Genomic DNA, 122,266 nt, shown 5'->3' on the forward strand with positions numbered 1-122,266 from the left:
GGAGACTGTACGTTTGGAGGGGGTGGGTGGGTGGGAGAGAAATATACATACGGCGGGGAAGGAATATATACATGCGGTGGGGAGGAGACTGTCTATTGGGAGGTGGTGGGGGGTTTGGGCATTTACGGTGGCCAGTTTCGAATTGCAGCCTCCCGTAGGTGCTCTTTAAGAGCGGTTTTGAATGTGGGTAGGGATTCACATTCCTTTACAGCTTTGGGTAGGGCGTTCCACATTGATGTGTCATAATTGCGAAACGTGTTTAGTCCCTTGTTTGAGCGAATCTGGGTTTAACATGATTTGTTGAGCTTCCTCTGGTGTAGTGGTTGTGGTATTCACTGACCTTTGGGAAGTATTTTGACATGTACATGGGTACCTTAGTCGTATAGTGTATCTTGTAGACCAGGCCCATTGCAAGTTGCTGTACTCTGTCGTCTACTCTAAGCCATCCTAGGTTGTCAAAGTGGGCAGGGGTGAGGTGGGTTCTGGGGGTAAGGTCAAGTAGTAGTCTGACCAGTTTGTTTTGTGATGTTTGTAATCTTGTTTTTAGCGCCTTTGAGGTGCTTTGGTAACATGAAGTGCACGCATAGTCGTAGTACCCTTGAATGAGTGCTCCTGCCAGAGTCTTCAGGGTATTCTTGTTTACCAGAGAGGAGATCCGGTACAAGAATCTAGTTCGTTGGTTGACTTTTTTTATTACATTGGATGCCATTTTGTCACAGGAAAGATTTGCCTCTAGGATGGAACCCAGGTAGGTCTTTCCTTGTGACAATATTGTCACCCACTGTAACTGAGAAGCCGTCGGTCTTGCTGAGTTTGTTATTTGAACCGAAGAGAATGGACTCTGTTTTGCCCATGTGTAACGATAGTTTGTTATCAGTGAGCCATATGCAGATTTTGCCTAGTTCCGAGCTGAGGGTTTTTTCAACCTGCAACTTGTTCTTGTCAGAGACCAGCAGGGCTGAGTCGTCCGCAAACAGGAACAAGTTGCAGTCACAGGCTGACGACATGTCATTTGCATAAATTAGGAACAGTAGCGGTCCTAGTATGCTTCCTTGTGGAACACCACAGCTCACTGTGAGGGGGGGGGGGGATAGAGTACCGTTTACCTCTACCATCTGTTCTCTCCCCTCCAGGTAGGATTGCATCCAGCTCACTGATAAATTATCAAAACCAATTGCTTTTAGCTTGTCAATCAGAATGGAGTGATTGACAGTGTCGAAGGCCTTTTGTAGGTCCAGCATGACCAATGCTGCAGTATTTGCCCGCGTCCACCTCTTGTTTGATGTGGTCGTTCAAATAGAGGAGTCCATTCTCTTCGGTTCAAATAACAAACTCAGCAAGACCGACGACTTCTCAGTTACAGTGGGTGACAATATTGTCACAAGGAAAGATGAAATTACCTACCTGGGTTCCATCCTAGAGGCTAATCTCTCCTGTGACAAAATGGCATCCAGTGTAATAAAAAAAGTCAACCAACGAACTCGATTCTTGTACCGGATCTCCTCTCTGGTAAACAAGAATACCCTGAAGACTCTGGCAGGAGCACTCATTCAAGGGTACTACGACTATGCTTGCACCTCATGGTACCAAAGCACCTCAAAGGCGCTAAAAACAAAATTACAAACATCTCAAAACAAAATGGTCAGACTACTGCTTGACCTTACTCCTAGAAACACCTCACCCCTGCCCACTTTGACAACCTAGGATGGCTTAGAGTAGACGACAGAGTACAGCAACTTGCAATGGGCCTGGTCTACAAGATACACTACACGACCAAGGTACCCATGTACATGTCAAAATACTTCCCAAAGGTCAGTGAATACCACGATCACAACACCAGAGGGAGCGCCACAAATCATGTTAAACCCAGATTCGGCTCAAATAAGGGACTAAACACGTTTCGCAATTATGCCACATCAATGTGGAACGCCCTACCCAAAGCTGTAAAGGAATGTGGATCACTACCCACTTTCAAAACCACTCTCAAGGGACACCTACGGGAGACTGCAATTCAAAACTGGCCCCTGTAAATGTCCTAACCCAACCCCCTCCAATGTACAGTCATTTACCTAGTATGGTTTTGTCAATAGTCCAATGTACAATTTTGCTTGTTTGTACAGTGTCTCCCCCCCCCCTCAATGTACAGTTTTGCTTGTTTATACAGTGTTTCTCCCCCCCCCCCCCCCCCCCCCAATCACCTCCAATGTAAATTACCCAGTATGGTTGACAATATCCCAATGTACCCAACCCCCCCCCACACAACCCCACCCAACCTCCTCCAATGTACAGTTTCTACGTCAAATGTATATACTCCCTTTTCTTGACTCCTTCTGTATCACAAACAGTACTGTATTTGCAAATCTGGTATGTCATAAATATATAGATGTAGCAGTACTGAATATCTGTATGTCATGTATGTCATATATGTCCTGATGAATTGAAAATGGGGGACCCTGATGTAAACAAGACGAAAGTCTTTCTCTGGTCTGCATCCCCTTAACAATTGTGTGTATTGAGCTGTACTGTATTGTACCCATTCTGCAATCTGTTAATAAAGTTTTCAATCAATCAATCAATCAATCAATCAATGTGTCAGTGGAGTGGGATGTTCTGAAGCCAGATTGGAATTCGTAGATTAGATTTTCGTAGACTATTTTCTCCATGACTTTCGAGATGGAGGTAAGAATATAAACAGGGCGGTAGTTGCCTGGGTCTAATTTGCAGAGTTTTACCTTTGTCTCAGTAGGGGAACACAGTCACTGCCACCGCTCTAGGTCACTGCAGGTTACGCACATTTTCAACGCTCTGTGGTGCAACATTTTCCTCTGTATATTGAAGTTCTATTTCATTATGGCTTACGCTCAGCATCATCTGCACTGTACTTCACTTCGTGCACGTGCACTGAATAAAAAATTCCACCATGTACCTTTACATCCCAACATTCGTCTGGCCACACCCCCATCCGCTTACCTTCATAAGCAGGTGTGTGGTCACCTACTCGCCTCCTTCTTCACTTTTACCACAAGGAAGTGCCTTCGGTAGATCCCCACTTGACGAGGTTGTTAGTAGAAGAAAGTTGGAAAACAAAAGAACGGGAAGATACGTTGACATCATATCTTTATTTTCTCTCTCACTATTTTCGAGAAAATACGGCGATATTGTCTTCGTCATTGGAGTGTCTGGAAGATGATGATCATTCTGACCTTCAACGGCTTTTTCGTATTAGGAGCTCACGCCGCTGACATGCTCCCCAACTACAGTCCTTGCTGCGGCTGGATGAGTTGGCCCTCCGGCCATACAGCTGGACTGTGGGAAGCACCGACTGTTGTGAGAAAGCGGTGGCTTCCAGGGTGGGGTAGGTACTGTTTTGCTTGCGAGCTCTGGTTGTTGTTGATGCTGTGGGGGTTAGCTGACAATTTACGAAACGCCGACTCCAGACTGGGGTCCTCTGCTCGGCTTCTTAAACGGCCGTCGGAGGATCTTGGTCTGACGCCCATGATGGTCAATCTAGTGGGCCGCGACCAGGACCTGGTGAACCCAGGATTCTCTGGACGAGCGGATGCTTCTCTGTCCCGTGTAGGCCCCATCTTTCACATAAAAGTGAAAGTACACCCTAACGAGGAAATGTGGGCATAGGATCTTCTTTATCGGGAGTTCCATGCTCAAAGTCGGCTGCAGCCCGAAATGGGAATTGTGCTGGCTCCGCTGTATGTCTGGTAAATCACTGTTGAAAACTGTGTTTGACATTCTTTTTATCGTCCCTCTTAGGATGGGGAGGGACTTGGACAGCGGCCTGTCTGAAGTGTGGCTTGTTATGTCGTTGTGTACAGTTCAGGTGATAGCTGCTTAGTTGGCGTGCTAGTTGTGGCCTATTGTGTTAGCCAGTCAGCTGTTAGCTGCGGCGCTAGCTCGCTGTGTTTACCAGGCTAGTAAACGTTAGCTTGTTGCTATCAGTCGGACGGCTGTTAGCTTAATGCTACACTGTTGAAACGATACTGTGACTATAACATGCTTTAAAACACTCTGACTACGACGTCATCTTTGACAGAGGATGTTAGTCGACCCTACACCCGGTTGCCAGTGCCAGCGAGGACTTCGTCAACATGGAGAACGGCGGCTGGGTGGCGTTGCGGACATACCCTTGTCACCGGCGCAGGAGGTGCTGGGTTCAACTCGGTGTCCCGTTAAACCAGTGTTGCGGTTCTTTCGGCCTGCGTTCTGGGTGAAGGTAGGAGTCCCGACCGGACTTTAAACACTTCTTCTTTTCTTCCCTTCTAAATGTTTTGTAATAACGATGTTTCCAAAACATGTGTTGCTGCAATACATTGAGGATACGACGCGTGTTGTGTGTGAATTGTCTTGTCACTGGTATAGCTTCTCTCTGTAGTGAATCGGCGTTGTTTTTTACGTGTGTAAAAATGAACTGGTTTGGTTGTGATGAGAACATGTGTATTCATGTAACGTTGTACTTGTACCGTGGGTGAACTCACAACTAAGAGGGTTAATTAAACCTGTAAAGCTATGCTTAGTGACATGTGATTGAGGAATGAATCTTTTTCTCAGCCTGTGATGACAATGAACAGTATGTTCACACATTAACAGAGGTGCCTGTTCGCCTTGGTCGTATCAAGGGTAAAGATAGGAGGGGTGTCCCCCCGGTTCCCTGGGGCTTCCCCCCCTCCTCTCAGACATGTTTGGTTACAATATATTGTGTCACTGTGTTGTGGGGATACGATGTAACCCTCAGCTTAATTGCTGGGGTTGTGCTTTCCGCTTGAGAAACTATTTTTTCCTAAAGAAAAGATTGTTTGGTCACTTATCATGTGTGCTTAACAAGGCCTGTGGCCAATACATAATCGAGGATTCTGTCTTCTCTCGTTATGAAAAACGGCGTTCCTCTGTAGTAGGAGTGTACTGTGCCATTTTTTGTTGTGATGAAGGGTTGTGTGTGTCTTTGTGGTCTACAACTGGGTTAGGTTTGGCCCACAGAAGCACATGTGTAAGTCTGGACCGGGGCTCTTAAAGGGGCCCTTTCTGTTCTGTGTTTTTTCCTTAGTAAAACTCAGGTAGCAGGTTATCACATGAGCTATGTGAGGCTGTTCGATGCTTCATGTAGCAGGCTATGACTGTGTCATGCTCTACTTGTCATTACATCGTATCATGGGTGAGGGGTCGTAAAGGGGTGAACTGGTAATCCTTTCCTCCCCTTTTTCTGTTGGTCAGGGGTTAAAACCACCTGTCCTTCAAGGTTCCTGTCACGTTGCTGTTCGGCATGTTACAGGGTAAGAGGGGGGGGGGGGGGGGGGTTTCCTGGTCCCACGCCCTGGAAGATTGGGCGTGTGCACCGCGGAAATTCCCCCGCCATAGAGTATGTCACTGAGCGTGTCTCTGTTGGTAAGACTTCCGTGGGTTGTTCAGGTCCATGTTATGGATCTGTTTCAGGGAGTTGTCAGAGCTCCTCCTCACGAAGCTCCTCCTTGGGGAAAAGTGCCTTCTGTGAGTTCGGACTCTCCTTCCCTGTGAGGGAGCCGCCTCAGAGTTTCAGAGCCTCCTCCTCAGATTGTCAAGGTGAGTAGAACTTCAAAAAGGAGTTCTGCTCTATTGTGTGTGTATTCGATTCAATTCGATTATTGAGTGTGTATTGGTTCAATGCCTCCTCCTCGGAGAGCCCTAACCCAAGTGTTACATAGCTCAATGTTGCAATATATTCTTTTCAATCTATACAGCTCGCGTGGGAAGTCTCTCTGGGGATTTCCGTCTCCTCCCTGTGGCGAGGGTGGCGGGATGTAAAAATGTAAACTATTTTTACCCTCAGCTGCGTCACGTGGGATTCATGTCAGTCTGTGTTTCTTTCTTTTTTAAATAAAAAGAGGAAGGAACATGAAGCACGACGGCTCTGTGTCGTTCTCCCAGGCGACTTGGAGGAACAATGTCTGGTGTCTTGCTAGACTATCCATTGATGTGTTTGGGTCTCGACGTATACATAGTGCTGGCTCGGGGTGTTTCTGTTAAGAATCACGCAGGGGGCTAAGTGCGCCTTGGTTGCTCGTTATTAAAACAGCGTTTTTATAGGGCAACTGGGATGGAGTTTTGTCTCTTCCGAGCACCAGTTTACTAGGTTGTCTCGATGAATTCTCGTTCATATCTGGGGGATGTTAACGGAATAGATCAGAACATAGGTAGAGAGGTCTCACGCCCTTGGGGTGGGCCACTGAGCGCGGTACAAATGGGACCGTCTGGGTGGCGCCCTCTTTTCATGTTTTAGATCGACACGCATACCTACCCCCTCTTCTGGAGTGGGTATGTCGGCGTGGTTAGGGCACGGGACTGGTTCTGGTCACGCTGGTCCAGGTCAGTTAACCCGTTGTCCACCGGGGATGCAGATCTGCTGTTCTGGTACCCTGAGGGACTTGTGCTTTTTTTGGGGGGGAAAATGCCGGGTCGGCCCGGGTGTCACAGGGTTAGGCGTTATGGAGACCCTTTGTTGGGTACATGTTGTACTCTGCACTATCGTAATGGCTTACGGCCATACCAACCTGAACGCGCCCGATCTCGTCCGATCTCGGAAGCTAAGCAGGTTCGGTCCTGGTTAGTACTTGGTTGGGAGACCGCCTGGGAATACCAAGTGCGGTATGCTTAGGGCTGGTTCTCCATTCTTTTCGCTCCTCTCTCACGCGTGGCGAAGAGGGGGCTGTTGGGGTGGTCTTTTGGACCTCCTCTGGTAACCCTGTGTGCTTCCCGAGCCGCCGGGCCCGGTCCGAAGTAATGTTTCGTCGACCCGTAGGCCTGGAATAACCCTTTTTTGGAAACTGAAACACTTGTACTGTGGTATAGCCAGTGTATACCCGCAGGTGTGTTTTGGAGTTTTTTCTTGAGGGGTTATAGGAACAACCACCGTCTGTGTACCGAGAGGGTGGTTGATTCCCTGGTGTGTTGGAGCAGAGTCAACTCCCGGGTTACCCGGTTGAGTGTGCCCCTGCACGTTCATGACGTCTGCCAATCGTGTCAGCCTTCTCTGCCTCGACCCCTCTGGGTGTTTTTTTTTTAATGGAGGCTTTGTCATGGTGCTCAACAACCCAGCATACGCCCCTTCCGCCGGGGGGGGGCTGTTTTCAGTTGACCCCTTTGGCGCCTGTCTCGTCCGCAGTGCTCCAGGCTCAGGTCTACAGCCTGCTGCCTGGTTTCCCCGGTGCGCTGCCTGCTTCCGTTGGTTAACTTTTTTGAGTGCTTTACGGCCATGCTGACTGCCTGTGTTGCAGGGTCAGTGTGCCAGGCGGTGTACTATTGGGGGGAAAGGGCCCGCTCTTGGAGGGGCCCTGTCTGAATACGCTGGCGATGTGGGGGGCGGTGTCACTAAGTGACCGCCTGGTGGGGTCTTGATGCCTGGCGTCATTGACCTCTCCGGGCCCCCATTTTCCAGGGGATCCAGTCCCTTCAGTGGGTCTGGGTCTTCCTTCACGCTCCGCTGCTACGGCCTTGCCACAGGGTTGAGTTTGCTCTTGACCCCGTGATTTTGGGGGCAGTAACGAGGGTTGTTCCTTCCGTTCGTGCCCTGGTGGCATGCGGGTTGTGCGTGTGCGTAGTCGTGGGGTCAAGCCACGGTCTGCTCACCCTGTGCGTTGAGTTGCTTGAGTTCTTCTTCGCACGGTCTGATCCGTCTCCCTCCCGTCCTCCAATAGGGAGGGTATCCCTCCATTAGGGAGGGTCGGGGGGCTCGGTCCTCCCCGGTCTGATGGTTGTGGGGGGCCTCAGCGGGGTACATTTGACGAGCTATGGCTCCCGCTCAGCTCCTCTTGTGCAGATGATGCTGAGCGTAAGCCATAATGAAATAGAACGTAAGGTTATGTATATAACCAAGTTCTATGAATTATGGTGACGCTCAGCATCAGACGCCGCTGCGGCCCTTGATCTCGCCTTGTGGTGAAAGTTTGGGAAGGAGGCGAGTAGGTGACCACACACCTGCTTATGAAGGTAAGCGGATGGGGGTGTGGCCAAACGAATGTTGGGATGTAAAGGTACATGGTGGAATTTTTTATTCAGTGCATGTGCATGAAGTGAAGTACAGTGCAGATTATGCTGAGCGTCACCATAATTCATAGAACTTGGTTATACATAACCTTACGTTATCGAAGGCCATATCCGTGAGTCTTTAATTATGATTGCAGAAAGTAAATAGTTATTGTTAATTTAGTAGATCATTAAAATAGCTGTTTTCTCAGTTAGCATGAAGCAAATATGTTTGCTTATAGCTACCAGTCTGTAGACTTTGTAGCCTAGATGAAAAATACATTATTATGGGATCTGTATACTGTACATTTACTTACTCTGATTCAAATATTTCTGTGAAAATACTTTTGGTTATTAGATGATGTATGTTTTAAGAGTACTGGCCAACCGTTCTCCTTTGCCTGGAAATGTCCACTTTTCACGCCCCCTGCCCGGGGCGTCCGGTGGGGTTTTCTAAATTCATGAAAATCTCCGGTTTTCATTGTTTTTCACGGTACCGTTAAGAGCCTTTATTGGTGAACATTTTTGTATTGATTCATGTTTCAGTTTCACAGTCAAGTCATGTCTCAGTAAACTCAAAGACAACGCAAACCCCTCAGTCTAAGAGTCTTTCTGTGCATATTGGATTGTTTAGCTTGCTGGATAACCTGCTTCAACCACGAGGCGGAGGCCAGTACAGTTGCACTGTAAAACCCAATAAGTTTCCAGAACTTAAAAAAATTGAGGCAACCCCCTGCCTCAAATTTTTTAAGTTGATAAACTCAAATGTTTTCAGTTGGCTAAGACTTACAATTCTCAGTTAAGGCAACTCAAATATGGTCAGTTACTGTGACTTAAGGTACTCAGTTAAGTCAAATCAAATACATTCAGTTACTGTGACTTACAGTTCTCAGTTAAGGCAATTCAAATAGGGTCAGTTGCTGTGACTTAAGGTTCTCAAGTGGAGGCAACTCAAATATATTCAGCTACTGTGACTTACAGTTCTCAGTTAGGGCAATTCAAATATGTTCAGTTACTGTGACTTAAGGTTCTCAAGTGGAGGCAATTCAAATATGTTCAGTTACTGTGACTTAAGGTTATCAAGTGGAGGCAACTCAAATATGTTCAGTTACAGTGACTTAAAGTGTCCTTTCCATTGTGTTTAAAGTGACCGTTTGTGTGCGAGCGAATGCAGCATGTGTGTTGTGTGTGTATGTGTGTGCTCATGTGTACTGTGTGGAGAGATCAGTGTTTAATGTTCTGATTGAAGTCGGGCTTGAGAGAAAATGTGGGAAGGTCACAGCAGCTTGTGTGTGTGTGCTCTTGTGCGTGTGTGTCCATATCCTCCCCCTCTGTCGAAGTTTTGTCTGTCACGCTTTTAAACCACACACACACATCTGCAGTCCATTTGGAATATCCTCTTCCCCCTTCAGTACAACCTCCCCCGCATGATGCAACACGAAGCTCCTGCTCGGACTTTCAACCCTCTTTTAAACTATCAGTTGGTCTTGGCAGAGCCGGGCTGGTAAACTGCTCCAGAACCTCTGAAGGTAGGGAACAATATTCTGTTTATACTATTCTTAAAAGTAGAGGAGGTCCACGCTCATTTGTACAGATAGAAAGTCCTAGTATTCCCAACACAACTCAGGAGGCAGGAGAGCACCACTAATAGATGCCTTGACACTATTAAGAATTACTATAAGAATGTCCATTTTGTTTTGCTCGTTGTATTGAGATTGCCTTTTTGCATGGATGTTAAGTTGGAGGCTACATTGCTTTCTCTCTCTGGAAGTGAACAGGAAACATGCAAAAATGTAATAATTCCCCATGTGGAATGCTAGTTTGCATGTAGACTTTGTGTTCCTTGTACTGTAGCTGGAAGAGTTACTGTTGGATATATAGCCTACTATAAATAATTTTCTGGGCAGAAATACCATGAGATTAGTGAGGTAGTATGCAATGCTGTTTGTATTGGAGATTAGCCACATGCATTCCCCCCTCGACTCTAAATTCTTAAAGGGATATTTCATTTTGTTAATTTCTTTAAATGTGCAAACCATGTTTGCAAGTTCACAGACAATCAACCACCAATTGATGTCTCTCCTCAGGTAACGACGGTCACGTTACACTCCTCGTTCTATTTTAATGATCTAGTCTAAAAATCATTCTTCTAAACACATCCAGTTTACTATGTTCATAGTGGTTGAGTCATTTTGCCTTAAAAAAGCCTGAACACACGGTGACCACAGAACACCAAGGGGTGCAATGTATCCATTCTTATTTTGACCATAACTTGTACATCTGAAAACTTTTTAAATGTTTTTCTCTATAAGGCATTATAGAGAACTGAGATTTATTCATGTTAACTTCTCACGCAAACTGACATCCATTTCCTTTCTCTCCCCAATAGTTGAAGCATGGGGATTCTCCCGGGAATGACTGCTGTGGCCCTGCTGGTGAGTGTAGCCTGTCTGTGTGGTCCTCCTGGCGTCCTGGGGGGCAAGATCCTTGTGTTTCCAGTGGACGGCAGCCACTGGGTCAACATGAACCTATTAATCCAGGGCCTCCACGCCAGGGGTCACGAGGTCACCGTGGTCCGTACGGCCACCAGCTGGTACATCAGGGAGGAATCTGAGCACTATCGCTCCATCACCATCGCCCTGCCTGAGGCCATCAGCATAGAGGAGCAAGACTTCTTCGTCACCTTCCTGGTCAAGATGTTGGCCATCCAGAGGGAGGGAGCATCTCTGACAGCCTTTGCGTCCTTCCACTGGGAAATGCTAATGGCGTTGTCAGGGATGCACAAACAGGCCAGCCAGTTGGCGGTGGAAATGCTGGAAAATGAGGCTCTGATGCAGAGTCTTAAGGACACTCACTACGACATGGCTCTCCTGGACCCGGGTTTGCCCGCAGGGGTTCTGGTGGCCCACAAGCTCAAGCTCCCCACTGTTTTTAACGTGAGATGGATCACCAGTGGAGAGGGGCATTTTGTTGTGGCTCCTTCACCGGTGTCCTATGTCCCCGCCTCCGGGTGTACAGTCCCAGACAGGATGAGCTTCAGTCAAAGGGTCAAGAACATGTTCCACTATTTCCTCAACATATGCATTGATCGCTTCGTCGTCAGCCCTCACTATGACAGGCTGGTGGAGAGGTACTTCAAGCCAGATGTGAACTTTTACAATCTTTTGCAGGGCACAGATATTTGGCTAATGAGAGTGGACTTCGTCTTCGAGTTCCCCAGGCCTACCATGCCGAACATCATCTACATCGGTGGCTTTCAGTGTAAGCCCTCTGAGCCTTTATCCGCGGAGCTGGAGGAGTTTGTTCAAAGCTCCGGCGAGCATGGTGTCATTCTGATGTCGCTCGGTACCCTGGTCAAAGGTCTACCCGTGGAGATCACATCTGAGATCGCCGCTGCCTTTGCCCTGCTTCCACAGAAGGTCATATGGAGGCACATGGGTGACCGGCCAAGCAATTTGGGCAACAACACGCTACTGGTGGAGTGGATGCCCCAGAACAACCTATTAGGTCACCCAAAGGTCAAAGCCTTTGTGGCCCATGGCGGCACTAACGGAGTCTACGAGTCCATTTACCACGGAGTGCCAGTCGTAGGCCTGCCACTTCTGTTTGACCAGTTTGAGAACCTTTTAAGGCTGGAGACGCGGGGCGCTGCCAAGGTGTTGGACGTGACCAAACTCACCAGCCAGAGCTTTCTAGAAGCGACGCAAGAGGTTCTTCATGATCCCTCCTACAGAAGAAACATGGAGCGTCTCTCGAGTCTCCATCGGGACAAGCCGGAGCATCCTTTAAACACGGCCTTCTACTGGATTGAGTTTGTCATGAGGCATAAAGGAGCTGCTCACTTACGCACAGAGTCATACAAGATGCCCTGGTACTCGTATCACTCTCTGGATGTGGTATGCCTCCTGCTGGGGGGGCTGTTTGTGCTGATGGCCATCACAGTGGGATCGATATGTTTCCTGTGCCTCAGACTGTTCAGGAAGAGCAAACCTAAGCAGGAGTAGTGATTGGCTCTTCAAACTAATCATTCGTCCCATACGCCGACAACACACAGTTGAATGATTTACTTGTGTCTGTATAAATTAACAAGTATAAACATTGTAAAGGCAGTCATATAATATTCAGATACATGGCAGTAATATATAAGTTCAATTGACTATCAGGAGTGGTGCAAACAACACAATCAACATGCAATTAAGACGATAGGTTTCAGTGCTTGATACAAGGGTACAGAAATCAGCACCTCCTCCACACTGCCATTGACAGCAGATACTGAACAACACCCTGTTAACTGCACTAGCCCTCCTTCTAGTGAGTTTAAACCAGGTTACCATTTGGAAAAGAGGTTTATTTATGGCAAAACTCTTGATAATGTTTCATCAGCAGCTATTATCTAATACGCTGATCTAAGAAAACACTGACACGTCTTTTGACCGAGCTACCATCGATGCAGGCCTGGGAGACAGTCATCAAGTGTCTTGACACCTTGCTATTAAAAATAGAGAATCGCTGCACTACATAAAGTTTCATCTCTGGATGGATTTTAACAATGAAGATTCAGTCAAACACCGTAGTGACCGTATATGTGTCATGTTTACAACCAATTAAACATTCAGAAGCAATCAATGTGATGTGCTTTAGTTTATCAGAATTCTATTAGGCCTTTATGATTCATTGCCTAGAGAACTAATGTTTGTCCTGAGGCAGTGTGTGAACTCCCATTGGATACAACATGGTTTCATCCGAAAACTTAAATAAAGTACTAATCGACCACAGTAAAAAAGATACATAATGTATGTTACATGTTATAGCCATAAGTAAGCCAGTATATTTACTTATTGTATAAGTAATTTATTTACATTTCAAACACACCCTGATACAAACACAGCAATACTATGATGATGATTTGTTTTAACATTTAAGATCAGATAAGATATTCCTTTAATGATCCCCTTGGGGAAATTCAGGTGTCATAGCAGCATGGGGGAGGGGGGAGGGGAGGTACATGTAGAAGACATGGTACAGGTCAGAAATTATAGTACAGTGGAGAAGTAAAATAGAATAAAAAAAAGGCAGTGTAAACAATATAACAATATAATTAACTCTATAAATGCACATATGGGCAACAAGGTGCAATATGTAAGGGATAATGTATAGCTACGAGGTCATTGTCGCAAAATAATTGACCGACACAGAGTTTAAAATACCGAGGCGCCTCGCCGAGGTGTTTTAAACGTCAGTGAAAGTCAATTATTTTGCGACAATGACCGAGTATAGCTATACATTATCCCGCTTATTACATGGCTAACTTACTAACAATATACCTAATTCATTTTACACCATCGACAAGACGAGATCAAATGCAGACGCAGTTGTTCTGTGGCTCTGTCAGCCCAAATAAAGTTATAATTACCGTACTTTTCGGACTATAAGCCGCGGCTTTTTTCCCAATTTTTCGACCCTGCGGCTTATATACCGGTGCGGCTTATATGTGGACAAAACCCGAAAATCGAAATATTACTTTTTTTACTGCATTGAAATGTTATTTATCTGTTCCCTTATTTGCTAAACTTAATACAACTTGTAAATGAGTTAATGTTATTTGTCCGACAGTATTGTGTCCCAATGGGAGTCATTCTCTGTAGAGGTGAGAACTTAAAGCTCAATATAAGAACGGCCATGCACCACCACTCACAGAATCGAGAAAGAGCAATCAATCTGTCAATCCTTTCCGTGTCCGGGCCGGGTGAGGTTTCCCGTGTCGAGACAAATTAAGCCGCAGGCTCCACTCCTTACATTATGGTAATTAAACATTAAAACACATGCGGCTTATATATGTACACATCATTCAATTTAGCTGCTGCGGCTTATAGTCAGGTGCGGCTTATAGTGCGAAAAGTACGGTATTTTCGCCGGCAGCCCGGCAGGTGTGTCTGATTGCACTGAAACAGTGTGTGTCAGTGGGGCTTGATTACTCCAGCTGCGAAAAACAATAATCACCGGTGGTTATCGAAAAATAATTCACCGCTGTCGGGGGATATTGACCAATCACAATCAAGCATTTCGGCGAATGTTAAAACTCCATGTAATAAGAGGGTTTAACGGTTATGGTTAAGATTAGGGTTAAGGTTATGGTTAGTTTAAGCCTTAAACTAACCATAACCTTAACCCTAATCTTAACCATAACCGTTAAACCCTCTTATTACATGGAGTTCAGAAAAGTGTCTCAGTAGTTTTGAGGTAAAGGCGCTTCCCATGTGAGTGCCCCGGGTTTTTTCCCCAGCAGGGGAACTCAAATGTTTTCAGAAAATCTTTTTTGAATAGTAATATAATACATATTAACATGTAATACTTATTTATAATACATACACATTGTACATTGTTGTAAATACACCAATATATTACTTATGGCTATATAACATAATGTATGTACCTTTTTTCTGTGGTCAATAAGTACTTTATTTACATTATCTTAAACGAGATGTTTGATAACATTGCAGGCAGAACATTTGGTGTGAGAGAGAAATCTATACACTTTAAAAGAAGCTTAAAGGGGGATTTTTTTTTTACTGTAAATATCTCTAGACCATCGGTTGTCAAAGTGGGGTCCGGGGACATCCAGGGGTCCATGAGGGGGTTCCATGGGGTCCCCAGCTAAATGGGGAGTAGTTCAGTCTCACTAATGTTCTATTCATTGGAAGTCAGCACAATGTATAAGAATTACATAAGTTTCACTCTCCACTGTTGTCTCCCCAAAAGACAGTTGTGGAACTCTGCACAAATCATATCTCAACTACCTGCTCAGATAGGGGTCCCTGGTACAAAGATCTTGTACAATGGGGGTCCACAGCTTGTTACATATCAATTTGGGGGTCCTTGAAAAGGTGTGAGAACCAATGGTTTAGACTACATAGAGCATCTTTATTCCAATAGTATCATGTTGTCACCTTGGAATTTGGCACTGTAATTACATGCAATTTATACTTTATGAAAATAAAATGGTAAAGAAATAAGCCTTATCATTTCTTGAGCCAGCCAGTCGTTTCTGTCTTTTTTGCATCAGGGTACAAGTTAAACAGCTGTAGCCTATGAACTTGTTACATCCAACACTGAATATCATTATTAGCTTCTAGTAACACCTCAGCTCAATCAGTGATTTAGACTGCGAATTAAGCTATATTTTATCATGAAAAACTTACCTAAGGCAGCTTTAATTTTGATAATATATATAGTAGCTGTCACCATACTTTGCACTGACGTATAACACAGTTGGTTTAAAAAGGCACTTCACCAAAAAACAATGCTGATTTATTTTGCACATATTCTCACATACATCCAAAAACAGTTTTGCACACATTCAATTAGTTTGACATTTATTGAAAGTAAATGAGTTTGACTATGGCCACCAGTTATGTCATTGGGGACATTGAATCCTTGTGTTATGTCATGTTAATGAAATGATAAGGTAGCAGGCCCTATCATAGATATCTATAGAACACTAGATAGCTTAAGGCGGAGTCACCAGCGTCACTGAACCGCCGCCATCTTGCTCCAGTTAGCCTTGAGTGAGAGTGAGTGAGCTGCACAGACAAAAATACTCATAACTCGCTGAACTATTGACGGATTTACAAACGGGTTGGTTTGCTATAAACATCAAATATGTAGTTATGATACTGCATACTTTAAAAATTAAAGATGTTTTTTTTACAAACCGCTTGAATCATAGCCACGTTAATAATGCTTGTAATAAACCAAACCGTTTGTAAATCCGTCAATATTTCAGCGAGTTATGAGTATTTTTGGTGGTGTAATTAACACAACACTGATTCAATGTCCCCAATGTCATCACTGGTGGCCATGTTCAAACTCATTTACTCTCAAAACAGTTTTTGCGTGTGAGATTATGCACAAAATAAATCAGCATAGTTTTTTTTGGTGAAGTGCCCCTTTAATGATATTCGTAAGTCGTAAGTAGATAAGTAGTAAGTAAAAGACATTCATAATACAGATATGTTGACACATAGCAGCAAAGGTGTCTGGCATGTTAAACACTCTTTTCACAGATCCATCTGAATGGGGCATCACAAGATCCATCCATCCAGGAGTTGAGGTCCATTTCATTGGTGTCTATGTGTCCACAGTTCTCCCCGAGAGGGTTATACAACTGCCAATTATCAGGCTCTGTCTCTCCCCCGGGCCGGCTTAACCAATATCTGCATGGGGAAAATAGTGAGGACAACTGTGTTATTATCTATCATCAAGCTATTATCATATACGTACCTTCATGACAAGTGGGGAGTTTCACCAAGCAGGATTACACCATTAGCCAGAATTACTGTGTGCAGACCCCGCCCACCCGGGTCACAACCTCTTCAACATGCTCCCCCACGGCAGGCGGCTACGGCTGCCCAAGACACTAAAGTCCCGCCACAGACTGAGTTTCTTCCCCTCAGCGGCTCGCCTGGTTAACGAGTCAGGTGTCCCCCTGCTCCACCCCCCCCTCTATGGCGAGCTGCTAGGGCTGGACTTCTGGACTTGAACTATGCTGCACTGTATCCATGTCCCCTACCACTACCACTGCACTTTACTGTCTTATTGTTGTCTCACTGTTCTGTCCTGTTTTGCACTTATTTATTTATCATTTTTATTATTTTGTTGTTCCTATTTGTGAATAATCATGCACTGAAATGTCAAATCACGTTCCATTTGTACCTGTACAATATGGTGAATAAAGTAATCTGAATCTGAATCTGAATCTGAATCTGAATCACATTCCTAAACTACATATGCAGTAAGGGAGATGGTAGAAGAAATAACAAAGGCAGTTGAAAATTACGAGTGTTCTATTGGTATTTATATTGATCTGCAGAAGGCTTTTGATACGATCACAGCATAATTAGTGAGAAAGTATTGGATACAAGGTATAGCTAACTCTTGGCTGAAGAGCTACTTGGAAAACAGACAGGAATGTGTCAGGATTTAGGATGGTCACTTGTGGAGTACCCCAGGGATCAGTGATCGGTCCAAAACATTTTATATTTTCTATGAAAAATATTTGCAATGTTACTGAACTGTTAAACTGTATTACTTTTTGCAGACAATAGAAATGTATTAAATGATTTAAAGGAACTTCTGTATGATATTGAAAGTGAGCTGAAAATTCTCAAAACTTTGATGTTTGATGTTAATGAATTGTAATGGTAAATGGACTACATTTATATAGCGCTTTTATCCGAAGCGATTTACAACTTATACCTCACATTCACCCATTCACTCATACAGTACATTCACACACCGACGGTGGAGGTAACCATGCAAGGTGCCAATCTACTCATCGGGAGCAGTTAGGGGCTAAGTGTCTTGCTCAAGGACACTTTGACGCGTTGCCGGGAGGAGCTGGTTTTGAACCGAGAACCTTCTGATTACCAGACGACCGCTCTACCTCCTGAGCCACTGTCATCCCCAATATTGTATCTCAATATTAAGATAACTAAATGTATGGTTTTTGGTAATTGAAATAAATAGATGGGGATATTGAATTAAAGATCTGTGATGTTAAAATTTAAAAGGTTTCTGAGATAAAATTCCGAGGGGTATCAGAAATGTACATGGAAACAACATAAGAAACTATATTAAAGGAAAAGATTCAAAGTCAATAGCAATCCTGTATACATCTAAGGATATATTAAACTATAAGGCCTTGTATATAATTGACTGCTCACTCATACTTCCTATATGGAAATAGGGGGGGTCGACATTTAAAAAGACTGTGAATACAATAGTCTTATTGCAAAAGCAGGCCATTCGTGGTGTTATTAAGGCTGATTACTATGATCACGCAAATCAATTGTTTATAAAGTCCATTTTATGAAATGTAATGATTTGGTTTATTATAAAATAATGTAAATAATGTACAGAGCTTGCCAATAAATAGCAATACCTTGTCTTATAGGGACTGCTAGCTTATCGTTCCATTGACCTGTACACAACACAAGGATTCAATGTCCCCAATCACTGGTGGCCATATTCAAACTAATTCACTCTCAACAACTGTCAAATGAAATGAATGTGAGCTAAAAATGTTTAGAGTTTTTGGATGTGTGTGAGATTTTTTGGTGCCCCTTAAATTTAGTTTCACAGATTAAAATCCATAACATCAAGACATATTATTTTTCTAAATGATCTGCAAACATGCTAATCCTGCTTTGTGAAATAGCCACCTCCCCAGGGGTGTGAACTTTCGAAATATAGCCTATTACCAAATGCTTCAAATAACCAAATCAGTATGTAACCCACATGACTCCACTGGACATTGGTCCATTTTGGCAAATACCATAGGATATGTACTTAAAGGAACATGCCAACATTATGGGGGAAATGCACTTACCGTCTTCTCCAGAGTCGTACGTTCAGTAGAAAGCTATCTGGCTACAAGCTAGCCAAGGTTAGCACAAATAAATGAAAGCTGATATGAACCACTAGCCTATCTTAAAACTCAGAGGGGGTGTTTTTGGACAACAGCTAGGCTAGCTGGTCCATATCCACTTCGATTAATTTGTGCTAGGCTAGGCTATAGCTTACGGCCGAAGAGAGGAAATTGATATCTATCTTCTTGTCTGATTTTGGAGAAGATGGTAAGCACATTTCCCATAATGTTGGCATGTTCCTTTAAGGCTACACTAATTATCGTTGTCTACACTGTGCTTTGACTTACTGGACATCTGGACTGACTGGGCTGCCATCCACCCACTTCCATACTCCCTCTTCATCCGTGTCCGTCAGGGCCGATCCACAACCTGCTGTTAGCATGGTCCATAGCCTGGCTGGTGGCACTAATGAAACTCTACAGAGAGAGAGAGAGAGAGAGAGAGAGAGAGAGAGAGAGAGAGAGAGAGAGAGAGAGAGAGAGAGAGAGAGAGAGAGAGAGAGAGAGAGAGAGAGAGAGAGAGAGAGAGAGAGAGAGAGAGAGAGAGAGAGAGAGAGAGAGAGAGAGAGAGAGAGAGAGAGAGAGAGAGAGAGAGAGAGAGAGAGAGAGAGAGAGAGAGAGAGGAGGAGAGAGAGAGAGAGAGAGAGAGAGAGATTGCAAGATTGCATCAAATACACGCTTTATATGTTCCATATTATGTCAAATGAGTAGGTGCTGGGAAAACAAGGAATTTACTCCTCACTATTGTTAGCCAGTTATTATCAAGGTTATTTAAACAAGCTATTCAGAACTAGCCCATTGTATGATTTCATACTTGGAAACAAATGATGCATCTGTATGAAAGGTGCTATTATCTTTACCCTTAACATTTAGACCAGAAACTATTGACTACTAAAACCACTGCCCAGTTTGTAAACGTTTGTTTACTTTTGAGGCTGTTATCAGTGTTGTGGTGCTATTTTTTTTTTAGAAGTGGGGCAGAGTGACATATACACTGAGTGTAGACAGAGCCTACATTTTGTATCATTTGAAAGTAAAGATATTTGGAGCATGTTACACCCAGCAAAACAGGCCTGTTGAATTCAATGGAAAAATAAAGTGGCAGGATAATTCATTATCAAAATTAGATTTAGACTACAGTAGTTACTTTGAACAAAATGTTATACATTTACATTTTTAATAAATAATAAAAAGAATAATAACATTAACCAATATGTTACAGGGAATTGCATTGGGAATTGTTTAATTATTTTTAGTTTCCTTTAAATTGAACATTTAAATGATAGACCCAAACAAAAAATAATATACTATATTTCTTATTCTGGTCTGCTGCACTACCTGTTCCCGTTTACTGTTGATGATGAGTAGGTCGCCCCCTAGTGTCTGGCACCAGTCTCTGCTGGCCTTCCAAGGCAGTGTGCGAACAGAGAAATGGTAGCATGTGGCCTGGAACAGCGTCTGGAACAGCGTCCATCTGTCTTCACACGTCTTACAAACCCGCTCTGTGGAAGTGGGTGATTAAACATTTTCTCAGTAGGGTTCATTGTCAATTTGTTAATGTGGTACTTCGCCAAAAAACAATGCTGGTTTATTTTGCACATAGTCACACAACTATGAACTATCCCAAAGCTCTTAACAGTTTTGCACACATTTGTTTACTTTGAAGATGATTGGTTAATTAATGGGTTAATGAGTTTGAATATGTCCCCCCCAGTGAATTACAGCTCAATGAAAGGATGTTGATGAACAAATAGTGATAGGGATTGATATAGTTTTTTTTTTATCTATACATCATTTCATTGAGGCAGTATTGACACAAGACGAGAATTGACCGTACTTTCAATTATATCGCTGGAGGACATAATTTTACTCTCAATTGCTGTCAAACTACTTTAAATGAATCTGTGCAAAACTGTTTATAATTTTGGGTTAGATTATGTGCAAATTAAATCTGCATTTATTTTCCGGTGAAGTGCAAATGTTTCTGCATAAGCAAAAATACACATGGGTTGTACTGTCACACTGCAAACATAGACTGGCGCCTGAACCCTGCCGTCAACTGTGGCAACATGACAGAGGTGTATAACTATTGTATTAAATACCATTACTTCTGTCAAATTTCACTCATATGTCCACATTTTGAATTAGATTCATATTTCCTATTTTGCAAATTATGCAATATTTCAAAGGAAGCAGATTGGAATGGCTTGGTTTTGTTGATATTCAGGGGGATATAGATCAAAGTGCTTTAGACGGCAGTTCTAAAATGTTGGGTAATTTTACATCAACATACCTTCTGTAAAAAGCAAACAAGCTTTTCATTGTACTGAATCTTTTTTCCTACAATGTCTAGGAAAGCACTCAATTAAAAGTTAGTAAAAAAATAAATAAACACTAAGACTTTTCAAATCATAATAATCAAAAAACAATAAAACATGGTTTCAAATGAATTAGTAATGTACCATTAGTCATCCGATCAACCACAGGGCAGTACTGGTCTACAGAGTGAAAGGCATCGCCCAGTAAGCGCACATCCATCAACATCAAGTCTATCTCCTCTCTCGTGCTGTTCTCTCTCTCGGCTGTGGCCTGCCTCTCTCGTTCTAGCAGGACCCTCAGGTTCTTCTTCTGGTCTTGAAGTTCTGCGATCGTCTCTTGGAATTCGGAGTTGTTTTGGGACACCTCCTTGTAAATGTCGATACTCTCAGTCAGATTCCGAATCTCTCCCTGGATTTCGGCATTCAGTTCAAGAAGCTCTCGATTCTCCTTGTCGGCTTGGGATAGCTCGTCCTTCAGAAAGGTGTTTTGCTCCGAAAGCTTTCTCCCGTCTTCTCTTAGCCGCCCGTGGACCTCAGTCATGTAAGTGATGGATCGAGACATGTTCGATTTCTCCACCTCCAGCTCAGCACTGTACCGGACCAGCAGGCCGTGGTCTCGGTTTAGCTGCCAGTTCGCAGAAGTTAGGTTTGCGACTTGCTCCTGCAGCCGGGTCAGGGTCACAGAGGCGAGTCCGGAGTTGCGTTCCCTCAGGTTTCCGTTGTCTCTCCTCAGCTCATCGTTTACCTCGGTGGCAGCGAGGTAGTGGTCACTGATGTTCTGGTAGTCAACGAGAAGGCTCTCCCATTCTGGCTTGTTGTCTGATTTGTGTTTGTCTAAAAATGTGAACAAGCAAAGTCATTACGTTACACAAGAGTGATGGTATACCAAAACGAGGTGGTTGGAAAGTCTGAGCTGGTTCTGTGAGGATGAGTCACATCTCGTCACATCAGTGAAGTCAGAGGTGGTTTTTCACAAAGACCCTAACACACAACATGTTTCTATTAGTAGCCTAACTGAAAGAGGAATTGGAAAAAAGATGTGTTATGAATATAGGTCTGTAGCCCATTTTTAAGAAGAAATATCCCATTGATCGATGATACTTACACAAGATACCGAGCGCTATGCAGGTCACCAGCATCATAAAACAGAGTGTTGAGAGACAGACTACTGCACAGAGTCGATGACCCATAGCAGGTTTCTTGGCGTCCGGGCTAGCTGGAGCTAAGAGACAACAATAACAAACGATTACTCTTTCACATTCATTGAAATTAGTCGGATCACTTCAGCTGCACATTTTTACCCAATATACTTAAGACATTGTGTTGTATTACTCACATAATATATGTTGTTCATGCTTGGCCGGTGTCATTGAGTTTGGCCCCGATGAATGGATCCATTTCAGCCCCATTCTACCTGTCCAGTGGATGTCGGGGGCCAGCAACACACCTGAGTCTAACTCCATCAGAGTGGATTTAGAGAGAAAGAGCAGAAGACAACACTTAAAGGGTGAGCTGATCGTGCTGGTCACCGGCTGACTAATCTCCATATCTAAATGGGTGCATTGTGCCCATGTTACATCAGGCTACAGGTGTGAGGTATTGTATGCCTAATTGCCTATAGTGTCAGATGTCCCAAATGGCCCATTTCTTCAAAGTGAAAACCCACACATCTTAAGGCCCATTGTGTCTCGGACATGAAATGCAGACACAAGAGCATTGCATGAAAAAGTGTCAAGTTAACCCTATGATGATGTGTCTGTGGTGGTTTTCCTGTTATGCATCATCGTGGCATGGCCTGCTTTGTCAGTCCCACACCACACACCATGCTGTATAAAGTACTATTTTTTATGTTATGTGGTATAGGGGCAGTATCTAAAATGTGTGTATAATTAATAATTAAAAAGTGTTTGACTATTATAGGAATTATAAAATCACTAGAACATAACGCAGCATCTTAACTTAATAACACATTACAATAGCATGACATTACTGTGTTATACTGGTGTATGGAAGCTCTTACAATAACCACGTTATGTCACTTCATGAAATTAGTTATAAACCATGGCTGTCATTTCGACTGAATGAATGAATGAATGAATGAAAACTTTATTTAACAGATTGCAGAATGGGTACAATACAGTACGGCTCAATACACACAATTGTTAAGGGGATGCAGACCAGAGAAAGACGTTTGTCTTGTTTACATCAGGGTCCCCCATTTTCAATTCATAGCGACATTTATGACATACACAACATACATGACATCATGACATTTATGGCATAGGGACATACTTGACATACAGGTATATATTACTGTTACATTTGTGACATATATGATATGCAAATATACAGTACTGTTACCCAGAGATCCTAACAGAAAATATATACCTATGATGGGGAGGAGACTGTACATTAGGAGTGGGGGGTTGGGTGTGAGAAAATATATACATACGGTGGGGATGAGACTGCTTATTGACATGAGTGCATTGTGAGTTCATAACTGTGCTTATAATTCTTTATAAGTAAATATGAATTGAATACAGTTCATTATGCCTAAATAAATGTGTAATCTCTACAACACACAGTATATGTATGTTTTCTAAATGCAGATCAGTTAATAAACACATCAAGTTTAAATTCCCACAAAGATAAGACTTACCTCACGTATAGCTCTACGTCTATTTTGTAGGAGGAAAAATCTAGTTGAACAAATAGAATAATGAGTATGAATAGGATGAGAGAAACTGAAGCAGTACTAACATTACTAGGATTCTGAGAAGATGCAGCCAGGCACACTGCAACTTGGTGTTAGTGATACTCATTTATAATGCCCCCCCCCCTAGAGGAGAGATGCTATAATAGCCTATTCTGTTTTAAGTTCCCTTATCTCTCCCTTAACAATAGTCATTGTTATTGCCATTATGGATATTTGAAATTTATTTGAAGGATAACCCCCTTGAGATATGCTATCTCGTTTTCGAGGGGGTCCTTAACATAAAATACGAAACATACAATACGATACATAACAAACCAAAACAAAACACAGGACAACAAAATAGACTTAGGCCCAGTCCACACGATCACAGGTATTTTTGACACCAAGGTTTAATAAAATAAGCCTCTACACACGGGTGGTTTGCAGAAGTGCGCGCAATGATAAGTACCCGGCCGTTGTAGAAAGCTACCCGGCCGGCGGCCGGCACTTCTCACATAGACTTTGCATAATATTAGGAACCTACGAGAAGGTGGGGGGCTGCTTGATCTCCATTGTTATGCATAATAATCATCTGTTCTGTGCCCAACTGAGGGAACATGTATGCGCGTGCGCGGGAGCGCGCGTGCACGTGGCGTGTAACCAGTTCCCATATTACGACTGCACCACTGGTTTAAACTGATGTAATATACATGTAGTACAATGCCAAAGCAATAGGTGGCGATGTAGTTCAAACATGAAGGCCATTTCAACCAATCAGAAAGGTTGAACGCGTCACTACGTTACATGAGGGAACGTCCTTCACAAAACAGAAACCCGCCATCTTTAAATTGCTCGCTTAGCACATTAGCATACATTTTTTGTTTGCAGCTAGAACAAAGTGCAATAAACAAAAAACATACATTCACTGTGTGTTCTGCCTCATTTGTTGATGAAACAAAACCAACATCAACACAATTTACCACCAAGAGCGGAGAGTTTAGTCTCACAAAAAGATTGCCGATTTTGTTAGCTTACATGTTAATGTGATTGGGATTTGCCATTATAATAGTTAGTATTGCGGCCGTACATTAGCGTAGTAACGTTACACATGGGAGACTATCTTGCTGGTAGTTGATATAGCAGTCTGGTTAATGTTGTTATATCACTCGCTATTGGTTGTACTAGTAACGTTAACGCTAGAATGAATGGATGAAAACTTTATTTAACAGATTGCAGAATGGGTACAATACAGTACAGCTCAATACACACAATTGTTAAGGGGATGCAGACCAGAAAAAGACAGCTCTGCCGTAAACACTGGAAATAATCTCGGTTACTATGTCCACACGCAACCACTGCAACCAGGATGCGCCCAAAACTCCACCCTGGACTCCGGTTGTAAAAGACCACGGTTGCAGTGTTCCAAAAACCCGGATGCGTGTGGACGAACAGTGCAACTGCGCACATTAAATCACGGTTACATAAAACCTTGCGTTCGTGTGGACAGGGCCTTATACACAGACTGACGCTCTCCCAAGCTCACCCCCACAGTCCACACTGATTCCTCCCAAGAGGATCGTCAATATATGTTCCCATAAGTGTACACAAAACATTACAGTTTGATCTGTAAACATGTAAACCATAACACAGTACATCAGATGCAATTAGTAACAAGTGCAAGTAGTCTGCAGATGAGTAAACAAAGATGTCTTAAATAGATGGTAAGTGAGAGATCTGAGTGAACTAGGCAGTTTGTTCCAATCAGCTGGAGCTTTATATTTAAAGGCAAGTCGACCAATAACTTTGGTGGTTCGAGGTATGATAAAGAAAGGATGATCCGTGTGTCTTAAATTATAGGATGAACTATATGGAATTAGGAACTGTTTTAGATAGGGGGGATAATTCAAGAAAATAAATACATTTGAAAACAAAAAGCAACCAATGAAAATGTCTTCTGAATTGAGGGGAAAGCCAGTTTAACGACTCAAACATAAGACAGTGGTGAGTTCTATAAGGACACCTCAATACAAATCTGCAAACACTATTATAAATTACATTTAAAGGACGGAGGTTTGATAGTGAGGTGTTCTGATAGACTATATCTGCGTAGTCCACTATTGGAAGTAACATTATTGCGTAATAGTTATTTTTCTAACATGGAGGGAAAAACAGTTAATAGAACGATAATATTCTCAGGCTACAATTTGTTTTATTTATCACAGCATCAATATGTGACTTGAAAGTGAGTTGAGAATCAAGCCAAAAACCCAAATACTTATATTCATTGACATTCTCAAGAGGAGCACCATCTAAAAATGTAATTATTTGATATTTGCAAATATTTATTTAATAGAAGTTTGTTAATAGTTAACCATTTCTGAACAGCATCAAAATGAGTCTGTAAAGCATACTGAATTTGTAGGATATCAGACTTGGAGGAATAAATCACTGTATCGTCAGCGTATAATTGAGTATGACAGTCAGATGGTATCTGGGTGAGATCATTAACAAAATAAACAATAATGGTCCTAAAGATGAACCTTGAGGAATACCCTTGTCCATAATCAAAAGGTCAGACTGTTTACCCTGATATGATACACACTGGCGTCTGTGGTGGAGATATGAGTTGAAATGTGTAATCTCTACAATGCACAGTATAGTATGTATGTTTGCTAAATGCAGATCAGTTAATAAACACATCAAGTTTAAAATCCCACAAAGATAAGACTTACCTCACGTATAGCGCTACGTCTATTTTGTAGGAGGAAAAATCCAGTTGAACAAATAGCATAATCAGTATGAATAAGATGAGAGAAACTGAAGTAGTACTAACATTACTAGGATTCTGAGAAGATGCAGCCAGGCACACTGCAACTTGGTGTTAGTGATACTCATTTATAATGCCCCCCCCCCCCCCCCCCCCCCCCTAGAGGAGAGATGCTAATAGCCTATTCTGTTTTAAGTTCCCTTATCTCTCCCTTAACAATAGTCTTAATGCCATTACGGATATCAACATTATACAGCTTTTTAGAGCAGTGTGGAGTGTGTGGAATCAGCTCCCAGAAACAATTAGGGCCAGACTCCATTACTGTTTTTAAATCAAGACTGAAGACACATCTCTTCCACAGAGCTTTTCTCTCGGGTCCTGATGTGTTTTCCTTATGTGCTTTCCTTGACCATTCTACTTTTTAATGTTTTATTATGATGTATATTTTTATTTAGTATGTTAAAGCACCTTGAGATTACATTCTATTTTAAAGTGTGCTCTATGAATAAAATTCATTTATTATTATTATTATTATTATTATTATTATTATTATTATTATTATTATTATTATTATTATTATTATTATTATTATTATTATTATTATTATTATTATTATTATTATTATTATTATTATTATTATTATTATTATTATTATTATTATTATTATTATTATTATTATTATTATTAATAATAATAATAATAATAATAATAATAATAATAATACTGGCCTTATTAGACTTCTCTCATAGACCTGCTGGCTTGGTGTTTTTTTCTCTTCCCAGCAGTATAGCTTCTGAGAGTGTTGGCAAGAAAAGAGACACATCTACTATATCTATTGACATGAAATAATATTGAATTATGTCACATATTGAATGACCGTGGAGTCATACAGTATTTTAGCAGAACATGATGAGATCAATTAATACACAGAATCTCCACAGAGTCTCACAAGAAGATAGATACCAATGTCCTAGCCTAGCTTAGCACAAATGACTAGGGGTTCGTATTGATTGATTGATTGAAAACTTTATTAACAGATTGCAGAATGGGTACAGTACGGCTCAATACACACAATTGTTAAGGGGATGCAGACCAGAGAAAGTCTTTCGTCTTGTTTACATCAGGGTCCCCCATTTTCAATTCATCATGACATTTATGACATACACGACATACAGCAGATATATATCATGACATGTATGACATACACGACATACAGGTATTGTTACATCCAGACATTTATGACATACTGTACATGTATCCACTTCCATTCATTTGTGCTAAGCTAGGCTAGCTTGCAGCCAGCCACTGAACGCAGAGGGAATTGTTATCTATAGCTTAATGACTGACTCTGGAGAAGACGGTTAAGTGCATTTCCCATAATGTTGGCATGTTTGTCAGTCCCACTAATTTAGTCATTTATTATACTGTGAATTCTCTTGGCAGAGCCTGAGTTGTGGCCAACCATAGCAAACGATCTCCCATTCAAATCCTACAAACACATCAGACCTAAACATGGTGAACAAAGTGCAGTACCAAGCAGGCTCTTTTGCCTAGGTTGGCGTTTGGCGGCATTGCAGACTCTACAAAATGTGTCTATTCTATAAAACATATAACTATAGGTGTTTTGACTTTGGTAAAAACAGTGAAAACAAGCAACTCCATTTTGTGTAGAAGAGCTTTTTATTGAATTGTCCCTCATGAAATAAAATAAAACACAAGTGCAAAGAAAATACCCCTATCCTGATTTCAGCTTAATTAATTTTGGCATGAATCCTGTTTATTGTAACTTAATCTTACTAGAAAAAAAACAGAAAAAAAACCAAACAGGCAAAGCTACTATAACAGCTAGCTATTTCATTGGTACCAGGCTTCTTTGTACACCGAACAAGACAGAGTTATACGACCTCACAGAATTGCTGCAATTTGAGCTATATTGCCCTGTGAAGTAGAAGATAAGCTTCTACCATAAAACATTTGTTTTTTGACAAATGTTTATTCTGACATCTGTGACATCTAATCTATTTTAAGTATGTATTTGAATAATTTTGTCATTATTACAGAGTGTTGTTTTACAAGTGTTTTATATAATCCCACCATGTAAAGAGTCTTTGGGTATCCAGAAAAAGCGCAATATAAGTCTGATGTATTATTATTTAAAATCTTTTGAAAGAATCTAACCTAGGCCATGATTTTCCTTAACTTTACTTTGAACCAGTAGTCGGCGATAGAGTATGTTCTTCTGTGTAGCCTATATGAAATGTTTTAACTATATGAAACATTGTGGAGTCTGTGGAACTGTCAAAATGTCAGTCGGGGGTGATTCTCAGCCGGATGTCTTACAACAACGGCGGGAGACGGGGAGGTGAAGATAAGAGAAGAATGCTCCTGTAAATCACCAGGGGGGCTCTGCTCCTTACACAAACACTTCAACAACTGATAACTGTGTGAAAGGAAACTCATTGTTTTAGCGTTTAAATCTGTACAACAATACACACACTAAAAAGCCGACGCTGAACCACTAGAACCATTCAAAGAAAAGTGGGCCTTTCACTATGCACAACCTATTAATTTAACAGTTTGGCGAATATGCTTTCTTTAGATTTTGTGCTTTTCTTTGAGTCAGAGCGACAAGATGGCAGGTGTGATAGAACGTTCTCGACCGCGAGGATCTCTTTTCACCGTACGACTCCTATCTTTTCATTTGCCATATCTTTTCTTTGCCAAAGTGAATCAACACATGTGCGAGAAAAGAAGAACAACAAAATAGTCACCATGTTTGTTTGACTGCGTACAGTAGGGTTAAATGAGTATATAGTTTCTAATATGGCTGAAGGACAAATTGAGGTGATCTAAAGTGCTGCAATCACCTCAGCTAATATCTACATTTAGATACAGTATGCTAATAGATCGGTTCTCAAATTCTTTCATGTCAAGGGCCTCCAGAAATACGTAATATGCCATGACCACCCATTTAATTCTGCACAGTAGGGGGGGGGGGGGGGGGGGGGGGGGTCATACATGACATCATCCTGTCCATACCCACGTCTATGCATAAGAAAGCTCATCTCTCTCTTGCTCACTCACTCACTCACTCACTCACTCACTCACTCACTCACTCACTCACTCACTCACTCACTCACTCACTCACTCACTCACACTCACTCACTCACTCACTCACTCACTCACTCACTCACTCACTCACTCACTCACTCACTCACTCACTCACTCACTCACTCACTCACTCACTCACTCACTCACTCACTCACTCTCCTTGCCAAACTTTTTATTTTGTCGTTTGTCGTTTTGTATTTTGTCTGTTTAGTAGTTTTGATTTGTTTGTTTGTTTCATCTGTATCTGTATCAAAATACTTCCCAAATGTCAGTGAATACCACGATCACAACACCAGAGGGAGCTCCACAAATCATGTAAAACCCAGATTCGGCTCAAACAAGGGACTAAACACGTTTAGCAATTATGCCACATCAATGTGGAACGCCCTACCTAAAGCTGTAAAGGAATGTGAATCACTACCCACTTTCAAAAACACTCTCAAAAAACACCTACGTGAGACTGCAATTCGAAACTGGCCCCTACAAATGTCCTAACCTAGTTGTACAGTAAATGACCAAGTAAGGCTTTGTCAGTATTCCAATGTACAGTGTAAAATGTGTGTGTGTGTGTCCCCTACCCAACCCCCCCCCCCCCACCTCCAATGTACAGCCCTCACCCACCCACCCAAACCCCACCCCACCCACCCAACCTCCTCCAATGTACAGTTTCTACGCCAAATGTATATACACTCTTTTTCTGGACACTTTTGTATCACAAACAGTACTGTATTTGCAAATCTGATATGTCATAAATGTATAGATGTAGCAGTACTGTCTATCTGTATGTCATGTATGTCATATATGTTATGATGAATTGAAAATGGGGGACCCTGATGTAAACAAGACGAAAGTCTTTCTCTGGTCTGCATCCCTTTAACAATTGTATGTATTGAGCTGTACTGTACTGTACCCATTCTGCAATCTGTTAATAAACTTTTCAATCAATCAATCAATCAATCAATCAATCTTTTTTTATTTATTTTTTTACAATCTACATCAATGATATTGTTTCTTCTTTGTATGGATGTCATGCCCATTTGTATGCTGATGATATGATTGTGTACTGTATTGCTGATTCTGCAGTTGGCCGTTGAGAAATTGCAGCTTTCTCTTGATGCTCTTCAGGAGGCCCTTGTTAATCTTAAATTAATGCTAGTAAAACTAAATGTATGTTGTTTTCAAGACCCAGAAATATTAACTTTGAAAATGTGTGGATATCTACTTTCAGTGGCTCTTGTATAGAGAGAGTCACTGAGTATAAATATCTTAGCCTGTGGCTTGACGAGATACTTACATTTAAATTCCATGTGGATAATCTTGCCTCTAATCTGTGACAGAAAATCCAATCCAAGATCCAATTTTCCTCTATTTAGTAGAAAAAGAATAGTTGAATCAGTCTTCTTATCAGTTTTGGATTATGGTAATTTATAGGCATGCTGCGGCATCAACTCTTAAACCTCTGGGTTCTGCATATCACTCATCTCTTAGGTGTATTACTGGTGACAGATATGATACTCACCATTGTGTCCTATATGATAGGGTGGGTTGGCCTTCTCTTGCAGAAAGGGGCAACAAACACTGATATTTATTTATTTATTTATTTATTTGTAAAGCCCTTATTGTATAAGCAACCTGTTTATATCTCTTCATTATTAGATTGGAATATTGGAACCTATTCAACTCAATCAATTGATTGCCTGGTTCATATGGTCCCTCAAGTTTGTTCTGATATAGGGAAGTCAGCTTTTTCCTTTGATGCCTCTAACTCTTGGAATGTCCTCCAACTCCCCTTTAAGTTGGAGGTTCTCTCTTCTCTTGGTCTGTTTAAACGTATGATTTCAGACCATTGTGTGACTACCTGTAACTGTTTTAGCAGATTTTTGTATTCTTTTAAAATGTTCTTTTTATTATTACTCTTTTGTGTTTGATTTTCTGTTAATATTGCTTTCTATTATGTACTGTTTACATTTGTACAATCGTCGTCTCTGTAAATGAGGGAAACCTCAGAAGCTTGCGATTTTAAATAAAGGTTATTATTTGTATTTTTAATTAGTATTTTTAAATGTTGTGTGTCAGTCTGATGGCAGTAGAAAATATTTCAAAACAATAATAACAATAATCCTGTCATGTGATGGACCATGTTGAAGCATCCAGACACAAAAATAAAATCATACATTCATTTCATTCCCATTTGATAAGATTTCATCTTAGGGAGCCCCATCTGAGAAGATATTTGTTGTGTGTGATTTAGTCATGAGTTCCATAAGTATCTATACTGTAGGCCGATAACAGAGGAGAAACCTACGATCAGTCATTCATATAAATGTTTTTCATTGGGATAACTTCAAGAGAATAAAATGTTAGGGAAATTGAGGGGACCCTGGGGTCCCCGGACCACACATTGAGAACCACTGTTCCAACGCATACAGAGGAGTGGGACACAAAGTGGTGTTGCTGATTCTGTGCTAATGAAGCTTCTTCACCTTATCTTCAGTGGCCTTTACAGCATGGCAGTATGCAGGGATATCACAAGGGCCTTTGTTTCCTATGGAGATTACTATATCTATCTCTATCTGTCTACATACCTCTCTGTCAGTCTCTCTCTTTCTCACTCTCTGTTTCTCTCTCCTTCTCTAATCCCTCTCTCTCATTATCTCTCTCTCTCTCTCTCTCTCTCTCTCTCTCTCTCTCTCTCTCTCTCTCTCTCTCTCTCTCTCTCTCTCTCTCTCTCTCTCTCTCTCAATTCAATAAAATTTCAATTCAAAGGGGCTTTATTGACTTTATGGCACATACGTTTACATAGCCAAAGCCAAACAAAACAAAGCAAAACAATCAAACAGAGAAATCAGAAGAAATCAGTACAATACAGAAGGAATTTGTATGATTTGTGTGATTGACAGTCTTTATGGTGGTTGTATTCCGTTGGATGTCCTTTTCTTCTCACAGCAGCTGTGTTTGCACATTGTTGTATTTCTCCCAGTAGGTATGGGAGTTTTGAGTTATTTGCCATGTTTTCAAAGTCTCTTTGGGTGTTTGCAATTTGTGGGAAGTATATGTCTCTGATGTCTTGGTATAATGGGCAGGTTGTTAAGAAGTGTAGCTCGGTTTCCACCTCTCCTTTTGTGCAGTGGGTGCACAGTCTGTCTTCTCTTGGGAGCCAGGTCTGCCTATGGCGGCCTTTCTCGATGGCTAGGCTGTGCTTGCCGAGTCTGTACCTAGTCAAGGGTCTCCTTAGTTTTGGATCAGTCACATTGCTCAGGTATTCTGCCAGTGTGTACTCTCTGATTAGGGCCAAATAGCTTTCCAATTTGCTCTGGTTTTGGGTTGATTCTTTCCAATGTGTCAGATAGTTTTCTTTTAGTTTTCTTATAATTTGGTTTAGTCCAGTGTGGTTTCTGTCTGGTGGCTCTGCTTGTGTTTGTGAGCAGAGTCCCAGGGCCCTATTCCCCGTACCTGGTTCAACTAAGTCGATCAAAAGTCCCATTATCCAGATTAAATTAACCAGATGTTTGAATCCGGGATTTCCCTGTTCCTCGAAGGTGGATTCAGTCTCGTTCATTCGAACCAGACTTGATACTCAGGATCAGTGCGCGCGGCCGCTTCAGTTGAAAAGACAGCAGGTGTCGATCGCAGAAATCCTGATTTTCTAACGGCATTGATTGATTAATTTAAAACTTTATTAACAAGATTGCAGAATGGGTACAATACAGTACGGCTCAACAGGGACGTGCACAGGACTTTAGAGGGGCAGGTGCTCAAAGGCTGAAAAGGGCACTACACTTGTGTGTATATATTAACCGAGCACGATTTTTAAGGGCCCTTTTCGGGCGGGGGGCCCCCTTTTTATGCTTTTTGGGGGGTTTTGGTGATCAAATATTGAATATTGAACTATAATAATCAGTGCAGGAGCTCACTTATCCTTGAAAGACACTTTTATCACTGACTTAAAAAGCCCATACATCTCCATAAATGTTCAGGGGGGAGGGAATAAGTGCTTACCCTACAGACCCCAAGAAGTGCTGTATATTCTGTATTGTTTAATATAAATGCATTTTTTATTCCAATCCCGATTTGTATTTGAGATTCCCAAATCCCATCGGACTTGACTTCTTCGTGTCCCTCAATGAGTGTAATACCAGCATTCAACTGTATGCGCCACAAGCGGTTTCTATCATCATCATCATCACCACCCACGCTATGCATAAAATATATAGGTCCGCGGAGAGGCACGCTGAGGAGGCCGTGCAAACTGCAATGGAATATGGGGCATCTCTCTCTCTTTACCTAATATTTTGATTCTATCCTGAAATTTTTCAGTTGGAAGGGCAGTCTATATGCGTAACGGTAAAAAAAATAAAAAAAGGGCACTTTTTTGATGAGGCTCAAAAAGGCAGGTGCTCAAGCACCCCTTGGCCTCTATGTGTGCACGTGCCTGCGGCTCAATAGCCTCGCCGACAAGTTAAATGCATAATCTATAGGCACATTTTAAGTCCCTTATTACCCCAATCAATCAGATTATATTTATTTAAATGTAACTGCTGGCAATAGGCTTAATGCCAATGGAATGAATAATCAAATGAGATCTTGCTAGCGAAAATAATTATTTCAACTCTTTCAGAATAAGTATACAAAAACAAGCCCAAAGATAAAGAGTATATCTAATTGATACGAATGAATAGATACTTATGAGGATATCTCTACTGTATGCGCTTAGGTATCATGTAATATAATAAATACATCGTTCCTAAAGTTTTCAGGCTGCGACCCCCGAAATAATGGTGTCAGAGAGCCGCGACCCCCACTATTATATAGAGGTGGTTGAAACATGCAAACGTTCACACGCACACATATGCATTGGAGGCTTTTAACACGCACAATAACTACACAAAATAACACAATAATCAAACAACCATAAAATGAATACATATAGCGTGTTTCATTTAGAAGGCTATAATGTTCAACTCACCTAATGAGATGGATGGGCATAGTCTGGGTTTAATTTTGGAGACAGCGACTCGGAGATCATCCTCCACATTCATTCAGACGTGATCTGTACTTATTTTTTATATAAGTCAGTGCAGATAATGTTCTTTTCGAATAGGTAGGTATAGCTGTGCCGCGTATTCCCCCTCAATTGATATCTAGTCGGCATCGGAGGTGGGCAGCGAGCTGGGACACATTCTCCATCAGAAACAAGTGCGCCTCATCCCGCAGCTCAAACAGGTGTCATGCAGTATGTAGGAAATCCATAGGCTGAATATGATTTATTATCAGCATTTATTTGACCAGTTTAATGTATTTTAATTGTTTTTAATTATAGGCCTATTTCACACATTCTATGAAATCAATACATTCTGGAAATCATCTCGCGAAAACATTATTCAGAATGGTATAATGGGATCAAATAGCACCTACGGGAGGCTGCAATTCAAAACTGGCCCCCGTAAATGTCCAAACACCCCCTCCCACCCACCCACCCCCTCCCAATGTACAGTTTCCTCCCCCTCGTATATATAATTTCTGTTAGGATCTCTGTTTAACAGTACTGTATATTTGCATATCTTGTATGTCACAAATGTAACAGTACTGTATATCTGTATGTCATGTATGTCATAAATGTCATGATATATCTGTATTATCTGTATGTCATGTATGTCATAAATGTCATTATGAATTGAAAATGGGGGACCCTGATGTAAACAAGACGAAAGTCTTTCTCTGGGTCTGCATCCCCTTAACAATTGTGTGTATTGAGCCGTACTGTATTGTACCCCATTCTGCAATCTGTTAATACAGTTTCCAATCAATCAATCAATCTCTGAGGAAGGGAGCTGCCATTTTGTTCCGAGGGAGTGGCCAGCTTATATCCAGCTAACTCAACTAAACCTGCTCTGGAGCAGGTTCAAACTTTTTGATCTGTTGCCATAGTGACTTAGAAAATCCGACGTCGGGGAACGGAAATGTCTGGCTTAAGTCAAGCTATGCTGAACATTATCCGGCTAACTCAGTTAGCCAGGTACGGGGAATAGGGCCCTGGACCAACTGGCTGAGCGAGCATCTCTCTAGGCCCTAGTCTAGGGTCTCTCTGTAGGTGAGGGCTTTGTTAGACAGACTCTTAAATGCTCTTTTTTGGATTTTGATAATTAGTGGGTATCTTCCTAGTTCTGCTCTGCATGCATTATTTGGGTACAGAGAATGGATTTGCAAAATTCTGCATGCAGAGTCTCAATTTGGTGTTTGTCCCATTTTGTGAAGTCTTGGTTTGCAAGTGGGCCCCAGACCTCGCAACCATACAGGTAAATTGGTTCTATGACGGAGTCTAATATTTTGAGCCAGGTTTGAATTGGAATGTCTAGCTTGATGTTTCTTTTGATAGCGTAAAAAACCTTCTTGCTTTGTCTCTCAGTCTCAGGTCGTTCACAGCTTGGTTGAAGTTCCCTGTGGCAATGATGTTTAGGCCAAGATAGATGTCGTTTTTTGTGTGTTCTAGGGCAATTGTGTCTAGGAGGAATTTGTGTTTGTGTTGTTGTAGGCTGGGCCTTTTTTGGAATATCATGACTTTTGTTTTGGTTAGATGTACTGTCAGTGCCCAGGTCTGGGAGAATTTGTGTAGAAGATCGAGGTGCTGCTGTAGCCCTTATTTTGTTGGAGACAGCAGCACCAGATCATCTGCAAACAGTATGCATTTGACTTCTGTGTTTGCTAGGGGGATGCCATGTGCGGCAGCTTGTTCCAATGTTTTTGCCAGTTCATAATGTATATGTTGAAGAGGGTTGGACTCAAACATACAAAGCCATAAACGGTCTCGCCCCAGCCTACATAAAGGAACTCCTGGTCCAATCAGCCAGCTCCAGTTCCCTCAGATCAAACAATCAAATCTGCCTCAAAATCCCACACACAAGACTGGTGACGAAACTCTGGAACAAGCTCCCACTAAACTTAAAATCTGCAAGCACTCTACGGACTTTTAAGGCCATGCTCAAAACCCACCCTTTCGCCATAAAAAAATCCATGAACTAGTTTTTTATTGTAGTATGACTGGTGTATTATGTCCGTCCGTTCTCTATCTGCTTGGTTGGCCTGCATGTATTTTCTTCTGTTTTCGTATTGTTCCTTTCTGCTTTTCTTTTCCCCCGGGCTGCGCCCCGGGCGATGTAACTATTGGTTGAGGGGCGCAATTTATATAAATGTATCATATCATATATCAAACTGCACCCGTGTCTAACCCCACGGCTTTGAGGAAAGAAGTATTTTTCCTCAAGCCTCACAGCATGTGTTGTTGGTGTACATTGACTTTATGATGTTGTAGGTTTTCCCTCCAATGCCACTTTCTAATAGCTTGTACAGCAGACCCTCAAATTGAGTCTAATGCTTTTTGGAAGTCAACGAAACAGGAGTATAATTTGCTTTTGTTTTTATTTATTTGGTTGTCGATTAGGGTGCTGAGGGTGAGAAATGTGGTCTGTTGTACGGTGATTTGGTAGGAAGCCAATCTGTGATTTTCTCAGGGCATTGTTGTTAGTGAGGAAATGTATGAGTCTGTGGTTGATGATCATACAGAGGATTTTTCCAAGGTTGCTGTTGACACAGATCCCACAGTAATTTTTTGGGTCAAATTTGTCTCCACTTTTGTGGAGCAGTGTTATGAGTCCTTAGTTCCAAATATTGGGGAAGATCTTGAAGCTAAGGACAATGTTAAGTAGTTTTAGTATAGCCAATTGGAATTTGGATTTGGTTCTGGTAGTCTTTTATGGTTGACTCTAGAATTTGTAGTCTCTCTCTCTCTCTCTCTCTCTCTCTCTCTCTCTCTCTCTCTCTCTCTCTCTCTCTCTCTCTCTCTCTCTCTCTCTCTCTCTCTCACACACACACACACATGCAAGTGCACAACCACACATACAAACAGCCACACTATACGAACACAACCACCACACTATACGAACACAGCCACACATAGAAACACAACCACACATATGAACACAACCACACTATATGATTATGAACACAACCACACATACGAACACAGCCACACATAGAAACACAACCACACATATGAACACAACCACACTATACAAACACAACCACACATAAGAACACAGCCACACTATATGATTATGAACACAACCACACTATACAAACACAACCACACATACGAACACAGCCACACAATTTGTACGAACACAGCCACACATACGAACACAGCTACACATACGAACACAACCATAGGCCTACATACGAACACAACCATAGGCCTACATACGAACACAACCACTATATGAACACAGCCACAAACTAACACAACCACACATACGAACACAACCACACATATGAACACAACCACACTATACGAACACAACCACACATAAGAACAAAGCCACACTATATGATTATGAAAACAACCACAGCCGTAAAATAATGTGAATCCCTACCCACCTTCAAAACCACTCTAAAAAAGCACCTACGGGAGGCTGCAATTCGAAACGGGCCCCGGTAAATGTCCAAACACCCCCCCACCCCCTCAAATGTATATATTCTCTTTTAGAAACTCTCTCTGTAAATAAACAGTACTGTATATTTGTATAGCTTGTACTGTATGTCATAAATGTCTGGATGTAACAGTACTGTATATCTGTATGTCGTGTATGTCATAAATGTTATGAATTGAAAATGGGGGACCCTGATGTAAACAAGACGAAAGTCTTTCTCTGGTCTGCATCAGAGCATGTGAGCGGAGCGGAGCGCTCGAGAAATCCGCTCTTCGCTCTAGACGTCTGGTTCTGCTCTAATTTGCTCATGTTGGCCCCGCCTCCCCAAGTCGCTCACCGCTCGCTCACCGCTCACCTTCATTTACGAATCAAGCACTCCCCGCTCCACAGCTCGCTCAGCAGAATTTCTTTTGGAGCATGGTGTAAATTAGCTTGATTTGACCAAACTACAACAGTCTCTGCACCCCCTGGGCCCCTTAACAATTGTTTGTATTGAGCCGTATTGTATTGTACCCATTCTGCAATGTTTTTTATTATCTTTTCCCCCCTCCTTTTTTTCCGATTTTCTCCCATCCCACTGTTAGTCGTTATGCCAATTCCAAACTCCCTTCCTGGTTGTTGCGCACCCCCCCTACTGTTGGTCCGAGAGGCCGGAGACGATCACATGCTATCCTCCGACACATGAACCAACTCATTGCCAGACGTGAGCGATTCGACTCACGCTCACGGCAATGAATCGGCTCTTATGAACGAGTCGCTCATGACCGACCCATCACTAGCGTCTGACTATTTCGCGCGTGCAGCATTGGATGCCAGCGGCAGATGGACTGAAGATGAAAGTTGTTGCATGTTAGACAGTTCAGTCAGGCTAGCCATCCTGGTTAAAGACAGGGACAGCTAGTTAGCTTTAGCTACGTTATAATATTAAGTGTGGTTCAGTCGGGATATAGCCATGATGATGTCGGCTAGTAGCTAGCTTAGCTAAATGCTAACTAGCGTTAGCTAACCTAGAGACAGCGCGTGCAGCCAAGATGAAGATGATGGTCGTTCGGCAGATGAACTTCGTCAACTCCACGCGGTTGTCTCCATCCTCTTGGACGTTTGGTGAGTTTTTAATGCCCTCTATTCTATTCCCGCCGTGGATCTCTCTCTCTCTCTCTCTCTCTGGAGCCAAACTGGCCGACTAGCTGTTGTAGTAGTAGTAGTAGCTAACGGTGTGTGGCCTGGTGTCAGCACCTGTATTGCTTTTCTCACGTTACAGTTTTTCAGTGGTAGCCGCATAGCTTGCTTCTGCGTTAGCTAATGGTTAGCGATAGCCGGGTTGAGCTAACTGTTAGCCAGTTAGCTGTTTAGCTACGACGTTAGCTGCCGGCTGCGCTCGGCTGGGAACGTTAGCTTGATGCTATCAGTTAGCCTAGAGTTAGCTGTTAGCTTGTGCTACGACCATTGACATTAGCCGTGAGAATAGCAGGGGGTTCTGGCACTCTGACTACGACATCATCTTTGACAGAAGATGTAGTCGGGCCTGCACCATGACAAGGCTCCGGCCATAGCTTATTTTTGTCCCGCCAGCGAGAGGCCTTTCGTCAACGTGGAGACCTGTGTTGCGGCCTTTCGCCCTGCGTTCCTTGGTGCAGGTAAGATGAATGAAAATGTAATGACATTACCCCACTCTTCCTTCCTTCCCCTCCCAAATGTTTTGTTAATAACGATGTTTTTTTCCAGGCAAAACATATGTTACTTCACAACATTTGGAGATACGACATGTGCTGTGTGTGAATTTTTTGATAGCTTGGGAAGCGTTGGGCCGTTGGCCAAAGCTGTGTGTGGCCTGGTGTCATTACCTGGCTAGCCTATTTAGCTGATGTCGGCCATTGGCTCCTTGCTGCTTTGTTTTCTCTGGTATAGACCCTCTTCTCTTTGGATTTAAGTGTTGATCTTTGTCCTTTTGGATCTCTCATACATGCTCTCTCTCTAACACACACACACACGACAAACACACATGCTCTCTCTCTCTCTCTCTCTTTCTAACACACACAGTCTGCCTATGGCGGCCTTTCTCGATGGCTAGGCTGTGCTCGCTGAGTCTGTACCTAGTCAAGGACCTTCAGTCACAGTGCTCAGGTATTCTGCCACTGTGTACTCTCTGTTTAGGGCCAAATAGCATTTCAATTTCTTTCCAATATGTGTCTCTCTCTCTCTCTCTCTCTCTCTCTCTCTCTGTACACTGTATATTGACTGTAGAACGGGAGCTCTCTCTCGCTCTCTCTCGCTCTCTCTCTTGCTATATGTTGACTGTATCATGCCCAGCCTCGGGCAGCGCTATTATTTAAGAATATGTTGACTGTATGAAAAAAAAAAAAAAAAAAAATATCGCGTTTAAATCTCGCACAGGGCCTCGCATTTCTCCCAGGCGGCCCTGTGTATATTACATCAGTTTCTGTGTGATCGTGTGCACTGAGCGGCCCGGAGCAGCTTGGAGCGGAGGACAGCTCTCGCTCCGGAAGTCGCGCCGACCCATTTTAAAACCCACTCCGTCACTCACTTCAAAACCACCCGCTCCGCTCCCGCGCCGCGCCGCTCACATGCTCTGGTCTGCATCCCCTTAACAATTGTGTGTATTAGGCGGTTAGGTGGCCGAGCGGAGATTGCGTTCGTCACCAGCCCCGGAGCTGTGAGCTCGATTCGCCTGTTCGAATCCAGCTCACAGCTCCGGGGTTGTCACCAGCTTGGCTGGCCGTCTGCACTGATACAATTGGCTGTATCAGAGGGTGGGAGAAGCTGGCGGGGTGGGTCCGGGTCGTTGTAAACAGCGACTCCTACAGTTCGGTCGGGGCGCCTGCTAAGCGCGGATTGGACGTGAGGGGGATAGTGTGGTCCTCCCACACGCTACGCCCTCTCAATGAGAATCCGCGCTGCCAGGTGAAAAGAAGCGGTGATTGGCTGGACGTGTGTCGGAGGAAGCACGTGGTAGCCTCCACTCTCCCAGATGATCTGACTGTGGGGGGTAAGTGCGCAGCGATCAGGAAGGGACTGGGAATTGGCATACGACTAACATTGGGATGGGAGAAAATCGGAGGAAAAATGGAGGGGGAAAAAGACCAATAAAAAAAAATAAACAATTGTGTGTATTGAGCCGTACTGTATTGTACCCATTCTGCAATCTGTTACTAACATTTTCAATCAATCAACACAAGCATTTCTTATGAACGCTGAACTCTGCTACAACTTAAAAATTAAATAAAGCATAATAAAAAGTTTGGATGTCTTGTGTTGTGTGCATTGTTCACAGTTCTATTGGGTTTTATTCCATGTTCATAGATGCTCCTCACATCTGTCCCCCTTCTCTCTCTTTCAGATATCTATTGCTTGAATATATTCTAGTGTTTCCTACAGGTCTTAAGGTTATATGAGGTGACTACAGGCAGTGGCATATATATCATCATATAAAAAAGACACAAATACAAACACCAACATAACATCCCTCGCACATGCAATAATTGTTAGTACATTTTGTATAGTAGTAGTACAAATTAAATACCAAACACAACAAATATAACAAACAAACAAAATAAGCATATAGACATGATGGCAATAAGTTCTTTACATCTTTTGTTGTTTTTCAGACCATTCACTTTCCAGCATATAATAGAAATAGTACAATGGGGGGGGGGGGGGGGGGGTGGAGTTGGGTATGGAGGGTGAGGGTGAAGGTGGAGGTAGGTATAGGAGGTGAGGGTGGAGGTGGTGGAGGTGGGGGTGGAGGTTGAGGTGGAGGTGGGGGTCAAGGTGGAGGTGGGGAGTTTCAAATAAAACAGAGCACTAATCCTCATACTATTCTGCCAAAAGGCTTGTAATACAAAATGTGATATTATTAGCATGTTATATAGTATCTACTTTTGCAGATACTACCTTTGTTGGGACGGGAGATACACTTTGCAGTCATTTTAGTTTCACTATTTGTGCTGGTTAATTTTGTCCTGGGGGACCACACTGTACAACAGCCCTGATTTCTATTTGGAAAGTTCCATCAGTTGTACAATCCAAGAGTAGCCTAATGTGCTCTGAATCCTAATGGGACACTGCAAGTCCGATATTCCTGACTCAGTCCCGGACCTTGCTCTTCCAAACAACCAGAAAAACGAGGAGAGGGATGAGGCTCACAGGGATGAGGGTGAGGACGACCACCATGCTGTGCGGCGCGTCCGTTAAGAGCGTGTCTTCGTCGGAGCAGTGGTGGAAGTACTTGGAGTGCATGTCGAGGAAGAAGTCTTGCACCGTGGGGTTGGGGTAGTAGCAGCGTGCCAGTTTAGTCCACAGCAGCTCCATGCAATCAGTCATGTCATTGTACGGCCTGCAATACATGGAAAAGTCATCAGCCTAATAGATAATGGTATGTGGCTCATACCATTATGAGTATGTGAATTTAAAACAACCTATTGTCCGTACTACTCTAAAAAGAAAGTGCATCTCAGTTTGTGGGGTATCCATTTGGAATGGCCTTGATGTAGCAATAAAAACTAAACTAAGTACTATTGAAATGTTTAAATGCAGATATAAACAGGAATTCTTGGGACAAGTATAAGTTAGAGGAACTTGAAAATAATGTGAACTAGTATATTTGTAATTATTTATTTATCTTTTGCTGTAGTGAATAGGTATATTATTTTTGATATTGATAGATAACTTATTACATATTAATATGATATTGTAAGGAAGGGGCAGGACCAGATAAGCTTTGCTGATTTCTGTCCCTTCTCGAACAAAACCATTTGTCTTGAGCTATGTTGACAATTGCTTCCATGTCTAGGAAGATATATTTTATTTAATTTTATTTGTATTTTATTTATTTAGTTTATTTTATTTTATTTGTATTTAGTTTTTGTTATTTCAAGTTTGTGTGTTTATGGTTGTTCGAGATAAATAAAGTAAATCAAATCACTCCAGAGCTTGACGCCATTTGGGAAATGTAACGCTTGAAAATGTTTGCTAGTAACATTAGCTATAACATTAGGTCTAATGCTTGGTAAAATAACAGCCGTTGATAACATTAGGTTGTATCCATAACCATTTCTACCATTAGCCTCTAAACCCTGGAGGAGTCATGTCATAGTTTTAAGACCCGCCTGGTTCCAGAGAAATTAGTTTTCTTACCATAGGCATTTATCAAGGTAGAGGGTTCATACGGTTCCACTTATTCAATTGGTCTGACATTTGACAAGAGCAGAGTTGAGCATAATTAATGCCAAGGCTCTCATCCACATTCATTCATTTTCTCCCCCTGTGCAGTGGTCTATACCAATATTTGACCAATCACAAGAGCACAGCTACTCTGACATGGCATCACTTGACATTCTTGTTGGTTATTGCTGCCATCATCTTTGCTTTTTTAGCATTAATAAAACGTTAAAATGAAAACTACAGTCAAGTGAAGTCATGTAATCATGAGTATATCATTCCAATAGTGTATTCTGTCTGTTGTTTTGACTATTTTGGTTTGGTAATGTCGTCCTCTCAGCTCTGCAGTGTTCGCTCGAGATTGGTTTTCAAATGCAATTAACCCTTTCCTGGAATGAATGAATGAATGAATGAAAACTTTATTTAACAGATTGCAGAATGGGTACAATACAGTACGGCTCAATACACACAATTGTTAAGGGGATGCAGACCAGAGAAAGACGTTTGTCTTGTTTACATCAGGGTCCCCCATTTTAAATTCATATCGACATTTATGACATAGGGACATACAGGTATTTAGTACTGATACATTTGTGACATAAACGGTATTCAAATAAACAGTACTGTTACCCATAGATCCTGACAGAGTATATACATATGATGGGGAGGGGACTGTACATTAGGAGGGGGTGATTTTATTTTATTTTATTAGGGATCCCCATTAGCTGGTGCGATAGCAACCAGCTAGTCTTCCTGGGGTCCACACACAAAAAAACATACAAAAACAATCACTATTGCAAAAAAACTAAATTATTAAAAGTCAGTACACACAATGCATAATGAACCTACTGTAACAATTAATATAGCTAAAATTACATTAGTGTAAAACAAAAACAAAAAATTACTTTACAGTGTTAAAAACAATTTAAAAACTATTTAAGATTCTTTTTAAAAGTGAATCTACTGTAAATGCAGCAGAGGTTCCGAGGCAGGCCATTCCACAGAGTTAATGCTCTAAAAATAAAAGATCTCCCCAAAGCGCTGGTTCTAGGACCTGGCAATTCAAGCTGCCCACTACTGGAACCTCTAGTCTAGTGTAATGCTCGTGCACAGTATTACTAAAAACAATCTGATTATGTATAAAAACAGGAGTTTTACTGCTCATGACCAACTTGAACAGCACAAGTATATTAAAAGACAATCTATTTTCAACGTTAAGCCAAGAGAGGCGGGCATGCATCCGGCTCACATTAGACCTTAGTGAGCAGCCCAGTACCAACCGTGCTGCCCTGTTCTGGACCACCTGGAGCTTCCTGAGGTCACCACTGGCAGCAGATGACCACATCGCAGAGCAATAGTCAAGATGACATAAAACTAAACTTTGCACTATCAGACATAAAAGGGGACGGGCAACAAAAGAAGCACATTTCCTGGAAATACCAATTGCTCTTCCCATTTTTAAAACAATATAATTAATATGCTGAGACCAAGACAGAGTGCAATCCAGCATCACTCCAAGGAGTTTAGTACTTTCAACTTGTTGAACTGCCGAATTACACAAGTTTAAATGAAGCTTTGGATTTGTAGATAACCTGTGCCTTGTTCCCAGCACAATACATTTAGTCTTGGAGATATTAAGGACAAGTCTATTACATACTACCCAGTCATGCACAACTTTAAGTTCTCTACTCAAAACTTCATTAAGTACATTGCATGATGGTGCAGCGTAATACAATGTTGAATCATTTGCATAAAGAACTGTTTTAGCACATTTGGTAGCCCAAGATAGGTCATTAGTAAATACAGAGAAGAGCAAAGGTCCTAGGCAACTTCCTTGGGGCACGCCACACTCTAGACCTCTGCTACTGGACAGGCTGCCATTTAGATACACCTTCTGTGATCTAGAGGACAAATAACTTAGTATCCACTTCAAAGCAGAAGAGTTAAAACCATAACATTTAAGTTTATCAACCAGTAGAGAATGGTCCAGCACATAAATGCAGCACTAAAATCTAACAGCACAGCTACCACCAACATAGAGTTATCTATAGCTTTAAGCCAGTCATCAGTCATTTGTATCAAAGCATTGGAGGAAAAGTGACCAGCTCTATAGGCATGTTGAGAATCTGTTGCAAGCTTGTTTGAAACAAAATACTCTTGAATTTGTGAATGCACCAACTTTTCCATGATTTTGCTCAAGACAGGTAAAATACTTATAGGTCTAGAATTTCCCTCATTAAAAGCAGCTTTGGTATCCTTAGGTAAAGGAAAAACCTTAGCCTCCTTCCACATCTTTGGAAATAGAAATATACATACGGCAGGGAGAGAATATATACATGCGGTGGGGAGGAGACTGTCTATTAGGAGGTGATGGGGGGTTTGGGCATTTACGGTGGCCAGTTTCGAATTGCAGCCTCCCGTAGGTGCTCTTTAAGAGCGGTTTTGAATGTGGGTAGGGATTCACATTCCTTTACAGCTTTGGGTAGGGTGTTCCACATTGATGTGGCATAATTGTGAAACGTGTTTAGTCCCTTGTTTGAGCCGAATCAGGGTTTAACATGATTTGTTGAGCTTCCTCTGGTGTAGTGGTTGTGGTATTCACTGACCTTTGGGAAGTATTTTGACATGTACATGGGTACCTTAGTCGTATAGTGTATCTTGTAGACCATTGCAAGTTGCTGTACTCTGTCATCTAATCTAAGCCATCCTACAGTAGGTTGTCAAAGTGGGCAGGGGTGAGGTGGGTTCTGGGGGTAAGGTCAAGTAGTAGTCTGACCAGTTTGTTTTGTGATGTTTGTAATCTTGTTTTTAGCGCCTTTGAGGTGCTTTGGTACCATGAGGTGCAAGCATAGTCGTAGTACCCTTGAATGAGTGCTCCTGCCAGAGTCTTCAGGGTATTCTTGTTTACCAGAGAGGAGATCCGGTACAAGAATCTAGTTCTGTATCATAGTCGGTTCCGCTCGGCGTCACTCATGCACTGTCCTCGCACACGTGCACGCGCACTGAATAAAGACCACAATGTACCTTTAATCCCAATATTTGTCTGACCACACCCCTATCAGCTCACCTACATAAGCAGGTGTGTGGTCACCTGCTCTCCTCCTTTCTCGCTTTCACCACAAGGAAGTGCCTCGGTAGATCCCCACTTGACGTGATGTGATGGTAGGAGAAGAGTTGGAAAACGAGATACGTTGACATCATATCTTTATTTTCTCTCTCACTATATTCGAGAAAATACGGCGATATTGTCTTTGTACTGGAGTGTCTGGAAGATGATGATCATTCTAAAAATCCTCCACCGGTTTTCGTATTGGGAGTTCGCGCCGCTACATGCTTTCCAACTGCAGTCCTTGCTGTGTGCTGGTTGCGGTAAAGGCACAGCTGGACTGTAGGACGCGCTGCTGTTGTGAGAAGCGGTGGGTTCCAGGTTTGGTGAGTTATGTTTTTGCTGGCGAGCTCCACTTGTCTGTTAGTGCTATGGGGGCTAGTTGACAATGTTTATGAAAACCGGCCCCAGACTAGGGTCTTTTGTTCAGCCTCTTAGGCGACGGCGGAAGACCTTGGTCTGAAGCCCATTATAATTAACTAGTGGGCCACGACCAATAACACTGCTGATCCCTGTGTTTTCTGGACGAGTGGTTGTTTCTCTGTCACCGTGAGGCCCCTTCTTTCATAATACAAATGAGAGTATTCCCTCATGAGGAAATATGGGCATGTATGTTCGTTAGCGGAAGATCTGTGTTCAAGTCAGCTACAGGCCAGTTGGGTATTGTGCTGGCTCCGTCGGGTGTTGGTAAAATCACTGTTGTAAAACTGTGTTAACATCTTGTTTCTCTTCTCTCTTAAACAGTGAGGAGGGTTTCAGAACGGCGGCCTGTCTGAGTGATTGTTATATCATTGTGTACAAGTTCAGGTGATAGCTGCTTAGCTTATGTGCTAGTGGTGGCCTACTGTTAGCCAGTCAGCTGTTAGCTGCGGCGCTAGCCTGTTGTGATCACTAGGCTAGGAAACGTTAGCTTGCGTGCTAGTTATGGCCTACCTAGGCTAGGCTAGGAAACGTTAGCTTGCTGCTATCGGCCGAGTGCGGCCGTTAGCTTAATGCTACACTGTTGAACGTGCTTTGATTATAACATGTTTTAAACACTCTTGAATACGACGTCATCTTTGACAGAGGATGTTCGTCGAACCTGCGGCAAGGACTGCGTCAACAAGGGGGACCGTAGCGACGGGATGGAGCGGCGACGCTGCCCAGGTCGACAACACAGAACGGCTGTGTTTACTACGGTGCCTTGTTAGAGGCTGCAGTTTCGCTTGATCTGCGCTCAAGGTAGGCAAGGTCTGACCAGACCTTGAGCACGTCTTCTTGCTTTCCCTTCTAAATGTTTTGTAAATAACGATGTTTTCCAAAACGAGTGTTGCTGCACTACATTTAGGATACGATGCGAGTTATGTGTGAATTGTCTTGTCACTGGTATTTAGCTTCTCCATGCAAATCGGGTTGTTTGTTACAGATGTGAAAATGATCTGGTTTGTTGTGTTGAGAAACATCATGTGTGTTTATGTACTGTGTACTCACAACTAAGGGGGTTAAACTAACCTATAAAGCTATGCTTAGTGACATATGAGTAAAGAATGATTCTTTTCTCAGCCTGTAATGACAATGAACAGTGTGTTCACATATTAACAGGTTTACCTGTTCAACTGGCCGTATTAAGGGTAAAGTAGGAGGGTTGTGTTTTCCCCCCGGTTCCCTGGGGACTTCTTCATCCTCCTCTCAGACATGTTGTTACACTACATTGTGTCACTGTGTGGTAGGGATACGATGTAACCCTTAGCTTGATTGCTGAGGTTGTGCTAAAACTGCTTGAGAAACTTTATTTTCCTAAAAGAAAAGATTGTTTGGTCGCTTTTCGTGTGTGCTTAGCAAGGCCTGTGGCCGATACTAATCGAGAATTATGTATTCTCTCATTATGAAAAACGGCGTTCCTCTGTAGAGTGTTTTTGCCATTTTTTGTAGGTGATGATGGGTTGTGTTTGTCATGTGACCTCAGTGGCGGCTCTACCACTAGGGGCGCTAGGGCGCCGACCCACCTGCTGGCCAGCTGCTGTTAAATCAGAGAAGAAGAGAATACAACTTTTTCGTTTTTGTGTTTTATAGCCCTATAAATAATATAAACATGTTTAAAATTAATAATATTTACTCATTTTAAGTATGTTTGTATTTCCAATGCACAATATAACGTTATTATCTAAATTAAAAAAACATCGTTTTCCAGAGCAGGAAGTGACATCACGTTTTTTTAATTTTTTAAATTTTTTCGTATTTCTCGGGGGCAATACGCGATAGCGCTCTGCGTGCGCGTCACAGTTTGATCGCTGTCTCCGTCACAGCCAATCAGTGCATACGGCGTTGTGCGTTGAAATATGACTATTATGTTGGAATCCGAGCGCGATTTGAAGCGGTCTAGCCAGCAGCGTGAACTTCCGTGAAGGATTTTCCATAGCCGCATTTCGCGGAGACGCTCTCTGATTGGCCGACGCCAGCATTTTTTTCCATGGCAGAATTTCACAGAGACGATCTCTGATTGGCCGAATCCAATTTCTAATGTTCTAATGTTCCAATTCTAGCTTCTAGCTTGGTTGAGATAGTTGTGTTGTTGTGAGATGCATGCAGCTGTTTGTCTTAGAGCGTGCCGTGCCGTGACTGCAAGTTCTTTAGACTGTTAAGCTTAGGCACTCTTTCAAAGTTGGTTAAGGTTAGAGTTTGTCTTAGAGCATGGCGATAGAACGCCAGGTAGTTTGCAGGCTGTTCGAGCGGAAATGGACAAAGGAATGTACTTGTTGAGTGTTGTGGCAACGAGCTCAGCTGAGCTAACACTTGGCTAACTGCTGTTTGTCTTGCAGCTGTTTGTCTTGGAGCGTGATGGCAAGTTCTTTCAACGGTTAGGCTTAGGCACTCTTTCAAAGTTGGTTAAGGTTAGAGTTTGTCTTAGAGCATGGCGATAGAACACCAGGTAGTTTGCAGGCTGTTCGAGGCGGACATGGACAAAGGCACTCACAGTACTTGTTGGCTATTAACAAGCTATATTATGGATGCAGTGTGGAGGGACATGCATGGACAATGGATGGACATCAACACAGGCTGGATGGACAATGCCATGGAGTGGATATACTTTATCAACAAGCCCTTCTCTGCCAACAACAAGGTAGATTAGCGATATTTCTCTCTCTCTCTCTCTCTCTCTCTCTCTCTCTCTCTCTCTCTCTCTCTCTCAGCCACTCAGCTAACGCTGGCTTCTCTCTCTCTCTCTTCTCTCTCTCTCTCTCTCTCTCTCTCTCTCTCTCTCTCTCTCTCTCTCTCTCTCTCTCTCTCTCTCTCTCTCTCTCTCTCTCTCTCTCTCTCTCTCTCTCTCTCTCTCTCTCTCTCTCTCTACTGCTGGCCATTCATGAAGCGAGACATTGCTGATTGTTTATTTATCGATGGCTCATTGATTTAACTACTGCAGCTCTCTCGGATTTAAAATACGTGGATTATGGCTTGTTCAATATCGTCTATGTTTGAATGAATTAATGAATGAGAACTTTATTAACAGATTGCAGAATGGGTACAATACAGTACGGCTCAATACACACAATTGTTAAGGGGATGCAGACCAGAGAAAGACGTTTGTCTTGTTTACATCAGGGTCCCAGATTTTCGATTCATATCGATAGTTTAATAGCTAGCCTTGGCTCGTTTAACAATATGCAAAATATGTGTACAGCCCTGTACTCATACTGAAGTTATTCTTGGTATATAATAGGTCTGATTGTGTAACGAATCGATTCCACGTCGCGCTGTGTGTGAGAGAGAGAAGGAGAGAGGGAGAGATCTGCCTGTGTTTGTAGACGGGCGAGTTTTGTTTCTAACTTTTCTATTTATATATTGTGTTTCAAGTTGTGAATTAGAGTCTAGACTATACTTTATTTGACTGGTTGTGTGTTGTTGTAGTAACAGCTGAGCGACTCGTTCATAAGAGCCGATTCATTGCCGTGAGCGTGAGTCGAATCGCTCACGTCTTGCCATGAGTGTTGCGTGGTACTGTACTGTACATGTTTGCATTTTGCAAAATGTTTGGTATAGCGCCCCCTAGTGGCGAATACCCACCGGCCGCCACTGTGTGACCTACAACTGGGTTGGGCTGGCCACAGAAGCACATGTGTAAGTTTGATACCGGGGCTCTTGGATAGCCCTCTCTATTCTGTGTTTTTTCCTTAGTAAAAATCAGATAGCAGGTTAGCACATGCGCTGTTAGACGCTTTATGGAGCTGACTATGACTGTGTCATACTCTCTTTTTGTCATTACATCGTATCATGGGTGTGGGGTCGTAAAGGGGTGAACTGGTAACCTTTCCTCCCCCTTTTTTCTGTTGGTCAGGGGTAAACCCACCTGTCCTTCAAGGTTCCTGTCACGTTGCGGGGGGGGGGGGGGAGGGAGTTTCCTGGTCCCACGCCCTGGAATATTGGGCGTGTGCACCGCAGAAATTCCCCCGCCATAGAGTACGTCACTGTGCGCGTCTCTGTTGGTAGGACTTCCGTGTGCTGTTCAGGTCCATATGATGGATCTGTTTAAAACGGGGGGTGGTCAGGGCTCCTCCTCACGAAGCTCCTATTCGGGCCTTCTGTGAGTTGGGACTCTCCTTCCATGTGAGGGAGCCTCCTCAGAGTACAGAGCCTCCTCCTCAGATTGATAAGGTGAGTGGAACCTCAAGAAGGAGTCCTACTCTATTGTGTGTGTATTCGATTCAATTCGATTATTGAGTGTGTATGGGTTCAGTGCCTCCTCCCCGGAGAGCCCTAAAACCAAACTTTTACATGGCTCAAGGTGCAATATATTCTTTTCAATCTGTACAGCTCGCGTGGGAAGTCTCTCTGGGGATTTCCGTCTCCTATCTATGGGAGGGTGCTGGAATGTAAAAATGTAAAAAAAATTTACCCCCGGCCGTGTAGACTGGGATACATACAGTTGGTGCTTCCTTCTTTTCTTTTAAAAAGAGTTGGAGTTAGGAAGTATCACACCCCTCTTGTCGTTCCCCTGGGCGCCTTGGGGATTCAATGACAGGTCTAAATAGCCTGTTCATTGATGTGGTTCGTGTCCCAACGCACGCATAGTGCTAGCTCGGGGTGTTCTGTAATCAGGCGACTGACTGGCACGCCTTGGTTGCTTGGGGTTAAAACGGCGTTTTTATAAAGCAACTGGGATGGAGGTTTTTCCTCTTCCGACGACCTGTTTTGGTTGTCGACGGATTCTCGTTCATATCTGGGGGATGATGACGGAATGGATCTGAACATATGTAGAGGGGTCTCACGCCCTGGGGGTGGGCCACCGGGCACGGTTCGCCCCGAACGTCTGGGTGGCGCCTTCTTTTCATGTTTAAGATCAACACGCATATCTGCCCTTCTCCTGGAGTAGGCATGTCGGCGTGGTTAGGGCACGGGACTGGTTCTGGTCACGCTGGTCCGGATCAGTTGAACCCGTTGTCCGCCGGGGATGCAGATCTGCTGTTCTGGTACCCTGAGGGACTTGGGCTTTTTTCATGGGGAAAAATGCCAGGTCGGTCCGGGTGTCACAGGGTTAAGCGCTATGGAGACCCTGGTTGGGTAAATTTTTTACTCAGCACTGTCGTAATGGCTTACGGCCATGCCAACCTGTACACGCTCGATCTCGTCAGATCTCGGCCGCTACACAGGTTGGTCCTGGTTAGTACTTGGTTGGGAGACCGCCTGGGAATACCAAGTACGGTGTGCTTGGGGCTGGTTCTCCATTATTTTTCGCTCCTCTCTCACGCATGGCGAAGAGGGGCCTGTTGGGGTGGTCTTTGACCTCCTCTGGTGACCCTGTGCTTCCCGTATCGCCGGGCCCGGTCCGAAGTAATGTTTCGTCGACCCGTAGGCCTGGGTTAACCCTTTTTTGAAAACTGAAACACTGTATACCTGCAGGTGTGTTTTGGAGTTTTTTCTTGAGGGGTTATAGGAACAACCACCGCATTGGGTAACACCAAGGTGGTTGATTCCCTGGTGTGTTGGAGCAGTGTCAACTCCCGGGTTCACCGGTTGAGGGTGCCCCTGCACGTTCATGACGTCTGCCAATCGTGTCAGCCTTCTCTGCAGGGCAGTACAGTGCGATATATATGTCGCACGTGCGACACTGACGTCAGTCTGTGCGATGAAAGGATTGACTTCAATAGCACTGGTGCGATGGCCCGCTATCCACTTGGTACTTGTAGTCTTGTGCGATTAAATACAATGTCCCTTCTGCGTAAAACTCCATATATCAAACACCAAATCCCATAATCCCTAGCGAACAATATCCCTGCGAGTTGCGAGCAGTGATCCGCTCGGCTCAGCTCACAACACAGCAGGTGACTGCAGGACTCGTCTCAGCAGCGTTTGGAACGCGGACATTGAAACAGAGCTAGTAGATAGTGTTGTCGCGACCCAAAACAAATCCCTGCTGTTTTATTCGGCAACGGGTCAAATGCATATAACATGCTTTGCAATCCTCGCGTCATAAAGTCCGAAATGAACGTTACCCAGACCGTGCTTCTGCCTTCTGCTCTCAGCCGAGCGGGGCTGCACAGCAGTGCGGCTATTTTGCGATCCGAAATAAGTCTGTGGTGTTTTTTTTTCTCACAACGGGTCAAATGCATCTAACACGCTTTGCATCATCGCCATTCCTTTATGCCCACATCGCCCGAAATGAGCGTACATTAGCATAAGCTAACAAGCTAATCCTGATCAGAGGCAGAGCCATAGAGACAGTGTGGACTGGGGAAAGGGTGTGTGTGTGTCGAGAGGAGTGGAAGTTTGAAGACAGACTAGATGATGCGGGGGTGGTGAGTTGAAACAGTGTGAATGAATGAAAACTTTATTTAACAGATTGCAGAATGGGTACAATACAGTACGGCTCAATACACACAATTGTTAAGGGAATGCAGACCATAGAAAGACTTTCGTCTTGTTTACATCAGGGTCCCCCATTGTGTGTGTGTGTGTGTCCCAACCGACCCCACTTCTATGTTTCAATAAATTATTTGCATTTAAAACTATTAACGCTGACTCATTCCTTCAGTCCACTCAAAATTATGCTAATATTCCTTGTTATTTATGATATTAATTGAAAATAGCATATGAGAGTATTATAGTAATAATAACACATGGCGATATACTAAAAAGCAATTTATAATTTTTGGCTGGTAAAAAATCTGCCTTTTTTAAATCTACCAGCCAAATGGCTGGTAAGTCAAAAGGTTAAGTTTGTTCCCTGACTGCAACTAAATAACACAAATACAATAGGCACATTTGTGACTGTTACAAATATAACACGTTTTATACTTGTGCTACAAGATTTTGGCCAGTGCTACAAAACTATCAACCTCTGTAGCACCAGTGCTATGTGCAAAAAAAGTTAACGTACAGCCCTGCTTCTCTGCCTCAACCCCTCTGGTTGTTTTTTTTTTAAATGGAGGCTTGGTCATGCAACAACGCCAGCATACGCCCCTTCCGCCGGGGCGGCTGTGTTCAGCTGTCCCCTCTGGCGCCTGTCTCGTCCGCAGTCTCCAGGCTAGGGTTAACAGCCTGTTGCCTGGTTTTTCCCCGGTGCGCTGCCTGCTTCCGTTGGTTAACCTTTTTTGTGTGCTTACGGCCATGCTGACTGCCTGTTCTGCAGGGTCAGTGTGCCAGGCGGTGTACTATTGGGGGGACAGGGCCCGCTCGGCTGAGGGGCCTTTGTCCGAATACGCTGGCGATGTGGGGGGTGGGGTCACTAAGTGCCCACCTGGTGGGGTCTTGATGCTGGCATCATGGACTTCTCCGGGCCCCATTCCAGGGGGTCCAGTCCCTTTGGTGGGTCTGGGCCTTCCTTCGCGCTCCGCTGCTACGGCCTTGCCACGGGGTTGGGTTTGCCCTTGACCCCGTGATTCTGGGGGCAGTAACGAGGTTGTTCCCTCCGTTCGTTCCCGGGTGGCATGCGGGTTGTGCGTGTGTGTAGTCGTGGGGTCAGGCCACGGTCTGCTCACCCTGTGCGTTGAGTTGCTTGAGTGCCTCTTCGCACGGTCGGGTCCGTCGCCCTCCCGGGAAACCTCCAATAGGGGGGGTGCCCTCCATTAGGGATGGTCGGGGGGGCTCGGCCCTCCCTGTTCTGATGGTTGTGGGGGGCCTTCAGCGGGGTGTATTTGTCGGCCGGTGGCTCCGCTCGGCCTCCCTATGTGCATGAGTGACGCTGAGCGGAACCGACTATGATACAGAACGTTAGGTTATGACTATAACCAAGTTCTGTTAATAGTGGTGATGCTCGGCGTCCGACGCCGCTGCAGCCCTTGATCTCACCTTGTGGTGAAAGCTTGGGAAGGAGGAGAGCAGGTGACCACACACCTGCTTATGTAGGTGAGCTGATAGGGGTGTGGTCAGACAAATATTGGGATTAAAGGTACATTGTGGTCTTTATTCAGTGCGCGTGCACGTGTGCGAGGACAGTGCATGAGTGACGCCGAGCGTCACCACTATTAACAGAACTTGGTTATAGTCATAACCTAACGTTCGTTGGTTGCCTTTTTTTATTACATTGGATGCCATTTTGTCACAGGAAAGATTTGCCTCTAGGATGGAACCCAGGTAGGTAATTTCGTCTTTCCTTGTGACAATATTGTCACCCACTGTAACTGAGAAGCTGTCGGTCTTGCTGAGTTTGTTATTTAAACCGAAGAGAATGGACTCTGTTTTGCCCATGTGTAATGATAGTTTGTTATCAGCGAGTCATATGTAGATTTTGCCTAGTTCCGAGCTGAGGGTTTTTTCAACCTGCAACTTGTTCTTGTCAGAGACCAGCAGGGCTGAGTCGTCCGCAAACAGGAACAAGTTGCAGTCACAGGCTGATGTGGAATATATTGCCAATATCTCTTAACCTATGTAGAAACTACGCCCCCTTCCCCTCCTCCCCTTCCTCCCCCCCCCATTGTTCACCTGGTACTTAACCGCTCTCCCAACTGGGGAGGGGGATCTTTTTACCTGACTGACGGAGCTGGTCTGTTTAGGTAAGATCTCCAGCCATATTCTCTATTGTTGTAATGATTTGATTTGATCTGGTTAATAAACCTTATTACCTGGACCCTCTGAGTGAGCAAGTCATTTGACTCTATTCCTATTTGAATACTATTATTATCCTACAATTTGGCGTCGCGAACTTCGAGTTTTGTGCAGACTGATCTGTTCTCAGGTGTAGAGAGAAAAGGATTAGTTTAGGCCGGCCGGTATCTGGAACACATTGGTGTGATCCCCACTTCTCTCTACACAAGGTGAGCATTTACAGTGTGTTTTAATATTCGAGACTATGGCTGGACAATAGAATAACGTGTATTGAATATCTGGGCTGTATTGGGATTCGTTACGGGGGAAACGCGTGTACTCCGGTCCTATATCAGGAGGTTCTGATAGGATTTGCTAGGTTGAAGTGCTATTCCTGGTCGAGTCGGAGCCGACCAAAAGCTAAGGCACACAGTAAGGTTGTTGGATTGCTAACCCAAGTCTAATGCAGACTGAAATATAGGCAACAAAAGGAGATACGTGAGCTTATTAGAGTGATATCATTGGAAAACGCTACTCTCTTAGAAACTATTCTGTGATTCTTTTGGCAAAGAGGCGGGAAATTAGGACCGAGAAGCTGTTATAATCTAATTAGATTTAACAGAGTAACGTCATATATTCATAGATTCAACCTCAAACTAAGCTCACAACCTCTTCCATTCCTGAAAACGATGTATTCGGATTGAATTAACCAATTAATCATACAGATAGCGGGAAGGTGACCGGCGATGCCTCGGCAGTACGTGAATGTACATTTAACGGGACATTAGTCGCGGGTTGAAGGGACCGAGAGTATGATTAAAAGGTATATATAATCTAATATATCGCTGTTAAATTCCACCCATTTTTCATCTTAACAGTGTGGGAGGTAGCCGTTCTTTTGTGTGTCTGTAGTCTTATCATAGGACCGAGAAGCTGTTATAATCTAATTAGATTTAACAGAGTAACGTCATATATTCATAGATTCAACCTCAAACTAAGCTCACAACCTCTTCCATTCCTGAAAACGATGTATTCGGATTGAATTAACCAATTAATCATACAGATAGCGGGAAGGTGACCGGCGATGCCTCGGCAGTACGTGAATGTACATTTAACGGGACATTAGTCGCGGGTTGAAGGGACCGAGAGTATGATTAAAAGGTATATATAATCTAATATATCGCTGTTAAATTCCACCCATTTTTCATCTTAACAGTGTGGGAGGTAGCCGTTCTTTTGTGTGTCTGTAGTCTTATCATAGGACCGAGAAGCTGTTATAATCTAATTAGATTTAACAGAGTAACGTCATATATTCATAGATTCAACCTCAAACTAAGCTCACAACCTCTTCCATTCCTGAAAACGATGTATTCGGATTGAATTAACCAATTAATCATACAGATAGCGGGAAGGTGATTGGCGATGCCTCGGCAGTACGTGAATGTACATTTAACGGGACATTAGTCGCGGGTTGAAGGGACCGAGAGTATGATTAAAAGGTATATATAATCTAATATATCGCTGTTAAATTTCGAAGTTCAGGATTCGGTCGTTATGTTTTAAAAGACGATGTATAGATAGATCAAGGGTATAAATGCCTTGTCGCAGCATAGTGCTGGTCGACTAAACGAACAGCGATCCAATACAGACCAGGTATATACACACGTTAACTTTTATGTATTTTCGTTTGTTTGTCTGTTTGAGTCTTGTTTGTATGTGCACAGTATTATAACCCGCCGAGGTGTTTTATTGAGTTAAGAACGAACCGGCTGATATCGCAAAGCATTGAGAGACGAGTTAACGTTATACAGGGAAGCCAGGAAAGTGATTTCCGGTTGGGAATTGTAGTTTTGGTTCCACTTCCGGTTTCACGATAGGTAATGATAACGGCACTATAAATTACATAGTGATAACGATACATAAAATAATTGGAATAATATGTATAATGATTCAACATCTAAATTAGTTATAGCAGTATACAACTGAAATACATATATCTTAGAATCAGCCCTGACAAATTAACTTTGACTTGAATGAATACCCAAATTGGTTCTCTAGAACAATATAGATTGCTACAGTTAATAAGTTATAATTAAGATACCAAGTATATAAAATAAGTTATAATTAAGATACCAAATATATAAGATTGAGTGTCTGGTCTCCACCTTATATGCAATTATTTAGTTATAACTAAAAACAGGGCATTTGTTCTAGTTATTTGTCTGTCTATCTCTCTCTCTCTCTCTCCTCCTCACTGTTTACCAGTCATACCGGTTTGACAACACGGGTGATCATATCAGGGACGTTACATCAAGGGCAACGCGGAGCATATAGCTGGTATCATGGGGCGTTCACTAAGCAAAAATGACGTTACCGGCAACTCTCCGTGCGACTTCATGCTAACAAAATATGGACCTATAGCTGTAAAATATTTGGGATTATGGTCAAAATGGACAAAAAACAACTGGCCAGTCCTAGGGTGTTTTCATAACGGGAAACTTAGGGGCGTACGCGAAAGTTTCCGTGAACGTGCCAGATCGTTTACCGTGAGAAAACAAAGTCGTATCGAACATGCATTGGTTTTGTGGCAATGTGAAATTGATTTGAGAAATATGACACGTTTAAAAGAAGAGGCGTAAAAAATTATTATAACGCAATCTCAAACTGAAACGCTTGACAACGGAAAAGACAGAGAAAGTAACACAAGGCCCAATATCAAAAATGTTAAAGGCCTATATCCAAGCCTGACCGCATGCGTGGTAGAGGACGATTCAGACGATGACGTATCCACAAGAGTAACGTTTAACAGACATGTGGTTTTAGATAGGAACCCAGACGAAAGAGAAATTGTAGACGCAGGACCATCAAGGAACAATAGACCTGCTAGAACACAGGACAGTTCACCAACAGTGCAAACGCCGTCACCACCAGCGAATAGAATAGAAAAGGTTAAAACGCCTCCGGAACCATCACAAATGGTCACTAGATCCGAGAAACCGACCAGCACATATCCTATGAGGATTGTCCCACTAGGCGAAAATGTAAACGCTACAGTTTACCGACCATGGTCACCGACAGAATTAAAAGGACTCGTTGAACAATTTCCCAAACCCGACAGAGACCCAATGGGTTTTATCGAACAATTGGATTTAATATGCCATTGCTATAGCCCGACCCCTAGAGACATAAAACAGCTAATGTTGGGATGTCTAGGAAATAAATATCACGGCGTCTCAACGCAAATGGCTATTCCAAGCAGTGATGCCTGGAGTGAAAACAACACTAGGGAACAGTGTATTACTGCGATAGCAGCCGCGGTACAAGGTTTGGCAAGGCGAAATGCATGCATGTCAAATATCACAGCTTGCGTTCAAAACGAGTCTGAAACAGTCGATGCGTTTTACAGTAAATTCAAAGCGGCTTGGGCCGCGAACAGCGGATTAACGGCAGACGAGGGACTCGCAATCCAGGTATCCTATTTCGTTAACGGCCTCCTACCACACGTTGGAAAACATTTGAAAGCCGTCCAGTTAGATTGGGAGAGCTCTCCTATTACAAACGTTAAGAACGCAGCCATCAATATAGAACGACAGCATCACGACAAGAAACGTGTCATCAAAGACATCGGAGTCTTTGTATCTCGACCAGAGGTGGTAGAAGAGGAAGCAATACACTGCTACCCAGCTAGAAATTATTACCCCCAGGGAAATAACCAAAGGGGTGGGGGTGGGAGCACGCGAAACGGGCCTCCACAGAGGAACGGGTCACAAACATGTTACCACTGCAATCAACCAGGACACCGAATACAGGAGTGTCCCCATGTAACATGTCATATTTGCCAACAAAAGGGCCATGTGGCGTTCTATTGTCCAAAGGAGAATAGAAACAATGGAAACAAAGGGGAATATATGCAAAGAGACTCACGCAGGCCCCACAAACCCCATCCTAGCGCCCCACCATATGCAGATTACACTATGGCGGATCCGTTCAAAGGAGACGAGGCGACGAATGTCGCATAGAGGTGCCAACAGGAAAAAAAGATCTGTCTGGAGAATGTTATGCAAATATTAACAGCAAATCCCGAAGAGGAACCCAAAATTAACTTAATGATAAATAACAAAGAAGTTACTTTCATGATAGACACAGGAGCCACACAATCATCAATCGATGAGAGTACAATGTCATTACCATTGTCTGGACAGTCTGTATTAACAGTCGGGATAAGCGGCATCCCACAGACAATCCCTTTGTCTATACCAGTTCAAATAGAATCAACTAGCGATTCTTTTTCAACTGAACACTCTTTGTTATTAACATCTAAAGCAGCAGTTAATCTTTGTGGACGAGATTTGCTTTGTAAAATGAACGCTAACATTTACTGCTCACAGGATGGAGTCTTTTTACAGCTACCAGAGAAGGGAGAAAGAATTGAAATGCAACAGATGATGTCACAACGAGTGGGAAACGTGATAGAATACAGATGGAAATTAAATAATGATCCTATCAATGAGTTTGTTTCCACAGCATTGAAAGAAATAACAGAAGCCGACACAGGAGTGAACGCGAGGTGTTTACAGATGAAGTTCCTGGCCGAACACCACGTAACAGCGTCCAAATGGGATACAGACGTACCAAAAGTATATATAGAAAAGGTAAAATCATCCATTGGTAAGACCACACTGTTTCCAGCATTCTCAGAAATATACATCTCCCATGAAGGCATTACAGCCACAGTAATCTTATCAGAAGTTCAAAGAGTGGCAATTCATGACTCTGATTATACCCCACACATACCAATCGCATTCGACACGGCGGAAGGAGAACAGGACTTGTCCCCAATGATGATAAGACTACAGACACACAAAAGAACGGCTACCTCCCACACTGTTAAGATGAAAAATGGGTGGAATTTAACTAGATTGAAAGATGGATACATAATAGCCATACCCCCATTCATGATTGAAGGGCCATTGATATGCATACCAGAGCCCCCACACGCTGTTTTCCTTCCTGAAACTTCATTGTCTAAGGCAGCGGTTCTCAACAGGGGTTCCGCGGCACACAGGGGTTCCGCGGAGAGCTGTCAGGGGTTCCGCGAGATGCCTGATGGGAATGTTTCTTTAAGAATATAGAATGACAACTATTAACTAAACAAATAGTCTATCTAGTGCTTCATGTGTATACAATAATTGCCTAATCTAATAACATGAACTAAAAAAGAAATCGATCAAAATGTCTTCACACGTTTCCTAAAGTTATTATAGAAACAACTTAACGTCCGCGTCAGGCGTCATTGCTTTTACCAACAGATCTTACAACGCATATCCAGAGAAGTCGCATTCGTGTGATGTCACATCGCGGGTCCTATCTCCGTTATACAGAGCCGGCTCTGATCCGTTTGAATTGCAAAGCGGGCGGCTGTCGTGATAATAATTACTAAATGCATTCAGTGCTGGATCTAATCAAATGGATTTATAGAGACACGTTATTGAAAGTTCAAGACCGGATCACAAGCGTGCTAATTACACGCTTGGGCTACGGTGATGGGCTACTCGCCAAGTGCAGACAAAGTGAGTGTATCCGCTGCTGTTATTATTATGATACAAAATGTGAATGAATGAATGAAAACTGTATTTAACAGATAAACAGTAAAAGGCACTCTGCAGATTACATTTATATATAGCTGTTTTATACGTCAACATTGTGTCCCTGACCGTCAACAAAGAATGGCAGGATGTGATGTCATAAACAAGCGTCACCTCACTAGAATAATATTTCCAACGTGAAACGCAAAGCTGAATTTTCACACAAAATGGACAAGTTTTTGACTCGTCCATCGAAACAGGTTACAGTTACCAATACCAATCCAGTGCCTTCTATTACCAATTCGACTGCTGAGATTGACCCAGTCTTGGACACAGAAGATGATGACACAGAAGCTGTTAATAATAAAAAGCTAAAATGTTCGGCTAAACCAAAACTGGCAAAATGTCGGAAATATGAAGATGGATACCTTAATTATGGCTTTGTTGTATTCCCTGGGAGCAAAAGCTCACCACAACCACAGTGTGTAATTTGTTCTCAAGTGCTGTCCAACAAGTCTTTGGCACCCTCCAAGTTAATCAGACATTTACAGACAAAACATGGCCATTACAAGGACAAGACCAGGGCATTTTTTGAGCGAAAGGCAAAAGAGCTGTGTGGTACACAAGCAGGGATTAAAGAGAGTACCGCTGTGGATAAGAAACTGCTTAAAATATCATATGTCGTGGCCCAGAAGATAGCTCAAGATAAAAAGCCTCATACTATCGGGGAAACCTTGGTTATGCCTTGTGCAACTGAGATAGTCAGAGAATTGTTTGGAGAGGAAAAGGCCAAGCAGTTATCAAAAATACCGATGTCAAATGACACGTTAAACGCCGCATCTCGTCAATGTCGGAGGATATAATGGTACAGTGCGCTGCACGCCTTCGTGGAAATGATTTTGCCATCCAATTAGACGAGTCGACAGACGTGTCTAAAATGTCCCATCTACTCTCATACGTTCGCTATGAATGGGAAAAGGAGATAAGGGAAGACTTTTTGTTTTGTAAAGAGCTCAAGACGACTACAATGGCAAAAGATGTTTTTGAAGCACTGGATGATTTCATGAGGTCAAATGGAATAAGCTGGAGCAACTGCATTGGAGTGTGCACAGATGGAGCCGCGGCAATGACAGGCAGACACACCGGAGTAGTTCAAAGAATAAAAGCTGTCGCTCCCCGTGCCGTCTCAATGCATTGTGTTCTGCACAGAGACGCGCTTGCCGCAAAGGACATTGATCCCAGGCTCCACGAAGTTTTGAACAATGCTGTGACCATTGTGAACTTTGTTAAAGCAAGAGCCACAAACTCCAGGTTATTCACTGCCCTCTGTGAAGAGGTGGGTTCTGACTATCATTCCCTGCTCATGCATACTGAGGTAAGATGGCTGTCCCGGGGAAACATGTTGATGCGCCTGTTCAGCCTCAGGGAGGAACTGCATACCTTCCTTTCAGACAAGAAACCTGAACTGGCTGAGCTCCTCAAGGATGAGAAGTGGTTGGCTCAACTCAGCTACCTTGCAGACATATTTAATGAAACAAACAAACTCAACAAAACAATGCAGGGTGGAAACACAAACATCATTACCCAGCATGAAAGAGTGGAGGCTTTCAAAAGAAAGTTACAAATGTGGAAAAATCGAGCCTCATCAGGAATCACTGATATGTTCAAACAGTTGCATGCCTTCCTTCAGGAGAAAAACATGGATTTCAAAACCATTAAGCGCCAGGTAACAGCACACTTGTCAGGGATGTTGGACAAGTTCAACAGTTATTTCCCTGAACTCAGCGAGGAGGAAGTAGCTACCTACCTGTGGATAAAGAACCCCTTTACAGACGACATCGAGATGAAGCTTCCTGACACATATCCATCCAAACTCTTGGAAGAACTCATTGATATATCATCTGATGCCACCTGGAGAGCTCGTTTCGGTGAAGTGCCCCTGGAAACATTTTGGTCAGAGTGTGGTGCTGAGTACCAGGTAACTCACGATGCAGCACTTAAGGTGTTGATACCATTCAGCACCACATATTTGTGTGAAGCTGGATTTTCATCCATGACAGCTCTCAAAACCAAATATAGGGCCAAGTTGAGCCTTGAGGATGACATGCGTGTTGCCTTGTCATCGATCTCCCCACGTATTGACCGTATCATTAGCCAGAAGCAGCAGCAGACCTCACACTGAGCTAGAAATGTCCACAAGTGCTTATTTTCTGTATTTATTTATAATTTGAGACATTTTGAGAAATGGTCACACTAGTTATTTTTTTTGGAAAACAGTGCAGCTGCAACAGATAGCACTTTATTAATATTTTTCTGTATTTTAAAAAGAAATACATGATTTTCTGTTTGAGAAATGGTCACACTAGTTATTTTTTTTTGAAAACAGTGCAGCTGCAACAGATAGCACTTTATTGATATTTTTCTGTATTTAAAAAAAAATACATGATTTTCTGTTTGAGAAATGGTCACACTGTTATTTGTATAGAAAACAGTGCAGCTGCAACAGATAGCACTCTATTGATATTTTTCTGTATTTAAAAAAAATAAATACATGATTTTCTGTTTTGAGAAATGGTCACACTAGTTTTTATTTTTTTTTGAAAACAGTGCAGCTGCAACAGATAGCACTTTATTGATATTTTTCTGTATTTAAAAAAATAAATACATGATTTTCTGTTTGATAAATGGTCACAATGTTATTTGTATAGAAAACAGTGCAGCTGCAACAGATAGCACTTTATTGATATTTTTCTGTATTTAAAAAAATAAATACACGATTTTCTGTTTGATAAATGGTCACACTATGTTATTTTTATGGAAAACAGTGCAGCTGCAACAGATAGCACTTTATTGATATGTTTCTGTATTTAAAAAAATAAATACATGATTTTCTGTTTGATAAATGGTCACACTATGTTATTTTTATGGAAAACAGTGCAGCTGCAACAGATAGCACTTTATTGATATTTTTCTGTATTTAAAAAAATAAATACATGATTTTCTGTTTGATAAATGGTCACACTATGTTATTTTTATGGAAAACAGTGCAGCTGCAACAGAGCACTTTGATATTTTTCTGTATTTAAAAATAAAATACATGATTTTCTGTTTGTTTCCCGGTTTCAATGGGTTAAATAAACGTTATTTTGAAAGCAAGCACTTTTGTCATCATTGTAGCAAAAAAGACAGGACCGCAAAAGTCTTTATCATATGTAGGGGTGCCCCGGAATATTTTTTTGGACACAGGGGTGCCTTGGCAGCAGAAAGGTTGAGAACCCCTGGTCTAAGGTACCTCATAAACTGTGGGCGTCGCACTCCACTGAGGTCGGGCTAATGACATCTGCATTCCCCCACAGAGTCACACTGAAACCAGATTGTACCCCTCCCAAACTAAAGCAGTATCCGCTGAAACAGGAAGCCATCGATGGAATAACACCAGTAATAAAATCACTGCTATCACAAGGTATTTTAAAACACTGCGAAAGTCCTTGCAACACACCAATTTGTCCCATTATAAAGGCTAACAAACGCGATTGGCGATTTATACAAGACTTGAGAGCCATAAATCAATGTGTGATCCCCATCACCCCATTGGTTTCTGATTCATCTACAGTAATGGCATTAATCCCCGCAACAACAACACATTACACAGTCGTGGATTTATCCAGTGCATATTTTAGTTTCCCAATTCATGCCGACTCACAATATCTTTTCGCTTTCGAATTTAATGGTAAACAACTGACGTGGACAAGAGCACCACAAGGATACACAGAATCAGGAACATTATATAGTCAAGCTTTGCACCACGACCTAAAAGATATACAGTTCCCCGGCGGAAGTACACTGTTAATGTTCATAGATGACCTATTGTTGTCATCCCCAAGTGAAGCAGCATGCCACACAGACTCTGTCATACTATTGACTGCCCTTGCAAACAAAGGACACAAAGCGTCATTGCCAAAACTACAGTTTTGCAAAACCAGAGTAAAATACCTGGGACACACACTCGACGGTTCGAAACGGGTAATATCCCACACCCGAATACAAGCTCTGCAAAACTGCCCCAATCCAAAATCAAAGACAGAAATGCTATCATTTTTGGGAGCAGCTAATTTTTGTCGCCAACACTTGTTCAACTACGCCGCGCTAGACCAGCCTCTTCGTGCACTAACGTTATCTGACCAACCCAAACAGATCGCATGGACTCCGACACTATAACTTGCGTTCCAAGCAATGAAAGAAGCTTTAACCACAGCGCCCGGCCTTGGCATGCCAGACTACAGTATGGAATTCTCACTTTTTGCCGCAGAAAGAGAAGGCTATGCGACAGGGATCCTAGCCCAGAGACATTGCGACAAGATGAGACCAATAGCCTACTATTCACAAAGACTTGATAGTGTAGCCTTGGGGTATGCTCCGTGTCTACGATCAGTTGCTGCAGCCGCGTTCTGCGTATCGAGAAGCGCCAACATTACTCTAGAACATCCAGTAACAGTCTACGTCCCACATTCTGTGTGTATTATTTTACAAAACGCAGCTACACAACACTTATCAGCATCCAGACACACTACATACACAGCGATCCTATTGGCAAACCCAAGCTTGACCATAAAACGTGCACCGCCAATAAACCCAGCAAATTTTGTTCCCCTATATGAGGATAACGAAATGTCACATAACTGTATTGATACAATCTCAGCTGTCACCTCACCCAGAGCCGACTTACAACAAACACCACTAGTTAACAGTGATCTAGTATATTATGTTGGCGGTAGCGCGTCAAGACACACTAATGGATGTGATTTGAATGCTGGATACGCTGTTGTTGATGACCATGTGATGATTGAAAGTGCAAAACTACCTAATAATTGTTCAGCACAGGCAGCGGAGATCTTCTCTTTGACGAGAGCGTGCGTGTTGGCCAGGGGTAAGTCTGCTACAATTTTCACCGACTCAAGTTATGCGTTCAATGTAGTGCACAATGTGGGATTAATATGGAAACACAGAGGGTTCATTAAGACATCAGGCATTCCCATCAAACATGCTGTATTAGTCACTAACCTACTAGAGGCGTGTTTACTTCCTAAGCTATTGGCTGTTGTAAAATGTGTTGCACATTCTTCTTCTCCTTCTCTGGTTGCAAAGGGAAACGCCAGAGCGATCACTGTGCCAAAAGGGCAGCGACCGTCCCTTCCCTGTTGGTAAAACAAATGGCTATCACAATCGCCAATGATAATACTCCCACTTTTGATAATGTCGTTTCATTACAGGCAGAGGCGACATCTGAGTGGCCAGTATGGACGTCAGCAGGTTGTTCCAAAATGCCAGACGGCATTTGGAAACATGCTGACGGTAGAGTTGTAGCTCCAAAACAACTCCTTCCCCTGTTAGTAAGATTAGCACATGGACTTAGCCACGTGTCAAAATTCGCAATGGTGGGCAGTATCACTTCACAGTGGCACGCGCCAGGCATCACCAGTTTAGCTCACCAATACTGCTCAAGATGTGTTGTATGCAATCAACACAATATAGGTAAAGCTATAAAGACTAGACGTGGCGCCCACCCACCACCTTGGGGACCATTTGTTAACATCCAAATGGATTTCATCCAATTAGAAAAAAGCATGGGATACCAGTACGCGCTAGTCTTAGTAGATAGTAGATAGTAGACCCCAACAGGTCCACGGAGGACGCCATAGCCCATGTGCTGCACACAGCAGCATCACACCTGGACAAGAGGCAGGGGAACTATGTGAGAATGCTATTCATCGACTACAGCTCGGCATTCAATACCATAGTCCCCTCCATACTCATAGCCAAGCTCAGGGACCTGGGCTTGAACTATGACCTCTGCCAGTGGGTCTTGGACTTCCTGACTGGCAGACCCCAGGTGGTGAGAGCAGGCAACTGCACCTCCTCATCCATCACCCTCAACATAGGGGCCCCCCAGGGCTGTGTTCTGAGTCCCCTCCTCTACTCCCTGTACACACACGACTGTGTGGCTCAGCGGAGTAGCAATACAATCATCAAATTTGCTGACGACACAGTGGTGGTGGGCCTGATCTCTGCCAACGACGAGAGGGCCTACCTGGAAGAGGTCAAGGTCCTGGCGGGATGGTGCCAGGAAAACAGCCTCTCCCTGAACGTCAGCAAAACAAAGGAGATGATTGTGGACTTCAGGAGGTCGGGGGTCAAGGACTACAGCCCCCTCAGCATCGACGGGGCACCGGTTGAGAGAGTCAACAGCTTTAAGTACCTCGGAGCCTACATATCCGAGGACTTGACATGGACCACACACATTGACAGTGTTGTGAAGAAGGCACGACAACGCCTCTACTTCCTCAGGCGCCTAAGGAAGTTCCAAGTCAGTCAGAAGATCCTTAAGAACTTCTACTCATGTACAATAGAGAGCATCTTGACCGGCAACATCACCTCCTGGTTTGGGAATAGCACTGCACAAGACCGAAGCAGACTACAAAGAGTGACACGTTCAGCCGAACGCACAATTGGAGGGGGGCTCCCCACCCTCCAGAACATTTACAACAAGCGTTGCAAGGGCAAGGCTAAGAGAATCATTAAAGACTCCAGTCACCCGAACAACTGCCTCTTTGAACTGCTGCGGTCAGGCAAGCGATACCGGAGTCTCAAGGCGAGCACAAAAAGACTCAGAAGAAGCTTCTATCCCCAGGCCATCAGGCTGCTAAACGAACAATGAACACTACACAACAACAACCACCAAACGCACATAGCACACACATCCACACGCACACACTCACTTTAAACAAACACACTGTAGCACCCACTCCACACACTTTATAGCACACACCCACTTTAAACAAACACACTGTAGCACCCACTCCCCACACTTTATATTTATTGATGAAGGATTGAACTACAACTCGTACACCTTACTGTAAATTGTACCTAAATTGTACCTCATCCCATTTCTGCTTTGCACTATATAGTACTGTACATTAGTACACTGCATAGTATTGTATATTATTATATGGTAAATAAGAACATTGTACATATGTCTATACCGAACACTGTGACCTCATTTTCTTCTTCTAAATTACATGCACTATGTTATTTGATACTATCTTGTCTAGCACAGTCTCTGGAGCGTAACAGTAAGAAGCATTTTGTATGAAAGTATTCTGTACTTCTGTATGACAACTATTAAAGAAACTTGAAACTTGAGAAACTTGAGATATGTTCTCTAAATCGGTCGAAGTCTTCCCATGCAGACGCAACGACGCTCAAGCAGTAGCTAAGGTATTAGTCAGAGAAATAATTCCAAGATTCGGGTGTCCACACTCCATAAATTCAGACAGAGGTACGCACTTTACGGCACAACTGATAAACAACTTATCTACCGCATTAGGCATGAAAATACACCTGCACACACCCTACCACCCTGAAAGTGCAGGTGCGGTAGAAAGACAAAACTCAACCATCAAGAACCGTCTAGCTAAGACATGTACAGAGACAGGCCTTAAATGGCCCGACGCCCTCCCCTTAGTATTAATGCAAATGAGATCAATGCCAAACAGAGGAACAGGATTGTCACCTCACGAGATATTATTTGGACGTCCAATGTCGGCACCAACCACAATGCTTCCCCCGTTATCACAAGTCCAGTTATTGCTAGCAGACGAAATTGCTATTAACTATTACAAAGCTTTGTGTGCCCAGATGAAGAGACTCCACCCCTTAGTGAGGCAGGCACAACCACAACCACCAACAACACCATGTCATGGATTGAACCCAGGTGACTATGTATATATAATGGTGTTCAAAAGAAAAAGTAAACTAAACCCCAGATGGTCTGGTCCATTTCAGGTGCTGCTAGTAACGGACACGGCAGTAAAGTGCGACGGAAAAGCATCCTGGATCCACGCATCCCACTGCAAAAGGGCAAATCTACCATGAGACCAATAACAATAGGAAAAATGACCACCAACTGGAACTGCTTAATCATCGCATGTGGCATAGCGGGATGCATTGTGTGGGCGACACTGGACGAACCTCAATCATGGACCAATGGGTTTAAGGGCGGTAAGGGGAAAGCAGTTGAACGCACCAAAAGATATGTTAACAGTCACCGCAACAACCTATATTTAAAGCTAAGCCAAGCAGTCGCACATTTTGCTAACCAATCAAATTGCTATGTATGTGGCTTAATACCCCATTCTACCGAAGATGGATTTCCGTTAATGGGCCTCCCACTAACAGAATGCCACAAAGCCTCTCTAAACAAGTCCACAGGGACAGCTGAAAGCTGCACAAAATCAAACATGAAGATTCGACAAAGTCATGATACTAATGGAATACCAGTTTCTATTACCCCAGTGAAGTTTACAGATTGTGTGTCTCAAAAGGGTTGGGGAAAGAATGTCGGGGTGTTGGAACATTGTGAAGTGCCCCAGGCGACCCGCAAACGAAGAACGATATCCCCCCGGACCAGAGACAATATCTACCCCATCCGCCAACAAAGATTAACACCACCCTGGGACAACATCTACCCTGTAAAGACACCACTGAAACCTACAACCAAAGAACCCCCCACCACCCCCCAAAGCACACAACGAACGACAGCACCAGCCCCGCCTGGGACCTACTGGATATGTGGCGCAAAAGCTTACCCGTCCCTTCCACCCGGATGGAAAGGCACATGTGCATTAGGATATTTAGTGCCAGCCATGAGAGTGACACCGACCCTACCACAACACCCACTGACTAGAAAGACACGCCACGCAAATTACTTCCACACACATGACCGGGCCTGCAATACATGTGACTTTTTCAGAGCACTAATCCCCTCCTATGGTGTGATGTCAGCCCTAGATCAAATCGCAGACCTATCCACACTGATAGAAGACTTAGCCAACACAGATGCTGAAGGACTGTCACTCGTCAGCAATGAACTGACATCAGTCAGATTGATGACATTGCAGAACAGAGCAGCGCTGGACTTCCTGCTATCTAGTACTGGAGGAACATGTAAACTAATCGGTCAAGAATGCTGTGTCTACATACCTGCAAACGACAACATGACTATACCAAGAATCATTGAACACCTGCACAACATCTCCAGAGCCGCACACATCCCCCCAACGTATACCATGTCCGATTGGATGACCGAGAAACTTGGTACAATAGGAGCAGTGGTAGTTCGGTACATTATGTATGCAGTAATAATATTTGTTATCCTAGTAGTGTGTGTGCATGCTATAAAATTCGGAGTTGGATACATCACAAAAGTACTCTGCACAAGCCAACCCCCCCCGATAACCATGATGATCGCCACGACCATGAGAGAAGAAATGCAAAACGAACCCACCAACCCCCTCGCACCATACTTCCACAGATACGCACTAGAATCCACAATGCAGAACCTCTAAACTTTACTATTTTAATTCATTTTATATTTCTTTTCATTTCTTTAACATTCCTGTAAATTGTGTCATTCACTGAGCTGATGGTCATATTTGCATTAAGTCCTATTCCATTCATGTTTTATTCAACCTTTAAATGATTTATATTTTACCATGTTTTACCGTTTTATCTCATTGTTTACTATTTTAATTCATTTTATATTTCTTTTCATTTCTTTAACATTCCTGTAAATTGTGTCATCCACTGAGCTGATGGTCATATTTGCATTAAGTCCTATTTCATTCATGTTTTATCCAACCTTTAAATGATTTATATTTTACCATGTTTTACCGTTTTATCTCATTGTTTACTATTTTAATTCATTTTATATTTCTTTTCATTTCTTTAACATTCCTGTAAATTGTGTCATTCACTGAGCTGATGGTCATATTTGCATTAAGTCCTATTCCATTCATGTTTTATCCAACCTTTAAATGATTTATATTTTACCATGTTTTACCGTTTTATCTCATTGTTTACTATTTTAATTCATTTTATAGTTCTTTTCAGTTCGTTATCCAACCTTTAAATGATGTATATTTTACCATTTTATCTCAATGGTTACTATTTTAATTCATTTTATATTTCTTTCATTCACGTTTATATCTCTTTGCCAACCTTTAAATGATTTTATATTTTACCATTGACCTGATGGTCATAGCCAGATGACAGCGTATATACTAAAGTAAAAAGTGTTGCCATCAAGTAAAAAGTAAAAGGGACGATATTCACAACCCTAAAAATACACATAGATCTTAACCCACACTGTATAAATACTGACATTTAAATTATAACTCATTTTATAATTACTTTCATTCCTTTAATTGTTTATTTTATATTTATCTCATTTATTAATTCATTTTATATTTACTTTCATTCCTTTAATTGTTTATTTCATATTTCACCAAGTTATCTCATTTATTAATTCATGTTATATTTCTTTTCATCTCATGTGTTTACTATTTTATATTTCTTTTCATTCCTTTAAACTGTGTCATTCATTGACCATATGACCAAAATAGGTCACAACAAGTTTATAATTTTAATACTTGTCCCAGTCACATTATAAAAGAGAAAAGGACCCAACTGTGGAATATATTGCCAATATCTCTTAACCTATGTAGAAACTACGCCCCCTTCCCCTCCTCCCCTTCCTCCCCCCCCCCATTGTTCACCTGGTACTTAACCGCTCTCCCAACTGGGGAGGGGGATCTTTTTACCTGACTGACGGAGCTGGTCTGTTTAGGTAAGATCTCCAGCCATATTCTCTATTGTTGTAATGATTTGATTTGATCTGGTTAATAAACCTTATTACCTGGACCCTCTGAGTGAGCAAGTCATTTGACTCTATTCCTATTTGAATACTATTATTATCCTACACTGACGACATGTAATTTGCATAAATTAGGAACAGTAGCGGTCCTAGTATGCTTCCTTGTGGAACACCACAGCTCACTGTGAGGGGGGGGGGGGATAGAGTACCGTTTACCTCTACCATCTGTTCTTTCCCCTCCAGGTAGGATTGCATCCAGCTCACTGATAAACTATCAAAACCAATTGCTTTTAGCTTGTCAATCAGAATGGAGTGATTGACAGTGTCGAAGGCCTTTTGTAGGTCCAGCATGACCATGCCGCAGTATTTGCACGCATCCACCTCTTGTTTGATGTGGTTGTTCAAATAGAGGAGGCATGTGTCAGTGGAGTGGGACGTTCTGAAGCCAGATTGGAATTCGTAGATTAGATTGTAGTTTTGCATTGTCTTGTTCTATTCACTTTTTTTCCCTATTATTTTCAAATGTAAGAACATTGATCTCATTTAAGTGGTTGTAGATTGATAAACCTAGATCTCTGGACAATCCAGAGAGACTCCATGGGCAATATGCGCATGCAGAGTTGAGGAGTAGGTGCGAGAAAGTGACTATACTGTAGCTCGGCCGAGAAAGTGGCGATCGATTTGGGATTGGTCTCTCCGTGTTCAGGACTCAGACTCAGGTATATAAAAGTCTATTGGATCATGTCTCCAGCACCCCCACAGCCGTAGCTACAACAACTTAATGACAAGGCTCTCATCTACATTCATTAATTTTCTCCCCCCGCTCTCTCTCCCATGATTTCAGAATACTGGAAGTGTTGCGGTAGTCTATCTGCAGGTGTCAGCCCAGTCTCCTCCATAGACCAGACCGTCTCATTTAACAATGCTAAGAGTTTTTTCCTCAGACGCGGAGTGATACCGATTAAACCATGATTTTGTGAAAAGGAATTAGAATCATAGCTGTGGATTATGCTCAATCTACCACGGCTATGAACCAATCAGATTTGAGCTAAACGTTTTATAAGAATTAAATAATATAATATACCTCCAAGTTTCAAGTTTCAAGTTTCTTTAATAGTTGTCATACAGAAGTACAGAATAATTCTATACAAAATGCCTCTTTCTGTTACGCTCCAGAGACTGTGCTAGACAAAAGATAAGTATGAAATAAAATAAGCATAGCAAGTTGTTGAATGCAGATGGGATGTCTCTTATCTATCTCAGATCACTTACTTGAGATATAACCCTTTGGCCGCCCGATATCCCCCAGCGAGGTGCTAAACTCACTAAGTTCTCGGGTCAATTACTATTTCTGTCAAGCTTACTTCATAGTCACTAGTTTAGTTATATCCAGTTGATATGAAATGTAAGCATAGAAGAGTTGTTAACCTCTTCTTTGTTTGTAATAAACCGAATGTATGTCTGGGAGAACTCTTATTGCCTATAATAACAATAATATTATTATTATCATTACCATCATTATTATCATCATTTTACGAAATGCCTGTAATGCTGCTTCTCTGAAAGCCTGATGATATTACGTCACCGTCATCACCGCCACTATCCTCATTTGTGAGGAAAGGCCTGTAATTGCTATAATATTATTATTATTATCATTATCATCATTATTATCATCATTTTACGAAAGGGCCTGTAATGCTACCCATTTGAAAGCCTGATGATATTACTTCACCGTTTAATAAGTTTTACTACTGGCAATAGTGTAATATTAGCGTACTAACACTTAATCATTATTTGCACGCCCCAGTACCCCTTATCAATCTGACAGGCCCATCCGTCCGTGGCACCGATCATCCAGTCCTGCAGTGACTAGACCATCTGTTTCCCACAAACTTGACAGAGTCCGTCGAACACAGAGATACCGGAACCCGCAAACAACAAACATTGCCATATGTATATATATATCCTTTAAATAACTTTAGCTGAAAAGCATTAACCAGCAATTGATTCAATCTGTAATTCAGGCTACCCGAACATAGTCACCTCAGAGGAATGCAAGGCGCGGCCAGCATCGTGGCCCATTGCGGTAGAAAGCAGTCCACGAATTCAATAAGTATTTAAACAAAGTTATTTTATTTAGAAAAAGCAAGTTTACAAAAGAGACTGTATTGGAAATGTCCAATTCAGTTAAAAGAATTATAAAACAAAACATCTCTTCTCTAGCATAGCAAAAACTCTCTTTGTCATTTAGAGCAAATGAGCAAATGAGCTAAAAAACAAAGCTTTGTCCTGGGGACTCGTTCCTTACAATGCTCAACGGTATCTGTAGCTATAAGAATGGTGTCTTGAAGTAAAAAATGGAAAATCTGACAAGCTGAAAATCTGAGCTCTCGAAGCTGGAGCAGTCATTTATATATCATATCAAGACCTCTTTGCTATTGGTCCAAAAACAGTGATGTCACAGTGATGTCACTCCACTAGCCAATCAACGTTCAACACATAACACATTCCGCAAGGATGAACTCCTCCTTTTGTCTCTGTGCTGGGAAACCCCCCAGAACTCCATCTGCTATGGGTGCCGGCTTTCTCTGTCTCCTTACCCACTGTCAAGGTCAAACGCTCTGTGACCGCCTCCCTACACATTCCTGCTCCATAGCACAGAGAAAAAGATATATAATATAATAATATACAGTACATGGTCCTTCTTAGCATGAATAGCCTAACACGCCTATATATACATATACAGATATATATATACATAATCATTTACATCATAATCATAATAGTACATCATACATGTGGTTTTTTTAAAGTGTATGATGGCTCTCTCTTCTGACAAGACAGGCAAGGGTTAATTCTGGAGGCTCCTCTGCTCCAAGGTTACATTCTTGTCTTCACAGAACTGTAAGCGAAGAGACTGAAGAGACTGTGCTGACTGACTGTGCATATACTGTGCATATTCCATTAATTGTAGTATATTTTATAGTGTATATAGTTATACAGGTTATATAAGAATACAAAAAGACATCCATCATATCAGAGGCCTATTCCATTCTCCAGGATTACACAAGATATTGTAGTGTGCACAAGTTACTGTTCCAGAGTCCACAGTCCATAGTTCTCACAGTTTTACACAAGTGGGAGGAAGAATATACAGACATTCCCCATAATCATATATAATAAACATATGCTTAATCTTTTACATCCTACAATTGACAGAGAGAACAGGATGTCATAATAACCAGTGTCACTAGTTGGCTGTGACTCTCAACACCCCCTCTGTTATCTTGTTCTGTCATTTTCCACTGTCTTAATAGCGTCTGTACGGGGGGACGAGATGGCAATTGCGGGGTCACGTGGCTGTGACTCTCCACACCCCCTCTGTCATCTTGGTTCCCTGGTACCCTGGTAGCCGGCGGGAAGACTTGCATCTGTTGTTCTCTGGCTGGACGGCCCAACAGGATAGGGGCCACGTCGTTGCTTGGTAGCCGGCGGGAAGACTTGCATCTGTTGTTCCCGGCCAATGCACCCAGTTGTTGTCGTCTGAAGAACACAATATCATGGTTCTTATGGTCACCCCCTCTGACCTCTTGGATCTCTCCCGTAGTTTGAGGTAGGTCGAATTGTCACTTCTCGGGCGACCCCACGGGTCCCCGAGAATTGTAGCAGCAGTGTGTTGAAGTGTGGTTGGCCTGGTCGTGTGACCTTGTCCGTAGGCCATGCAGGACATCACAGATATAGTCCACAGAGGACTACTTTCTTTTCTCTCTTTCAGGTCCATTCAGGGCTCTTGTCGCCCTGTAACTTGGGTCCAGGCCGATGTCTCTCTGTCTCCATGTCACAGGATATGCGGGCATAATATCCCCTGTTTCATCGCCTGCCCATTCTCCTTCACCTTCGTCGGAGACGTCCTCCAATCCTGAGCTCCAGGAGAGCTTTCAGAGAAGGTCCCTTGCTGATAGGTCTCAGTTTGGCCGGTTTCGCTCTCTTGTTCCGAGGTCTAGGAGGTTCGTCCCTTGGGTACCGAACTCTCTCCCTAGATCTTGACCTAGATGAGGACCCTGAGGATGCTCTGGAGCTTGACCTATCCCGGTCTTCCTCCATTTCTGAGTTCTGATCTGGATCAGTATACTCCTGTTTGCTACTTGCTGCGTCGTCCACCGACTCCGGGGGAACAGCCCCCCCCCCCCCCCCGTCTAAGAATGCTCCTGGCCTGAGATAGGGCAGGTTCTGATCCTTCAGGTCCGAACTGTACTGTCGGTCTCCTTGGTGTGGATGATCTCCCTCTCCCCGTTGTTCGGGAGGAGTTCTGGGAATTGGACCTTTCCTTCCTGGGGACGGTTCCTGACCCCTTAGGGTTCGGAGGGGGAGTGAGAGGTACTGATGCAGGCTCATCGTCCTCGTCTTCCTCACCCTCCCCTGCTTTATCCAAGGCCGGGGTTATTGCCTCATGGTCCTTAGGTTCCACCATGAGACAGATCTCCTTGTGCTCTGTACTCCTTATGCTTGAGATCGCGCTGATCACTGCTTCTCCCAACCATATGCCTCTTTGGCCATATCCTCGAGACCTGCCCCACATTAGGTTTATGGCTAGTTGATAGGGCATGTCCTTGGTACCATGGCCAGCATAGATTTCTCTTCTTTGCAGTAGTTCCTTCATACGGGACACCAGTTTGTCCCAGTTCTTTTGTGAGGACTGTACCTCCTTGTATTGGTATTGGCTTAGTGTCACATGGACAATTTTCTCCGCGTGAAACACATCATAATCACACTCAGTGATTACTGCCTTGCCTGGTTTCAGGGGCTCTACAGATCACAAAGTAGAGCTTTCTACTGAAGTGCGAGAGACGGATCCTTCCCCTGGGGAATAGTCGCAAGTAGAGCTTTCCACTTTAGGTTTTGACTTCAAGTAAACATTACGTTACCTTTTAGTCGCGAGTAAACGTTACTTTAATCACAAAATAGAGCTTTCTATTGAAGTGTGATATTCCCGAGTAGAGCTTTCTACTAGAGTATGACCTTAAGCCTTTTATTTCAGGTTTCTAGTCGCAAGTGGAGCTTTCCACTTTAGGTTTTGACTTTAAGTAAACATTACGTTACCTTTTAGTCGCGAGTAAACGTTACTTTAATCACAAAGTAGAGCTTTCTATTGAAGTGTGATATTCCCGAGTAGAGCTTTCTACTCGAGTATGACCTTAAGCCTTTTATTTCAGGTTTCTAGTCACAAGTGGAGCTTTCCACTTTAGGTTTTGACTTTAAGTAAACATTACGTTACCTTTTAGTTGCGAGTAAACGTTACTTTAATCACAAAATAGAGCTTTCTATTGAAGTGTGATATTCCCGAGTAGAGCTTTCTACTCGAGTATGACCTTAAGCCTTTTATTTCAGGTTTCTAGTCGCAAGTGGAGCTTTCCACTTTAGGTTTTGACTTTAAGTAAACATTACGTTACCTTTTAGTCGCGAGTAAACGTTACTTTAATCACAAAATAGAGCTTTCTATTGAAGTGTGATATTCCCGAGTAGAGCTTTCTACTCGAGTATGACCTTAAGCCTTTTATTTCAGGTTTCTAGTCGCAAGTGGAGCTTTCCACTTTAGGTTTTGACTTTAAGTAAACATTATGTTACCTTTTAGTCGCGAGTAAATGTTACTTTAATCACAAAATAGAGCTTTCTATTGAAGTGTGATATTCCAGAGTAGAGCTTTCTACTCGAGTATGACCTTAAGCATTTTATTTCAGGTTTCTAGTCGCAAGTGGAGCTTTCCACTTAAGGTTTTGACTTTAAGTAAACATTATGTTACTTCAGAGGCACCTGACAGCAGTCATTTTAGTTCATATTTTTTCGGCTGTTAATACCTATTTAAATAGTATAAAGCCCAACTCTCGGATGTTCTAAGCCCCAGAACCTCTGATCCGTTTCGACAGACCTATAAACCAGTGACTTGGCCGCCTAAGCACCACAGTGTCCTGTATGCTGAAGCTTCCAAGTCCCCACAAATCTGATATATCCGTCGGATATAGAGACCCTGATGCTCGCTCTGTCCCCCCGCGTCAAGGTGCTAAGCTTGATGAGAGTTTGCGGAGTCTCAATTTTTATCCATAGGTGCTGGTGAGTGTACATCTCATGCAGCTGATATGGTTGGTACGGGTGTAACCTACCAAAATAGTTACTGTCAGGAAATCCCCTTTGCCTTGAATGAAATAGATTACAAGTTTTTTCGTCCTCTTTACTCTGGTTTTAGAGAAAAGACAGACATCTTTACATAGTATACTTAAAATGTATACAAAATGAATGTAGTATTCTATGTCATGTTTCTTCCTAAATGACAATAACACTATATATTATTCCTCTCGACAGATGAGCTGAATGTCAAGTGCAGTTTGCACTTGCTCGAGTGTCATGTGTCAGGGCCCCAGAAGGTAAGGATACTATTGATGTTTTTCCTTCCGGGCCTTTAGGAACCCGTCGTCCCAGGTAGTGTGTCGAAGTGTCCTTGAGCAAGACACATAACCCCTTACTGCTCCCGTTAAGCAAGTTGGCACCTCGCATGGCTGTTTCCGCCATCTGTGTGTTTTAAGTTCTGACTTTTTCTGGAAGCTCTTCCCACACTGGCCACAGCAGTAAGGTTTCTCTCCTGTGTGTACCAAGTTGTGTCGTTCAAGGTATGCCTTTTTCTGGAAGCTCTTCCCACACTGGCCACAACCGTAAGTGTAACTGAGGGGTTACAAAACCCTGACTGTATTAAAGATTGTGATAGATTAAACCACTGCTAGTTATGTACTTTAATTACTGGCCAGACAGTACATCAAATATAGATGGTGAACACCCACAAGAACACGGCATTGACAAAGAAATAGTATTTGAGGGTAATTTATTATTATTAGGCAACGTTAGGTTACAGAATGAGAATTAGGGTTGCGCTTGTATGGCGAAGAATATGCGTAAAGTCAGTCAATAGCATGAGTCACTAAGAATAGCAGGAATCCTACGATGGGTCTAAGTTGACACCACCTGTCGTATAGTAGCAACTATATAGGGCAACACTGGTACCGCCTGGAGACAATGGGTTCCCTCCGGGGGTGTAAGGCCTGGAGGGTAGAGGAATGTTCGGGTACTCCGTCTGATTCAATGAGGAATAAAGAGACTCCAGGTACAGGAGTCGGTCCTTGTAAACTCCCTTGATTAGCAGCAAAGCAATAATTGTAATCCAAATGCTCGATAGCATTTATGACAGCTAGCCAGCCTCCATCCACGAGGCCAGCCCGAGTTGTAATCCTCACGAGGTTGAATCCCAAACGATAGTGGAAATCAACGATGCTCTTCTCCGGGTACCACGTTCCAAATCAATATAATCCAACCAGTAATGGTTCTGCAATCGCCGACGCCGATTCTCCTGTGTACATGTCCAACGGTTCTCCGCCTAGGACTCCTCGGGTGTGGGCGACGTATTTAGGCCACACACCCTGGCTAAGTACACTAGCTAAAGACACGACGAACCGCGGGGTAATGCTACACACGAACGAACTGTGGCCGCACGATATACAATAAATGAACGACTATTTACTTCACATTAGATTAGGTCGAACTCGACGTTACTGCATTAAACTCTGACACTTTACTATTCTATTCGCACGTGGTTCTCAATGCTCTGTTAGACGCAAGGTTGCTCACTTCACTGCACGTTGACTCGTGATGAAGGTGGGGTAAGGTACTGAACGTAACTGAACTACTGGTGTGCGCACCTTGCGCTGTATTTATACTTAAGTGAATATCTAGTCCCAAACCGCAGTCTTTGTCTGGTATCAATACGCTGACTCCGGGCATGTCCTGACATGCCTGAACTTGTCTTTGAACCTGCCGTTGGGGGTCTGCGCGCTGGCGCCTGGGGGCGCTGTCCAATAAGGAGAGTGAATATTACTCTGGTTTGAACGCAGGTAAAGGGATACTCCGTGTATATATATAAATAATATACAAAGTATATCAAACAATAAAGGTAGATTCTCAGTTTAATCTGGCCCTTCACAACAGTAAGGTTTCTCTCCTGTGTGAACCATGTGGTGTTGTTTAAGGTATGCCTTCTCCGTGAAGGTCTGTCCGCACTGGTCACAGCAGTAAGGTTTCTCTCTTGTTCCAGGTTTAGGGATTTTTTTAGTGTAAATTCCCCCATTTCGTGTCCAGAGGGAACTCTCATTGAGGGCGGAGCCCTCTTATCCATATACATGGAAGTGGGAGCAGGCAGTGTTCGGCCTGTTTCTATGAGGCATGGTGCATTCAGGATCTGTCCCTGATGGTGACCAACTCCTGGGTCTTGACCGTGTTCCTGTGCTACCCCCATCTGGGTGTGTCTTGCACAGGTAGAGTGGAGCTCAGGGCTTTCAGGGTTAGTGAAACCCCCTGAGCCATCTTTCTCCGGGCTTGGAGGCAGAGTATCTGGTGTTTCCTCATATATCCTCCCTTGTCCTGACCGGGGCCACGTAATTTGAGCCCTCTGGTCTGAGTGACTCACTGCTTCCCCTGGTGTTCCCGAGGGACCAAACCATGTCTGGTTTCTGTATGCCAGTTTCTTCTGAGCTACCTGTGCCAGCTTATTTTGAGCTAGCATCTCTTGTGCTAGCTTCTCCTGAGCTAGCGTCTGTTGCGCCAGCTCCTCCTGAGCTAGCGTCTGTTGCACTAGCATCTGCTGTGCTAGCATCTTCCGTGCTAGCATCTCTTGTGCTAGCTTCTCTTGAGCTAGCATCTGCTGCGCCAGCTCCTCCTGAGCTAGCGTCTGTTGCACTAGCATCTGCTGTGCTAGCGTCTTCCGTGCTAGCATTTCTTGTGCTAGCTTCTCTTGAGCTAGCATCTGCTGCGCCAGCTCCTCCTGAGCTAGCGTCTGTTGCACTAGCATCTGCTGTGCTAGCATCTTCCGTGCTAGCATCTCTTGTGCTAGCTTCTCTTGAGCTAGCATCTGCTGTGCCAGCTCCTCCTGAGCTAGCGTCTGTTGCACTAGCATCTGCTGTGCTAGCGTCTTCCGTGCTAGCATCTCTTGTGCTAGCTTCTCTTGAGCTAGCATCTGCTGCGCCAGCTCCTCCTGAGCTAGCGTCTGTTGCACTAGCATCTGCTGTGCTAGCGTCTTCCGTGCTAGCATCTCTTGTGCCAGCTTCTCTTGAGCTAGCATCCGCTGCGCCAGCTCCTCCTGAGCTAGCGTCTGTTGCACTAGCATTTCCTGGGCTAGCTTCTCTTGAGCTAGCTTCTTGCATTCTGATATCTTCTCATGTGCAGATGTGATTCTTTTTTCTATGTCAGCGTATATTTTCTCATAGTTCTCCATTTCCCGAAGATTCATGTCATGAACCAGTAAAGTCTTCCCCATTGAGTGTTCACATTGAGACAGCATGCCTAGCAACTTCTGGTTCTGTGTAAATGCTTCCTCCGGGGTGCCGGGCGCGTTGCACCATTTTGTAAAGCTCTTCAGGAGCATATTGATGCGCCGGTCGTCTCCAGCTCCGTCTCTGTCAATAAGAAGACGTTTCCGAATGATTTCATCATCTGTTACAGCTCCCATGTCCGCAGCAACTAGCGAGCTGCTGGCTAGTTAGCCTCCAATTAGCTTCTGTTAACTTCTGTTAACTCTGGCTTGGTAGCCTCCTGTTAGCTTCTGTTAACTTCTGTTAACTCTGGCTTGGTAGCCTCCTGTTAGCTTCTGTTAACTTCTGTTAACTCTGGCTTGGTAGCCTCCTGTTAGCTTCTGTTAGCTCTGGCTTGGTAGCCTCCTGTTATGAGCTAGTTAGCTCTTGGCTAGTTAGCCATCAGTTCACTTTTGGCTAGTTAGCCATCAATTAGCTCCTGGCTTGTTAGCCTGTTGTGAGCTAGTTAGCTCTTGGCTAGTTAGCCATCAATTCACTTTTGGCTAGTTAGCCATCAATTAGCTCCTGGCTTGTTAGCCTGTTGTGAGCTAGTTAGCTCTTGGCTAGTTAGCCATCAATTCACTTTTGGCTAGTTAGCCATAAATTAGCTCCTGGCTTGTTAGCCTGTTGTGAGCTAGTTAGCTCTTGGCTAGTTAGCCATCAATTCACTTTTGGCTAGTTAGCCATCAATTAGCTCCTGGCTTGTTAGCCTGTTGTGAGCTAGTTAACTCTTGGCTAGTTAGCCATCAATTCACTCTTGGCTAGTTAGCCTGTTGTGAGCTAGTTAGCTCTTGTCTGGCTAGGGCCAGTTCACTTCCTGTTAGCACTGGCTCGTTAGCCGGTGGTGAGCTAGTTAGCTCTTGTCTGGCTAGGTAGCTTCCAGTTAGCACTGTTAGCTCTGGCTTGATAGCCGGCTGTTGTGAGCTAGTTAGCTCTGGTCTGGCTAGGGCCAGTTCACTTCCTGTTAGCACTGGCTCGTTAGCCGGTGGTGAGCTAGTTAGCTCTTGTCTGGCTAGGGCCAGTTCACTTCCTGTTAGTACTGGCTTGTTAGCCGGTGGTGAGCTAGTTAGCTCTTGTCTGGCTAGGTAGCTTCCAGTTAGCACTGTTAGCTCTGGCTTGATAGCCGGCTGTTGTGAGCTAGTTAGCTCTTGGCTAGTTAGCCATCAATTCACTTTTGGCTAGTTAGCCATCAATTAGCTCCTGGCTTGTTAGCCTGTTGTGAGCTAGTTAGCTCTTGGCTAGTTAGCCATCAATTCACTTTTGGCTAGTTAGCCATCAATTCGCTCCTGGCTTGTTAGCCTGTTGTGAGCTAGTTAGCTCTTGGCTAGTTAGCCATCAATTCACTTTTGGCTAGTTAGCCATCAATTAGCTCCTGGCTTGTTAGCCTGTTGTGAGCTAGTTAACTCTTGGCTAGTTAGCCATCAATTCACTCTTGGCTAGTTAGCCTGTTGTGAGCTAGTTAGCTCTTGTCTGGCTAGGGCCAGTTCACTTCCTGTTAGCACTGGCTTGTTAGCCGGTGCTCCTGTAGACTCGGGCTATGTAGCCTCCTGTAGTCTCAGGCTAGGTAGCCTGTTGTTAGCACTGGCTCGTTAGCCGGCGCTCCTGTAGACTCGGGCTATGTAGCCTCCTGTAGTCTCGGGCTAGGTAGCCTGTTGTTAGCACTGGCTCGTTAGCCGGCGCTCCTGTAGACTCGGGCTATGTAGCCTCCAGTTAGCACTGGCTCGTTAGCCGGCGCTCCTGTGGACTCTGGCTAGGTAGCCTCCAGTTAGCACTGGCTCGTTAGCCGGCGCTCCTGTGGACTCTGGCTAGGTAGCCTCCAGTTAGCACTGGCTCGTTAGCCGGCGCTCCTGTGGACACCGGTTAGGTAGCCTCCAGTTAGCACTGGCTCGTTAGCCGGCGCTCCTGTGGACTCCGGCTAGGTAGCCTCCAGTTAGCACTGGCTCGTTAGCCGGCGCTCCTGTGGACTCTGGCTAGGTAGCCTCCAGTTAGCACTGGCTCGTTAGCCGGCAATGCCAGCCTGTATGGCTGCGCTGATGTCTCTCTAAACTGCCAGACATTTTAGAGAGAGGGTTTTCTTTACTTTCTTTTTCTTTAATCCAATTTTGCTGCTTCAACCGCTCCACCAGCAATGCCCCCACTACGCAGATGCCTTTTAATTTGCCACTGCTTTCCACTGAGGGCCATACAGATCAATATCCTTTGTCTGGTGTATTCTAAAGCGGAAGGTTTTAGCTCCCTAGGTGCTGGTAAGAGCACATTCAAGTAAGGTTTAAACTCACTTTTGTAATTTGTTCATTTCAGGGTTCTCCGTTTTCAATATTTCTATTTTATTTTATTTTGGCTGTTATCTCATACCGATCTCAGCCCTAACTCAGGGACGCCATGTTGAATGCCGATGGGATGTCTCTTATCTATCTCAGATCACTTACTTGAGATATAACCCTTTGGCCGCCCGATATCCCCCAAGTTCTCGGGTCAATTACTATTTCTGTCAAGCTTACTTCATAGTCACTAGTTTAGTTATATCCAGTTGATATGAAATGTAAGCATAGAAGAGTTGTTAACCTCTTCTTTGTTTGTAATAAACCGAATGTATGTCTGGGAGAACTCTTATTGCCTATAATAACAATAATATTATTATTATCATTACCATCATTATTATCATCATTTTACGAAATGCCTGTAATGCTGCTTCTCTGAAAGCCTGATGATATTACGTCACCGTCATCACCGCCACTATCCTCATTTGTGAGGAAAGGCCTGTAATTGCTATAATATTATTATTATCATTATCATCATTATTATCATCATTTTACGAAAGGGCCTGTAATGCTACCCATTTGAAAGCCTGATGATATTACTTCACCGTTTAATAAGTTTTACTACTGCCAATAGTGTAATATTAGCGTACTAACACTTAATCATTATTTGCACGCCCCAGTACTGTAAGAATCTGGTTGTTGGTGTGTGGACCCAGGCGCAATACAGGAATGAGAGAGAGGCAGGACACAAGCGGGGTGTAGTTGAGAAGAGGCTTTACTTCACTTCTTTGGAGTACAACTACAACAACAAAACAATAAAGACGAGTACCACAGCCTAAGCTGGCAGATAATGATTATATAACAAAGGGTACGAATTAGAGACAACACGGAAGGGTGCTGAATCACAACCACAATGGTATAATAATGTTCTGACAGCACAGAATATATAGGAGGAGTAATCACACTGATTACTAAACAGGAACATACTGGGGAGCACACAGGACCGATAACAAATACAAGGGGAACACATGTGAGGGGGGCTGGAGACTGGGACAGGGGCCCGGTGAGGGAGGCTGGAGACGGGGACAGAGGACCGGAGAGGGGGACTGGAGACGGGGACAGAGGACCGGTGAGGGAGGCTGGAGACGGGGACAGGGGCCCGGTGAGGGAGGCTGGAGACAGGGACAGGGGCCCGATGAGGGGGGCTGTAGACGGGGACAGGGGCCCGGTGAGGGAGGCTGGAGACAGGGACAGAGGCCCGGAGAGGGAGGCTGGAGACGGGGACAGGGACCCGGCGAGGGGGGCCGGAGACGGGGACAGGGGCCCGGTGAGGGGGGCTGGAGACAGGGACAGGAGCCCAACGGCGGAGGCCAGGCACTGGGGCAGGGGCCCGGTGAGGAGGCCCGGAACAAAGGGGCGAGGGCAACAACTCCAGAGCAGGACCCCGGACGGGGACCACTCCGGGTGCAGACCCCGGGACCGAACGAGGGGGCCCGGAGATGAAGGGCGGAGGCGACGACCCCAGAGCAGGACCCCGGACGGGGACCACTCCAGGTGGAGATCTTGGGACCGGGCGCGGGGCCCCGGATGGGAGCCCCTCCCGGCGTTGACCTTGGTGCAGACCACGGTGTCGACCACGGTGCAGGACTGGACCAGACAACTCTCCAGGTGCAGATTGACCCCGGTGCAGACCTCGGCGTTGACCACGGCGTCGACCACGGTGCAGGACTGGACCAGACGACTCTCCAGGTGCAGATCGACCTCGGTGCAGACCTCGGCGTTGACCACGGCGTAGACCACAGCGTAGACCACGGCGCAGGGCTGGACCAGACGACTCTCCAGGTGCAGATCGACCTCGGTGCAGACCTTGGCGTCGGGCTGGATCAGACGACTCTCCAGATGCAGATCGACCTCGGTGCAGACCTCGGCGTTGACCACGGCGCAGGGCTGGACCAGACGACTCTCCAGGTGCAGATCGACCTCGGTGCAGACCACGGCGTTGACCACGGCGTAGACCACGGCGTGGACCACGGCGTCGGGCTGGACCAGACGAGGAGTCGGAGGCAGGAGACTCCCCGGGGACAGGAGCATGACCCGGACCAGACGTCGGGGTCTCCCCGGGAGCCGGAGGAGGAACAGGGACAGCTAGAGTTGCCCTAACAGGGGCTAAACTGGCAGTAGAAACTGGGTTAGCTACCTGGGATATGCTAGCTGCCGGGCCTGTGCTAGCTGCTAGGGTTACACCAGCCGGCGGGGCTAAGGCGGTAGCAGTAGGGACTCTAGCGGACAGGACTAGGTGGCTAGCAGCAGGGGCTCTAGCGGACGAGACAGAGGGGTTAACCGACGGGGCGGCTCCCGGGAAACTGACCTTGCTAGCTGAAGGGGCAGTCCTAGCAGCGGGGAGACTGACCTTGCTAGCTGAAGGGGCAGTCCTAGCAGCGGGGAAACTGACCTTGCTAGCTGAAGAGGCAGTCCTAGCAGCGGGGAGACTGACCTTGCTAGCTGAAGGGGCAGTCCTAGCAGCGGGGAGACTGACCTTGCTAGCTGAAGGGGCAGTCCTAGCAGTGGGGAAACTGACCTTGCTAGCTGAAGGGGCAGTCCTAGCAGTGGGGAAACTGACCTTGCTAGCTGAAGAGGCAGTCCTAGCAGCGGGGAGACTGACCTTGCTAGCTGAAGGGGCAGTCCTAGCAGTGGGGAAACTGACCTTGCTAGCTGAAGGGGCAGTCCTAGCAGTGGGAGACATGCTGGTGGTAGAGGCTACATAGGCAACCTGGAGTACTCTAGCAGGGGCTGAGCTAAGTGCAGGAGCAGTACTAGCTGCAGATAGTCTGCTAGCAGTGGGGATGTGCTAGCTGTAGATGCTACACTAGCAGGAAGGACTATGCTAGCCTTCTTAGCTTTGCTAGCCTTCTGAGACCTGCTAGAAGTGCATGCTACGCTAGCAGACGGGGCTCTTGCGGACTGGACTGAGGTGGTAGCTACCAAGGCTACACTAGCGGCAGGGGCTGTGCTAACCACGGAGGCCATGCCGGCCGAAGGGGCGGTCCCAGCATCTGGGGCTACGTTAGCTATAGGGCCTGTGCACGCGAGGGCAGCTAGGTAGGTAGCTACTGCAGAGGCTGCTCTATCACCAAATGTTCTGCCAGTTGCATAAGCCTTGCTAGCAGTAGCAGGAGGGAGTAAGCTAGTGGTAGAGAAGAAGCCTACCCTGAGCCTCCTAACAGCTGTGGGGGCAGAGATTCTGCTAGCAGTGCAAGCTACGGGAGCTAGGCTAACCACAGGGGCCTTGCCGGCCGACGAGGCGGTCCCAGCATCGGAGGCTTTGTTAACTATGGGGCCCGTGTCTGTTGAGACAGCTAAGGGGGTAGCTTCCAAAGCTACATTGGCTACAGGGGCTAAGCTAACCACAGGGGCCTTGCCGGCAGACGGGGCGGTCCCAGCATCAGAGGCCTTGTTAGCTATAGGGCCTGAGCTGGCTGTCTGGGCAGTGTTAACAGCCTGGGCAGTGAAGGCTGCGGAGCCTAGGCTAACTGCTGCAGAAGCAGTACTAGCTACTGGGCTTGTGCTAGCTGCCGGGGCAGTGAGGGCCACGGGGCCTATGCTAGTAGGACTAGCTGAGGTGCTAACTGCTACAGGGACAGTACTAGTTACTGGGCTTGTGCTAGCTGCCGGGGCAGTGAGGGCCGCAGGGCCTATGCTAGTAAGACTAGCTGTGGTGCTAACTGCTACAGGGGCCGTACTAGCTACTGGGCTTGTGCTAGCTGCCGGGACAGTGAGGGCCGCAGGGCCTATGCTAGTAGGACTAGCTGAGGTGCTAACTGCTACCGGGACAGTACTAGCTACTGGGCTTGTGCTAGTTGCCGGGGCAGTGAGGGCCGCAGGGCCTATGCTAGTAAGACTAGCTGAGGTGCTAACTGTTACAGGGGCCGTACTAGCTACTGGGCTTGTGCTAGCTGCCGGGGCAGTGAGGACCGCGGGGCCTATGCTAGTAAGACTAGCTGAGGTGCTAACTGCTACCGGGACAGTACTAGCTACTGGGCTTGTGCTAGTTGCCGGGGCAGTGAGGGCCGCAGGGCCTATGCTAGTAAGACTAGCTGAGGTGCTAACTGCTACAGGGGCCGTACTAGCTACTGGGCTTGTGCTAGCTGCCGGGGCAGTGAGGACCGCGGGGCCTATGCTAGTAAGACTAGCTGAGGTGCTAACTGCTACAGGGACAGTACTAGCTAATGGGCTTGTGCTAGCTGCCGGGGCAGTGAGGACCGCAGGGCCTATGCTAGTGGGACTAGCTGAGGTGCTAACTGCTACCGGGACTGTACTAGCTACTGGGCTTGTGCTAGCTGCCGGGGCAGTGAGGACCGCGGGGCCTATGCTAGTGGGACTAGCTGAGGTGCTAACTGCTACCGGGACAGTACTAGCTACTGGGCTTGTGCTAGCTGCCGGGGCAGTGAGGACCGCAGGGCCTATGCTAGTAGGACTAGCTGAGGTGCTAACCACCGGTGGTCTGGCATGTACAGGAATGAGAGAGAGGCAGGACACAAGCGGGGTGTAGTTGAGAAGAGGCTTTACTTCACTTCTTTGGAGTACAACTACAACACCAAAACAATAAAGATGAGTACCACAGCCTAAGCTGGCAGATAATGATTATATAACAAAGGGTACGAATTAGAGACAACACGGAAGGGTGCTGAATCACAACCACAATGGTATAATAATGTTCTGACAACAACGGAAGACACAAGATATGTTTACAAACCGACAAGGAAGTAACAGGACAGCACAGAATATATAGGAGGACTAATCGCACTGATTACTAAACAGGAACAGCTGGGGAAGAGAGGAACATGAATATGGATACACACAGGAACATGAATACACAGAGGGGACAAGACTAGACACTAACAATAACAGGGATAATAGGGACACATAATACAATGAATACAAGGACACTAGACTAATAGGCAGACATCTGAACATACTGGGGAGCACACAGGACCGATAACAAATACAAGGGGAACACATTAATACACACATTCAATAATCTCCAGAGTAGGCACTCCTGCAGTACCGCAAACATAGCGCCAGAGGGTGGCAGAGTATTGTCTGTGTCCAGATAGTTCAGATTATGACAAGTACCCCTTATCAATCCGACAGGCCCATCCGTCCGTGGCACCGATCATCCAGTCCTGCAGTGACTAGACCATCTGTTTCCCACAAACTTGACAGAGTCCATCGAACACAGAGATACCGGAACCCACAAACAACAAACATTGCCATATGTATATATATATCCTTTATATAACTTTAGCTGAAAAGCATTAACCAGCAATTGATTCAATCTGTAATTCAGGCTACCCGAACATAGTCACCTCAGAGGAATGCAGGGCGAGCATCGTGGCCCATTGCGGTAGAAAGCAGTCAACGAATTCAATAAGTATTTAAACAACGTTATTTTATTTAGAAAAAGCAAGTTTACAAAAGAGACTGTATTGGAAATGTCCAATTCAGTTAAAAGAATTATAAAACAAAACATCTCTTCTCTAGCATAGCAAAAACTCTCTTTGTCATTTAGAGCAAATGAGCAAATTAGCTAAAAAAACAAAGCTTTGTCCTGGGGACTCCACTTTGAAAAATATACAGATCCCGTTCCTTACAACGCTCAACGGTATCTGTAGCTATAAGAATGGTGTCTTGAAGTAAAAAATGGAAAATCTGACAAGCTGAAAATCTGAGCTCTCGAAGCTGGAGCAGTCATTTATATATCATATCAAGACCTCTTTGCTATTGGTCCAAAAACAGTGATGTCACAGCGATGTCACTCCACTAGCCAATCAACGTACAACACATAACACATTCCGCAAGGATGAATTCCTCCTTTTGTCTCTCTGTGCTGGGAAACCCCCCAGAACTCCATCTGCTACGGGTCCCGGCTTTCTCTGTCTCCTTACCCACTGTCAAGGTCAAACGCTCTGTGACCGCCTCCCTACACATTCCTGCTCCATAGCACAGAGAAAAAGATATATAATATAATAATATAGAGTACATGGTCCTTCTTAGCATGAATAGCCTAACACGCCTATATATACATATACAGATATATATACATAATCATTTACATCATAATCATAATAGTACATCATACATGTGGTTTTTTTAAAGTGTATGATGGCTCTCTCTTCTGACAAGACAGGCAAGGGTTAATTCTGCAGGCTCCTCTGCTCCAAGGTCACATTCTTGTCTTCACAGAACTGTAAGCGAAGAGACTGAAGAGACTGACTGTGCTGACTGACTGTGCATATACTGTGCATATTCCATTAATTGTAGTATATTTTATAGTGTATATAGTTATACAGGTTATATAAGAATACAAAAAGACATCCGTCATATCAGAGGCCTATTCCATTCTACAGGATTACACAAGATATTGTAGTGTGCACAAGTTACTGTTCCAGAGTCCACAGTCCATAGTTCTCACAGTTTTACACAAGTGGGAAAAAGAATATACAGACATTCCCCATAATCATATATAATAAACATATGCTTAATCTTTTACATCCTACAATTGACAGAGAGAACAGGATGTCATAATAACCAGTGTCACTAGTTGGCTGTGACTCTCAACACAAGTAAAACTAAAAAATAGAAGTCACGTACGTAGACACAAGTGTTCAGTATGTACATATGTACAATGATCAATGCAGGATAGCAGTAACTGAGTTACCATACAATATACTATGCAATATACTAATATACAATATACTATATAGTGCAGAGCAGAAATGGGATGAGGTACAATTTAGGTACAATTTACAATTTACAGTAAGGTGTCCTGAGGTATGGGTTGTAGTGCAAATTCTTTGCCAATAAATTTAAAGTGTGTCTAGGTGTTCTAAAGTGTGTAGAGTGGGTGCTGCAATGGGTTGATTGTTTAAAGTGAGTGGCCACCACTGGTGACGCTCGGGCGCCGACCCCCCTGTTAATAGAGAGAGAAGAAAAAAAATATTTTCTTTAGTTTTTTGTTTTATAGCCCTATAAATAATATAAACATGTTTAAAATGAATAATATTTACTCATTTTAAGTATGTTTGTGTTTCCAATGCACAATATAACGTTAATATATCAAATAAAAAATAATCGTTTTCCTGAACAGGAAGTGACTCACTGCGCATAGCCGCATTTCTCCTAGCGGCTCCTAGCCGTATTTCTCGCCGGGGCTAGACGCAATAGCGCTCTGAGTGCGTCATCGCTGTATCCGTCGCAGCCAATCAGTGCGTAACGCGCTGTGCGTTGAAATATGATGTATTATGTTGGAAGCCGGGCGCGATTTGAAGCGGTCTAGGCAAGCAGCCGTAGCAGCGTCTAGAATTTCCGTCGCCGCATTTCGCGGAGACGCTCTCTGATTGGCTGACGCCATATTTTTTTTCCGTAGCCGCATTTCGCGGAGACGCTCTCTGATTGGCCGATGCCAGTTTCTGTTGTAGCTGTTCTGTTGTGTAACTTGTGTTGTTGTGATGCAGCTATTTCTCTTAGAGCGTGATGGCAAGTTCTTTCGACGGTTAAGCTTAGGCACTCTTTCAAAGTTGGTTAAGGTTAGAGTTTGTCTTAGAGCATGGCGATAGAACGCCAGGTAGTTTGCAGTCTGTTCGACGCGGAAATGGACAAAGAAATCATCAAAGTACTTGTGTTGTGTGGTGCTAACAGCTAACACTTGGCTAACAAGCTATATGGCGGATGCAGTCTGGACAGTGGACAGTGGTCTGGATATACATCAACAGTGGATTATACACTTTATCAAGCCCTCCTGCCCTGGACGTTTCGACTAAACAATGAGTCTCTCTCTCTCTCTCGCTCTCTCTCTCTCTCGCTCTCGCTACACAGCTGTCTCCGAGAAATGCGGCTACGGCAAGTATTGACTGTGCTTGCTGAGACGATAATAGGCTAGCGATTCAAAACGCGCTGCTGTGTTGTGAACTATAACATTAATTTAGCTGCTGCTGATGCATAATGAATGAATGGTGAGTTGTTTAAAATGACAACATATACATGTGTTAATTATTTTATTGGATTGATCCGAGAGACAGAGAGAGATTGCTCCAGAGCATCTCAGAGCATTACATTTTCAACTCGACCTAACGTGAACCCCCGGCTGCGACCACCCAACAGTAGAGCCGCTACTGGTGTGCGGATGTGTGTGCTGTGAGTGCATTTGATGGTTGTTGCATAGTGTTATTGTTCGTTGAGCAACCTGATGGCCTGGGGATAGAAGCTTCTTCTGTGCTTGCCATGAGACTCCGGTATTGCTTGCCTGACCGCAGCAGTTCAAAGAGGCAGTTGTTTGGGTGGCTGGAGTCCTTGATAATTCTCTTAGCCTTACCCATGCACCGCTTGTTGTAAATGTTCTGGAGAGTGGGAAGCCCCCCTCCAATTGTGCGCTCGGCTGAACGGGCCACTCTCTGTAGTCTGCTACGGTCTTGTGCGATGCTATTCCCAAACCAGGAGGTGATATTGCCAGTCAGGATGCTCTCTATTGTACATGAGTAGAAGTTCTTAAGGATCTTCTGACTGACTTGGAACTTCCTTAGGCGCCTGAGGAAGTAGAGGCGTTGCCGTGCCTCCATCAAAGATTATGAACCTACACTATACGGTTTGGCTGTAATACTTCTGTCTATAGTTTCAGGCCCTGTATTTGGTAGCAGTTAGCACTGCCGATAATAACGCTGTCTAACGGAAAAAGCAGATGGTGTGTTAGACGCTTTGCATTGTGAGGAGAACTGACATTAAGCAACAGGGGAAGACATATTCAATTGTCTACTTGGCATCAAAATAAGGAGAGTGTGGGAAAGCCAGTGATTGCTTGTACAAGCAACCCCCCCCCCCCCCCCCCCCCCCCCCCCCCCCGAGTGTATAGCTAGGTCATCAAGGTCATTCAAACCGCATGGTACAATACGGTAAGTTATGGTTATGTTTTGAATAGTATAGGACCAATGTTAAAGGTTTCAAACTAAAATGCTAAATGTTAGAGTGAGTGCATGTGTCTCATGCATGTGCATGTGCATTTGTGTGTGTGTGTGTGTGTGTGTGTGTGTGTGTGTGTGTGTGTGTGTGTGTGTGTGTGTGTGTGTGTGTGTGTGTGTGTGTGTGTGTGTGTGTGTGTGTGTGTGTGTGTGTGTGTGTGTGTGTGTGTGTGTGTGTGTGTGTGTGTGTGTGTGTGTGTGTACGATACGTATGCCTGACCACCGCCTGCCCAGCCAAGTCCTCTATGGCCAACTGAGAGCAGCAAAGCGGGCTGCTGGAGGCCAAAAGAGACGTTTTAAGGACTACACCAGAGACCTCCTAAAGTGTGCAAACATCACGCAGCTTGAAACTCTGGCACTCGACAGATCAGCCTGGCAAGTCACTTGTGCCACTGCGGTTTCCCAAATACACCAAGCAAACCAAGACCGAAGATCTGAGAGGCGCACACAACGACACCAGCGGGCGACTGGCATGTGTGTGTGTGTGTGTGTGTGTGTGTGTGTGTGTGTGTGTGTGTGTGTGTGTGTGTGTGTGTGTGTGTGTGTGTGTGTGTGTGTGTGTGTGTGTGTGTACATTCAGGTATTAGTGCATGTGTTGCTCTGTTCATGTGTTCCATGCCTTCGGTCATACGATGTTTCACTATGTTTCTTTGCACCGTACAGCCTACCATCAGTGCTATGGTTTAAATATGATCATACCATATTCCTTTTTAAGTCTCTATGAAGTGAACACACTATATAAACAATTCAGTTGAATCTTTCAATCTTTCTTTTCCTTCTACTGTACGTGACATATAGTACAGCCACCGGTGAAGGCTTCAGACCCCAAATGGTACGGAAGGTTTTCAGATCTCAGATAGAATAGACTTCAAAATAATATCACTTAATGGCCTAGGGTCAAAATAACATATCTGATCTGCTTCCACACTATGAAGCGAACTATGAACTAAAGCTGAAGCTGCATTCTGTTATTGGCTTGAATAAACTCCCGGAGGATCTTAGATCTGCCCCAACCATGGCAATTTTCTTTTCTTTTTTAAATAGGCTTAAAACCTTTATGTTCACCTCTGCTTTCTAACTTTAGCTAAAATCACTGTAACATTCTATTATTGTTATGCCTTCATACTGTGATCTCTATGTCTTTCTTTAAAAAATACATTTTAAAATTGTTACGCTATAAAGGTAAAGTTTAAGGGGGACAATGGCTTTTCCAAAGCATTGTGACGTATGTATCAATGCAGGTAGGGGGCAACTCAGTCACGTGATTCGGCGGATATTGCTGATTGGCTCAAAGACGGTATGTTTATAAAGAAGAAACCTCTATCTATCTAGTCTATTGAGCCTGGACTGCTACATACCCAATGCGCAATACTGTTGACATTTTTATTTTGCCTTTATATGTCTAGTTCTCGTACTGCTGAGCTGACCTGTTTCTCTCGTCCAATACATTTCATTGTACCATTGACCTTGTGTTAACGTGCATAAGACCAATGAAAGGAACTTGAACTTGAACATGAACCTGAACTTTTTTTTTTATCCACTTTTTCTCCCCATTTTCTATTTTTCTCCCATCCCAATTTCGTGTATCCAATTCTTCCCTCCCCTGTCTTGAACGTTGCTAGACTATGCCTCCCACAGGTCGGTTGTAGTGAGGACAGAAGCCTTGCATCACGTGTCCCCTCCGGTACACGAGGAGGCAGCCTGTCGCATCTTTTCACCGCAGCAGCTCGAACTCTCAGTGGCGAGGAGTAACAAGTGGGAGGCTCACGCTGCCCCCGTCACTTCCTGCTTCCGTCGCACCGGCGTCACCAAACCGACCTGTAGGAGTCGCTGTCCACAACGTCAAATCCCCACCCACTGGCTTTCCCACCCTCTAACACTTGCCAATTGTGTTAGTATGAACGACCGGCCAGCCGGTAGCAATGCCGAGAGCTGGGCTCGAACCCAGCGTCTCCTGTGTTAGAGGCGAGCGCCTTGCCCACTGCGCCAATCAGCCGCCCCGACATGAACCTGAACTTGAAGTGCATGGCTGCACCAGGAGCGTGTCTCTCCCGCGGCTGGAGCTGAGCACATGTCTAGTCTTAAGTGTGACGGATCGGCCCGTTTCCTCAAACCCACCCTCTGAAGACGTCGCCTAACCTCATCAAGACTCTGCTGTCACTGTTTATCTTCAAACAGGAAATAGTTTAAACCACAGTCTCAGTCAAGCTCACTCTGCAAGACTGGTGGAACAGGCCGGATTGAAGTAAAAAATGGTTGAAGATTTTCTCCTGTTGGGTGTTTATTAATTCGTTTTTTATAGTTATTTATTTTATATTTATTTGACTTTTAGATATACAGGTACAGTCAAAATAAAGGATCTCACATTGGGAAGACACTCTTTTATTACAAGTTATATGGTTACTGAAGTGGACCTCTTCATCAGGAAATGGGCAGTGGCTGCAGCTCTTTGAGTTGTTTCTCTATAACAATACAGCCTGAGTGATTTAGCCTGTATTTACCCAGGGGTGGGTTTGCTGAGCACGGATGCTCTTTTCCAGCGACGCCCTGCTTCCACACGCACACAGTTACACACATTCGCACCTGGGAGCTGCCCAGTACAACCACAGCCTGTGCCTTGCTCAAGGGCACTTCAGCGGTTGGTATTGAGGGACAGAAGAGCATTATTCATTCACTTCCCTGCCCAGATTTTTCCCGCCAGTCAGACCTTCTGGTCACAAGCCTGCTTCTCTAACCTTTGGCCACTGCTGCCCCACTCATTCATAGGAATCTTTTATATGAATGGTATTTTTCTTGAATGAATAGGTAATATAGGCTATAGGTATACTGGCTCAAGTGATTCTCTTCCCTCATTAGCGAATGGATGCAACCTGCTACACGGCGATCAATGACGGTGCTGGAGCCTATTCTGAGAACGAACTGGACAGTCATTGATTTCCTGATTCATGAGGCGACCTTCAAACAGCACAGGCCTTAATTCAGCATCGCTTCAGACGGAGGCAAAACTATTGTCTGTTTACCAACGCTGGGTGGAGAAAACACACACAAGAGCCAGTGTAGCATCTGGCGCAAAGCATGAAGTGTCTGGCGCAAAGCCCATCTGGCACAAGACCTGAAGCGTCTGGCACGAAGCCTGAAGCGTCTGGCGCAAAGCCTGAACCATCTGGTGCAAAGCCTGAACCGTCTGGTGCAAAACCTGAACCATCTGGTGCAAAACCTGAGCCGTCTGGTGCAAAGCCTGAACCGTCTGGTGCAAAGCCTGAACCGTCTGGTGCAAAGCCTGAACAGTCTGGTGCAAAGCCTGAAAGCCTGAACCATCTGGTGCAAAGCCTGAACCGTCTTGTGCAAAGCCTGAACCGTCTGGTGCAAAGCCTGAAGAGTCTGGTGCAGAACCATCTGGTGCAAAGCCTGAACCGTCTGGTGCAAAGCCTGAAGAGTCTGGTGCAAAGCCTGAAGAGTCTGGTGCAAAGCCTGAACCATCTGGTGCAAAGCCTGAACCGTCTGGTGCAAAGCCTGAACCGTCTGATGCAAAGCCTGAACCGTCTGGTGCAATGCCTGAACAGTCTGGTGCAAAGCCTGGGACGCACTGGCGGACTCGGGGAGGAGGGGGGGTGGCTGGGGCAGACGGCCCCCCCTGGTGCCCCCACGGTTGAAAAACGTGCGCTAAAGTGCCCTTTTGAGTGGGCGAAAAATTTGAGGGTGTGCCCTATTGGTGCCCCTCTAATGGTTAAACGTGACCATGTGCCCCCACAGTTGAAAACATTGCGCTAAACCTAAAGTGCCCGTTTGAGCGGCAAAAACTAGAGGATGTGCCCATTGGTGCCCTTCCAATGGTCTAAACTTGACCATGTGCCCCCACAGTTGAAAACATTGCCCTTTTGAGTGGCGAAAATTAGAGGATGTGCCCTTCCAATGGTTAAACTTGACCATGTGCCCCCACAGTTGTAAAATATCACGCAAAAGTGCCCCTTTGAGTGAAAAAACTAGAGGATGTGCCCATTGGTGCCCCTCCAATGGTCTAAACTTGACCATGTGCCCCCACGGTTGAAAAACAGCATGCTAAAGTGCCCTATTGAGTGGTGAAAACATAGCAAAAAAATTAAATAACGTGTCTTAATGACTGCTCTGTTAGTGGATAAAATGTGATGCAGCTTACTAGGGCAGGCTTTCCCAAAGTGGGTGCCATGATGAAGACAGTGTAGGGGTGTTGCAAAATAGTTAAACCCTGCTTATATTCTAAACACATTATATGGCCATTAGCAAATATTCTCTGAGTTTTTGCAAGGAACCGATGGGCTAATATCTAGCTAACATTTTGATGTTTCTCGATCTGCAGTACTGTCCCTATCCCCCCCCCCAATGTATCCTTTAGGTTAGGTTAGAGTAAGTTAGTTTAACTGAGGCACAAAGTCCAAGCATGCTGGGAACTTGAGGCACAACTCTAAGCAGCCCTGTCACTACAATATTCCATCCATTTAGGTTTTCAGTTTTAGACACATCCCTTCTTGAATGTTCAGATGCCAGAGTACTAAACAGGTACCTTGCTTAGCTGATTCTATGCTAACCTGTGTTCTCAATTTAGAAATAAAGTGTACAAATTATTTTAGGATAATTTGCACAAAATATACCCATAGCACTTTAAAGTTCAGTGTGAATTGCTTTTTAAAGCTAACTTAATAGTGGTAGTAAACTTAAAAGTGGGTTTAGCATTGGCCTATATTCTATGATTACAGAATGCCAAGGAGAGAAAGAAATCGGAAGAATATTAAAAAGCAGCTGAAAAAAAATGCTGCGAGAGGCAGCTTCTCTTTGAAAAATTGGGTCCAAAGCAACAATAGTAAGGGAGGAGATAACTAAGGATGATACAGGTATGTATTTGTAAGTCCTCACTACTAGCTACGTGTACAAGCTTGTCTCACAGAGCCATAGTTTGGATTATAACTGCGAATCTGGTGCTAACATGGTCAATAATGCTTATTTTGGACAGAAACATGTGTTTTAAACATTTAAATTGCCAACTATAGACCCTTTTTATCCCAATCAAGGCAAGAGGGCTAGTGGTAGTGCTATATATGACATATTATTTTATAATACAATTATAACATTGTAGGCTACAGTACGAATATTATATACAGTACAATTATATTACGATTATAAAACAAATATTATTTGCTCCACCTTAGATAAAGACAGTACAGACAATGAAGATGGAGATACTCAAGAGGGAAATGATGATATCAGGAAGAAAGATGGTGAAGAAGTGGAGGAAAGAGAAAATGCAGATGATTATATGGAGAGAAAATTATGAAGAAGTGGAGGAAAGAGAAAATGCAGATGACTCTATGGAGAGAAATTATGAAGAAGTTGAATAAAGAGAGAATGCAGATGATGCTATGGAGAGAAATTATGATGAAGACGGTCATGGAGATGCTAAAGAAAGCGAGGATGAAAATGATGATAGGGAGAGAAATTATCAAATGACACAACAACAAATAACTTGAATGCTCTCCTGTTGCCATTAAAATAGCCCACTGATCCAGCCAGTATCCAGGTACAATATATTAATTGATTCTGCATCGCAATTTTCGAATTTTGAACACCGTAATTATGCATTCGAATTTTTGACATTGAATTTTGAACACCGTAATTATGCATTCGAATTTTTTACATTGAATTTTAAACACCGCATTTTTATTTCACATACAGTAGGTAAATTCGGAGCAAAAAAATTCAGATACATGATTTTCAAAGTAATTATTTTTCAATGCTATAAATTCAGCGTCTGATAACATTCAAATACTTCTGTCACTCATTTGCTTCCATAGGGGAGGGAGAGATAGAGGAGAGAAGGAGAGGACAGGATGAGAGAAGGAGAGGAGAGGACATGAGGAGAGAAGGAGAGGACAGGAGGAGAGAAGGGGAGTACAGGATGAGAGAAGGAGAAGACAGGAGGAGAGAAGGGGAGTACAGGAGGAGAGAAAGAGAGGACATGAGGAGAGAAGGGGAGGAGATAAGGAGAGTTAGGAGAGAGAAAGGAAGAAGCTCAATGGCACTCGAATTAACTTTAACTGTTAAACTGTTTTATATCCTGTAAAATATATGTTGTAAATAGCTTTTAAAGAATAGGTTCATTATTTTTCAACCCAGACCATATTAAAATGCTGTTTCCAAAATATTTATATTCCTCACTGATATATTTAGCATTGAGAAATGTACCACTGCAGCAATGGTTTAGGCCTTCAAACACTATGATAATGTACTTTTCAAACACCATGATAAATCTACTTTTCAAACACCATGACAATGAGTTGAAATAAACATTTGATTGTTCCCTGTGTGTTTTTATCATAGAGGTGTGGTTATACTATTCATCTGGATTGTCTTTGTTATTCTAATGTTAATCTTAATCAAGGATGAAGACTATTTTACCATACATGACTCATCATAGCTTTTTGCTCACTGATGGGGTCCCATGTTGTGCAGTAGGTGCCCTTTTTTCTTTTCGCCCCTGCCCTTTAAACAGCCTGAGTCCGCCACTGCTGGGACGTGCTCAGCATGTAACATGAGCGTTGACCTCCACAATCTACCAATGCACTTTGCATCAAGTCTGACTGGCAGTGGATTTTCACTAAGATATAATGTAACAATGCCTGTTTAACATGTAAAATATGAAGAGTTTTAGATTAATCTCTAGGGAACAGAGTCCCCTCATTTTATACATTAATAATCCCTTAAAATATCCTTACTAGGTAAATTAAGTAGAATTGTGCACAGACTATTATGCTTAAAATAAATTACAACCCCTTAATTGAAATGAAACTCCTTAACATTTAACCTCCACGCTTAGACCTATACACTACCCAGCCACACCAGTGCTTAGACCTCTACACTACCCAGCCGCTTCAGTGCTTAGACCTCTACACTACCCAGCTACACCAGTGCTTAGACCTCTACACTACCCAGCCATGTCAATGCTTAGACCTCTACACTACCCAGTGTTTAGACCTCTACACTACCACCAGTGCTTAGACCACTACACTACCCAGTGCTTAGACCTCTACACTACCCAGTGTTTAGACCTCTACACTACCACCAGTGCTTAGACCTCTACACTAAACAGTGCTTAGACCTCTACACTACCCACTACCCAGTGTTTAGACCTCTACACTACCTAGTGCTTAGACCTCCTCTACACTACCCAGTGTTTAGACTTCTAAACTGCCCAGTGTGTAGACCTCTACACTACCCAGCCACACCTACTGTAGTGCTTAGACCTCTACACTACCCAGTGTTTAGACCTCTACACTACCCAGCCACACCAGTGCTTAGACCTCTACACTACCCAGTTCTTAGACCTCTACACTACCCAGTGTTTAGACCTCTACACTACTCAGTGTTTAGACCTCTACACTACCCAGCCACACCAGTGCTTAGACCTCTACACTACCCAGTGCTTAGACCTCTACACTACCCAGTGCTTAGACCTCTACACAGTGGCGGACTCAGGCTGTTTGAAGGGCAGGGGCGAAAATAAAAAAAGGGCACCTACTGCACAACATGGGACCCCATCAGTGAGCAAAAAGCTATGATGCGTCATGTATGATGAAATAGTCTTCATCCGATTAACATTAGAATAACATAGACAATCCAGATTAATAGTATAACCACACCTCTATGATAAAAACACACAGGGAACAATACACCTTTAACATTTTTATTTCATAAAACAGTTTAACAGTTAAAGTTAATTCGAGTGCCGTTGAGCTTCTTCCTTTCTCTCTCCTCCCCTTCTCTCCTCATGTCCTCTCCTCCTGTACTCCCCCTCTCCTCTCATTCTCTCCTCCTGTCCTCTCCTCCCCTTCTATCCTCCTATACTCCCCTACTCTCCTCCTATACTCCCCTACTCTCCTCCTGTACTCCCCTTCTCTCCTATACTCTCCTTCTCTCCTCCTGTCCACTCCTTCTCTCCTCCTGTCCACTCCTTCTCTCCTCCTGTCCACTCCTTCTCTCCTCCTGTCCTCTCCTCTCCTTCTCTCCTCCTGTCCTTTACTCTCCTTCTCTCATCCTGTCCTCTCCTCCTGTCCTCTCCTCCTCTCCCTCTCTTTCGCTCCCTCCCCCTCCCTATCTTCAGAATAGCGCAACAAAACTCAACAAATCTATCAGAGTGGTGGTCTATGCTGTGCTTCTGAACATGGGCTGGATCAGTGGGATATTTTAATGGCAACAGGAGAGCATTCAAGTTATTTGTTGTTGTGTCACCATCATTTCTCTCCATAGCATTATCTGCATTCTCTCTTTCATCCGGTCTTTATCTAAGGTGGAGCAAATAATATTAGTTTTATAATAGTAATATAATTGTACTGTATATAATATTTGTACTGTAGCCTACAATGTTGTATTATAAAATAATATGTCATATAGCACTACCACTAGCCTTCTTGCCTTGATTGGAATAAAAACGGTCTATGGTTGGTCAATTTAAATGTTTAAGACACATTTTTCTGTCCAAAATAAGCATTATTGACCATGTTAGCACCAGATTCTCAGTTATAATCCAAACTATGGCTCTGTGAGACAAGCAGCTTGTACATGTAGATAGTAGTGAGGACTTACAAATACATAGGCTACCTGTATCCTTATCTCCTCCCTTACTATTATTGCTTTGGACCCAATTCTTCAAAGAGAAGCTGCCTCTCGCAGCATTTCTCAGATGCTTTTTAACATTCTTCCGATTTCTCTCTCTCCTTGGCATTCTGTAATCATAGAATATAGGCCAATGCTAAACCCACTTTTAAGTTTACTACCACTCTTAAATTAACTTTAAAAAGCAATCCACACTGAACTTTAAAGTGCTATGGGTATATTTTGTGCAAAGTAATGTGTACACTTTATTTCTAAATTGAGAACACAGGTTAGCATTATAGCATATACCTGTTTAGTTAGCTAGCTACAGTAGTAATAAAGCTAGCCTACACTAGCCTAGGCTAAAACATACTGCCATCAATAAAAACACTTGCAGTGTAGGCCTACATACATTAGTATTTAGTAATGCATAATTGGTAAAACAAACTCAATCTTTGCAACTTCAAAGAAAGCTTGCTGTATTACCTACCTACCTGACACAGCAGTAGGATGCAGGGTTACAGCCATCTGGCATCTGAACATTCAAAACTTAACCCTCCAGTCACCCTTGTCGCAATTCTCTGCAAATAGCCTTTTTTTCATGTGTGTTTGTGGATAGCGTTGGCTATATTTTATGTATATGCCAGGAAAGTATCTCAGTATCACATATTTGACTCACTTTGATTTTCAAAAATCACTATTAAGCGTGTGGCATAAAAGTGTCACGCCATCCACTAGGGCTGGGCAATTAATCGAAATAAAATCGCGATCTCGATTCATAGACCTATGCAATCTCATTTCTAAATTATGAAGATATTTTTTATTAAAAAAGATTAAAAAAAGTTAAGTTAACTTTTTTAAATGATGACGATTCTGACTTGAGTTATTTTGTATGTTACAATAGACTTTTAAGTTTAAGTCAAGCACTTTCATATGACTTACTTGACTTAATCCTCTTTACCCCGTTGGTGGGCATAGGGCGTCCACCAGAGCTCTCCATCTCACTCTCTTCTGGGCCAGGGCCTTTGCTTTGCAGCACTTTCATATATGTTATGTTTAAGTTTAAGTCAAGCACTTTGATATGTTATGTTGTCTGTTTAAGAAAGAGTGCAATCAATTATTTTATTGAAAAAATAAGAATCGTGTGAGAGAATCGTGATCTCAATTCTTAGAGAGAAAAATCGTGATTCACATTTGAGCAAGAATCGCCCAGCCCTACAGTACCATCCACCCTAGTTGCAGAAATGAACAGGTTAATGCATGTGTGCGTGCGTGTGTGTGTGTGTCTGGCTTTGACCCCAGCCTGGCTGACTATTCTGCCCAGAGACCCAGATGCAGGTGCAGATGCAAGTTTCAAGTTTGTTTATTTGTTTATGCACCTGAAGTGAAACAAAAAACCCCGCACTAAGCACTCCCTGGGCCATGCTCTAGGGCAGGGGTCAGCAACCTTTGCTATCAAATAAGACCCCCCCCCCACAAACTAAAATGTATCTGGAGCCGCAAAACCAATTTACCCTTAAAATGAAGATAACAGTGTATAACGTTTTATATATAGTTATCCCCAAGCATACCCCATATTTAGCATAAATGTTCACGTTTAACCATTGGAAGGGCACCAATGGGCACGTCCTCTCATTTTCAACACTCAAAAAGGGCATTTTAGCGCGATGTTTTCAACTGTGGGGGCACATGGTCACGTTTAACCATTAGAGGGGCACCAATAGGGCACGTCCTCTAATTTCTTTCACTCAAAAGGGCACTTTTGCGTGATATTATTTAACCGTGGGGCACATGGTCAAGTTTAGACCATTGGAAGAGCACCAATAGGGCACACCTTCTAATTTTTCGCCACTTAAAAGGGCACTTTAGCGCGCCTTTTTCAACCGTGGGGGCACCAATAGGGCACATCCTCTAATTTCTTTCACTCAAAAGGGCACTTAAGTGCGCGTTTTTCAACCGTGGGGGCACCAATAGGGCACATCGTCTAATTTCTTTCACTCAAAAGGGCACTTTAGCGCACGTTTTTCAACCGTGGGGGCACCAATAGGGCACATCCTCTAATTTCTTTCACTCAAAAGGGCACTTAAGCGCGCGTTTTTCAACAGTGGGGGCACCAATAGGGCACATCCTCTCATTTCTTTCACTCAAAAGGGCACGTAAGCGTGCGTTTTTCGACCGTGGGGGCACCAATAGGGCACATCCTCTAATTTCTTTCACTCAAAAGGGCACTTAAGCGCGCGTTTTTCAACCGTAGGGGCACCAATAGGGCACACCCTCTAATTTCTTTCACTCAAAAGGGCACTTTAGCGCGCGTTTTTCGACTGTGGGGGCACCAATAGGGCACATCCTCTAATTTCTTTCACTCAAAAGGGCACTTAAGCGCGCGTTTTTCAACCGTGGGGGCACCAATAGGGCACACCCTCTAATTTCTTTCACTCAAAAGGGCACTTTAGCGCGCGTTTTTCGACTGTGGGGGCACCAATAGGGCACATCCTCTTATTTCTTTCACTCAAAAGGGCACTTAAGCGTGCGTTTTTCGACCGTGGGGGCACCAATAGGGCACATCCTCTAATTTCTTTCACTCAAAAGGGCACTTTAGCGCACGCTTTTCAACCGTGGGGGCACCAATAGGGCACATCCTCTAATTTCTTTCACTCAAAAGGGCACTTAAGCGCGCGTTTTTCGACCGTGGGGGCACCAGGGGGGGCGGTCTCCCCCCCTGACCCCCCCCCCTGAGTCCGCCAGTGCCTCTACACTATCCAGTGCTTAGACCTCTACACTACCCAGTGTTTAGACCGCTACACTACCCAGTGTTTAGACCTCTACAGTGCTTAGACCTCTACACTACCCAGTGTTTAGACCTCTACACTACCCAGCCACACCTGAAGACTGTGGCAGGAGCACTCATTCAAGGGTACTACGACTATGCTTGCACCTCATGGTACCAAAGCACCTCAATGGCGCTAAAAACAAATTTACAAACATCACAAAACAAACTGGTCAGACTACTGCTTGACCTTACTCCTAAAATCCACCTCACCCCTGCCCACTTTGACAACCTAGGATGGCTTAGAGTAGATGACAGAGTACAGCAACTTGCAATGGGCCTGGTCTATAAGATACACACAACGAAGGTACCCATGTACATGTCAAAATACTTCCCAAAGGTCAGTGAATACCACAACCACAACAGGGAGCTCCACAAATCATGTTAAACCCAGATTCGGCTCAAACAAGGGAATAAACACGTTTCGCAATTATGCCACATCAATGTGGAACGCCCTACCCACAGCTGTAAAGGAATGTGAATCACTACTTTTAAAACCACTCTCAAGGAGCACCTACGGGGGAGACTGCAATTCAAAACTGGCCCCTGTAAATGTCCTAACCCAACCCCCTCCAATGTACAGTAAATGTCCTAACCCAGTAATACACGAGACCCTCTTCTTGGAACCAAGTAAGGTTGCGTCGATAATCCAATGTGCAGTTACCCCCATCCCACCTACCCATCCCCCCTCCACCCCAGCCCACCCAAACCATCTCCAATGTACAGTCCCCCCCCCCCACCCCACCCCACCTACCCACCCCCCCCCCCCCCCCACCTACCCAACCCCCCCCCCCACCTACTCCAATGTACAGTTTCTTCGTCAAATGTATATACTCTCTTTTTTTTTTTTTACTCTTTTTGTATCACAAACAGTACTGTATTTGTAAATCTGGTATGTCATAAATGTATAGATGTAGCAGTACTGTCTGTATGTCATGTATGTCATATTATGATGAATTGAAAATGGGGGACCCTGATGTAAACAAGACGAAAGTCTTTCTCTGGTCTGCATCCCCTTAACAATTGTCTGTATTGAGCTGTACTGTATTGTACCCATTCTGCAATCTGTTAATACAATTTTCAATCAATCAATCAATCAATCAATCAATCAAACCTAGTGCTTAGACCTCTACACTACCCAGCTGTGGCACCCAAAGCCATGGAAACACGATTTGTCCCTACCAAAGAATGTTTCTATTAGTGTCCCTACCAAAGTTCAAATCAAACCTACGCCGGACTCACCTGATGATGTGGTCCAAGTCGCACCTGTGTTCCGTGCTGATATTCATCATCACCATGTAAAACTTGGAGGCACAAAGCTGGTAACTTAGCATCTCCATGGTCTCCTCATCGCAGTGCAGTGGGGAATAGATCTGCTCCTGGTCCTGGAAATGTTCTGAAAAAAAGTAAACAAAGACAAACCCAGACACTTTAAAGGTGCTATAGATCAAATTCAGCCACTAGATGTCGCACTAGAGCACCATCATGTCATTTATCCAATCAGATGCATTCCATGTGGGGAAATGGGAAGTATGTAGGGCAGGGGTGGGCAATTATTTTTCCCGGGCGGCCGAATGAGCAACTGAAAATATGTTGGAGGGCCGGGCCAAAATTCCAAACTCAATTATGCATAATATACATTTTATTTCTATATAAAAAGCAGTAAATGGCATTGTTTTGACCCCTGGTAAGAGTGTATGTTATTATTTGGCAATTAAAAGGTGAGGTTAGCTTTCAAAAATATCATTTATTCAAATAGAATTTATTTCCAAAATGATAAACAAAATGTGAAACATTAATAACAAAGGGCATGTATGAAAAAGTGCTATACAAATAAAGTTATTATTTTGAGTTTCATATACTATTGAAACAAGGATTTTCTTAGCTTTCTAAAGACATCACATCATCTTATAGCCAAAATAAACAAGACATGTCACTGAACTGTGTAAAGAAAAGTGTCCCAGTAGCCTTTTTTACTTTACATGCCTATATTAAACATTTAATGTTTTCAGAACTGTGCAAAAAAAAGAAAAAAAATATCAAGTGTCCCATTTCACTTGTTATATTTCCACATTTTAGTGTTCTTCAGCTATTTTTTTTTCATTCAGTGTGATAAATCCAGTCTCTGTTGAGCTTTAACAAGTCCATCAAAGTCAGGTTGCATGTCTGAGGTGGAGATGCGAAGCACAGCTGCCAGATGTTCATCAGTGAGAGAGGATCTGTACCTGGACTTGGTAAACGTCATGACTGAGAATGTCTGTTCACATATAGGTGGATCCAAAGAGAACCAACATCTTCTGAGCATGTCTTCTCATGTTTGGAAAGTTCTCCTCCTTGAGAGCAGAGTAGAACTCTAGCAGTGATGCTGACTTAAAGTGCTCTTTCAGTAGTGAATCAGGCTGCAGGTCAATGAGTTCAAGCTGAACATCAGTGGGTGCACTATCAACACTGCAGGTAAAGGGAGAGGAAACCAGCTGCATTTCATCCTCAACCTTTTTGAAATCTTGAAAACGCCCTGAAAATTCCTCATGCAGTGCTCCCAACATGGATGAGTATCTGTGCCGGTGATCAGCTGATGGTTTGACTTCTTTCAGGGTTTTCATGTATTTGAGATTGTTGCTGCCTAGTTGCCTTGAAATTAATTGCAACTTTGTCATGAAGGCTTTCACATGGCTATGCATTTTATGATCAAAAATGCCCTTGCCCTGCAATTGTGTGTTCAGTAGGGATGGGTACCGTTCACATTTGAACCGATACGGTACCGGTACCTGTGAATCGATACCGGTACCCAACGGTACCCTTTTTCTGTACTTTAGTCTCCAAAAATTTAATCTACCTACTTCAGTTGTGAAAAAAGAAATCCAAACTTCAAATAACCACACTTTCGACCGTTTTCGGCTTGCCCCGTCTGCTTTGTTGTTGAATCAAGTCAAATCCTAGGTAAGCGTATATTGTGCGTGTGAACGTTGTTGTTTAAATTGTCAATGTTTAAATTCATGAATCAATATTTTTTGGGGGGGGGGAAACAATACTTTTATTCGACACTTTTCTAAAAGCTCTGTTGATGTATTATTATTATTTTCTTTTTATGATTACTCTACATACAAATCCATAGCACCTTTAAGTTTACCCACCAAATGTCCATAATTGATATATTCAATACTTGCACCTATCTTTTTTCAGTGGTATAAATGGTGCCACTTGATGTCAGAGTCAGTTGATTTCCATCAAAGTAAGGGAGGCTAAGCTGAAACCGGGATGGGTGGATTGATCATAAAAGTATTGATACCTCCGATTCCAGAGGTGGGAGTTAAGTCACACATGTGCAAGTCACAAGCGAGTTTCATGTCTTAACCTTCAAGTGTTAAGCAAGACACAAGTCGCTGTCACATGCCTTTAGTCAAGTCATTGCTCACAAGTCAAGTCACCATGAAAGAATTGTTTAAAACAAGAGAGAAATGAGTACAATGGCAGCCATGACATAACAAAACTGCACCTGCTAGTTAGTTAATTAGTCTCTACAGCTAGAGATGGATATCATTAGGATGTTATCAATACAAATACCACTATTAACACATTGAGTGCCAACGACGAGAAATCTTGTTATTTAATCGTTATTTTATTTATTAGCGATTTTTCATCAATCTAGCCTCACGTTACCATTGGGGATCTATCTGAGCTTGAACAGGGAAAATACCGCCCCCTATCGTCTCTCCGGATGGTATTGCACCCATTGGATTGGACTGAATGAAATGGATGGGGAAAAAAGAGTCCGGAATCCACATTTTACTTGTCAGGCATGTAACCGGAGAGGTTCCCATTCATTGCCGAGCCACAGAACAGCGTGGAATATGTGTTTCCAGTACCCAGCGTTGGATCAATAAACGCGATCGATATTTGGAATGGCGATCAGGAATTGGAATAATATTTTTTGAGAACATCTGATCAGAGGTAAGGAATCTATTTTACCAGTCTTGGGATAATCAGAGTTTTTTTCACCTATATCTCAGCGTGTCCCATATGTGTGTGTGCGTGTGTGTGTGCTGATCAGGAAATAAGATAATCGATTTTGCAGCCCGCTTCTCTAGCGTGCATAAGTACACATATACTATCGATAATCTAGCGTTTATTTGAAAACTATTCATAAATAGGCCGAAAAACGACAATGTGTTTTGTGTATTCCACTAAAGCGCGATTCCTGCAGAATCTTTCTTTTTTTCTGGAAGTTTCCAAAAACGAATGTTTTTCAAAATGGTATAAAACTGAAATGTACTGATTAGAAAACAATCCGTTTCGACAATCTTGACTGCAAACAAGTCATTGATAAGCGACGGGCGTATTAGACACATAGCCATAATTTAAGATATAGTTTATGCGTTCGCAAATGTGCTCGCCCTCCCATTGACTACAGGCTGCAGCGCCGGCACTCAAGCGCTAAATCGTGCGCCCCCTGCTGGCACTCAAAGTGTTAATACTGCTTATCGGTGCCAATACTTCAATACTCTCAAGACATGTTGATACAATTAAATAGATTGTCTTTTATCCATAGATCATGTGATTTATCAGCATTACAATAAGCCAGCAGCAAGTTCTGAGCCTTGCCTGATGAAAGGATATAGGCCTACTGCCCTACAAAGGCAAAAAGCATTTACTTCAGTTACAGCTGTTACCCAGGGTCGACAAATGCAAAAAAAAATTAAGAATTCACTTACTGTCTTCTCCAGAGTCAGGCAGAAGATAGATACCAATTTCCTCTCTGTTCATTCAGTAGAAAGCTATCTGACTGCAAGCTAGCCTAGCTTAGCAGAAATGAATAGAAGCGGATATGGACCAGCTAGCCTAACTGTTGGCTAAAAGCACCTCTCCTGGAACAGCTAGGCTGTCAACTTGTGATATAAGCACGGAATGTAGTGGTCGAGTCCACAAATCACTCCACGTCTAAATTCCCATGCTTATTCATTTCCAATTATTTGAAACCTTATTTTAGTATCGACTTCCCTTCATTCACTTCATACTTCATCTTTTAAGTTTATCTTATATAAACTTTTTCCCCTTTAACCATTTCACTACCACACTACATATGGTTAACCCTTTACTATCACACTGATAGTAAAGGGTTAACCTTCTGTAGTGTGGTAGTGAAAGGGCTAACCCTTTGTCACGTGGCAGTGAAAGGGTTAACCTTCTGTGTTGTCGCAGTGAAAACGGCTAACCGTTTGGTAGTGTGGCAGTGAAAGGGTTAACACATTGGGCGCCAGCCATTAGCCTTATCCTTGTAGCTAACGCGCATATTTTCACTGTGCGTCACTATGTTTGGAGAGCTATATCTATATTCTATATTATAGCTATGGAGACAATACTATGGTCATTTGACAGTGACTTTCTTCCGTCGAACATGCAAAAAAGAGATTTTTTTTAATGTATACGTTCGCTCGTTATCCCGTGGTGAATATTGTATAGTTTAGGAGTGATCCGGGATAATTCCTGAAAAGCTGAGTTTTAGGGCGCTACGTGAATTCTGCTATAAGCGTTGGCGTTTCCTGCCTGGACACGCTACTATTTCCAAATCAAATGTAGATAATAGGTATTATGTTGTCGTTTTCTTATGCTTTGATGGCCAGTAACGGCATTAGTTTTGAACACTACACACGCTGATCAGCTGGATCGATATGAAAACATTGTACGATCAAGCTGGAATTGATGTCAGATAGTCCTTACCTTTGATCGGGGGTTTTCCAGTATTGGAAGTGGTCGGATGAAGTGGTCGGATGAAGCGATTTACTTGGCTCCGTCTAAATTCAGCGCCCGGAGGGGTTTAAGTGTAACACACGGTGAGATATAAGGTTTCAAAGGGTGGGCGATACTGCCACCTAGCAGGATGCGGCCAGTATTGCACTTTGGCGATCTCAGAATAATTTCCTATGGTAACACAGAGGTCCGTGGATGAATAATGAATACAAATATTGTATAAAAGAAAAAACGACCAAAACCCGAGATATCTCGGGTCTGGCGCCCAACGCATGGCGAGTTAATCCGAGATATCTCGGGGCTGGCGCCGAAAGTGTTAACAGGCTGGCTAGCTAATACTTTTTTATTATTATTAGACAAAAAATTATAATAAATAAAAACAGAATACAAGCTAAACAAGGCACACAGACAAATATAAATCTTAAATGATTACAAAATTATCTATAGCACCTTAACGCCACCCCTTAATCCACGAGATGGCGCTAGTGCGCCACCGCTGTAAGTCAATGGGGGGACTCAAAATATATCTTAAAGTATAGCTATGGGTCTAATACACCCGTCGATTATCAGTTAGTTGCATCCAGTCAACATGTACAAAACGAATTGTTTTTTCATCTGTACATTTCCGTTTTATAGCCTTTTGAATATGAGTATAACTTTGGGTGCCTCTGAGTAATTCCAGACAAACACGGATAATAGCATTTTAGTGGAATACACTAAACACCTTGTAATTTTTCGCCTGATTATCGTATCTTCCTGAAATCAACGCTAGATTATCATTATTATCCTTCCTCGTGCATACATGAAAAGAGCATTGGCTCCGCCGCAGCCTCCTCAAACTCAACGGCACACAGCCACACACACACAGCCGCGATCGTGGTAGAAAGACATATCAGATCAACGATCACATTTATATATAGTGTTCTTACCTTGTATCTGATGTAATGCAAAAGAAATAATCCAATTATCTCATCGCCATTTGAAGTACTGGGCGTGGATGTCCATGCCACGTTCAACAGCATTGCATATTGAGGGGGGGGGGGGGGGGGCAGCCTCGCAGATGTATGTATGAAACAGGTTACCTCACCTGAGTATTTAAACCCCGCCCCCACGGCTTGGATTGTCCCAGAAAAGAAACTAGACCATTCCCAATGGGGTGCAATACCAACTGGAAGGCGTGGCGGCGGTATTTGCCCTTTTGCGAGCTCAGACCCATTCCCAACGATAACATCAGGCTGGATGGATGAAAATGAATGGATATCGCTAATAAAAGAAATAACAATTAAAACCAGACTATACTCGGGTCTGGCACTCAAACGATGGCGAGTTAACCCGACTATCTCGCCTGAGTATTTAAACCCCGCCTGCACGGCTTGGATCATCCCAGAAAAGAAACTAGACCATTCCCAATGGGGTGCAATACCAACTGGAAGGCGTAGGCGGCGGTATTTGAGCTCAGACCCATTCCCAACGATAACATCATGGCTGGATGGATGAAAATTAATGGATATCGCTAATAAAAGAAATAACGATTAAAACCCGACTATACTTGGGTCTGGCGCTCAAACGATGGCGAGTTAACCCGACTATCATCGTGACTGGCGCTGAATGAGTTAATATTGTATTTTTTTATGATTATCATTGACATAATATAATCACAAAAAAACAACATTAACAAAAAACATTTCAAGCTCTCTTGTGGGACATTTCAAGTGCTCTTGGTGGCCCTCTGGTGATCCTGGGGGCCCTGGCCCCTGAGCACACGCTTTGTTCACTTATGTGTTGCTTAAAGCTACAATTACCAGCTACAATTAATAATAATACCAATTTAAATTTAAAACAGCATTTTTCTACCTCAAGATCTCGAGCCGTTTTGAGCCTGGGCTCCTAAACCACTGCGCCGTGCCGGCGCCGCCTGAACATTAACATGCAGCGGTGTCTTTCTGACATCACATATCGCGCACATTTTCAAATCACTCAGTTCAGTGAGGGTGAATATTGTGAGAGGAGAATTGGAAGAATGCGCCAATATGTGAATTTTGAGACATAGATCATATTAATATAAGTTCACATAGCTAGGAAACAATGCTAAACACTCAAAAAGGCCATTTATAAGATAGTTCCCCTTTAAAACAGTATTGATTGGTTTCACATGCGTATAGCTCACTGAGACTCTTAGTGGTCAGTGATTTGTGGGCGCTGACGGTCTAAAGACCAAAAGCTCAACAAATAAACACAGTTTTATCATGCAGTAGCATGCAGATTTACTTATTAATTATTCCTAAAATTAAGAAAGAAAGAAAGAAAGAAAGAAAGAAAGAAAGAAAGAAAGAAAGAAAGAAAGAAAGAAAGAAAGAAAGAAAGAAAGAAAGAAAGAAAGAAAGAAAGAAAGAAAGAAAGAAAGAAAGAAAGAAAGAAAGAAAGAAAGAAAAGAAAGAAAGAACATTTACCATCATCCTCCATCGTTACATTGAAAGTGCCTGTTCTTTCCAGCTCAAGTTCTAGTTCCTCCAGTTTGCTCACATTGGCAGGTTTCATAACACCTACAAATGCATGGGGAAAGAGAACAAGAAAAGAATACAAAAGAATGAAACAATATAGAATCACCTGAGCATTTATTTGGCATGTTGAATGAGAGGATACGGCGATACGCAGATGGCATGGCACTATGACTCCTACTAATATAGTTAAAGTAGGTATTGCTGAACACAAAAGAACCCATCTCACCATCATCCTCTGTGGTTAGATTGAGTGTTTGGTTGCTGAGCAGCAACACCGGCCTCTCCACTCTTCTCACCTCATCTTTATCTGCGCTGGTCGACGAGTTGTCTGTCTGCAACCCCACAATACCTGCAAACACAAATGCAATCCACAAAACACAAAACACATTTCCCATTGAACATCTTGAGAACATCACACACACACACACACACACACACACACACACACACACACACACACACACACACACACACACACACACACACACACACACACACACACACACACACACACACACACACACACACACACACACACACACACACACACACACACATGGTTCTGTGGCCCGAGGCCGAGGCCGAGCGTCTCAAGTTCAAGTTTCAAGTTTCTTTAATAGTTGTCATACAGAAGTACAGAATACTTTTGTACAAAATGCTTCTTACTGTTGCGCTCCAGAGACTGTGCATGACAAGATAAGTATGAAATAAAAACATAGTAAAAATTAGAAGAAAAAAAAGAGGTCACAGTGTTCAGTTTTAGACATATGTACAATGTTCGTAGACGTAGTTACCATACAATATACAATACTGTGCAGTGTACTAATATACAATACTATATAGTGCAAGGCATAAATGGACAAGGTGCAGTTTAGGTACAATTCACAGTAGGTGTACGAGTTGTAGTGCAAATCCTTTATCAATAAATATAAAGTGTAAGTGTGTTTGTGTGATCTAAAGTGTGGAGAGTGGGTGCTGCAGTGTGTTGTTTGTTTGAGTGAGTGTGTGTGTGCGTGTGGGTGTGTGTGCTGTGTGCATTTGATGGTTGTTGCATAGTGATTATTGTTCGTTTAGCGATTATTGTTCGTTTAGCAGCCTGATGGCCTGGGGATAGAAGCTCCTTCTGAGTCTTTCTGTGCTCGCCATAAGACTCCGGTATCGCTTGCCTGACGGCAGCAGTTCAAAGAGGCAGTTGTTCGGGTGGCTCGAGTCCTTAATAATTCTCTTAGCCTTCCCCTTGCACCGCTTGTTGTAAATGTTCTGGAGGGTGGGAAGCCCCCCTCTAATTGTGCGTTCGGCTGAACGTGTCACTCTTTGTAGTCTGCTACGGTCTTGTGCAGTGCTATTCCCAAACCAGGAGGTGATGTTGCCGGTCAGGATGCTCTCTATTGTACATGAGTAGAAGTTCCTAAGGATCTTCTGACTGACTTGGAACTTCCTTAGGCGCCTGAGGAAGTAGAGGCGTTGTCGTGCCTTCTTCACAACACTGTCAATGTGTGTGGTCCATGTCAAGTCCTCGGATATGTGGGCTCCGAGGTACTTGAAACTGTTCACTCTCTCAACTGGTGCCCCGTCGATGCTGAGGGGGCTGTAGTCCTTGACCCCCGACCTCCTGAAGTCCACAATCATCTCTTTTGTTTTGCTGACGTTCAGGGAGAGGCAGTTCTCCTGACACCACTGTGACAGGTTCTCTACCTCTTCCAGGTAGGCCCTTTCGTCGTTGGCAGAGATCAGGCCCACCACTACTGTGTCATCAGCAAATTTGATGATGGTGTTGTTGTTCCGCTGTGCTACGCAGTCATGTGTGTACAGGGAGTAGAGGAGGGGGCTCAGAACACAGCCCTGGGGGGCCCCTATGTTGAGCGTGATGGATGAGGAGGTGCAGTTGCCGGCTCTTACCACCTGGGGTCTGCCCGTCAGGAAGTCCAGGACCCACTGGCACAGGTCATAGTTCAAGCCCAGGTCCCTGAGCTTGGCTATGAGTTTGGAGGGGACTATGGTATTGAATGCTGAGCTGTAGTCGATGAACAGCATTCTCACATAGTTCCCCTTCCTCTTGTCCAGATGTGATGCTGCTGTGTGCAGCACATGGGCTATGGCGTCCTCCGTGGACCTGTTGGGGCGATATGCGAATTGCAGAGGGTCCAGGTTGATGGGGAGGGAGGAACAGATGTAGCCCTTCACTAGCTTCTCAAAGCACTTCATGGCTATGGAGGTGAGGGCTACAGGGCGGTAGTCGTTGAGGCAAGCGGGCGTAGATTTTTTGGGTACAGGGATGATGGTGGACTTCTTCAGACAGGTGGGGATGACGGCCTGTTCCAAGGACAGGTTGAAGATGTCAGTGAATACCGGGGCCAGTTGGTCGGCACAGACTTTTAGGACGCGGCCGGGGATGCCGTCCGGTCCTGCTGCCTTCCTGATATCCACTTTTTTAAAGATCCGTCTCACCTCATGCTCTGTTACCCTGAACACTGAGTCTCCATCAGCAGACCCCCCCCCCTCCATTGCCGTGGTTTGTAGGCTGGTGTTGTTATTCACAGCCTCAAACCTCGCATAGAAGGAGTTGAGATCATTTGCTAAGGAGATGTCACTGTTCAGTTTGAGGGGGGTTCCTTTGTAGTCTGTCATTGTTCTGAGGCCCTGCCACATGCCTCTAGAGTCAGCCTGTTCAAACTGAAGTTCAACTTTATCCCTGTAACGCCGTTTTGCCTCTATTACTGCTCTCCTGACGTTGTATCTTGCCATCTTGTGTTCTTCCATGTTGCCTGTCACCAGCCCGGTGTTGTATGCTGATGTGCGCACTTTCAGAGCCTCACGGACGGATTTGTCTACCCAGGGCTTTTGGTTTGGGTAGATATTAATTTTGGTGGTGGGGATTATTACTTCTACCTGAGTACAGACATAGTCAATCACCGTTTCGGTGTATTCGTTAATATTGGCTGTGTTATCACGGAGTACACTCCATTCTGTGCTTCCCAGCACTGCTTGGAGTGACTCTACTGACGTCACGGTCCAACGTTTAACCTCTCGCGAGACCACCGGCGTTCGCTTGAGACACTGTTTGTACTTAGGCAAAAGAAAAATTGCAGCGTGATCGCTTTTACCGAATGGACTAAGAGCCTGTGACTTGTACCCATTCTTAAATTGCGAGTATACATGGTCTAATATGTTCTCGCCTCTGGTGGGACAGGTCACATGCTGATAGAAATTCGGCAGCACCTTTTTAAGACGCGCGCTGTTGAAATCCCCCAAGACCAAAATGGCCGCGTCAACGTTAGCTGCCTGGAGTTTGTTTACCTCGTCGTGAAGTTTTGAAAGTGCGACCTCAGTGTTCGCGTGTGGTGGAATGTACACTCCGATGAGGATGATGGACGTTAACTCTCTTGGGAGGAAGAAGGGTCGACATTTTATCGTGATAAACTCCAGGTCTGGGGAACAGTGGTTAGACATTTCCTTTGTGTTGCCTAAATCGCACCACTCCTTGTTTATCATGAAGGCGATGCCGCCTCCTTTCTTCTTTAGTGACTCTAATGCCGTCCGGTCTTTTCGTAGAACGAAGAAGTGTTCTGCCGGTTCTATTGCATGATTCGGGACATCTGGACTCAGCCAAGTTTCTGTGAAACAGAGGACGTTACAATCCCGAATGTCCCTCTGGAATTGGATCCTTGCTCTGATGTCGTCCAATTTGTTTCCTATCGATTGCACATTGGCCAACAATATGCTGGGCAATGTGGTTCTGTGTCGTTTGGACCTCAGTCTGTTCCGGACCCCGGCTCTCTTTCCTCGTCTTCGCGGCAGCTTTTTTTCTTGTCCGTGGCCGGCATAACAAAGGATCTCGGTGGGCCATTTCTGCTGTTCAGCGATCCGATCCAGAGAGCAATCCAAACGGTAAGTTTTTCTTAATCCAATGTCAATGATTGACTGACGGTCATACACATATAATGCACCAACAGTTGGTGCAAATAAAACTCCTAATACTATAAAAATTAACAAAATAAAGCACAGTCTCGTCGGAGCGATCAGAAAGGCAGCCATCACAGCAGCGCCAGTTCTCTCTACCTGTGGCACGGTTTCTGTTGGTAAAAACCCACCGTTTCTGGCTGCTGTCCACCATTGTGATCCAACAGCATCCCCACACTGTGAAGACAATGGCCACTCAGTGGCAAAACTCTCCAGCAAACTTCCACAGGAAATGCCAAGAGAAATGACAGAACTCCCATCCCTCAATGATAGTGCACTTGGGCATATAGACGTGTTTTAGAGTACGTCCACTCATCAGTGTAATCGCATTGTCATATGTAATGGTAGGACAGTGGCGTCACAATGTATCAGCACAGTGGTTCCCAGACCTTTTCAGTCAGGCCCCCCTTGGCTAATTGGAAACATTGGCACCCTCCCAATATATATATATATAAAACTAACTAAAATAAAACTAACTAAAACTAAAACTAACACATTTAGTTTATATATACTGTATATATAAACTAAAAGTATTAAAAAATATAACATTAAACTTTGTTTGTGAAGCCTATAGGGAGAGGTGTGCCTCGTCATACTGTAACGTGAGCGATGTTAGCATTACCTGGAAGGCTTGTTCTTTCAGCTCCGACTGTCAAAAACGTTTCCATTTTGTTTTCAGATTTTTTTCTCTCCCTGGTTGGTAGCTAGCTCGCTACCACAGGTGATATGTGTGACAACAAACGAGCAACAGTGTTCACAGTTCTCATACGTTGTATTTAAATCTGAATACATTTAGTTTCACTCTGATATTTATTCCACTGGTAGTCTTGCATAGCCAGACCTCTCTTCAAACTGTGTTAGCACTGTGCCAGCAGTCCACTAGTGACTAGACTGATAGGAACAACCATATAACTATATGAGGGAACAACCATAGAACTATATGAGGGAACAACCTCTTTTTTCTCCCTCCATCTCATCTCCCCCTGTAGTTTGCCAAGGCCCCCAAGGGGGGCGCACCCCACCACAGGTACACAAATATTTTACTCAAAGGTAGAAACGGTAATATTACCAAACAGCAACCTCTAGGCAAGAGATATTGCACTTTGTTTATATTTTTTCTTGGTTTTGGTTTGATGTGTGGGTTAGGGTTGAGTGGGGATGGGGGGTGGGTTATTGTTGGCCACACTCCAAGAGAGGTCTGGAGAGATTCACACTATAATAAAGGTACTAAACTCTAACCCACACACATCAGACCAAAACAAAAGATGGAAACAAAGTGCAATACCAAGCAGGGCTCTTTTGCCTAGAGGTCGCTGTTCGAGTTACAATTGCTCGAAATGTGTTTCTAATCTCGACACAAATAAAAAAGAAATTGCCAAAGTGAACCGACAAAAAATGCTTAGAAGATGCAGCTTTGTACAGTAAAGGTTTTGTGGGAGGGTAAGAACACCACAGCCAAACAGAAACATCTCTAGTTTCAAAGATGTGGATCCAGTTTTTCTCTTTCACTGACACGTTATGCATTCAATACTAAAGAAATATGAGATACTTTATCAAACTTTATCCAAATCCAAACTCTGTTCCCTGTATTTTGTTGCTTGGCAGCATTCATTCCTCAATGCATGAACCTCTAAAGGTTCTGTTAATGTGGTTGCTGGTCCATTCATTCTGACCCTGGTGGCGGCTTGAACTTCATCATTTTCATCATCATTGATTTTTTTTTACTGGAATCTCTAAAAGTCAAAGGTTTTTGATACCAAATCACAGCATGTATGTTCTGTTCCTCAAGGTCTTGGTGTCTTAATGTGGTCTTTTGGGGGGATATTTGACCATGTTTATCAATCTTCAAGTGGGCAAACATTTTTACATTTTGCACCAAATCTGGGTAACACATCATGCAACAACCTATGACACATAATTGAGCATGGGAATGGCCATCATACACTTCGATTATAATGCCCTTATACAATTTGAATTGACCAAAACACAATGTTTATTACAGATGTATGACTAGAAAGACCTGACACACAGCGCTGAGCTGCATCTCACATTAATCTTCAGGTTCCCAGCTTTCAGATGATGTCACCACTTCTATGTGGCATCTATTGTTGACCTGCTATCTCCCCCTAAAGATCATCGGTAGCACTTTATAATAACACCCTGTTATAATACATTTATAAGGTATTTGTAGATAATGAACTAATCATGAACAAATCATTTATATAATGAATGAATGAATGAATGAATGAATGAATGAATGAATGAATGAATGAATGAATGAATGAATGAATGAATGAAAAAGTTTATTTTTGGACATGTTATTCTCCATATTTCTCCAAACAACTCACGATATCTTGTTCCGTCGAACCAAACAATCATAACAACAAATTAAAAAAACATTAAAAGAAAAACATTAAAAAAAGAAAAAAATAAGGAATTATAAACAAAAGGTCAAGAGCAATGTGTTTGGTTAGCAGACATGTCCAAAAAAGGAGTAGAGGGAAGCTAAGCGTATTGATCCCTACCCCCTTACATTTATATTTGTTCTTCCATTAATTTTACTAGATATAACCTAATTTAGTGTATTACACTATAGAATATACTTTTACTTATATTAAAAGATTACAAGAAAAAAAAACTTGATTCACTTGACAGCAGTGAATATAGTACAGCACTACATACACAATATAACATAACTTTGTTTATCCTCAATACTCATTTCTGTATTTTTCCAATGTGTATTTTTTTAGCTGCTTTTTAAATTGTGCCACATGTTTACTCAGTTTGATGTATTCGGGTAAATTATTCCACAACTTCACTCCACACACCGATATGCACACATGCACATTCGTAAATTATTATTAAATCATTTATAACTATATTTGTATAACATTTACAAATTAGTTCTACATTATTTATAACTCATTATCAACATTGTTTGTACTTGATTTGTTCATCATTAAATAATGTTGTTAAATGTGTAATAACACATTTGTAGATGCTTTGAAAAATGGATATGAAAAAACTACTATACTGTACCTCCATTTATTTGTTCATGTTCAACAAATGATTTGTTAAGACATTCATAAAACATCTATAAATCATTTGCAGATGCTATTGTGTGCCCTAATCTAAAGTGAAGCCTATTCATCATTAACAAATGTCTAATACAGTTAATTATTTGTTTACTTTTTCATCACCTGTTACAAATGTTGTAGACAGCTTTTGGATACACCCTTCTTTGTGACATCAAACAGTGACAGAATTAGGACTAAAGATAAATGTATTTTATTAACATATAAAATACATGTGCATGACATATAGTGTAACGTGGGGGGGCACTAGGACCCAGGAGTACCCTGGCCAGGTAGAGTATCTAGAGAGGAAGTCTCACGCGAGTGAGACTTGACTTCACGTGTGTTGCCGTCTGTTTGAATGGAAGCACGATACATGCAGAACCAAGTTATCCGTGCTGCTCCTGCCCCACGCTTTTAATAAGGTATGAGCAGGTTAAACACCTTTTTTGTTGGTAAATCTATTCCATCATTTCCGACCTACAAACAACTCTTATATGTTGTGTAGACGTACTTGATGTGGTGGGCGCTAACGTTACATTTGTTCCTAATGTGTGCTCAGTGCTCAGTATATTGCGGTATCATGTGATGATGACACGACACACAAGAGTAATAATTATTTGTATTTTCAGGCTGTATCGGCGCCTATACAGTCTGAAAATACAAATAATTATTACCCTCGTGTTCATCACATACCGCAATATACTGAGCACTGAGCACACATTAGGAACAAATGTAACATTAGGGCCCACCACATCAAGTACGTCTACACAACATATAAGAGTTGTTTGTAGGTCGGAAATGATGGAATAGATTTACCAACAAAAAAGGTGTTTAACCTGCTCATACCTTATTAAAAGCGTGGGGCAGGAGCAGCACGGATAACTTGGTTCTGCATGTATCGTGCTTCCATTCAAACAGACGGCAACACACGTGAAGTCAAGTCTCACTCGTGTGATACTTCCTCTCTAGATACTCTACCTGGCCAGGGTACTCCTGGGTCCTAGTGCCCCCCATGTTACACTATATGTCATGCACATGTATTTTATATGTTAATAAAATTGCATTTATCTTTAGTCCTAATTCTGTCACTGTTTGATGTCACAAAGAAGGGTGTATCCGAAAGCTGTCTACAACATTTGTAACATGTGATGAAAAAGTAAACAAATAATTAACTGTATTAGACATTTATTAATGATGAATAGGCTTCACTTCAGATTAGGGCACACAATAGCATCTGCAAATGATTTATAAATGTTTTATGAATGTCTTAACAAATCATTTGTTGAACATGAAAAATAAATGGAGATACAGTATAGTCGTTTTTTCATATCCATTTTTCAAAGCATCTACAAATGTGTTACTACACATTAAACAACATTATTTAATGATGAACAAATCAAGTACAAACAATGTTGATAATGAGTTATAAATAATGTAGAACTAATCTGTAAATGTTATACAAATATAGTTATAAATGATTTAATAATCATTTATGAATGTATATAAATGGTTTGTTCATGATTAGTTCATTATCCACTAATGCATTATAAATACTCTGTAAATGTTATACAAATATAGTTATAAATGATTTAATAATCATTTATGAATGTATATAAAGTTCATTATCTACAAATACCTTATAAATGTATTATAACAGGGTGTTATTATAAAGTGCTACCAGATCATCTACTGTTGACCTGCTATCTCCCCCTAAAGATCATCTACTGTTGACCTGCTATCTCCCCCTTTTTATCATTGGTGTTGTTGTTCTGTCCTGATCAGGGGCCTTTGAATGGAATTACTCAATAATAATAATAATAATAATAAGGGCGGCTAGGTGGTGTAGTGGGCAAGGCACTCGCCACCAGTGTGGAGACGCTAGGATTCGCGTGTTCGAATCCAGCTCTCCACATTGTTTTCAGTTTAGCTGGTCGTCCGCAGTAATACACATTGGCCGTATTACGGGGAGGGAAACTGAAGGGTGGGGATCGGGCGTTGTGAACAAGCGACTCCTACAAGTCGGTTGGTGCGCCTGCGCAGTAGAATCAGGAAGTGTCGGGGGCAGCGTGAGCCTCCCACGCGTTACTCCTCGACACTGAGAGATCGAGCTGCGCAGGTGAAAAGATGCGACTGCTGTTACCTCAAGTACCGGAGGGGACTTGTGCTATGTATGACTTAGTCCACATTGCAGTCGGCTTGTGGGAGGCAAGAAACAGCGTTCGTGACAGGGGAGGGTTGAATTGGATGATACGAAAATTGGGATGGGAGAAAATATAGAAAATGGGAGAAAAAGTGGATCAAAAAAAAAAAAAAAATAATAATAATAATAATAATAATAATAATAATAATAATAATAATAATAATAATAATAATAATAATAATAATAATAATAATAATAATAATAATAATAATAATAATAATAATAATAATAATAATAATAATAATAAAATAATAATAATAATAATAATAATAATAAACATTATTTGTATAGCACCTTTCATACAAGAATTGCAGCCCAAAGTGCTTTAAAGCAGAAAATACAATAAAATCGACATAGAATTAGCATATAGACAATACATTTTACAACAATACATTGTACATTGACAATACATTAAGTACATACAAAACTCAGGTCAAATACATTACAGTGACGACAAGATTGTTCTTACTTAAAACAGCCTTGCACTTAAAACTTCAAACGATGCTAAAGACACAGACCATATGAAATGATAGTACAGTACGTACCTGAGAGGAGCGCTGGGAGGAAGAAGTAGGATAGCATGGTAGGTAGCGATGAGAAGTGGACGGTCGTAACCTTCAGGGCCCAACGAGTGACCTGAGGTGTGAGTGTGAACGCTTGTCTCCACAAACTCTGGGAGGGGAGTGTTGATATGGAACTGGTCCAACCCTGTTTTTCCTGGAGCCTCTGACACACACACACACCTACACACACGCGCACACACACACACACACACACACACACACACACACACACACGCACACGCACACGCACACGCACACGCACACGCACACACACACACACACACACACACACACACACACACACACACACACACACACACACACAGGGGTGTGTAGGGGTGGGGAATTTATGTGTGTTCTTGTGATGTTGATGTTATGGCATGATAAATAGATTGGGTCAGAGAAGAGGAGGAACGGATGAGGGAGGGATAACAGATGCTAATCAAGACTTAGTTTGAGAGAGAGAGAGACCTATTTGAAGCTTGTATAAACTTTGAGTTGCCCGCGCATGATGACAGCAAGGCTGGGAAGTAAAGTCAACTACTGCACTTAAGTTTTGAGTTACTTCCTTAAAGGAAGTTACAGTAATACTTTTACTCTACTGCATTTCAAGGGAAATATATTACTGTCAACTCCACTAAATGTATCTGAACCCTGCAGCTACAGTTACTTCTTTGAGGTAGTATACAGTAGACACAGGTTTGCAGACTAAATGTAAACTGTAAG

The 122,266-nt window shown here is 43.3% G+C and overlaps 2 protein-coding genes across 3 annotated transcripts; one reads left to right on the forward strand and one right to left on the reverse strand.

Moving 5' to 3' along the window:
• Positions 1-9,403: 9,403 nt before the first annotated feature.
• Positions 9,404-13,040, forward strand: LOC311236009 (UDP-glucuronosyltransferase 1A1-like). The gene is made up of 2 exons (XM_084323578.1): positions 9,404-9,536; positions 10,397-13,040. Exon 2 carries the CDS (start codon positions 10,404-10,406, stop codon positions 12,009-12,011), a length of 1,608 nt encoding a protein of 535 aa, XP_084179704.1. The 5' UTR covers positions 9,404-9,536; positions 10,397-10,403; the 3' UTR covers positions 12,012-13,040.
• A 24,063-nt stretch (positions 13,041-37,103) lies between these two features.
• On the reverse strand, positions 37,104-121,646 carry LOC311236229 (receptor activity-modifying protein 1). Of its 2 annotated transcripts, none has more exons than XM_084323878.1 (5): positions 121,523-121,646; positions 111,967-112,089; positions 111,690-111,782; positions 104,734-104,887; positions 37,104-42,161 (listed from the first exon to the last, which is right to left on the reverse strand). In XM_084323878.1, the coding sequence occupies exons 1-5, from the start codon at positions 121,557-121,559 to the stop codon at positions 41,912-41,914; spliced, it is 657 nt and encodes a 218-aa protein (XP_084180004.1). In that variant the 5' UTR covers positions 121,560-121,646; the 3' UTR covers positions 37,104-41,911. The 2 variants fall into 2 exon arrangements, with proteins under 2 accessions (XP_084180004.1, XP_084180005.1); XM_084323879.1 differs by lacking the exon at positions 37,104-42,161 and adding an exon at positions 88,466-90,001.
• Positions 121,647-122,266: the final 620 nt, after the last annotated feature.

The sequence above is a fragment of the Notolepis coatsorum genome (genome assembly GCF_963971535.1).
Source record: "Notolepis coatsorum genome assembly, chromosome: 10".
Taxonomy (NCBI): Eukaryota; Metazoa; Chordata; class Actinopteri; order Aulopiformes; family Paralepididae; genus Notolepis; species Notolepis coatsorum.

Coding starts and splice junctions, on each gene's coding strand:
- LOC311236009 (XM_084323578.1), top strand. CDS start 10,404: ATGGGGATTCTCCCGGGAATGACTGCTGTGGCCCTGCTGGTGAGTGTA.
- LOC311236229 (XM_084323878.1), bottom strand. CDS start 121,559: ATGCTATCCTACTTCTTCCTCCCAGCGCTCCTCTCAG. Junction 112,090..121,522: donor CCTCCCAGCGCTCCTCTCAG/GTACGTACTGTA, acceptor TTGTGTTTGCAG/GTATTGTGGGGTTGCAGACA. Junction 42,162..104,733: donor GACTTGGACCACATCATCAG/GTGAGTCCGGCG, acceptor CATGTATTGCAG/GCCGTACAATGACATGACTG.